The sequence below is a fragment of the Ptychodera flava genome, chromosome 10, assembly GCF_041260155.1.
Source record: "Ptychodera flava strain L36383 chromosome 10, AS_Pfla_20210202, whole genome shotgun sequence".
Classification (NCBI taxonomy): Eukaryota; Metazoa; Hemichordata; class Enteropneusta; family Ptychoderidae; genus Ptychodera; species Ptychodera flava.
The window spans coordinates 11,519,569-11,643,162 of NC_091937.1; the positions used below are offsets into that span (position 1 = coordinate 11,519,569).

Sequence of the window (123,594 nt, forward strand, 5' to 3'; positions counted from 1 at the left end):
TCATAATTCCAAACACTTCCCGACCAGCAATCTACAGGCCGAAAAACGGAAATCACATCCCGATTTCATTTTGTGATTACTCACCGACTACCGTGGGCTCCAAGTCGACGAAGACGGCACGGGGGACGTGCTTGCCGGCACCGGTCTCGCTGAAGAAGGTGTTGAAGGAGTCGTCACCACCACCGATGGTCTTGTCACTTGGCATCTGACCATCAGGCTGGATGCCGTGCTCCAGACAGTACAACTCCCAGCAGGCATTACCGATCTGGACACCGGCTTGACCAACGTGGATGGAGATACACTCACGCTAGAGGAGGAAACGTATGGATAGGGTCTTAAGTGATCGTCCAACTGCCGTCGTTTTCTTTAATAGGTTGCAATGCTACAGATACATCAGGGTTAACATTGCACACTCATACTGGCAATATGGTGACAAGTACGCCTATTGCAACACACTGACTGACGTCTATTGCACCTGTTCAACAATGTCATACCTCGCGTCTGGGCTATGAAACGACCCGACAACTATGGCTGCTTGAGCTGTAACTGAAACGAAACCCACCCCCAAACATCTTCGAGTCGCCTGAAAATAGATTTATCATGTTTCTATCCTTCTTTTCGTTCCCCTCAATTAGGCTACAGATGAAGATCTTTCATGCCTTTCCATGATCAGACATAGTTTTGCAGTGCAGCGGAACCCGACAGGTGGTCAGTTAATACATAAATCAAAATCTCTTTCATGAAAATCTTCAAAGAAATAATTTTTAGGCGTCATTTAAAATCTAAAGAAGCGTTCAAATTTAGAAGCAGAAATTCACTTACCATATTTACAGGTTAAGTTTTTCTGTAAGTGATAAAAGGTGGTTGTAAAACGGCGGATTTCTCACGGATTCACTCACGATGTCCCTTACGATACAGGATTGTGAGTCGAAGTTTGAACAGAGCATAAACCACTCTAGACTTTATATGGGTTGCCAGGATGGCCGTAACCATGGTTGCACCAATCAGCAATCGCCTTTTCAGAACGAGACTTCATCCCATTGGAGCCAATCATCACGTGATAACCATGATTTAAAAGGCCGTGGGTTCATATTTTCGTGTCTGGCTGCAATTGTGTTCCAGGTCATTGAGGTCGGGTGTGTTAAAGCCATATCGAGTTTTAATCGGCCTATGATATAGTTGCAAAGATTTTGACAGTTAGCCGTATCGCATGTAGTAAACTCCCATTATGAGTTTGCAAACGCACAACGAAACTAAAATTTTCTATTTGGTCCGCTTTAGTTGAGAAGCTATAGCAAGAAACCACACACGCAGTGCCATAAAACACCGCTTGTTGAAACCGTCAACGAGTGTTTGTAATGGCGGCTAGTCATTTGGAAGTAAGCAGTTATCAGGTTCTGAAATCTACAATGTAATACATGTTACACTTTGACGCGTTAACAGTGATGAGTAACACGATAAACTGAAATGCGTTCTGCCATGTTCCCAACCACATGACTGAATTCCTGGTGAATGAGTAATACGATATTGTATTTTGCATCACATAAAAGATCACAACTTAATGGTACGGTCGTTCCTAATTATTTGGAAAACTCGCTCTTTAAAGTTGTCTTTCGAGGCTTTATTACCTACTGAGTCTCTTACCCTGTCGCGATCAGGGAACAATGCAACAATTTTGATTGACTTTACTGGAATATAGTTGGATCAATAAACGTGATATAAACATAGATAAATCGGTACGGTAGGAGGACCCGTGTTTTTGAAACTTGAAATTCAGATTGATAGGTCACACGGTTGAGTCTGAAAATGACGAATGCTGTCCGATTCAGCATTTCTAGTGTTTCACATCGTGACTACCATATCAGATGACTTCTTTCAGATAACTTGCGTTTTCAAAAAGAATACATTGGTTTTAAGTTGTCAAGTGTTTGATGTTTCTATGGGGACGAACGCGCAAGGAAAACAACACCATTCTGAATGATCGTATATATCCCACAGGAGCTCACGGTAAATATCCAGGTGTTTGTGAGGCGACCCTGGGCGTTCATGAAAGGTCGGCCTCGCCACTGACGTGCCGTCATGCGAAACTAACAGACCTTTTCTGTAAGTGTTCCAACATGCGCAGTGCAGGTGGAAAGAAGCATGTCGGCACAGCAATTATTAGGTCACAGTTCACACGGAGCTCTGGGCTTGGGAGTTGCGTTTGATGTATTGTAGTACCAGCAGCCCTGACCAGCAGCGTGTACCGTCACCTCAGGTGAATGGATTCTCAAGGCCAAAAGATGTGCAACATTAGTACGGATATTATTACATACCCAATATCGCCTGTTCCTGTGTCGTATCAGCATGAGTGTCATTTGTGCTGCGTCAGACACGAGACGAAGTCGAGTGTCTGACGCAGCACAAATGACACGAATGCTGATACGACACAAGGAACAGGCGATATTGGGTAATAACCGATTTATCATATAGGCCTACCCATGCCCATAATTTTAGGGAATTTTTACTAATAGAACGAAAAACCTTAAATTTTGAGGCTTTACTTTATTACGCCTTGCGCATAAATATCAGAATGTTTATGTGAACAGGCTTCATTCATAAAGTATACGACGAAGATGTCAACATCACGCGCGACATCGCTGCAAGTCGTCCATATCTCAATGAAACCATAGGGGATAGCCTATATGTCCGTCCCCAGGGGTGGGTAGGTGTTTTGTTGTATTGCTAATAAAGGTTTATTCTACCAAACTTTGGTGTTTTGGTCTTGCACTGCCCTTGACAATCTTGCGTAAACGTTTTATCAGCATGCTGCATCTATTATCTGACCAGTTTGATTGCCTAATTCGCCAAAGCAAGCAAGGTAGTAATTTAGTCTATTATCTGATGAGTTTGAGTGCCTAATTTGCCAAAGTAAGCAAGGATAAATTACTAATCTGTGGACGCTGTCACCAGATTATCACCGGATTAACTTTGACAAAGTCAACAACGAACGTACCAGCAAGGTACCTTGCTTACTTTGGCAAATTAGGCACTTACTACCTTGCTTCCTTTGGCGAATTAGGCAATCAAACTGGTCAGATAATAGATGCAGCATGCTGATAAAACGTTTAGGCCTACGCAAGATTGTCAAGGTCAGTGCAAGACCAAAACACCAAAGTTTTGTAGAATAAACCTTTATTAGCAATACAACAAAACACCTACCCACCCCTTGGGACGGACTCGACACATAGGCTATCCCCTATGATGAAACCCAAGAAGAAAGACACCGGGATACAAAATCGTCATACCGAAGGAACATTTTAAGGTGCAATATGCTATTACAACTGTATCCGATCAAAAACTGCTCAACTTTAAATCTATCCTGATTTTCGATCGTCGTACGGCACGGAGCTCGCGCGGAGAGGGGACGCCATTTTGTTAGTTAACCTTTAGATTGCCGTTTCAACAGTCGTCGCGCGCGCGACACATCGCTGTCACGCCACGCGCTCACTACCATATCACTACCTGTTTCGCAGGAGACCGTGCACATGTGCAGTGCCGGCGCCGTGCGAACGGCAGAATGTTTGCTAGAACTTGACCAAAAAAATACCATGGGAAAACATTTCTAGACTAAACGTGATATTTCCGTATTTTGGAACCAGAAATACCCGTGTTCCTCGAGCCCTTCAAGTTTTTACGTCGGCGACATCGCATCGCAGGCAGGGAGCGGCAGCCATTTTGTTGTTTACGTTGTTTACCAACGAACTGCTAATGTAGTTCGGGAAAACTCTAAAACTGATGACGTTCATCGTGCATATCTCGACGTTTACCGTGAAATATCAAGGCTGATATTTTACGGTGAACGTCACTAGGATGTAGCAATATGGGCATGGGTATATGATAATAGTACGAATATCATTACTTAAAGTTGGAGAAAAACCAACGTTGCGACGTCTAAAATGTACATTTTCCGGACTATTCTTCTCCAACCAATTGCACTCACTAGAAAGGACCCCCTCAGACAGACGCCCTCACCCCCATTCTTCATGTCAATTCCATCGCGAGGACGATTTTGATACGCATCTTAATCGCTCTTTTTGTGACAGTCTACGTGTACATGCTTTATCATCCCTGTACTTCATCAGACCCTCTATCTACAAACCGCTCAATGTGCCAGTAAAGTTCATCGCCTAGACATAACCCCATTCAGGGGGGACCATATATCGACGCTAGCGATGTACTGGCGAGTCAGGACATGCCCCGGCGCAGCCAGATCGTTTGTACCTCGTTTGAACTGAATTGACTTTGTGTTACCGATATGGGTTGATTACTCCATTAACTCTGCTCAGCGGCAAGGAAATATCATACTTGTGGCCAGACTGACCGGCATAAAAAATTGACAAACAGCCAATCCTAGTCATTGTCCATCTCCGATAGTATTGTACAACGTTTGATTGGTACCTCACCTACACTGAGCCACCGACTTCAGTACGCCTGTCCTAGATTCAGAGATTATTTGTACAGATTGAGACAAACATATCAACCTTTCATCAAAAACTCATTCGGCGTTCAGTGTACGCATGTGTCACAGGGGCAACCTATAGAGCATTTGATGAACTCATCACCGCTGTACGAGTCCTCAAGTAGAGTGTTACTGTGCAATAGGTTCCATCGATGCATATCACAGTTCAATCATATATCTATTCACGAGACAAGGTACGCAATATGACATAATGAACAAAACTGTAGAGTAATCTTGAAGTTACATAGTTACATAAGAGAGAGAGAGAGAGAGAGAGAGAGAGAGAGAGAGAGAGAGAGAGAAACAGACAGACAGACAGACAGACAGACAGACATCGAAAAATTACACAGAAATATACCGAAACTGAAAAGTTTAAACTTTTACTCAATCTCAAGAAGGACATTTTTAAAACATTCTCTCTCAAAATCAAATACTAGCATTATGTGTCCACCGTGCAAATTTGGTACTCGAGAAACAAAATACTAAAATTTGCCGACCGACGTTTGATTTTCAAAATGGCTATCATACCTGTGTTGACTCGATAGGGGAAATAAAATTTTCAATTTTCATTTAAAAACAAGACAGTTGAAACTTCACTCACTCCATAAGCTTCAAAATGAATACACACGAGCGTGAAAATTACTCTAACTGCCCTGAGGTGCACTCTGCACGAGGTTCGGGCTCAACCTCAGCTCTCTATTAAAGGATTTGTGCTACACTATAAGGAAGACACCGATGCTTCATCGATACAGCAAACAAAACATGACAGAACAGATCCACGACATTTCGCCGGTCTACTCTCACTTAGTCTGTTTCTGACAACACCACAGCGTCTAAATCTGGACACACAATTTTTGTCTAGAAACCTTGTGTACCGATATATGTATGCTCAGTTTTGTAAGCATAAATGGGCTTTACTAATAAATTGCTTTGGTTTTTTAACCAGGGTATGATAGTCTGGTCATGCGCAGTTTCCATGCAGTGTTTATCAACAACAGTATAACTGTTTTGGTTTTATAACGAGCCCTCTGACGACTGAATGGACACCGGCATTAAACAAGAAACTGTCCAATAAAAGGGGCATTGTTGGGGAAAATTGTTTATCTAAACAAACAACATTGTTCTGTAAACAGAAGATCATGTGTAATCCAATCGTTTCCTCTAAGTCGATGTGATCTCGGTTTCATGGACACAGTACCAAATACCAATAGTTAAAAGTACTTTTGCCGTGATCGTGTTCACAATGGTCTTTCTACAGAAAACCAAATCTTTACGAATTATTATGTTCATTAAGCACACATTGTAAAGCATGTACATATTCCAAAAAGAGAATTTTTATCGAAAGTTTGCCGGGCCATGATATAAGATTTCACTGCGGCCATAGGCCAACAAAGATTTTATACACTTAATAGTATTCAAGCGATATATCCTGTATACCCGGCTTACAATCGTCCTATGCAAGCAGTACAGGGTCTTGTATACCCATGGTCCCTCTCACACCAATGAATGGATTTTGAGCCCTGGATGTGAAATGTCGACTTCAGTGACTTGTCTTGTTATTGTAAAAGATATGTCACAAGCTACGTGATTTCCGCTGTAAAGATAATCCATGTGTGTGACAGTGAGGGCGCTCGAGCTCCGCACACAGCAGGCGGTCGGATGTTGAGGCAGGCCACTGAACAGATTACAGAGCTATGTTATCCATATCCATTCGTAAGCTAAACACTATTTTGTTAACAAAGTCTAAAGTCAAAGTAAAAGGTCAGCGAACATTTTTATAAAGTCAATGTAGTCCATCAGTATAATATTTTCGGTATAAGCACGGTACCATTTTCACGGGAAGTTTAAAACACAAACTGTGTACCATCTGTTAGCATTGCCGTGTTCCGCCGAGTGGTGGCGCGCACGGAGTGGTGCTTGGATTAATGTGGATATAGAGAAATCTGGCGGAAATGTATTGCTTTAAATTTCTTTGTCAGAAAACACAACTTTGATAACAATATTAATATCAAAAGATTAGCAATTGCAGGAGTCGAAAATCATAATAATGCAACATCTGATATTATATACTATGTTACTTCCTTTGTAAATACACAATTTGGAATATTCGAAATTCGGTCACTCTTGATGAGATTAAAGTTTCCCTTCAATCCTATGTTATGCAATTAAAATGTTATCTTTCCTCCGGATGAACACATTATATTGCACTGAGGACCAAAGTAAGTAAATTCTTGTTTTGCGTCCGCGCGCGCCTAGGTTTTTGGAGATTTTTCGGAAAAAAACACAAACTTTCCTTTCAAAATTTCGCCGTTGGTGGCGCTATTTTGTCGCAAAAACAAGTCAGAGCTTTTAACTTTGCGACGAAACACTCAGTTTTCACTAATGGACCATGCGGTGACGTAAACAGTACTCTCTACATATTTACACCTCACGTTCTCGCTGTCTGTTGTGGCTTTGCATGTTGTGGTTTTGTCGTCACGATAAAAAATGGATGAAAGCAGGGAAATAATCGAAGTTAAAAAACAGGAAACCTTTGCACGGCAACTTGAAGGTATGGTCATTAAGAGGAATCGGGACTTGAACAGAGAGAGATTCAGTCGGCCGATTGGACTTGGGTACCACGACTCAGAGAGTATGGCAGACGGAAAAATCGGAAAGTGTTGAGGCGTATCCTTGTTAATTGGTCTTTTAGGTTTGCCAAAATTTGGTTAATTCGTCCATTTTAACTTGAAACAAAAAATAAACCAGTGATCAGTCCTGTAAACGAAAGGCCTTTACGTACTTTTTTGTTCAGTTTGGGTATGGGAAAGTATATTAGAATCCCTCTGTGAAAGTTCAAACTTGTAGTAGGCAGTCGTAGCTGCTCTTGAAGGAGGTCACACTTTCTGCATTAATGACATCGGCTGGTAATTTATTCCAGGTGTCCACAACTCTTGCTGAAAAAGTACTTTCTTGTGTTAAGTCGAACGGTTAGTTTATGAAGTTTGGGACAGTGTCCTCAAGTTCTCGAGTCGGCTGCTAACTCAAGTGAAAGGTTACAGTGGTCATGGCCTTTGATAACTAATTCTAGAGTTGAATCATGTCGCCGCGAATTCTTCTTTGTTCAAGTGTTATTAAACCAAGCTGTTTAAGTCTATTTTGATAATTGTAGTGTTGGAGTTTAGGTATTATTTGCCGTGCTAAGATTTTTATGTCCTTTTGTAGCCATGGTGACCAAGCTTGTACTGCATGTTCGAGCTGTGGTCTCACAAGTTGCTTGTAAAGACGAAGAATGACATTTTTTTATTTGATCGACAATGATCGTTTGATGAGATCAACATTCTGTTTGCTTTTTTGCAAACTTATCACATTTGCTTGAAGGTTTTAAGGTAGAATGAAGTAGATCGCCCAAGTCATTTTCTTCAGTTGTACGTCCCAGTGAAATATTGTTCATTGAGTATTTATTGAAGGGGTTGTTGTAGCCAATATGCGTCCGCCAGTGTTCACTCATTTTTTGTAGCTTGTCCAAATCAGCTTGTTGAATTCAGGATCACTACAATTTCGCAAGGATGAATATATATGTCTTGGTATTGTCAGTAAATTTTTGAGTTCAGAACTAATTTCACCGCCAGTATGATTGATGTAGATTAGAAAGAGTACTGGTCCAAGAACTGAACCCTTTGGGACACCACTTGTAACGTATTCTCCATTCAGATGATGCTCCATTTATGACTATTTGTCAATCATGCTTGTGACCTACTCACTGTAGAATATTTCCATTTATGCCATGATACTTCATCTTTTCAATCAATCTGGGGTGTGGTACTTTGAAAGTGCAAGGAATATAGATGTGAAGCTTCCACCTAAATTTGGGTCTGATGAGTCTGTGTGTGGAGACTGACAATTGCGAAATGCTTTCTTTTATTTGATGGAAAGGAATGGTGCTGGTTTTACAGATGGCTCCGAGGAAGCTACAGGGAATACTTTTGTCAATTATGTCATCAATTTCGTCTTCTCTCTGATGGCCCATCTTTCTAAAATTGAATGCAGAGGCTACAAGTTACCATTTCTGTTGGTGTTTTCTTTCAAAACAGACACCTTTCAGCAAAACTATGACATTCCATCAGAGCATAGGCATTACACGAACTTGAAAAAAACGTACAAGAACTTGAGGACAAAAGACTGCTACTGTATTGTAACTGTTATAGTGTACCCGTTCCTCAAACTGTCAAGGCTGTCAAGTTGCTGTGCAATGGTATTGACATGTGGATACTTTGAATGCACAAGAAAGAAAGAAATCTAAACTAATAAGAAAAAGCAAACGTCAAAGAATGACTGTTTATTTTGATCCATTTGTTATGAAAATACATACAGTGATCATACAGTGGTCACACTGTGACAGGAGTATTCATGTGGTTTGAGAAAAATTGTCCAATAAAGGCAAACAGATTTTGTGTTAAATTTTCTGTGTGTTTTTTAGCCGCTTACCCGCGTACCTTTTAGGATTTTGAGTGGACGCAAAACAAAGAATTTACTTACTTTGGCCTTATAAGATGATGAACAAAGCTGAGGATTTTATCACAAAGTTTTCAAGCCTTGTAAGACTTGAAGGAGAAGAATGCATCCTGAATACATTTATATGATTATGTTTTAGTTACTAAAAGACTGATTTTTAAGTTTTTTTTTCAGAAAAGTTGCATTGTAATTTTGACACATTCACAGTTATGTAGATTTGTTTTATTTGCGCCCTTGTTGAAATAAATATATCTTTTACAAAAAAAAATGAGGATATAGAGATTGCAGTGATGGGGAGTGTCATGTCGTCGTCTTGGTCGTCGTAGTTGATGATGATGATGATGATGATGATGATGATGATGATGATGATGATGATGATGATGATGATGATGATGATGATGATGATGATAATGATGATGATGATGATGATGATGATGATGATGATGATGATGATGATGATGATGACGATGATGATGATGATGATAATGACGGTAATGATGATGATGATGATGATGATGATGATGATGATGATGATGATGATGATGATGATGATGATGATGATGATAATGATGATGACGGTGATGGTGATGATGTTGAGGAGGAGGGGAGCAGGAGGACAGGATTATAGTGATGATAATGAAGTTGTTGCTATGATACTAATGAAGATGAATGAGGAATCTGTCGATGGTATAATACATCTGCGCAATACCTTCCACGCAGAGTGAATGTAAGAAAACATCCCGGAATAGCACAGAAAATCATATTAATTTGCATCATAACATACGTCATAAATGTTGATTTCATGTTTTGATATAAAAGAAACAAGAAGTGATTTTCCCAAGACAGCGAGTGTTCATTTAATAACTCAGACACAGCAACCATTATGAGCACCGAAGGTTTTATTCAGAAGAACAAAGTTTGAAGAGAGAAACATTCATAGTACAGTAGTTCGCATCGCTTGGAAAGATGTCACAATTCTATCAAAGCCTGTCGAACTTGCAGTAAGTGTTTAATTTAGCACTATCCGTTGATCTGGAATGACTTTTGCAATACAAACAATTCATCGATACTGCCTGAAATGTTGTTCTTATACACCGAGTCTTAAAGTGACTGCCTTTCCGCTGAAGGTGCACTGCGTGACTGGACGGAGTTGACAAATATTTTATTCATGACGAGTCTTTCAGAAACAAGCCAGAACGAGAAAAAAGATACAAAAGAAAGCAGGGAGGTCAGAGTCCGGACGAAAACTCTCTAGTATTCCTCGCCCTCTTCTTCGCCTTCACCCTCGACGGAGTCGACACCGACTTCTTCGTAGTCCTTCTCCAGAGCTGCCAAATCTTCACGGGCCTCGGAGAATTCACCTTCCTCCATACCCTCACCCACGTACCAGTGGACGAAAGCACGCTTGGCGTACATCAAGTCGAACTTGTGGTCAAGACGAGCCCAGGCCTCGGCGATGGCTGTGGTGTTGCTCAACATGCAGACGGCACGCTGTACCTTGGCCAAGTCACCACCTGGTACAACAGTTGGTGGTTGGTAGTTGATACCCACTTTGAACCCAGTTGGACACCAGTCGACGAACTGGATGGTACGTTTGGTCTTGATGGTGGCGATGGCTGCATTGACGTCTTTTGGTACAACATCCCACGGTACAACATACAGCAGGCCATGTACTTGCCGTGACGTGGATCGCATTTTACCATCTGGTTGGCTGGCTCGAAGCAAGCATTGGTGATTTCAGCGACAGACAACTGCTCATGATAGGCCTTCTCGGCAGAGATGACTGGTGCATAGGTAGCCAGTGGGAAATGGATACGTGGGTAGGGCACCAAGTTGGTCTGGAACTCTGTCAAGTCGACGTTGAGGGCACCATCGAAACGCAGAGATGCGGTGATGGAGGAGACGATCTGGCCAATCAGACGGTTCAAGTTGGTGTAGGTTGGACGCTCGATGTCCAGATTACGACGACAGATATCGTAGATGGCTTCGTTGTCAACCATGAAAGCACAGTCAGAGTGCTCCAAGGTGGTATGTGTGGTCAAGATGGAGTTGTAGGGTTCAACCACTGCAGTGGAGACCTGTGGAGCTGGGTAGACGGCAAACTCCAGCTTGGATTTCTTACCATAGTCAACAGACAGACGCTCCATCAACAGGGAAGAGAATCCAGAACCGGTACCACCACCGAAGCTGTGGAAGATCAGGAAACCTTGGAGACCGGTACATTGGTCAGCCTGTGGGAAAAATAAGATATTATTGCGTCATGTAACGCTATACTGGATATTGTCTGGATACTAGTCTGATTTGATAATAATAAAATCAACGTGAAACAGTGTTGAGCATGAGGGTTGTCTTATGTAACTTAGATGTAACTAAGAAGTTGGCGTATGACGATTGATAAACCGTTGACGATTTGGTCCTCCGAGAAATACAATTTTAAGGGTTTTTGTTTCAGCACAACGCCATCACGTGTACTGTAGAAGAATCAGATTTCAGTCCCTAGCAGTACATTACGATATTGTACCGGATCTGAGTCATTCAAGATTGAGAAAAACAATTATGATTGACAGACGTATTCAGCACTTTGCTTAGCAACTAAAGTCACAGACAAATATAGATGTCTAAAAGTCATACATGTATTTGCGTTTCATTGATGAGGAGATAATGGCGTACCATGACCTTGATAAAATAGGCATCTCAATACAGGATGGTGATTGTCTGAAGTACCGATCTAATAGCAAGCATTCTGTCTTTCTAGCTTAAGGTAGTTCGTGCCGCGAAAACGAAACTTTTGCTCAAATTTTCCTAAAGCAAATTTTCAATCATTCTCTTTCAAAAAAAAAAAAAAAATCGGAAATCGGAAAAGATTTGCTACTAGAGAGAAAATTTCCCAATATTTACCAACATTTGAAAATCAAAATGGCCGCCATCCCTGTGTTTTTTCAATGCGAAAATAAAATTCCCGATTTTCACAAAAATATTAAAGCCCATACAACTTCATTTACTCCATAGACTTCATGATAAGCCCCCATAAATGGTCGGCCAAACGAATATACAGTTTTAGAGTCCGAATATCCGTCCTTCAGTGAACATATTTTAGGATATTGGTTGTGAACTGACTCATACAAAAAATACCTTTGATTACCAGCATTGTTGGCCGAACAATGACTTATAAGTTTACGAAATCAGTGGCACGGAATCTCACCGTGCATTTATTTTGTTACAGTAGACTAAGCCGTCACATGATTTGAGACTGAAAGAACTTCAGCAAATTTCGATAAAACTTTGGTCATAAGCATTTTCAAACAAAGCAGTGACATCTCACGAGTTTCAGTGCTCTGTGAAATCAATATATCTGTCTCATTTGGTTGTGGGACTAAAACAATCTTTCACTCACCAGTTTTCGTACTCTGTCCAGGACCAGGTCGATGATTTCCTTACCAATGGTGTAGTGACCACGGGCATAGTTGTTGGCGGCGTCTTCCTTGCCGGTGATCAGCTGCTCAGGGTGGAAGAGCTGACGGTATGTGCCGGTACGCACCTCGTCTGAGGAGCAAACACAGAAGTAATCAATTTAAGCCTTCTAGGTAATAAAATAATGATTCTATTATCACAGAACAGACTGAAGAGTATATTGATCAATGAATTATCTTCTTTAATGAGAATTATATTGGTAGAATAGTTACCGATTACTGTTGGTTCCAAGTCGACGAAGACGGCACGGGGGACATGCTTGCCGGCACCGGTCTCGCTGAAGAAGGTGTTGAAGGAGTCGTCACCACCACCGATGGTCTTGTCACTTGGCATCTGACCGTCAGGCTGGATACCGTGCTCCAGACAGTACAACTCCCAGCAGGCATTACCGATCTGGACACCGGCTTGGCCAATGTGGATGGAGATACACTCACGCTGTGAAAACGAAGAGGAACACAGATGACATGACCTAAGTACAAAATGAGCTATGCTGCCAAGCAGAGCATCAATTGCTGAACCAAGTAATTGTAGATGCAAAACTGACAAGTACAAATCGAAAGTACCGTCGTGGTCAAGTTCAGCTAGTTTCTAAGGGTTACAAGGCAGCTCGATGAAGAAACCAAGGAACCGGATAAGCGAAAGTACATTTGTGAAGTTCATTTGTGGCGTACTTTGTAAAAGATTGATACTTACCATGTTGCTTGATCGTTGTTAAACTTGAAAATTCGTCGCTGGAAACAAACGTACAGTCTTACGTTGACCGCTTTGACGTCGGGTTTGTAAGATAGAATACAAATCATAATTCCAGCTAATTCCTTTTTATACAGTAGTACGGGCATCAGTTACTGGGCAACCTGGACTCAAGAGCGGTGATTGGACAATACAGATCACATGATTACTCCTCGGCATCATGTGACTTTTATCGCCTGGGCAACGCCAAGCTCTAGTCGCCGCCGTCCACTCGGGTGAAACAAAGGAATACTCATAATCGATCATTGAATGCGGGACACTTATTGCAATGTAATGCGAGACTCTCATTCAAGTTTAAGTACCGCTGAGAGTAATCATCAGGCATCCCGGCAACCATCGACAAAACTCTCGTGTCGTCGACCCAACAAGGTGTTTACGACGTACTTATGACGGTCCAGGTATTGTTCTTATTGTCAACGCTATAGACCAAACACGAGTTTTTGCAGAGCTGTTGAGATCATAACTGGAGGAGAGAATCATCGAAAATATGATCTTTGTCGGACATTCAGGTTGTCTACTATATCACCAAACTTTTTCTGTTGTTGCGCATCAATAATGACGCAGCAAACTTATTGACTCGCTCACACATTCAGTACACAAACCGAATTATGAGTTTTCGGTGCCTCGGTGTTGACACAACATTTATGTATTGCTTCGAATAATAACATACTCGATCGTTGTACAGACTAGAAGGGGACTGCTGTTACCATGGCAGCAATTATAATGTACGGTTGGACTCAGACCATAAGAGCGATCTTTGGCAAAGTGACGTGTGCATTCCGATGGGAAATTTAAGGGGCAGCATTCCGTTCGACCAATACACTTTAAAAAACGATGTCTACCACCATAAAACATTGTGACACAATAAAACGAGCCGGTTGATATTGTCGCTTGTTAATGAGAATCGGAAAGAATACTACTGTGTGATTATGAACGACACTATACAAAATGATTCGATTTGAGAGAGAGAGAGAGAGAGAGAGAGAGAGAGAGAGAGAGAGAGAGAGAGAGAGAGAGAGAGAGGAGAGAGAGAATATTTTTGTTAAAGCTAATAAGTAATCAATAATCACAAATCCAAGTGATGTTCTGTAGAAATGGACAGGGATGTACATAAAATGAACACTTGCAAGAGGGCCAGCCATCTCATAATTTACATCTAAGCCAGACGACTGTACAAGCATAGCACCTTGTTTGTCACGGGGAAGCGTCAGGTACAATGCCGAACAAGATAACTCAAATATTAGAACATGATCAAAGTGTTAGGTCTAGTCTGTTGATAAGCAAGGTTGTTTGCGGAGCGAGGTCATACTTGATCGAGTCATTCCGAACTGAAGGGGTTGTGTTTTGCTATGACTATGAGTTTGACGTCCTGAGTAAGACTGTCACGGAGATCGATACTTTTACATCTTACATTAACTTAATGCTCGACTGAAATTCTTTGCTGTGTTGATCATTCCACGGTATACGTTAATGACGCAACAATACACACAGCATCATACGAAAAAGTGTAAGTCGTTGTAGCGGATATATAGCAAAACATAGATAGCCCACTATATAAAAAAATAGGAAAATGCTTTCTTATTTCACGATGAGATTATGTCTAGATCCCGTGCAGTGTTTGTGTTACCTAATAAATGTTTGTACAGTCGTTATTTTTTATCATCATTAATGTTTTTGAAAATTTTGTTCACCGTGTTTCTCTGAAGTGTAGAGATCTGTGTTGTGCATTCAACAATTGCGAGCACAGCAGATAAACATAAACGGGGTGTTCATCAAAAAGAGGTAGCGATCGGAAAATGTTGAAACCACGATGAAAAGTTCACAAGTAAGTTTGACGCGCTTGCGCTTGAAACGAAATTGGTCGTTACATTTTGCCGCCAGCTGCAACATTTAGAGATAATAACTGCGTCTAGCTTTTTAAGGAAAAACCCGCGAAATAAAGGATCCATCCATCCAAGTCGAGTCAAAGAATCTTGAGCGATCGTAAAATGTCTGTACAAGTCAAGTATCGATCGTTTACATAATAACCATAATTTGTAAACAAAATAAAAGAACGTAGGTTGATTTGTTCCTCATAAAACGTATGCTGGAGATTTCAAGGGACGCATATGTGGAAGTGTCATTTTATTAAACTGACGTCACTCTAGACATCGATTCGAGAAAGAGTCGGATTTCTCGGTTAGATGTCGTATGGGGATCTATCATGCGCAAGGAACGCTGGGAATGCATCCAAAGCTCTTCATGGCTCAGCGATGTGAGCAGATTACAGAATAGAAGACGGATTAATCACTGTAATAATTAGGGAAATCAAACGTGACGTCATAAACGGAAATAAAATTGGAATTTTTCTTGAAAACGAAGGTAAAAAATATAGCGTCATCTGATTGCGCAAACAGACACGGTCAATGATAGACAATCACTACAAACTTGACCGGCTGTCCTCTATCTGATTCATACACACATCCCATACTACGCTTTCACAGAAATTATTCACTCATCAGAAATTAATTCACTCGCCAGATCAAAAAGTTCCCTTTGTACAAACGTTTGATGCATTGTCCGGTAGTTTTGCGATGTCAGTCAATATACAGCTTTCGGTTCTACTCCTAAAATCACCATGATGTCGAAATACGTAGTGTTCAACTTGTCAATCAGTCCTGTATGTATTTAATGTCCAATGTATATAATAGACCGAACAAGGGACCGTTGGCAGGAGGCCATTTCCCCGACGTCAGGTGAGCAAATGGTTTCCTGCCCCGATGGTACATAGTCCCTTGTTGTGGTTATGTTTTTTACATGCCTCTCATACAGCAGTCCAAATTTTTGTGTTCATCTGCAAATGACACTCCGACGTTTTATTCCATGACGGACCAAAAACTATTAAAGGATAGAACGATTTTCATCATCAAACGGCGCAGTGATATATTTAAAACCCTGTTGTGCGGTTTATCTACTTTTTATACGTAATTCTTTGAACCGATTGATTTGATCATTTTTAAATAACGAAGATTTCAAGTGAAATTCTATAGCAGTTCGATGATAGTTAGTTTGACGACTAGAATACCCATTTGTCAACGATAACATTGAACAAAGTAGGTGAGCTGAGTAAGCAAACGTTCCTCTTTTCTAAATAAAGAAATTATAAAGAATTATAAGAAGTTATTATATTTACAGTTGTTGGCCCTTTAACTGTCGTGTGAACGCTTGGAATTGTCAGAAAAGTCCAGACTAATAGAAGGGGACCGGAACTTGATCACGCAGAGAGATGGCTGAATAGGATACAGACTATTTGCGTGTGAAACTGATAATTACAGAAACAAATTCAATCAATTCAGAACGAAAATGGAAAAAAAATCACGTTTGAGTGTAGGTTTAGGTTAAGTTGTTCTGACCCTGCTTCGAGAATAGGTCCAAGGTGAATGGTAATGATTCAAACTATACTGGAGTGTCCACCATCGGGCTATTCATACTATACTTCGCTACTGACAGAAACAATTAACAAGTCTGATTAAGTCTGCGTACGTTATCGCTCGACGATCGGCAGTCGGCTGACGTTGGACTTCACAATGTCCACTCATATCATAATTGCGATGCCTGCTGTTAATGTACTGAACAAAGACATTTTTATCATGTAATTAAACGGAAAGCTTATGTTTGTCTTTTAATTATCCCCATTCATGAAATGTTGTTTGTTATCGAACGGTCAGGAAAAGAAGCCTGAGCACGCCTGATGTCCACCAACCACGGCCAAGTCTATCTATACGGTATAACTATCGGGATACGAATGAAAATGATATGTTTTGGAACGTTTCTACATCGATATCATCTTTCATCCTTAGTGACGTCATAATGCAAAATTTGTAAAGACTGGTCCAAGAATCGCACACTTGTGTATCATCTATAATGATGGGATATGGCTTTCATTTGAAATTTGCGATGGCTCATTCGATGTTGAACCGTAGCATATTTAGTATATTCACATGTGCAATGTGTCAGCTAATATTTTGAGTATCGAAAGCGAAAATGGAAACAATTTATATTCGGTGATGGATGGTATCGATATTAGTTTATTACAGTGATATCGCAACTGACGATGGCGTACGATGTTCTCTGCAAGACGACCGCTCAAAAATTATCTAAAGTGACCGTAGAGGGCTCTGAATAGCTCGTTTCCGAGTGGAGTCCACGTCCCGGGTCCACGTCAAGGTCCGGTTGACATGACAGTTTACAATACTCACTAATGCCAAACACTATTGGTAAGGGGAGACAGCCAAATGTGAGTAGGGTCCAGCAAAACCTTAAGTACAAATCAACATCCAGTTGTTCGTCTTCTATATGGTCCCCTAAAAGAAACTCAACGGAGTGACTTTGTTAGCCACAATAAATTTCATCCTATGTGCATTTTACTGATTTTACCGTTACATACATGGCATGGCGCCTCTTTTCTTTAAATCCATAATCCAGAATTATTTACAATCCAGAATTATGTAAATAATTCTGTCCTTTCACATTTTTCGATTAAAAAAAATTCCCTTACTGTAATAGTTACACCGGATAAGTTACTGAATCACGGACAGTAGGAAGTTGCTGTATAAGTGGTTGAAACATGTTCGATTATGTCACGCGGCGTGACGCGGAGCTGGCGAACCATGTCAGTTGTCTAAATGGTAAAAACTGATAGATCATGCCTTTTCCCTTTTATATGAAACTAAGCTAACCCCGTTTGGTTGCGTTCCGTCGATGTGAGTTGACCTGACTCTGATAATTCTTGCGAGGGCGCTGTTTGTCTTCGTTCATACGGACTACAGTGTGCATGTATGTACAAAACAGAAGAACGTTATATTTGATCACAAACAAGAAGAAATTTCTCCTTGTCTATGTTTTGATACAGTGCTACTCTGAGATCAATGGACGGCGACCTCATTATCTATTAGAAAGGTTGCACCGTACAATTAATATTCACACGACAACACCTAAAGGGTCAAAAGAAGCTGTCTGTCATCAATTTGCGTAATTTGAAAATCCAGACTTAAGTTATTCGGAATCATAAAAGTTGCTGAGACAGAAATTGGCAAAGCTTCTTCTATCCTGCTCCTGTGCTGAACACATAAAGACTGAAAAAATGTTGCCATCTACAAGAAGCGTATGTGAATGATCATATAATTGCTCAACCAGGTTGCATACACGGTATGTAGAAAAATACAAATCTATTCCCGCGTCCATCATACCAAGGCTTCCGCGATACTAAATGTTGAGTACGTGATTGCTTTTGCAAAAACAAAAAGATAACAACATTTTATTCTTGACATGAAAACCGTCAGAAAAAGGATGTTTTTTCCTTGAAGATTACCGTTTACTCTCTTCGTCTATGACGTCATCGGTCACCGAGGACAGATCAGCCGACGCCACACACAACCTCCATTGTTGTGAGTCGAACACGTCTCTTTGAGACGGTTAACCCTATTGCACTATTTTGTTTACAGCCTGTTCTTGTTCTCTTCGCTTAACAAACACACAAATTGTGTAACCTTTGACCCTAGCTATTGTGCGCTATCGTTGTAAATCATGTTAAACGCTCTTCCAATTCTTACCTGTGAGTCGGTTAGTGCGATGACCGGGCACGGACCCTGGACACGTCACGATCCGCCCAACTGTATGCTGATGGCAGTAGACATTTGTTTGTTCATTAAAGTTCCATAAGCTGTAACTTTTGACATTTTTTTCCCTATTTTTGTTTTCAATGATGACTTACTTATGTTAATTTTCCTACCAAATAACGCAGAGTCACACATTAGTTGGGATCACAACGCATACTATAGGCCAACAACGAGCGATTTTATGTCGCCAATTTCCATTCTTGTCCGGACTGGAATACAACAATGTTGACACACGAAATGCTACGTAATTCTTCATGTGCGCATGCGCATACCGTTCTACTCACATTCAACATGGCGTCGCTCAGCAGAAAAGCGTACTACTAGCGTCCAGCGGGCCGCCGAATACCTAGTGATTCTGCTAAGAAACAGGCTAAAACTAGACGGAATGCTGGTAAAATAAATATCTGGGAAGACATAGATGGCTGGAAGACAGTTAAAGAAGACAACAGTTTGCAGTCAAATGCCGAAGTTGCACGATTTCTGATCGACCAGTAAGTACACCCACCGTCCATAAGCGAAGTTAAGCCGATATTTCATGATGATGGTCGCTTTGTTTGGTGGCATGATATTTGATGCGTTCTTTTTATGCAAGTCGATGCTCGGACAGTATTGAGAAATTGTGATTAAATATACGAAAATGCCCTCGATTTTATGACTGCCTTTGTCTTGATTCCGTTGTTATGAATTGACGTGCGATGTGGTGTAGTATAAACCGCGTTCATTGTATTAACTTCCGTTGAAACACAGTCCCTCTGTGGATCATGGATAGAGGGACTGTGGTTGAAACTTGAATCGTGACCGTCAACCCACGAAGTTTATACAAATAATTAGAACGCCACTCGGTACAGATTCTTTTTGGACAGTGATAAAAATCATAGTAGTTGTAACTTGTCATGTAAACGCACATGCGTGTGATGGTAAGTCTCCAAATTGTGTTTGCATTTTTTCAGATAATTGTCCATTTCTGCCTGCCTGTGCCTGTGAATGCATCGTAAACAGATCACATCTTGTTAGTGCAAAGTTTAATTTTTTAACCCTGTTCATCGAGCCGTTACCCCAGCCATGGAGCTGGGCTCCGTGCAGTTTTGTAACATTTTCATTCAATCAGTGCTTCCCTGTTTCTGAGTGTTATAAAGTGGGGGACTGGTGATGTACATCTTGTGACAATGTTCAAACGTGTGTGCTGGGGAAGGGGCAGGTACATTCAGATGTAAATGTTATATTTGCGTATAAATGTGAACTTTCGTGTATTTCTCTTTTCATGGCACTGAAATGAGTCACAAAGTACTGCCATAGTATTTTAAACTTATGCATCGACTGCTGTGAAAAATAGGACATGACAAGGAGGTAGGAAGAGATAGGGTAACAGAGATTATTCAGGCTTATCCTTTACATTTTTTCACACAAGGTACTATGCAGTTCAACCTGTCAGCGTTTCCCCCTCCACTGTAATGCTGTAAGTGCACCTATGATGTCAACCCCAGGTCCAAACAAAGAAACTCTACAGAAAATATCAGCCCCTGAAGTGTCTGAAATATCAATGGATTCGGATTGCAGGTAAATTTTTAAAAAGTTGTACTTTCTATCAGTAGTAGGTCTATGCAAAATATTTTTTCCCGTATTATAATGAGTGCAGCTGCTGTAGTGGAAGACATACCAGCTAGTAATTCTGATAGTTGCAGTCAGCATTGCATTTGACTCCATTGTGTTTTCTTTCAGTATTAAGGTTGGCAGCACAACACTGACAGGCATGTCTACGATTGAAGACAGTGGCAGTGATTCAACAGATGGACATAGTGGTGTACCCAAAATGTATGCAACATTATTTATGATTTCTTATAACTGTTAGAACATAACCAGTGAGCCATTTAAAGTGATACATCCAGTGTGTGCAAACTCAGTATTCATGATATTCTGTCTTAGCTTAGGCATTAAGATCAAATCAGATCTGTAAGTTTTAATGTTTAATAATGTTCAATGTTGTTTTTCATGGAGGTATAAACTGACTGTGTTAATGTTGCACGGTCGTGAGCAATGGGTGTATATCAGACAAATATTCACAATGTGTGTGACTGTTGTGTAACTGTCCACTGGTATATGAAATTACAATTTACATGAGAACCTCTGAGCCCTCTCAAAATAGTAAACTCTATCAAAATGCTCTTCTATGTTTGTTATCATATATGAAGCTCTAATTTTCCACTTACACAGGAAAGAAGAAAAGATAAAGAGTGTGAAGAAGATGTCAGAGTCATTCATTGACCCATTGGAGTAAGTTTATATTCTTATCTTGAAAATACATGTACTGTACTGTATTGCGTAAAAGTGGAAGTTGTACTCAGGCAATGTTTGCAGTCATACAGCAGCATATGAATTCGAGAGTTGACAAAGTTACACTTGTACCACTGAATTATAATACTATTGGTGATCTAACATTGTTTATCACGTGTGACCATAGCATTCAACAGTAGAAATGTATTTACTTTGTTCAGATAACTGTTACTTCTTAGATGTGACTCAAGAATGTGATACTGAAGATGATGGTGGAGTTGATGCTGAGAATGATGTTTATTTGTAGATTCTTTCAATTTATTTACTAAGGTGAAGTGACAAATTTGCATAGACAAGTGTTGTTAATCATTGTTACATGAACAACTAAGTTTTGAAAAATATTAAAATGATAAACATTGATTTTCCCATGCAGAGAGAACAAACTCAGATCTGAAACACTCACATGATATTTGGCACACAGCAAAGAACCTTGGAAAAAAAATAGTAAAGGTAAAGTGAAGCCTTGTTCCCATTTGCTGTAAGTGTACATGGCACATGGAGCAATAGTTTGATATGTAGCCCTTTATGTTTTTTGTATGCTATGACAATCAATTCTAATGCTAACTTTTATGGGATCAGTCAGCATCCATTGCATGCATGTATGTACTCTGACTTGGATATTGTCATAAATTGTAGGAACGATTTCATGCTAATTGATGTGCCAGCTGCAAAAACATAGAAAAGAGCTAAAACAATGGGAAAGAGGTCAGAAATCAAACTTGCCAACTGTCTTGTTGTATGATGATTGGCTTGTAGGTACTTGAGTAAGAGCCTATGCCGATTTGTGGTTTTATGTGCAATTTTCTATTTTACTATTTTCTTAATGTGTGTGTTACTTTAAAGCTTTTGTTTGGTTACAGCAATACTGAGACCAAATAAACATGGTACAATATATTCCACAAATACATGTATTCTGTGCAAACTTGGAATGTAGTGCCATTGACACAAAAATCTTCCCAGTCCTAACTAGTATATCATGTTTATTTCTCATGGCATGGAAGGCAAGTTTGTAAGCCATTTGTCATGTGCAAAATGTCTGCTGACCTTCATTAGAAATTTGAAAGTATTTTCATGACTTGATCGCGTTGTTGACAAAACATTCAAAACTTTGTATTTCAGGCTGGTCAAGTCAAGGAGTGCAGATTACTCCTGAAGTGGAGCAAGGATATTGTAAACCATTTTTGGCACTGTTGTAAAAATGCATCAAACTATGAACAGTTTCTGGTAAGTATCTTATTTGTTTGTGTAAACATTATTAACGTGTAACACATGATTTGAAGGCAGATCACAAAGAGACAGTATTCAGAGAATGTAAGTAATGCAAACTTTGAATCTCCGCACTAACTGCAAGTATATGTATAGAAAACGTATTTGTGTCATTGAAATACTGATGGTGGACAGATGCTTAATTGTCACAACAGCTCCCTTAATTCTACTACATGTAACACTAGAAAAACTGGCTAAGTCAAGTAAACTTGAATATTCAGTAACATTTACAAAGTAATTCAACGCACCTAATGTAGCAGCATATTGTATCTCATTTTTTCAGGGACTATGGTGTGGAGTGTTGCACCATGTTTGTGGTGAACATTCATGGATACTTCCGTATTGTGAGGGTGTGAATCAGTGTAACCATGGTCCCCTTACAGATGATAAAGAGAGAGAGAGTGGTTGAAAAGCGATAGCCCAGCTCATGTTGCCCTGAGAAAAATTGTTCTGGACAAAACCCTCCTGAAGAAGATTCCATACTATCTGAATTTCAGGTAATAATGTAAAACATGACATCGTAACGCCCTCACCCCACCCTACCTCAAATGTTTGAAATCACCCTAATTCAATGTTGGCATACCTAATGTAGGTGTTAATCAGGCTGCTGCACAATAGTGTGCATGTAATTTTGAAATGATGACAGATATTTTGACATCAGCAGTGTCATCTGAATGTACTACATTTATGTACATTGCCAGATTTTGTTGCATGGCCGTTTCATAACAAAAGGAGTGCTAGTATGTCAGTAAAAATGCTATTCTAAAGGTAACTCTTTACCAATTTCTGTGATCAAAACATTTGACCAATTTTTAACTTCTTTAACTCATTTGCATATTTCTGAAATCATCAAGTTCATTTGAACAAGTTCACTTCAAACCATTGTTCATCTGCACATGTACACAAGATGGAAGGTGCTGTGGTTCTCAAGTTTTTGTAATCGACCAACAGATATACAAGAACACATGTCCATCCATGAATACTAGTACATGTATACTTACATAGATTTGGTACAAACATACATATGACACTCATGTATTTCAGTCTAGTGAGCAAAAAAAAATAAATTTCTTTCTGATCAGCACCTTCCAGAATTATGTACAATACATTAATTTGAACTGTTGAACACGTTTGGAAAGCCGACTGACTGACCTGAGCAAATACAAAATAAATGCACATCACCTCCCCAATTTTGGAAATAAGCCATGGCCAGAACCAATTCTTTTTTTTCTGTGGCCTGACAGCTCCAATAAACCATTTTCGGAATCTCATGAGACCTTGCATGACTGTGCAGTTTCATGGACATGTTTACAGGACAAACAGCGCCTGGCCCATTGCACTAAATACAGCAGAAAAGCTACAATTTTTGTAACTCTGCACCCACTCCAATTTCAAAGACTTGTACTGCTTGGCTGGCAACCCATTGCTAGTGTAATTACAATGTATGTAAGTCTTGCAAGATATCATAATTGAGTGGTAAATCATCTGTTGCCATCTATAAAAATGGTGATGTGAGCTGAAATACAAATGCCACTACTAGGTCTTTATATCTGAATATGTATGTCTTTGGAGGGGGTGACATGTCAAGTGTTATCGTTTACAATTTTTGTTTCACATTCTTCATTTTCCAGGCACACAGCTGAACGTGAGCAATTTCAACAAAATGTTCTAATGTATGCTGCAAAGAGGTTTGCTTACAAACCACCAGTATATAGAGTTGGAAATAGGTTGGCTGCTCTTGACCACAATGTACACCACAACAGAGAAGTGAGAAAGACAAGAAATGGTGAAATGATGTGAGTTATATTGTAAAATTAGACAGGAACATAGTCTTCCGTTGTTTGAGCAACTGAGATACACCTTACAGCCTGTCTATCCTGACATCAAGTGCAAAACAACATGTATGTAAATGCAGCCAAGAGAGGGTCAATGAATCAACAGTACCTGTGCTAAAATTGTTTCTATCGAAAAGTGCCAGTAATTATGCTTTTTGCAAAATTATAAACTACAGTATGAAATTAATGGGTTAGAGATGTAAACTTGTTAAAATGAATTGGATTGCTTCAATAATGAGCAACTTTGTAAATGTTTCCACAAATGTGATTGTTTTCATGGGCAACCAAAATACCAGTCACATGTCAGCCTTGCCAACCCTCCCCCGTTTATCAAGTAAACTCTTCACGGTTGAAAAATAATTTCCACACTGATATTATTTTAATGATACAAGAGATAAAGTTTTGCTGAACCTGTTTGATAGAGCCAAAATCATAAATATTCTTTATAGTTTCATCAATAAATTATTTATCAATGTTTTAGGTATCACAGACACTTCAACAAGAAGAGTGGGAGATGGTCTGCAACACCAGTAAAGGTTGACAAACCATACTCTTACATCAGAGACGTAAAGAAGATAATCCTGCAAGAGGCTGCAAGATCATCAGGGTATGCAAAGAAAGATGGAGCTACAGGGTCCAAGGAGAATATCCTCACATCTGGCAGCAATACCACCACCACCTACTGCTTCCATTGTTCAGGAACAGAAATCAAAAGAACATAGAGGAGCTATTGCCAAGTATAGTGTGTCGAACAAAAAATGTCAAAACTCCAAGGTAGATCAGAAATAAAGGGACTGAGAAAACTGGTTTGCCAGGGGTTATCTAAGTCTATGCAGATGAAGTGTTGGGGCAAGGGGACACATCTTTTCATCTGCCTTCATTTGTGTTCATCAAAAGCCATTACTCACGTATGCTTAGACGGAGTTCTGTCCACAGTTGGGTCAAAGACAGTGAACTGTAACTTTTATGTACACATTCAGGTACCAATACTCTCATTGTCATCACTAGGTCATCGGCCGTGTCTTGCTATTGTGTCAATCAACTACAGTTTCTTGTTCTACTTCTTCAAGCATGTTTAAACACTCAGTAGTCAGGGTGTCAACAATCTGTGTATATTATGTAGCAAGCAGTGTTGTTGAATATTGAATTTCAATCTGGATGTCAGTCTTCAATAATGAGAATGTGTATTACAACATTACAACCATAACTGTATGCATTTCACTATGCATAGGGAGTAGAACAAGAAATGTAGTTGACACACAGACAAAAGTAAAGGAAACACATGTATTATGAGAGTTACATCTGTAGTGCTAATTTCAAAGATGGCAACTTTTCCCATGTATGTGACATACTCATGTGCAGTGAATTTCCACAATGTTTTGACATGGTATGAGGTAGCTTTATGAATGACAAATTTTCAACTTCTTGCATGAGCAGTACTAACGAGGCAAATATGTGCAATACTACCACATGGACATAACATGGATTCTACTAATCCAGTTTTCTTATGGCACAATCAGGGAACACTTAGGAATATTTACATTTCATGTTTTTTGGATAGAGTAGGACTTTCAGGCTTTCCTTAGGTTTTCCTGAAGTGTTAGCTTCCATACTAGCCACATGTATAGCAAAGGAAGCTATTCTTATAGGCTGAAAAAATGTCCATCACTGTATGTATATATGTCCATCCATCCGTCCATATCAAATGAGGGAAAAAAGGCAGAAGTGGTAAAAATCATGAAACTTCGGAACTGTTGGCCAGATTGAGTTGATCTTTACTTTGTAGTTACCTTAGGTAGCCTCTATGTAAATTTGGTCATTTTGTGATGATATCTGCAATTTTCTATTTTCAGTGATTTTTCCATTATTTTTTATGACCTTTGACCCACAGCCAGTACCTTAGTGCAGGCATGGAGCTCCTACTACCTCCATGGTGCAGGAGAGACACCATATTCTCATTTTGCATTTACCGGCAGAGTAAGCAATCAACTTTCTTTTGGATATGGACCACTATGGGGCCAAAAATTAATTTCCTAATTTTGGGGTGATCCCTTACCTATGCAGCTCATTGAAGCTGTAACTTGTGGCAAGTTTTCAGTATTCTGCTTCTGTATATCAACTTCTGTGTCTGACTGTAATCTGTCATGCTGAAATTTCGAGTATTCTTGTAGTCAGCACAGATTGTATGTGTGTAGTAATCATTGTTTATTGTTTACAAATGAATTATAGTCCGGACTTGAGTACAATTTTGAACAATAACAATGTAGATTATACTTATATATAGGTTGTGTTGATATGCTAAATACTTGGCATTAAATTAAAGTTTTGAGATTCAATGCAGAAAAGTGTAAGGAAACCACAAAAAAAAAGTTCTAAAAAATAGCCAAAAGATAAAGCTTATTGAGCTTTAAAATATGCACATGCCTAATTCTAGGCAAATGAAGTGCTGGAGGTCATGTTTTCCCTTGAACATGGCACAGTAAAGGACTAAAATTTATCCCCTAATTTCAGTGTGACCCTTGACATTATTCACATCCAGGTACCTTATTTCAGGCTACATAATCGTGTCAGGGATCTGGTTTTATTTGACATGGAATAATATAGGACCAAAAGTTATTGCCGAAATTTTGGGTAACCCTTGACCTGTGCATCTCAGTAAATATGGGCATGCCTAATTCCAAGCTACCCAATAGCACTACAGAGCTGCATTCTGTTTGAAAATGATGACCAGTATGGGACCAAAACTTTCAAACCAGATGTTGGATAACCTTCATATGACCTTTCACGTCCTTCAATCAATGTCTGAGCATTTACAATAGGTACACCCGGTACAGATGACTTGGTATTTATCTCACTTGTTATGTGCATATCTAATTCTCGTTCAACCATTACAGCTGTAGGTCTGTTTTTTCTTGGACAGTCATCAGTCAAGTTTTTTCTCCAAATTTTCTGGTGTCCTTTGAGTGATTTTTGACTTCATGTTTATCAACTTCAAGATATTTCAGCAGCTACAAGGGTCATTTTCGTATTTTTCAGCTTGTGTGTAAATATGTTGTCACTGTATGGAAGCGGAGGGAGTCATTGACTATTTTTGACTTACCTTGATATGTGGATGTATGATAGAGGAGCATATGCAAAAGGTATCCATCTGTCCAGTGTATATATGTGTTGATGCTTGAAAAATGCATGAGGTACCTATTACTGTGATATTTGGTGAAGACCGGTTGGGGATACTTGGGATGAACACGTTTGTGTTTTGTGTTAGGTAGCTAATCACGGTGAGAGCACAGTGTTCTTGACATTCTTTTTAGGCCACTTACCTTCAGTGCCACCAAGGTAACATGTTCAACAAATGCTTTGTTTAGTCTTTAGTTGCACTGTAAGTATATTTGCCATTTTTCCAGTAAAATATGAAAATCACAGCCTGGAGTCTGTAGCATTCACGTTTTTCCACAAAGTCACACACTCTGATTTATATCAGTCAATTTTGCTTCATGTGGAATGCTGGATGTGTTGCAAAACACATATTGACTGGCTTTTTGGGTAACAGCAAAATTCTTTAACCAGTCAGGACTCTGATTCACCCCCCCCCCCCAAACAAAACCAAAAAACAAAAACAAAATGTTTCCCTGGGCCTTTGGCCTCGGGGAAACAGTCTGTTTTTGGGGGATTACTCACAGTCCCTCACTATGCTGTTACCCTCATGGCCAGTCAACATGTGTATACTGTTAAACATCAATGTAAAAAAATCTAGCAAATTAACAGGATAAGGAGGAAAAATAAAATGTCTTTATATCTTTATTTACATTCCTAAAAATACACTTTGTTCACATCATTTAGCTCTTTTGTAAATAAAGAAAAACGTCATGTATAAAAATGATGAACAACAGCAGTGTCTTGCTTCCACGTAAGAAAAAGTCTGTGGGCTCAAAATGCTTCCACCTGGAAAAAGCAACAAAAAAAATGGCATAAGATAGAATTTTGGTCAATAAATAAACATTTTCTATAAAAACTACAGAAACAGCTGTCTACTTGTTTGGTCCAAATGTTAGCTGACTCAAAAACACACCCGCTACCCCCCTCCCCCCGAAAAGCATTACGGTTGTACTTTGGGCAAAGATATTTTTTTTTCAAATACAGAAACAGCATTTATTCAGTTCAACAGTCGCTGGTTTCAAAAATCCACAGTGCCAGAGAAAAAAAATCTTCAACAAAACACTGAGTCGACTGCGGGATTGTGCATTTCCAGCCATTTTCTGCCCTTCAAATGTATTATTTGAACTTACTGTCCTGGCACAAAAGACAATAGATCACCATGTCACAACAAGGAATCCAATATCAACATTGTTTTCCAACCACCATCTCGATTACAAGTCATGAACTGGGGCATATTGTTCCATGTATTGAAAAAAATATCTGAGACAAGTGAAATAACATGATAAAAGGTGACTGTTTTCGACAGTATTTTTCTCTCACAATGTAATGCAAATCGAACTCTTTTATTTTCAAAGTGAACAATGCCAGTCCTAAAAACAATACCAGTGCTTTGATTCGCATGTAATACATCAGCCCTTGTTCATTTTCATTCTAACCCCTACCATACACATAGACCTTCCTCCATGCCCGGCCCCTACCCTGTGTCAAAGACGAATCCATCTGTACGTGCCTTCGCGATCTCGATGTATGTGTGCAGGCGTGCTCAGGCTGCTGTGCCGACATCACGGTCACTCTATGAACTTTCAACCGTCGTCGATCATCGAGAGCAGCAATTATGCGGATCAAATGTGTATTTTATGAGATTAATAGTCTGGGCAAACACCATCGCTCGAAAGCAATCGATAGAAAGTGAGCAACCAGCTGAAAGTTAGTAGAGGAGACCTTAACCGCATATCATTTGCATCTCATTGTCGGCTACATGGACTGTGTGCCCAATCGATTAGCATGTGTTTCCACATGCATAGACCGCGCTCCCGGGTCCACGCGTACAGACACTACAGTTAGTAGTAGTACAGTACTGTTTACTCACCGGGTTCGGAGCTCTAATGTTCTACATGTTCAGTAACAACAGCCAAAGAAAAACGACAGAAAGAACTCGCTCAAAGAGCATGGTATTCCAAACAATTTTACGATTTTTGACAATTTAGATGAATCCCCCCAAATAAAAATGGAAACGTAATTCACGATAGCTGGTGATGATACACGGACAATGTTTGGTGCCGCACCGCGACACAGGAAAATAAAACCAGCTGGAAAGTGTTTATTGCTATAGACTTCTAAAATCCCGGCTTGCCAAAGAAATCTGTTACAAAATCAATACAAAGGATGCACGCTTCCGCCCACTCCGTAACATCGAAGACAACGAAAGTATTTATATAGGTAATTTACTTACGCCTTTCTCCATTATTGATGTTGACAAGTGGTCCGTGACCTCACAGGCACGTCTTTCTCCTTCACGCAAAATATCGAAGGTCTCGCGTGATCATCTACGTCATCACTCTCTGCGATCTTTACCACGTGACAGCCCTGCCGCGTGTAAACATAGGCTATGGAATTTGAAATCTGGCGCTTGGCGCGGCTGACTTTTTAGCGGTTGTGCGTCTGCTGGGGGAGGTAATTTACGATTTATTTTTACCAAAATACATAATTTTGCAAGAACTGGACATATTTTATTGACGATTCAAGATGTTTTAATTAACAAAAAAATAGGTAAAAATAGGTAAAAGTTACAGCTTAGGGCCTTTAAGTGAGGAGTCTAGATGGTGACTTGAAAACACAATGGAGTTTGTCGAAATACGAGTTGGACACCTTGTAACCTGTGGGAACTTAACTATCTCAACACTAGCACTTTCACTAGAGTATATACAAACTGATTTGCGAGAATCATTAATTGATTAAAGTAATTATGTAAGTGAATTCTCTCTCTCTCTCTCTCTCTCTCTCTCTCTCTCTCCAACACAAACAATTAGATATAACCACTGCAAATTGTGGCAATCAATATCAATGCTTTGGTAAACAGAAATATTAAATCAAAATCTGACGAATATCAAAAGTTAACCCTTCAAGTTTAGAATGTTAACTTTTTTCTGGAATGCTCTCATGTTACTGCCTTGGACAGTTTTTGTCCCAAATTAATTTCCAGACAGCTAAATCTATGTTACCTGGTGACCCAAAGAAGACACTGAGAGGACACGGTATGATATAGGTATTGCAAGAAGCAAGACTTTTTATTGGCACAGAGTTATAACTTAAAATACAAAAAGGGGCGATTTTATGTACAGTTTGTGTATTTGATGTTTACATTGTTGTTGTCATTGTGGCAAGGTAGTCTAATACATGAGATATCGGAATTATGCCACAGTGACCTCTGAGAAGATAAACGAACTTGACCTCATACAGCAGGTCAACATGTCTATTCTTCATCATCGTCTAGTGTGTTCTGTGAATGGTTAGGAGCTGGGGACAGTGTAAAGATGGCGAAGAACTGGGAAAAGGAACACGCACTCAGATTTAGAGGGACTACAATGATTTAAAACCACACTTATTTGAGTTCAAACATCTTCGAGCAGGAGTTCAGATCGTTACTTGGTTTTTTTTTGTCATCTCGGTTGTCAAAATTCCACTTTAATACTCCTCGCCCTCTTCTTCGCCTTCACCCTCGACGGAGTCGACACCGACTTCTTCGTAGTCCTTCTCCAGAGCTGCCAAATCTTCACGGGCCTCGGAGAATTCACCTTCCTCCATACCCTCACCCACGTACCAGTGGACGAAAGCACGCTTGGCGTACATCAAGTCGAACTTGTGGTCAAGACGAGCCCAGGCCTCGGCGATGGCTGTGGTGTTGCTCAACATGCAGACGGCACGCTGTACCTTGGCCAAGTCACCACCTGGTACAACGGTTGGTGGTTGGTAGTTGATACCCACTTTGAAACCAGTTGGACACCAGTCGACGAACTGGATGGTACGTTTGGTCTTGATGGTGGCGATGGCTGCATTGACGTCTTTTGGTACAACATCACCACGGTACAACATACAGCAGGCCATGTACTTGCCGTGACGTGGGTCGCATTTTACCATCTGGTTGGCTGGTTCGAAGCAAGCATTGGTGATTTCGGCAACGGTGAGTTGTTCATGATAGGCCTTCTCGGCAGAGATGACTGGTGCATAGGTAGCCAGTGGGAAGTGGATACGTGGGTAGGGCACCAAGTTGGTCTGGAACTCTGTCAAGTCGACGTTGAGGGCACCATCGAAACGCAGAGATGCGGTGATGGAGGAGACGATCTGGCCAATCAGACGGTTCAAGTTGGTGTAGGTCGGACGCTCGATGTCAAGATTACGACGACAGATATCGTAGATGGCTTCGTTGTCAACCATGAAAGCACAGTCAGAGTGCTCCAAGGTGGTATGTGTGGTCAAGATGGAGTTGTAGGGTTCAACCACTGCAGTGGAGACCTGTGGAGCTGGGTAGACGGCAAACTCCAGCTTGGATTTCTTACCATAGTCAACAGACAGACGTTCCATCAACAGGGAAGAGAATCCAGAACCGGTACCACCACCGAAGCTGTGGAAAAGTAGGAAACCTTGAAGTCCAGTACATTGGTCAGCCTGGAATAGAAATGAGAAAACCACTTTAAGATATCATACATGACGTCTTATAGAATGGACACGCTTGCCCGCCACTCAAATGATGATAGCCTAAAATTGGGTTTCAGTGTGTTTTCATTCTTTAACTGAAGTATTTTCGCAGTTGCTAGGTTCAGAAACTATTAACTGTAGGTCGCAAACAAACTCTAATCTTAAAGCCACTTCGCAAACTAAGATGTTGACATTCAATCGTGTTCATGTTGTATGTGTCCTGGCCACAATACTGTACATGGCTGTGAAGGAATGTTTGTAAGCCCTCGTCCTGACAACTGTAAGATGCTGCGATGGTTTTGCATTCCGTTTCAATGTTACCAAAATCCTCATAGGTACGTCGCGATAGCAAACATGTCGTTATGTGAGGGTTTCAAGTTTCTAACAAAACAACTGATCAATTTGGCCCGTCAGGAAAGTTTTAAAAGCAGGTGCGATTAAGATTTGCCTTTGAAATGATATGCATACCTGCAATTTTAGCGCACCTAGTCTCCGCTGGTCAAACATCAAAAATATTTCAGAGAAATCTTCTTTCGGTGTAGGTGATGCACACAGAATTCGTCACAGCTATTTGTCAAAAAGGCGCCTTTCCAATTCAATGTTTAGATTTTGTTGTTTCTCTTATGAAGAGCATGACTATCCCCGATAGTTACAGATTATTTCAGTATGATCTTTCACTCACCAGTTTTCGTACTCTGTCCAGGACCAGGTCGATGATTTCCTTACCAATGGTGTAGTGACCACGGGCATAGTTGTTGGCGGCGTCTTCCTTGCCGGTGATCAGCTGCTCAGGGTGGAAAAGCTGACGGTATGTGCCGGTACGCACCTCATCTAGATGACAGGGTAAACGTAAACGGTGTTTTTATAGTTTTAGACACCTGAGAATGCGGGTATTAGAGCGGGTAATTAAATATTTTTTTGTTGTCCCTATTATGTAGAGCAGCGCCTACAGTTCTCTGCCATTGGCCTGGAACACGATGAGGCTCATTTACCGCCGCAGATTGTGTGGGTGAAAATTTAAACTCGCTAAGGAAAAAGATACGCCGCTTACCGATTACAGTTGGCTCCAAGTCGACGAAGACGGCACGGGGGACGTGCTTGCCAGCGCCGGTCTCGCTGAAGAAGGTGTTGAAGGAGTCGTCACCGCCACCGATGGTCTTGTCACTTGGCATCTGACCATCAGGCTGGATGCCGTGCTCCAGACAGTACAACTCCCAGCAGGCATTACCGATCTGGACACCTGCTTGACCAATGTGGATGGAGATACACTCACGCTGGAACAAAAATACAACTTTCAAAGTTAGGAGAGTCGGAGACAGCCTGAGATGTGTATATTCATTCAGTTGGAATTCTTTACAAGCCAATTCCACTTACTCCAAACTATTGTCACTTTGAAACAAAGATTATGATTTCCTCAAAAGTATTATAAAAGTGTATAACGAATGACACGTTATGCACGTCCGCGACATACAAAGTTCAAGAAACCCAACGTTCAAAAGGAACGCAAAGAACACAAATTATCGAGCAATTACATTACCATGTTGACTTGTGGTTGTTAGGTCTGGATGAGGCGTTGGGTGAAAATTCAGTACGTTGCTTACGCTGACCGTTAATCTGACGGTGTAGTAAGACGCTGTAATGGCGCAAACGCAGAGAGGGGGCTTTTTATACCCTTCAAATCCCTGCCGTTGCTAATCCTCCCCTGTTTGGCTGGCCTGATTGGTAGTTGCTCCTCACGTGACCCCGATGCCATGACAACTTTGAGTGGGTGAGCGGCGAGATTGTTGTAAACACGAGAAATTTCGGGGTTTAACGATTCACTTGGCGTCAAGTGCCTTTAAATAAAAATAAAAAGAGTTTGTGTTCACCTGTAGGAATTAGGCACATTCCGATGCAGTGACCTTTAAACAAAGCGCATGTCAGCGCCGCTTGGCAGACAAGAAATGACTGCTTAAAGTCTTCAGTTGCGTGATTCAGGGTTTTTTGAGAAAATCCACACATAAAGCCCAACGGTGATTTTTGAAGGTATAACAATTACACTGAAATGAGTGATGTAGATGGCGAAAACAGTGGCTCTGTTGTGCGTGTTTGGCTCCAAGCCATTTTCATCACGTCCCCTTCTCGGGAGACTGTTACAATGGGTCGCGACAGGCCGCGGTGACCTTTGGTGCTCCAAAATGCCGATGTATCGCCCACCAGCGAAAAAAAATAGCAACTCATAGCTCTCCTTACTTGTGGTTAAGCTTTTACAAGTTGTGTTGCCCACTTGAGTTTCCGACGGGACATCATCAGTTAAGTCAATTATATAGCAAATAAAGTCCGGGTCTCTTTGTCGCGCGGCCGCTGCAGTGGTAGGTGCACAGGAGAGATGGCAAAATGACAAGGCAGAGAGAGTATTTTGAAATAACGTGTTGATTCGACTCTTCACGAATCGGAGGGGTTTGATTTTGCCAAGGAGTAATTAGAAGTCTCGAGTAACCATATCAACAGACAAATGTCTTATCGCTCAGCAAATGTCGACATCTCGACCCCTGGTGACCATATCAGTGTATTCAATGTAGCGATTAGGGCAATACGAGTTCAGAATACCGTCCTAAATCACCCTACCCGAGCATGAAAGCCGAATCTATCAGGTAGATTGCAGCCGTTTGATTTATGGAAACATCTCTCATCAGGGCTTGTCTTTGTTTACGGCGGTCAGTTGAAGAAAGGAGCAAGCGAAGCAGAGCCGTGTACTATAATTCACACCTCAGTCCTTCCATCGTGGTAGAGGGACTGAGTTCACACACATAACTCCGACACTCAGAACCTGTTTGTTTGATGCAAAAACCTAATGATCGGCTGAACGCGACTACATTCCAACTGATCGCAGTACTGTTATCACATCCCTGTACTGTTTTTTTTCTCACATTTCACCTTTCATGAGTTGAAGTACCCCTACTGTTTCAATGCCACTTTTATATGCATGTTCAACTTGCAATGTTTTTTATTCAGAATAGCAGTGATGTCTTGTAATCAGTACAGAAATGATCTTTATCGCTCTCATAGTACAAGCGGTATCATATCAGTCGCTATTGGCTGCCATCGTCATTTTAATCCTCACATATTACGAGTTTTAATAACTGGTAATAGAGCCATCTCACAGTTGTAATTACACACCGCGTTGTAACGCATTCAAATGCAACAAATTACTGACGCTGTTTGCTGTAACGGTCAACATCTAACTTCTAAACTTGGCCGTTTATGTAAATGAAAAAAACCCAAACTAATCCCTTTCGCAAACCTGTTGAGGCTTCACTGTTTGGACGTTTGAAAGAATGGAGTGTAATAGAGAAATGATTGGCTCATTCAAACAAGCAACAACTCCTTAAAGTATACAATGCCGATACGGCGAGACTCTCTCTTGGGAAATATTTTGTTATAGATGTTCGACTCCCTTTCAGCGTGCAGACTATTTGTAAGTCAGTTGGGAGTTATTTAGCTTTGCCGTAATGTCTTTATGGTATTGGTGACCAATAAACAGACGCAGTTTTTAAGCCAATCGATCGCAAAAACTCCTTGTTTTTTAATGTAATTTGTAAAAAAGGGAAATATTCCTACTTTAAGTGATAGAGGATAAATATAAAAGATCTTTTACCTGTAGTCTTTTGTGCGTATTATATCGTTTATTAAATTCAATGGAGTAAGTTGATATCATGGTTGTCGCAGTGTGACGCAGTTGGAACGCTCATTTTATTGGACTGAGTTTTATGGCTAAAGTCATGGTTTATGTTCCAAAACAATGATGGGCGTACAGAGGTTGAGTTAAAGCATTGTCAGAGAACAGGGATCCCCTTTCATGGTCCTTCTTAACGAGTTTAGTGGTTGTGTTTGGGGCATTGGTTGACAGGTATCACTGCCTCTGATTACGAGCGGTCCCTGAGCGTTGGAAACCGCGATGCGATATCGGTTTACGCCATATCGGCGGCCCATGCAACTTCCCTCGCTCTCAGTTTCGTCTCTGATGTACCTTTTATTTTCGGCCCGCACCATCAGATAACCTTGACCTAGCGATCGGACGCCATAGATGAACGCCTCGACGCCATAGATGAACGCCTCGCCAACACTCCATCACTCGCCAACACCAACGCCAACACTCGGTAAAGTTGTTGCATGGATGTCGACATAATTTAAAACGAAATAGCTATAACTTTCCAGAATATGTTTATTGTATTTTGATCTTCAAAAGTATCAGCCGTGTTAACGCAACGCATTGCGTAAAATATGTAATAATACTGCTTGACATTACTGAGAGAGGCTGCATTGACAAGGTGAACACAGGCATTCCAACGTCATTTTGTGAGTGGAACAATAAAGATTGCTTTAAGGTAGAACGCGCCTCGGAACTGAACGACTTATAACATTTTACTGAAACTCTCCTTTAGGGAACTTTAAAACAATTCAGGCATGAAAATAAGGGGTCACCGTACAAGATTTCCCGATACTTGACAATCAAAATTGCCGCAATCCCTATTTTAGCTCTACTGGGAAAAGTAATTTTTCGATTTTTACAAAAATGAGCTGGTTAAAACCTATATTTACTTCATAAGCTTCAAAACGAACAGTCACAAGTGGTAGACCAAAATCGTATTGTAAAAGTTTGAGAGTCCGAATATCTGTTGTCAGTGTTGTCCCGAAGCGCATTCTACCTTAGAGACAAAACAATAATACTAGAAAAACAAGATAGTTTTATCTTTTGTAGTAAAGTTATAATAGAGATTTGTCTTGTCCATCATTATGGTCGGTGAATAGATCCCTGAACTAAAATACCAAACGGTACACTTCTCGTCTTTATCGATTAATCGAATTAAACACCTTTGTCCGTTTTTAACGACTCAAGTACACAATGTTGAAACATGTTTTCGGGAGACCTTAAAAAAAGAAATCCTCGGATATGTTGAAACTTGTCATGGTATTCAGTCACAGTTCAGGAATATTTAGCACCTTTTAATTTGTTTGTAATGTGTAAAGGACCTTTCATGTTGCCGTCAGTAGATCATATTTCCATGCCTCCATACAGTCTAGTATCTGGTATGAACACCTGCCGCGTGGCTACATCGCTCTTCGGTTCAAGGAGGTGTTATTCTGGCCTTCAGCCTTACCCAAAGGCTATATTGAGTTTCCACCAACCGACCTAGCCTTGTTCGCACCCGTCGACCTTTAAGCTAGTCTATACAGTTTTGAGAAAACCTAGCTATTCTTGAAGAAAAATCAAAGCACACGTGATCTGATGACTTATAGTATACTGCATTTCGGGGACAGATATTCGGACTCTCAAACTTTTACAATATTCTTTCGACTTACTACTTGAAGCTTATAGAATAAATAAAGACTACATCGGCTTAGTTTTGTGAAAATCGGGAATTTATTTTCCCCCATAGAGATAATACAGGGATGGTGCTCATTTTGAATTTCAAATATTTGATAATTTGTTTCTCTAGTACCAAAATGTGCACAGTGACCCCGAGTTTTATACTTGAGCTTGAATAAGGCTCTTCTCTATTACGAGTAGAATCAACGTAAAATATAAATGGTCAACGCTTGCAAGGGCCTGAAGTTTTGAACGCCCCGAATGACTATAACTGTGGTTAATTGTAACAACAAATAAGATGTGTAAATTGTTAATGGTTTAGTACCAGTAAGTTGATGGTATCGCAACGTAACGTAACGTAACGTAACATAACATAACATAACATAACATAACATAACATAACATAACATAACATAACATAACATAACATAACATAACATAACATAACATAACATAACATAACATAACATAACATAACATAACATAACATAACATAACATAACAAGCTTTGAACCTTACCTAACCTTACCCAACCTAAGCCAACCTAACCTAACCTTACCTAACTTTACCTAACATAACCTAACACAACATAACATAACATAACAAAACACAACACAACACAACAACAACACAATACATAAAACACCTAACATAACCTAACACAACATAACATAACATAACATAACACAACACAACACAACAACAACACAACACAACACAACACAACACAACACAACACAGCACAACACAACACAACAACAACACAACACAACACAATACAACACAACACAACTTCAGTACGGCAGCTGTATCTCTGAAGTATAAGCCAGTCTTGCTTGACGAAAATACAAACTTTTCCAATCTTCTAAATTACACAAGCTTTTGCGACACTGTCGAGTTACTTGGCAAATAATTTATTGTTTCCGGCACAGTATGTGACGAACAGTGACGTAAGACCCATTGTATTGCAAAGTATGTCCCTGAGTAGAGAGTCATTTCCAAGGTGGTGTCAAGTCATTTCTTATCTACACAGCTAATTGCGATAAATAGTTCAAAATGCTAATGAGTTCCCAATTAGTATAATCCACCAAGCAGACTTTGTATTTAACTGAAATTCACTCTTATTGTCAATATTCCTCTGAATTCCAGTAAAATTCAGTTTTGTCATTGTTCAAGACCCAATTGCAATGTCGGTACCCGGTTCATTCAATGATTGTGAGTTCATGATAATTATGCCGCACCTGTTGAATCTATAGTTTAACTAAATCCAACCGTTACCAAAGTGACCCGGAAGCCAGAAAACGATTTCAGAGACTCCAGTTTTGACATATGGCTCAATTACGATAATTCGTCACATATTCACCTGGGCTATTTATCAGTATGCCACGCCCACCAAACCTTCAGCATAACTACACATATGCATGACCAACGTACCTCCGGAGTTCGATCAATTTCAATGCGTTCATTTTTTTATACATTACCTATTTACAAAATAAAATCATTAGTTATATGTTATATCACTCTAGATTTAAGCATAACTAGACTTAAACAATGTACCTCAGATACCTTATCAAATACACGACAACAAGTTTTGATATATGGCCTAATTACAAATACGCGGATTTGCCAATAATCAATTTGTCACACCATCAAACTTCATTAACTAAACCCCATTGTGAAAAATGTACCTGTGAAGTCAATCGAATGCATTTAATTTTGATATATGGCCTGGTCAGAAAATTCCGTTAATATGCAAATGCGATAATAATCATTAGTACACGCCCATGAAACATTACCCATAAAATATTACTATAGAGTCTTTGTATAACTGAAAAGTCGCATTAACTTTCGTCGGGTGATTGAAATTGAGCAAATTAGAATTACATTAAGCTACAGTCTCCACAACTCACTGGACTCAGATACGTGCAAGACATTAGTAGTCACGACGTTTCATGAACTTCGGCTGTTGATTTTATGTGTGATGTGTACAATAAATATTTAGTCACGGAATTCGAAACAGACGGACACACAAAGAGACACACAGACAGGTAAAGAGCCAATGGCATAGATGCAGACGTGAACCTAAAATACCATAACCTTCTTATCTGTAATAACAACAGCGACGTATTCATACAAAACACTGACCTGGCTACTACTATTTCTTACCAGATATGAACTGAAAATGCTCACGTGTTTCATTATATATTGCATTTATGTGCAAGTTTGAACCTTTGCTACATGCTTTGCTACATTTAAAGTGTTATGATCAACACAATGAATTTCACCACAGATCAATTCTAAAGGTCATTAAGTATTCAAATAGTAATTAGCTGAAATAAAAATAATTAATTTCTTTGAGTACTGTCATTGTATCACAATATAGCATGTGTAATTACCTTTGGTCAAGTCCTTCAAGCTCTATATGCCAAACCGTGAAAGCTTGTTAGCTATTTATGCAAATTATGAATTAGCTGACATGAAAATGCAAAATGACTTTCAATACTGTTATAAACCTGGTATAATGATCAATGTACACAGCATGTTTCGCCAAATTTTATCAAGTAAATGCCAGTATATATCCCTAATTTGGAAGGTTCATTAAATATGCATATTGGGAATTGGCTGAAAAAAATGTCAAATGACTTTCAATAATCTTGTATCATAGTATCTTTAATGTACATAGCAAGTTTTGCCAACTTTGGTCAAGTCAAAACAGATAAATATCGCTAATAAATGCGGGATATCGGACCGCAGGCGGGCGAAGATTGCATTATAAGCGCGCCAACCCAAACTCACTACATGGACATCACATTTACGAAATCGAAGTCCAAAGTCAACTACGTCATTGTTAGAATAAGAGAGGTTTTCCATCACACGGGAGCATACCACCACAATTTTGCACAGATGGCGTTGCACTGGCATTGAAAAAGGGTGCATGGGAGCATGGGAACGCGGGCAGTTTCCCTCGCTATGGGTAGGAAATGCATTGAGCAAGACACACTTCCGGGTTCGCAAAAAAACGAGGATCCCATTTACGGGGCGCTCAAATATAACTATTTGCTGTGATACATAGCAGAGGCGTATATGTTTGTGATGCTGAGAATAACATCAGTAAATAAATGACGGGTTTTAAAAGTTGACGTTTTTGCGATGAAACAGACTTCTGAAGGTAGCTCGCTTGGGGAACACGTCATCCCGGCCGCTGTCCGCTTTGACCCCAGTAATTCACACTGGTTTTGATCGGCCCCAGGTACCCAAGTCACTTCGACCCCGTCACACTTTTGCCTACATGTCCACGGAGACGATTCAACATGTTCCACAACAAAGCCAAGACAAAAATTGAAAATATCAATAAAATGGCTTCACAAAGGCTGAAATACACGATACTCGATGAAGTATGAAGTTTATGAAATGAAATCAAAATTGACAACACAAGTGTTTGTCTCGGGTAATACCACTTGAAGTTGAACTATTCTACAGACTGTTTTTTTCCATACAGTGCAGTATTTGTCAGTGACAAATTAATCTTTGCAATACATTTTTTTGCGATGAGCTGGAAATTTGATTAATATCGAGTTAATGTACATAAATATTCCGTTATTTACTGGGACACGTTTATTTTCTCGATCCGCTATCTGCGGACTACGTGCTGAAGTACATTGACTGTTCATGTCAACGATCGTTTCTCCCTCTGCAGAGTTTCTGTATCCCGTTCAACAACGCTGTACCTCGATCACACGATAGTGACGCTATGTAGCTGTGCAGTATTGAAACTTATCATAAAATGGCCACCTCGTCTAACAGTAACACGTATTGTCGGGATTATCGTACGGAAAAAAGACTGCAAAAGTAAGACTTATGAATCTTCATCAGAATTGAACACATCATGATTGTACACGAGTATCAACCGTGAATGCACGTTGAGCTCGGCAGGTACACAAGCATGGTACGCTACATGCATAGCCCTACGAGTATGGCGACAGTGTCCGGCTTTGGCTACGCCGCCTACCGGAGGTGGGAGGCGGCGTAGCCAAAGCCGGACACTCTCGTCATACTCGTAGGGCTAGCTACATGCACTGCCGCGATGCCGATCGTATGCATTCCAAGGCCTATCCCGGAATTTGTTTCACAAACAACCTCAAAGGAGAGCAAACATACTTCTATGGACAATGACGAACACTTTCTTGGCGAAGCAAAATCAAAACAGTGCAGAAGTACATGAAGTAGGTCATGGCCTTGGACTCTGTGCACGAACCTGATTGGACACTTCAATACCTTTGACCCAAAGTTATTATTCATCAGCACTTCCATGCCATGAGGCTAGGTAGAGAACGTATGTACTCATTTCTGGCGATCGAGCAGCGAGGGAAACAATCAATTACCAAGGATAAAGCTAATTTGCTAAACGATATTTTATCTTGAATAGTGAGTTGAATGAGTAATAAAATATCATATTTTTAATGTTCAATACGAGGTTGAAACACGGAGGGACCGTGGTTGAAACCAGTGCTATCCAGCTGTAGCCAACCTGGACAAGCACATTTCACAGCGCCCTCAAACAGTCGATTGTTTTCACTTGTCATACGCGGCGTAACAGAAAAATTAAAACTTTCATAACTTCATTAATATCCAGCCACGCCCACCAAAACCTTTTCAGTTCTAGCCATTTGAATTCTGAAGATGTCTACCAAATTTGACTGAAATACGTTCAGCCGTTTTTGAGAAAATGGACCAACAGACAGACAGACAGACACACAGACAGACAGACAGACAGACATCGCTGCGACATATGCTCACGTGTTCACACGTGAGCAAAAATACACACATCCTGTATTTTGGTCTAAATTATTCATCGCCCATCGTTCAGCAAGGTAGTTTCTCCGGGATAATCTGGAAGTCGCTGGGATTGATCTGAATTCTGCCACCAACGGCGAATTCGGAAACGTTAATTATTTCGATATCGAAATTTCGAAGATCATCAAAGACGGGTAACAGAGAAAATTTCAGTGCTATCACTCAGAATATTTGAAGCATGATGAACATTAACGGTCTTGCAGCTTGCTGGTAAAATATGTTCTCACGACAGCGGAATCCACACGCTATTATTAATTCGCAGTTGAAGGGGTAATTAGGCAATATAGCACACCCAGCAACGGTATACCACGAGATTTTGACTAGCTCACGACATATATGCACGAGCGATAGTGAGTGCATATATGAAGTGAACTGGTCAAAATCGAGTGGTATACTGTCGCTGGGTGTGATTTATTGCTACTACAGTAAAACCTGTCTAAACCAAACACCAAAGTAAACCGGTTTACAGAGGTTTTTGATTTAGAGGTTTCTTAAACATGGCATTCTACGTGGAAAGGACTAGAAAAGGTGTTCAGTATAGACAGGTTTCCAGTAAGACAGGGTTCGGTTTAGAAAGGTTTCACTGTATATCGTGAATATGCCACGGTTCTTTTCACGTCTTGACCAATCAGATCGCTGCATTTGCTCCATCAATACACTGGTATGATATAATATCTGTCATAACTGTTTATGGTGTTTTCATCACATTTGTTCAAGAAAAAACAAACACATGTTCTTTACCTGCCTCTAAAGATATTTAAATACAAAATAACAGTATCAGTCCTGTATGCTAAACATTGCAGTTTCCAATATCGTAAATAACATGCAATTTTTGTCGCTAAACGAATTCCAGTGAGAGATTGGATATTACATTGCATGTTACAGACATAGAGGCTCTGCTGACAGGCAGACCTCACGTTGTGATTTTTGCAGTAGAATAAGGAGCTCTATTTTACGAAAAGAACACAAATAATCGACATAGAACAAAGGCACAGTTTATGGAACTTTCCATTTGATAAAACTGAATAGAATTCTAATCTGTCATCGTTCATAACGCTTCTATCTATAACAGTCCATTCTGTCTTTCAAAGTTAAACATTTTTAATGTTGGAACTGCTTTTAATTTTCAAATATATTATTCTCTGCTTCACAAAAGTAACTGTGGGAGACATTCTGTTGAAAGGGTAGCAATCAATACAGGGAAAAAATGAAGTCACCCAATTTGTGTTAGTTACCCGGATGAGCGTTTGGCGCCAATATCAGGGAAGAGAAAGACGTGAATATTGTAAGATCTGCTGGATTCTCGGATTTTTACAATTAACTTTAATTTGGTCTACCACCTGTGAGGGCTCATTTTGAAGCTCTCGAGGTAAACTTTTCACCGGCGTATTTTATGAAAATCGGAAATTTATTTTTATCAATTGAGTTAACTCAGGGATGGGAGGCCATTTTAAATTTCAAAGCTTGGTAAATCTTATTTTAGCTTATTTGCTCTTATCAAAATGTGCACATTGAGCAACGATTATTATTCTTTATTTTGAGAGAATTGTTGACAGTTTCCTTGAGGAAAGTTTGAGCAAAAATTGAAGTCTGTCTCTAGGCGCATAATTGTGCACTTTGGGTAAAAATAGTACGTTAGGCCTGTATTTGTGAGTCACGTGATCATTGCCCGGTTGGGTGACCGGCCAAGCACTGCAGACCGGTAACTATGGGAACGGCCTTGCTCCGCTTAAACATTTTATGGCGTACAATGCCTGACCAGACCAGATCATCTTTGTGTCTGCGGGTCGAACATAGAAAAAAACCTGAAAATATAGGTTTCCAGTTAAACCAAATCAATGTAGAGAGTATTTTGATATTAGTGGAGACAGCAGGATCTATGAACTTAATTTGTAGAAACAGAATGTTTGACTTCTCTCAGATATTCCTACTTGCGAACTTGGAAACGTCGACCTTAATTGTAGTCATGGCAACATATACTACTGTATGGTTGCTTTGACGATTTCACATTTTGTTGCATTGGTTTCGTGTGCCATTATTATTCATTCACTATCATATAGAATATGAATTCCTGTTTTAGGTCAGAAAACTGTTCGCTTGTTCGCAACACGAACGCATGAGCAAATAATTTACCTCAACGTTGCAATTCACGTCGAGCAACCAAAGGTTAATCACCACAATCGATTTAACGATTAAGTCGCGTAAATTTGCGACGCATACAATAAAGCATGTGATCAATTATGATGTTAGTTTTAATAACATAACAATCAATTAAATTAACATGAAAAACCAATGACCCAGATTTCAGATATAAATACACAGATGCGAACCTGCAAATGTATGATGTTATAAAATTGTGATATTTCATTACATCTAAAGAGTCGAAATTACGGTTACCTCCTGGACTCGGTTTCTTTTAATCATTTTGGCATGACACGGAAATGACTTGGAATAGAATTTTTAGTGGTGTTCCATTTAATTTTGGAAATGTTTTATGGTTTCTATCTTATTTGATTTTCATATTAATTCTTATTCATAGGTATAATTTCATTGCGGCTTACTGTCTGATTTTCACATATGTAAATAATTGTCGTATGGTGCCGTTGATGAGAAAATAAACGTGTAAATAAATATATATTAATACTTTAACTAGTCGTGACCTTTCACCTTTTATCTTTGACTAAATCAATCAGAATACCGTCAGAATTCTAATCCAGACAAACCTACTTTATCGGGGTAATCCATATGTCTTTGACTGTTAGGCAGAGTGGCCTGTTTTGAAGTGAAAAGTCCACAGCCCCATCCGTGCCAAAATACAATAATACGTCATCTACTTGACGTAAACTGCATAATACGTTGAGGATTATCCGGTTATAAATTCGTATTGAATCAATAGTAAGCGATTTGTGCCTGGAGCAGGGACTACTCACTACCACGCATATACGTTGGCATAGCAACTCACATACAATACTGAACAGTCAACATCAAACAATTAGAAACGAAGCATAGCTTTATTCATTGAGACGCAAATATACAAGGAACATTTGAGACGGTGACGTATACATTGAGAACATAAACAGTACAAAATAAATAACGTATTTATATTTACAACAATAGTCAGGAAACATGCCAATACTCTCCCCGACACGACCTAGCAACTGTGAGTGCATTGAGATCGTTTCTGTGAGCAGAATTGGCAGCGATAGTTTGGCGTGTCTTCTGACTGCTATTGTACTTAGATTCATTTACACAAAATAACCTTGGAATGGAATATTTTTTTAGAATTTGTTCGGGGAGTTGACGAACATGACACTCTCCGCGCAGTGCTGATAGTGAAGTCATGAGAGTGGAAATTATTTAGTAGGACTTATTGCAGTACAAGTCCGCAGCAACGTTGCACCCCTCTATTCCAATGGATTCGACTGATGAGCAAGAGTGTGCAGATTAGTCCATACCAAGCCTATGGTAGGGATGTTAAGGTAAATTTAAAGAATGTTCAGTTGTTGGTGATGTTACTTGTTTTAGATGACAGATATTGATGCAGATTGCTGAGATATTTAATACTCCTCGCCCTCTTCTTCGCCTTCACCCTCGACGGAGTCGACACCGACTTCTTCGTAGTCCTTCTCCAGAGCTGCCAAATCTTCACGGGCCTCGGAGAATTCACCTTCCTCCATACCCTCACCCACGTACCAGTGGACGAAAGCACGCTTGGCGTACATCAAGTCGAACTTGTGGTCAAGACGAGCCCAGGCCTCGGCGATGGCTGTGGTGTTGCTCAACATGCAGACGGCACGCTGTACCTTGGCCAAGTCACCACCTGGTACAACGGTTGGTGGTTGGTAGTTGATACCCACTTTGAAACCAGTTGGACACCAGTCGACGAACTGGATGGTACGTTTGGTCTTGATGGTGGCAATGGCAGAGTTGACGTCTTTTGGTACAACATCACCACGGTACAACATACAGCAGGCCATGTACTTGCCGTGACGTGGGTCGCATTTTACCATCTGGTTGGCTGGCTCGAAGCAAGCATTGGTGATTTCAGCGACAGACAACTGCTCATGATAGGCCTTCTCGGCAGAGATAACTGGAGAGTAAGTTGCCAGGGGGAAATGGATACGTGGGTAGGGCACCAAGTTGGTCTGGAACTCTGTCAAGTCGACGTTGAGGGCACCATCGAAACGCAGAGATGCGGTGATGGAGGAGACGATCTGGCCAATCAGACGGTTCAAGTTGGTGTAGGTTGGACGCTCGATGTCCAGATTACGACGACAGATATCGTAGATGGCTTCGTTGTCAACCATGAAAGCGCAGTCAGAGTGCTCCAAGGTGGTATGTGTGGTCAAGATGGAGTTGTAGGGTTCAACCACTGCAGTGGAGACCTGTGGAGCTGGGTAGACGGCAAACTCCAGCTTGGATTTCTTACCATAGTCAACAGACAGACGTTCCATCAACAGAGATGTGAATCCAGAGCCGGTACCACCACCGAAGCTGTGGAAAAGCAGGAAACCTTGGAGACCGGTACATTGGTCAGCCTGGAATAGAAATATTAGAATAATGGTAACTAATATGGCCAAAACAGAACGAATAATTGATTGTTGGTTAAGTAACGATACTCAGTCGAATTCGAGCTGTGCATCAAATGGCGACACATGGCACACTTTACAAGTTTACCAAAGTGGCACAGTCATTCTCTACACAATGCTTGTAACCAGGGATACAGCATCGTCCGAATCTTCAATTATCAAGATCCTGGGCGTTGGCCTGTTGGCCTTGCATTATACACCACTGTGAAAGACTCAAAGCTTTCTTGCACATAACGAGCATCACCGCTATTCACACTACACCATCTCCAAACAAAGTGGGGTCTGTAAAATTGTTTGACCGAATACACTGGAGACAATGGCTAGCATGGTCTCCGTCGTCCGCTGTGAATTGGTAAATTGTTTGTCATTTAGAAGCGCTGGGCAAACAGCTCTTCTGAGAGGAGTTATGTGCGTTGTTAGGACGCTATTGCTGGGTAGGAAAATGTGCATGCTTCATGTCTAGTATATATATAAACTGAACAAATCAATACTAAACCGTGTGCTTAGAATGTTGTTTTTTTACGATTCCGGTTACTTTCAAAAGCAGCTCAAATATTTGTGTCTGTGCTTATGCATGGCACTTTGTACTTAGCGGAGATCGTTGCCTGATTCATACACCTTTCTTGACTGAAACATTCAGTCGTGTATGGGTCTCCGCGGACTCCAACCCAGAAGTGATTGGGTTGGAGTTGGCGGAGACCCACACCGGACCCAATCTTTCAGTCTGACATCTGATTGCCAACTACGTTCAATGTTGATGCGCTCATGTACGTGGATGTTAGCGGGAAGCGTCATCTTCAGCATACGAAACCAATATTTGTGTCGCGTTTGGTTTAAGAGGACTAAAAGAATCTTTCACTCACCAGTTTTCGTACTCTGTCCAGGACCAGGTCGATGATTTCCTTACCAATGGTGTAGTGACCACGGGCATAGTTGTTGGCGGCGTCTTCCTTGCCGGTGATCAGCTGCTCAGGGTGGAAAAGCTGACGGTATGTGCCGGTACGGACCTCATCTGAAGAACAGAAGAAGAGAGTGATTGTCTCACAGGGTTGCTCGGAATCGCTGGTCATTAAATGTAATGATGTAAAACACGTTTAAACGGTCACCATCACATAAAAATAAGGTTTAAGGATATTTACCAATGACTGTTGGCTCCAAGTCGACGAAGACGGCACGGGGGACGTGCTTGCCAGCACCGGTCTCGCTGAAGAAGGTGTTGAAGGAGTCGTCACCGCCACCGATGGTCTTGTCACTTGGCATCTGACCATCAGGCTGGATACCGTGCTCCAGACAGTACAACTCCCAGCAGGCATTACCGATCTGGACACCGGCTTGACCAATGTGGATGGAGATACACTCACGCTGTGAAAATAAAAGTCGAAGTGAAAAATGGGTGTACCATTAACCAATGCCGATGTTGGAAAATTACGACAGCTTTCGAATCGAGCGTTCAAGCTGTGTTTGATCACATGACATTTGTGTCACTTGTTATGATTTCTGATGATTTCAAGTATCTTGAATATTTTCTATACGGTCGCTATCCAATGATCAACGTTACGTTATACATATGACAAAATCGATAGCACCACGATCAGGGACCGACCGTGACTACATCTGTCTTTTTTATAAACGACACGTCTCTCATCAAAGCACTATAAATTACGCACTTAATAACGTCATTGCAGGTTTTTTCTCGCGTTTTTACTCCGCTGCTGAATACAGTGGAGAAAGATAGATTGAGATATATTTACCATGTTTGGTTGTGTGGAACTGACAACGTCTGGATCTGTTACAAGGAGTAGTTTTAGTCTTACGCTGACCGTGCAGTAGTCGGCTTCGCAAGAGCAGTTATAGTGCCACAACCGCTAATATTGACCCTTTTATATGAATATTTTGAGCTGGTTGCCGGCCAACCATTTCCAGTCACGAGATTGGTTCTCCGGCGTCACGTGACCGTGGAAGCCTTGCCGACCTCGGGATTTGCGATGTTGTTGATCGTCCCTATGTATACAGGTATGATTTCATTGTCATTCTGATCCTCGGCTGTGGGTGTTCTGAGTGATCCCTTGACCCCGCCGTGCCATTCTTAAAGTCCCATTGTCGCCCTGAAAGAAATTAAATGTTTTGTTGACAGTTTCGCAGAGTAACATAATAGTAAAGGTACGCGGTGTGTAAGCCCGCAGGCTTCAAACTGCTTACACGGCTATTCAATCCCCAATGTTTCAAGGAGAGGGTAAAATCTGGATGAGGATTTGCTAAATCTTTGCCAAATCCTGAATAAGAACCATTTCCCCGTGAAGTGCCCATCCAGAGAATTTGAAACTAAATGGTCTGCGACTTCTGGTTCGGAGTTCGGTGTACTCAATTTCGACAAGTTAAAAAAAAGAGCGGAAAACATGCTTTCAGTTTATCGGTGCGTTGGTTTACTTATAAAATTAATTCCTTTCTTCTTTTTGTTTGTCTCTTGCTTTCCATTCAGACTGTCTCCACTCGTGTTGCTGCTTCTCACAGCCAATTGATTCTGGTCAAGATATAAAACTGTGTCAAGCAGGTTTTCACGATTCAGAGTGCGTTACAAAACGCTTCTCAAAACTAGGAGCAACAGTACGCTTTTGTTGGTCCATTTTTTATAAAACATGGGAGAGAGCTGCCTGAGATAGCCAGCGCTTGACCTTTCTAAAAATAACACGCCTCTTTCAGTGCCAAAAAGTCCCGCTACTTCAACCATTTTGTTCGTCCGTACGCTGGAACCTCTCAGCACCGTACAACTCGTAATAATTAATTTGCAAGGATTCTTTCGTCGTTATGGTTTGAAAGAAAATACTCGTGTACAAAATCGATACTTGGGGAGGCGCTTAAACCGCCAACAGTCAGCTAGAGTAGTTTCTTATGAATGAGTAAATATTCGATTTCGCTGTTCGTGAGTTTTGGCTCTAAAGTAGCAAATGAGCAATACAAAACTTTGTCACTGCGAAATATAGAAATGATGCGAAATGTCGAGTAGAATCGCTGTCTGGATAAAAAGCTATATTTACTCAATACGCTAAATATGTAGTCTAAGTAAAGGAATCGTCTCTGTGTGAACTTTGCCCCCCAGTGTCACTAAGGACAGCTAGTTGAAATACAACATGCCATGGCTGTTGGTCGGTCTGAAAGCATGTGGGGGACATATGCACAATGCATATACCACACGCGAAATCCGGACATTAGCGTGATTATAAAAGCGGCAAAAACGAATTGAGATAGGGTTAACTAAATGTGGAGATGAAACCGACACAGGAATTTTGTAACTGATGAAGAAATGGAAGAAATAATAACAAGATGAAGACACACAAAGCCTTCAACTCAGAAAGCATTAAGGGGATTGAAACCTCATGACTGAAATGAAATATTCGCTTCAATGAAAGATACTCTATGGCTTTATGACATGTTCAGACACGGGGAGAGACAGGACAATCAGATCGCTCTGATAAATTCAATGCAGATCCTTGCAATGGCCGCAAAATGTAGTGATAATATCTAGCCATCAAAAGACTTGCAGGGTAAACTCGAAGATGCACTGAAGAAAATGGTAAACTAATAATGGTAAAAAGCTTGACCCACTAGTCGACCTTGGTATAAAATTTATCACTCGAGTTTACGATGCTGAACTTGGTTTTACCCAAGTATGTTGGTTGCTAAACAATAATGTTTTGTAAAAGTATTTGTAGAAGACAGAAAAAAACCAGACAAAGCAGATAGCGTTGCCGTTCGAGTAAGTTGATCAAAAACTGAAACGATCAACTCGGATAAATATCGTAATTTATAATAGGACGGGTTCAAGTCATTTTTAAACTGAGTCTTTTGAAGGAAATCAATGTGATAATTTTATTAATTCCGCACGCCACGTAACATTTATTGTATGCAAAGTTGAATGTATCAATTCAAACGCAAAGGGTATAGACCTGGACGATTTGTCATCTTCAAAAATCTCTGTCGATTTCAAATTGAGGAAATCAACAACTTAGTTTCCTTGTTTATCCTTGTTTATTCATATAATAAAGAAATATATAAGTAAGTAAATAAATACTCAATGAATACATGTAACTGTCTATTATTTATTATTGTTCATTTAGCTCAGGAATCTCTACATCTCATATAAAATTCACATCTTTCTAAAGTATGAGTTGATAATTTTCGTAAATAGTGTCATTATAGCAATAAACAACAAACATTTTAGAAAAAAACAAACAAGTATGAAAATAGATATTTCCATTGACGAAGACGCTCCTTTAATATTTTATAGTCTAAACTGATTACCTTTTGGTGTGCGATTGAAAACTCTGTAGAGGCTGTATTGTTGTTTTTTTAACAATGTTTTCCCCAAAACGTTTTTTTCAAGTTCTAAAGCGTCTCCATACATATCGTTTTCACTTTTCTATTTTCTCTTGTGATAATCTTTACTTGTAACGTTTGAGGGAAGCAGGTATTTAAGGCAAATTTGAGAATCTTTGGGAAATTGTCTGAGAAAAATAAAAGAAAGCAGGAATATAATTTTTAAGTTCATGTTGAATCTCTATACGAACCTCGAAACTGACGATATTTAAAATTCAAAATTGCCACTATTTCTTATCTTAACTGAAGTTTATGGGTATTAAAATTCCATTAATTTTTCACAAAGACAAGAAGGTGAAATCTTGCTGAACGTCTTCAAAATAGGCTCATGCGAATACACGCAACAGATCAGCGCAGCCGATATTGTTAAACATTTGAAAGTCTGAAATTCTGTCCTCGAGTTGTATTCCACCTTTAAATGCGTAATGAATCTGGTACTTTTGGTATGAATCAACATTACATGACACTGATATTTGGTTCTTCATGTGGGTAGAATGCGCCTCGGAGCGACATATTCTGACTCTTAAAACTTTTACAACATTTTTTGGTCTACCACTTGTGGGGAATAGCTGTGAAACTCGTGTAGTAAAAGAAATTTTGTTAAAATCGAGAATTTAATGTTTTCCCATACATTTAACACAGGTATGGCGGCTATCTTGAATTTCAGATATCGGTAAATGTTAAGAAATTTGTTTCCATAGTATCAAACTTCGCATCATGACCCCTGATTTTTATTCTTGATTTTGGACTGAGAATGGTTGAAATTTCCCCTTGAAAAACTTTAAGCAAAAGTTTAAGACTCAATTTCGAGGCTCATACAACCTTGAGAGAAGGCTCAAGATTTTCGTCGGTCCAAACAAAGGCACGAGATTTAGATTACCTTCTTGATGAAGACGTTTTTGTGACAAAATTATTTCAAAGTGTTGTCCAAGCATTGAAGGTACGTAGGCCTGACGGTACAGAGGCCTCGGTTGGCGAGTTGAGACACGATTGTTTTGGACGTGAGAACGGTTCCTGCAGCGGGTACTTCTTATTCTATCAATTGTTTGGACTGAATGAATACCACAGTCCCATGTCACATAGGTGATTCTACATGAATTGTCCCAGCCACGCCTGACCACAATGACGCAGAGGGTTTCTATTATAGTGAGTCGTAACTGCCTTGAAGAGTTGTTCAAGGAGAAAAAACATAAGATGTGAGGCGCTGTTAGGTATAGACTTTGTAGAGTTTTAAAACAAAGTATTTTATTGAGCTTGAGAGAGCACCAGTGGCAGGCTAAAAGTTAGACTGGACCAAATTCAAATAGGTATATCTGGTCAATGGAAGCATAGATACATTACACGTCTACCGCCGGTGAAAACTATTCATATTGTCGGTGTTATATGTCTCCATGGCAACCTCAGTAACTCTTGGCCAGGGCAGAGTTCAACCGTTGTGTTTGCTAACTAACGGTTGCATTAACAAGCAAGCGAAGATTTCAGGGTAACAGGAGGAGAAGTGAAGTCAACAAACAGCACAGAGTAAACAAGGACAATAAGTCTAACGAGCAACGACACTAACCTACTTCTACGTACATACATTGTAAGTGTAGGGCACAGACGTTATGGATCTCATCAAGATCATCGATATTTGGAGTAGAGTGCACGATAGCTTGGTTGAGATGAATATATATATATATATATATATATATATATATATATATATATATATATATATATGTATGTATGTATGTATTAATGACTATCATTAGATTTTTTATGTTTAAACAGTAGGTCTAAAGTAACATGCACTAGGCGAAATGCTTATTATTACGACAATATTTAACACATATACTTGTTCTGTACATTTGTAAATACCTAAGTATACACGTATGTAATGCACTATTACAGTGGACACTGGGTCCGCACAGGTCTGTTTTACGTATACACTTCTTCTACATAGATATACGCTACTTACATTAACGTATTGATATGTTTCATATACACAGGTATACCTTACGTAAACCACTAGTGCTGTGTACCATATACGTCCATATATGTAAATGTACTGAACGTACATCAATCATTTTGCCTAGTGATGAAAAACTATTACCTACAGGATTTTGTCAGATTAGATACAGAAATTACCATAAACATGCACTACTGCAGTAGCACAAGTAACAGATGTGTTTCAAACCAGATATTGCCGTTGTAACTGTGTTTCCTTGGAGATAGCTATCGCCATCTTCAGAAGAACTTTAACTGTCAATAAATATAGTCTAAATATTTTGATAAAATGGCTAACGAGCTTTGTACTAAATAACAAGAAGTTTGATTTACTTAATATTATATTCCACGTTTTCGTTTCTGTGATAAAATAAATGCTTAATGTGTTTCATTTTTCCAATCGGTGCTACCAAAGATTGGCAAGTTTACATGTCGTGGACATTCTTACATCGACACCAAAAAGCTAGTACATGAAAACTGTTTTTCTCCCCGAATCTAATTGCCTGTTTTCGTTGTCAATGAGGAGTTATTGAAATCTCTAACAGAGACACAAGAGGCCGATGACAACACACAATTGACTCACTGTTATCAAATCTTTGCCTTGTCACTTGGGAATGCACGTGTTTGCTTTGCTTTGGTGTTCACACGACGAAACTACAGGTTGACATTATTGCATAGGTAACTCTCAAGTTCGCATCGTGTGTCCATTGTTTGCCGAAGTAGAGTTGGGGGCTAACGCGAGGAATGTTTACTTACGCGAGTCACTTTGAAATTCCGAATCTAAGAGAATTTTATTGTTGTTCTTCTGAAGTGGAAAAGAAAGTGTGGTCTGTCTAAATCCGCGAGGAGAGAAGTGAGTCGGGGTGCTGCCGAGTGGTGGGCACAGAAACACGGCAAATAGTGTAGTCTACTCGAAAATAAAGAGAGAATGGCGAAGTGGCAGTCATATTAGAGAGCTATGCATACAATGAGATCAAAATTTTGACAGTTGGAACACACAAAAGTTGAGATGCGAACTTCTTTTGTATCTGTTCGATTGTGTTTTGTACATAGCTCATCCGTATCAGTGACCTTGCTACCGACAGCTCTGACCACTTTCACAAGGTCATTCCCCCACTCAGCAACTGTACATGCGGGCTGAAGTCTGAAAAGTCAACCTTTACAACGGACATGAAATATGCCGAGCACTGTCTTTAAGAGGCTGTAAGTACGTGACAAGATTAATATATTTATAGGAGACTTACGCCTACTGACTCAAGATTCTGGCATGGTAACATGGCGTGACAATATTACACTCACGACAGACAGACTCAAAGTTTGACCGATGCAGGGGACCTCATAACGTAATTCATGTAGGTCAGCCTTGGCTTCATTCACCTATGGCAATTTGAAGTCACATTACACTTAAATTAGTCTCAAATTTTACATGAGATAACGGTAAAGTAGTATTTTGGTCGACGATTAAATCTATTTTAGGTTTGCATGCACTCTGCCAAAATAATGATAATATGGGTTGAGTACTCTCCTGAATACAGCATTGATGCCGAAAGCGCCAAGTTTTCCATTATTATTCTGGCACATGACACGCTGTACCTTGTCCAAATCACCACCTGGTATAACGGTTGGTGGTTGGTAGTTGTTACCCACTTGTTGAACTACCAGTTGAACACAAATATGTCTTTCTGTCTGTCTTTCTGTTTTTGTGCCTGCATGTATGTCTATTCATACCTGTCTATGTTTCTGCTCTCTCTCTCTCTCTCTCTCTCTCTCTCTCTCTCTCTCTCTCTCTCTCTCTCTCTCTCACACACACAAATACACTGGAAGTGATGAAGACGGAAACGAACAACTATGATTGCGATGCAACGCAGTTTTATTCGGGGGTTTTATATTATCCTGTACAAAAAAGGGCTAATATTTGTGGTTAATCTACAAGCATTGTCGAGGGGAACTTTTTTAATTGCGGAAAAATGCTAGTAGACAACGTTCTCTGGCAAGTCTCTTTACCAATTCATGATGAATTACAGTTTCTCAGGTATATTATATTCAGTTTCGTTTTAATTTAGAAGGAGCGAGGGGGCAATTGCACAAGATGATGACTGCACTCGTGTGTCGATTGCTTTATTTGGTTCTTTGTTGTATCTATTAGTTTTGGGTCTAATATTCCTCGCCCTCTTCTTCGCCTTCACCCTCGACGGAGTCGACACCGACTTCTTCGTAGTCCTTCTCCAGAGCTGCCAAATCTTCACGGGCCTCGGAGAATTCACCTTCCTCCATACCCTCACCCACGTACCAGTGGACGAAAGCACGCTTGGCGTACATCAAGTCGAACTTGTGGTCAAGACGAGCCCAGGCCTCGGCGATGGCTGTGGTGTTGCTCAACATGCAGACGGCACGCTGTACCTTGGCCAAGTCACCACCTGGTACAACGGTTGGTGGTTGGTAGTTGATACCCACTTTGAAACCGGTTGGGCACCAGTCGACGAACTGGATGGTACGTTTGGTCTTGATGGTGGCGATGGCTGCATTGACGTCTTTTGGTACAACATCACCACGGTACAACATACAGCAGGCCATGTACTTGCCGTGACGTGGGTCGCATTTTACCATCTGGTTGGCTGGCTCGAAGCAGGCATTGGTGATTTCAGCGACAGACAACTGCTCATGATAGGCCTTCTCGGCAGAGATGACTGGTGCATAGGTAGCCAATGGGAAGTGGATACGTGGGTAGGGCACCAAGTTGGTCTGGAACTCTGTCAAGTCGACGTTGAGGGCACCATCGAAACGCAGAGATGCGGTGATGGAGGAGACGATCTGGCCAATCAGACGGTTCAAGTTGGTGTAGGTTGGACGCTCGATGTCAAGATTACGACGACAGATATCGTAGATGGCTTCGTTGTCAACCATGAAAGCACAGTCAGAGTGCTCCAAGGTGGTATGTGTGGTCAAGATGGAGTTGTAGGGTTCAACCACTGCAGTGGAGATCTGTGGAGCTGGGTAGACGGCAAACTCCAGCTTGGATTTCTTACCATAGTCAACAGACAGACGTTCCATCAACAGGGAAGAGAATCCAGAACCGGTACCACCACCGAAGCTGTGGAAAAGTAGGAAACCTTGGAGACCGGTACATTGGTCAGCCTGGAAAAAATGAGTTAGAAATTTCAACACTATTTTCATAATTTTCTTCACTGATAATGTAGCACCGACGCATTTAGTAATATGAAACTCTGATAACAAGAATTGAATGCGGCATGTGAAGTTATTCATCATTTCTCAAACGAAAAAGAGCCTGCTAGTATTGAAAAATAATAAACGTAGGCGAGGGCCGATTCTTCTTCAAAGACGTCAACAAGGGCTTCTTGAATACAGTAGCGGCATTGTCCACTAGTCTCTGCAGACAACAATAATTTTTACAATTCAACAGTTTAGTGGCAGCAGTCCAATTTGAAGGGAGCAAATAACACAGGGGACAATGATTTGTGAGATTCCTCTATCGGTGAGAAACTTCTTCAATAAGTCTTTCAAGCTGACAGTTTAACTGCAAATGAGAGTGTATGACGCACTGTCCAAGTAAGGCCCTCAGCATTTCAATATACCGATATAAAGAAGTAATGTAAGTTTCTATTCAGGTCAATGTTCAGTCTCGCTGACCTGCACAAAGGGTCAATTTTTTTCAAGTGTAAACATGTTACACTGTGCAAGAATCGTTTATGTTTCGGTATTAGCCCTGCGTACGATGCTGTGTGTTCCGCTACAGCTAATCGCCCCGCTCACCACAAGCTTGTGGTGAGCGGGGCGATTAGAGCATCGTACGCAGGGCTAGCTTCGGTATCTGCATTTTAATGTCATCGGTGGGCCTGAATCGCTGCGGCCGCCGCTCTCTGTGATAAACCCGCTTTGAGGTCCGGGCAATAAAGCATGGAACGTTTCAGAGACTTGAATGATGGCAAATCTCACCAGTTTTCGTACTCTGTCCAGGACCAGGTCGATGATTTCCTTACCAATGGTGTAGTGACCACGGGCATAGTTGTTGGCGGCGTCTTCCTTGCCGGTGATCAGCTGCTCAGGGTGGAAAAGCTGACGGTATGTGCCGGTACGCACCTCATCTGAAAGGCAAAAAAAGCGGCAGTGATTAATATTTTAAGAGACCGATTGGAATTGTAAATAAAAAAATTAGCGATGCATAAAATTGCAGGATAAATAGCTTTAAGAATATTTACCAATGACTGTTGGTTCCAAGTCGACGAAGACGGCACGGGGGACGTGCTTGCCGGCACCGGTCTCGCTGAAGAAGGTGTTGAAGGAGTCGTCACCGCCACCGATGGTCTTGTCACTTGGCATCTGACCGTCAGGCTGGATACCATGCTCCAGGCAGTACAACTCCCAGCAGGCATTACCGATCTGGACACCGGCTTGGCCGATATGGATGGAGATACATTCACGCTGTGAAGGCGAAAAGTTGTCATCATGATGTATTGTCAAGACAGCATCTTAAGAACTTTTTGGCCGAGAATTTCCGCGAAGTTGGGTTTCATTTCCATGCACCTAGACAATCATGAAGGCACGTTTTGTACCTTCCTGTTTTCATTTGAGATACATTCAAGTATTCAAAATTCTTCTGGACATATTCATTGCCAGATAGCCGGGGTAAACATATTGGCACATAAATGATCTGCTGGAAGGTACGTCTATTCAGCGTATCGCTATTACATCAAGTAACCTATGCACCTTGTAAAACAACAGGCAGGTGTTCATTTCTGCCTGAAAAGTAAACTAACACGTGATATGAGAGTAAGATGAATAAGATTTTCACATACTTACCATGTTTGGTTGGTAAGAGGTACAGACAACGTCCGAATCTGTTGAGGAGGAGGGGTTAGAGTGTGTCTTACGTTGACCGTGAGTTGTCGGCTTCGCAAGAGCTATTGATATTACAACAGTGGAGAGTGGCCCTCTTATACGAATTTTCGTTGCTGGTTGCCTGACAACAGTATTTTGAGCCTCGAGATTGGGCCCTTTGCATCACGTGACCATGATGTCATGCCGTTCCTAGGATTTGTGAAGTTTATGAACTTTTAAGGTATATGGGCACATTCATTCGCATCGCCAATCACATCAGTTCTTGTGGTGTGCAGTGTGACCCTTGACCCGGTTAGCCATTCTTACAAGCCCAATTGTGGCCGAGGTAAATAGAAAGGGGAAAGGTCCCTTTTTTCACACGCCATCTTAATGGTGAAGGTACCTCTATTGTAAGCCCAGGGTCGTTGGTAGCGTGAAGGGCTATTTGACTTAGAATAAACTTAGGTTAGGGTCAGACTCGGCTGGAGATTTGCCAAAGCTTAATTTCCAAAATGGCAAACTTTTCAATTTGGAATGGTCCAAAAATATGATACAAGATGCATCCAATATTACTCTCAGGCGCTACAACTGATTTGTACAGTAGTTTTTTCGGCCAAAGTGATTTTTCAGAAAAAAATTCCCGCAGTTTTTTTCATTGTTTTCATTTGTTTGGATGCCTTGGGCCTGACGTGTTTTTTTCTATAAAATCTGGTGCTCAACCCTACCTTGTTTTCTTTCGAAAATTCTTGATAAGGTTTCAAATAACGCCAAAGTGAACTGTTGAAAGTCTGATCACGTCTGTACACATATCTTAACCCTTTTATCGACCGAGTACCATTGTAAGACAACATTGTACCAGACAGGGATGAGCGATACACCAGGGATCAAATCGTGATCTTTCTAAATGCAGTAACGAGCAGTGTCAGTATAGCCCTGACTAGCCACTTAAGGCGAATTGCATGCCAGCCCAATTCACATTGATTTGTAGCCCAGCATTATTTGGTTGTTCGGTAAGAAAACCCCGATGTTTTCGACGATCGATTTTATGAGGGAGTTAAAATGTCACTGTGACTGACACGCCAGTCGCGGACGTAATTGATTACTATGATTTGAAGTTTGACTTCGGAAATCGCCGTGAAAGAAGCAGAAAGAAGAATGAAATGAGAATGTTTCACCAGGTAATAATCTGTGGAGAAACATCGATATGGATCGCCGTAGAAAATCGATTAATCAAAAGTGAACTTATAACGTCACCATACTCAAGAAAGTGACCTCTGCCCACAACGACGCCAGTGCAGAAGAAGAGTGCGCTCTCCGTGGTCTGCATAACAGAATATCACACAAAACAGGTTTACACGATTAAAACTGCATGTATTAACGCACACACAAACTTTCTTAATTGGGTAGGGTAACAATTGGGTAATAAAGAGACTTAACTGTCATCATGCACGTGATATTGGTGAAACACCAATACCGATACAAAGTCGCCAATGCAAGGAGATAATACGAGTAAATAATTATGAAGTGAATATTAAAAGCCATAAATAAATTTACAACAGTGCTGGAGTACGATTAAGAATATGGCTGAAATATATAAATGACATTTTCGCTGACCAAAGCCATGGCTGTTCACCAACCTTTACCACTTTTTAATGTCTTGAAAATAACTGTCGAATGTTTCTTATCATGTAAATCTATCTTAGTTGTTCAGTATTCTGTGATTTACTTGTGACCGATAAAATTTACTTAATTTTGGTCCCGACACTGTAATTTATTTTGGAAAAATTGGTCCACATCAATAGCGTTTCTCTAGTATAGCTATCGGACGCTTTTGGTTTTTACCTCGAATAATATTTACTTATCAGTAATCTGAATTTGTGTGAGACTTGTTAATGCAGGTATGAGAAGAAAATCTATCTATTTAAAGGTGTCATTTGAAAATTTAATTTCGATCTTCCGTTTTGAATTAAAATACAAAGTTTGTCCTCTGAGTAACATGGATCATCTTGATGTGTAATGCTTCACGATTTTTACAACCATGCAACGGTTTTGTTATATATGTTAGGTGTTCTGTATCAGCTGTGTATTCCCGAACAAGTTGACATTGTAATAAACTACCTAACTTTCTACCATCTATTTGTCTGAGTGGCCCGCACACTGTCGCACCACAGGGCCTGGCGAGAATTATTAGTGTAGCAGTTATGAATATGATCAATAAATGTCTTGTATTAAACTTTTTTTCATTATACAAGCCTTACCTGTGTCCAGTGTGTGCCTATTACTTTACGCTAGCTATCCCTGTATAGTATTTCAAAGAAAACAGTCTATATCTGTTAATTGCCCTCCCTAATCCCCTTCATTAATTTGTTCTGCCGATCACTGACGCGAGGGCTTATCGCCCAGACCAAATAACTCGTTAGCAGCTCATAAGGTCCGTCTACTACCTTATGAGCTGCTAACGAGTTATTTGGTCTGGGCGATAAGCCCTCGCGTCAGTGATCGGCAGAACAAATTAATGAAGGGGATTAGGGAGGGCAATTAACAGATATAGACTGTTTTCTTTGAAATACTATACAGGGATAGCTAGCGTAAAGTAATAGGCACACACTGGACACAGGTAAGGCTTGTATAATGAAAAAAAGTTTAATACAAGACATTTATTGATCATATTCATAACTGCTACACTAATAATTCTCGCCAGGCCCTGTGGTCGCACTGCCGCCTGTTACCAAATCACACTTTGCTCTGAGCAACGGAGATGTAAATAAAGGACAACACGCAAAAACCATACATTGTAAAAAGGAGCCACAATACAGACAGAGCGTTATCGTACAGTACAAACTCTAGATCTGAGAGGGGCGACAAAGGCATGACAAAGGCGACGCAGACGTTTGTATAAGAGATAAAAACTTGTCTATACTCAAGTTCAACGCAATGTTAATTTTGTATCTTTTCACAACGAATTTAAATAGAGAGCAGAGATCAACCCATGTGTATGCTAAGAGTTACTATATTCTATTGTTAACAGGCGTGTCCGGTGGGCAAGTAGTGACTTTGGTGTCAAAGACGACGGTGAAAACAAATTGTACTGGACAAACAAATACAACGAGTCCACAAATCCACGACGCTAACCTATGTCCGAGGAAAGAAGAGCCCGGAATTCCAAAACTTAACTCTGGTTAGTCCAAGCACACTGTACTTCCACCAAATGGTGATTGTAACTCAGGGCAACTACTGCTTTTTGTACAAAACACAAGATTGTCGTGCAGTTGTAAAACCAGAGCAGCCATTTTGATTCAAAGGCTACGCTCTTCTTCTCTTGAGATCAGAAAATGAAATGTTGACATCCACGAGAGTGTAGGCACTGTTTTAGACAGCGTGCCCAGTTTAGCTATAGAAAAACTATCAAAGCCAATCTAATTTGAAAAACGGATGATTTTGATGATAAGTTTGTAACGTCTTCATGGTCTACAGGAGAGTTGTTGCAATTTTTAAAATGACCACATGTTACAGGAACACTGTGCTGGCATAGGGTGAATATGCCTGATTCTGCATTTTGAAACAGACGAGTAAAAAAAGGACAGACTTTTTGTCAAAATTCCCAAGAAAGGGATGGAAGTTGTCATTTCTGTTAGTTTGAAGTGAAGGTCAGTTATATGTACAAAAGTAGATATGGGACGCATGGTTCAAAGACAGAGACTGCGACGAATTCTGAGGTTTATTACACCATGGAATGGAAACTCCCAAAATGGTTGTATGTGTTAGTCGTCACGTAGCGCTGACGTAATTACACCATACAGTGTCCAGTGCGTTCTTCAATGGTCTATCATTTAATTGGAAAGAAAGTCATATTTTCACATTGCGTGCATGATCCCGGGCCGTAAACAACATCGCCAACCAACAATCCATTGATAACAATCAGGTGCGGATGGAGTTGTGCTTCTTCTTGTTTATTCCGTCACCTGTCCGCAGAGTGTTACTAACCACTCTACAAATTTCACCCTCTCCTTCAATGGGGGATCTGTTCCCTGCACTTGAGCCATTTTTGTTCGGAATTTAGACAAGTAGGAACGCGTATAAACTCTTACAGCCGACGTGAAAGCAATCTATGAGAGGTGTACAATTTACGGGAAACAGGACATCTATAGCTAAAGGCAGGGCTTGGTCTGACAAACACTGGATACGGCCATATCGACAAGTAGTGCAGTTACAATATACATAGATAGTCGAGGGGGTATCTTTCTCAGTACTAATAGACAACGGGACGGATGAGGGCGCGGTATCTCTATGAGGTTCGTGCGATGACTTATTAAACCTGCAATAGTTATTTTGATAGTTCCATGATGCAGTGCGTGCTAGGGTACACAAAGCGTACATTAGTTATAGAACTTTTTTGGCGTAGGGTAAACTAGGAATATGTTAAATTATAAAACACTATGGCAGGTTACACCCTGGCCTACATTTTCATTGCCGATGGATACAAAATACATTAGGCATTTTTAGGCATTGCAAATTTGTGTCATTCTTGTATAACAAACCGTTGTACGACACAACATCAGTATGTTATTGTTCTTTTTGCGTATGTATACGATGTTTAATATGGTCACAGCGATGCATTGTTGGATAACCAAGAAAAGGCCTATACATTCGAATTAGTAAAACACTGTAAGCTGGCAAAAGCACATTGTATTTGGTGCAACTCCCCCTTAACCTCAGGCGTTTGTAGTTCGACTGTGTCTGGCCGACGGCGCCCTCTACACACACACACACACACACACACACACACACACACACACACACTCTCTCTCTCTCTCTCTCTCTCTCTCTCTCTCTCTCTCTCTCTCTCTCTGAAAAATGATGGAAACTTATATAGTAACAGTGGTATAAAAACAAGTTTATTAAGTGTGAACCTACATATTCCGTTTTACCTAGGAAGACTGGAAATTAAAATTTGACCAAGGCCAAAAATGTCCAGTGGTCCGTTCATCTAACCACCACTTCCTCCAATAGCCGGTAACTTGGCAAAACTGTTTGCATCTCCTTTAACCATTAGCACTTCATCTATGCCTAGACTATAGTCTTACAGTGGATGGGGATTCTCAAGTAGTATTCTTTTCTGCATGTCTAGAATGTAAATGCGGATATATCTATACTTAATCGTTGCATTGCAGTACTGTTTCTATTGAAGTTTGCTCTCACGATGATTGTTTTAATACTCCTCGCCCTCTTCTTCGCCTTCACCCTCGACGGAGTCGACACCGACTTCTTCGTAGTCCTTCTCCAGAGCTGCCAAATCTTCACGGGCCTCGGAGAATTCACCTTCCTCCATACCCTCACCCACGTACCAGTGGACGAAAGCACGCTTGGCGTACATCAAGTCGAACTTGTGGTCAAGACGAGCCCAGGCCTCGGCGATGGCTGTGGTGTTGCTCAACATGCAGACGGCACGCTGTACCTTGGCCAAGTCACCACCTGGTACAACGGTTGGTGGTTGGTAGTTGATACCCACCTTGAAACCAGTTGGACACCAGTCGACGAACTGGATGGTACGTTTGGTCTTGATGGTGGCGATGGCTGCATTGACGTCTTTTGGTACAACATCACCACGGTACAACATACAGCAGGCCATGTACTTGCCGTGACGTGGGTCGCATTTTACCATCTGGTTGGCTGGTTCGAAGCAGGCATTGGTGATTTCAGCGACAGACAACTGCTCATGGTAGGCCTTCTCGGCAGAGATGACTGGTGCATAGGTAGCCAGGGGGAAGTGGATACGTGGGTAGGGCACCAAGTTGGTCTGGAACTCTGTCAAGTCGACGTTGAGGGCACCATCGAAACGCAGAGATGCGGTGATGGAGGAGACGATCTGGCCAATCAGACGGTTCAAGTTAGTGTAGGTTGGACGCTCGATGTCAAGATTACGACGACAGATATCGTAGATGGCTTCGTTGTCAACCATGAAAGCACAGTCAGAGTGCTCCAAGGTGGTATGTGTGGTCAAGATGGAGTTGTAGGGTTCAACCACTGCAGTGGAGACCTGTGGAGCTGGGTAGACGGCAAACTCCAGCTTGGATTTCTTACCATAGTCAACAGACAGACGTTCCATCAACAGGGAAGCAAATCCAGAACCGGTGCCACCACCGAAGCTGTGGAAGATCAAGAAACCTTGGAGGCCGGTACATTGGTCAGCCTGAAATTGACAAAGAAAAGCTGTTCAGAACAGTTTTGAAAAGTTGAGAATTTCTTCTGGAAAATATATTTGTCGATACCAAAAGTGGCACAATAGCCTATTCCCTAACGCTATGCGTATTTATGTATATTACATCAGTCGACCTTAGCTAGCTTTTGACAGTGAGCACACATTTAAGGAATTTGGTGTGGACTGAATGCACTGCTTTTAGCACATATATTGTTTTGCATAGGACTAATTGTATTTTTCAAATGATATTTGTATGTTCGGAAACCCTGGGTAGGTTTAACTTGGACATTAAATTATTAAAAGTAGGAACTTTCTGACAACTTTAATCTCGACATTGTTATCTTGGTATCAAAATCTCTGTGTACGGAGTATGAAATGTCAAGCGAAGTACGAACACTGTAAGCTGGCTTCATTCTGTTGCCGGAAACCTGAATCTTTTATTTTATAAATGGAGAAAGGAAATCCCGTTTTAAGTGAGTATACCGGAAGTTTTTAAACATTTGAAGTTGCCGACCAGATATTTAGGAATGTCTGTATTGTACTTTATTCAAGCATCTCAGTTTCTATAGATACCATGTTTAACCATGTTTAACCTGCTGCTATGCTATGCTTTCTTATCAGCGTTCGTCAAACACACACACACGCACGCACACACATATTTATATGTGTGTATGTATATATATATATATATATATATATATATATATATATATATATATGTGTGTATATTCTAACTGCCCCTCGATGTCAAAAGCAGAGCATTATATACAATAAAAATTACCAGAACAAAGTACACTAACGCATATATATATATATATATATATATATATATATATATATATATTGTGTGTGTGTGTGTGTGTGTGTGTGTGTGTGTGTGTGTGTGTGTGTGTGTATGTATGTATGTATGTATGTATGTATGTATGTATGTATGTATTGCTAAATAAATACACCAAGCAGTCTTCAAATTAACTCACCAGTTTTCGTACTCTGTCCAGGACCAGGTCGATGATTTCCTTACCAATGGTGTAGTGACCACGGGCATAGTTGTTGGCGGCGTCTTCCTTGCCGGTGATCAGCTGCTCAGGGTGGAAAAGCTGACGGTATGTGCCGGTACGCACCTCATCTGAAAACGACAGAAGCGACACAGAGCCATTTGTTAAAGAGCGTATCACACATTCAGGCATATTCATAAAAACGCTCTATCTACCAGTTTATGTTGAATAATCGCTGGGTTTGCTAGTACGACCGAAAGACAGACACAACACCCTAATTTTAAATGGGTAGGAGAAATTGTCTTCTTTAGGGAATGTTGACAATAGTATGTCCATAAAGAATTTCATAATCCAACAAAGTTGACCAAAGCCCAAAGTTTAAAAGCAATTTAGTGTTCAAAGAAGTCTTTGTAGATACCTCACTGTGTGTTTTTATCGAAGAAATTTTAATTTAAAAAATTGACAAATGCAATCTTGTCTCGAATTCGTCTTTTGTAGTGGGATTAGCCATGAATCAGGGAGATAATGCATTTTTGAAGGGGTTTGTTGGACTAACCTCGACCTAAAAATGAAAACATGTCATAGGATACATGTCCCTCCAGGCTTAATGGTTTGTTCCTCTGGCCCGTTTTTTCAGCGTAACCTGTGCTCTCTGTTTATAACAGTTTTATTATCAAATGTTTATTACCGATTACTGTTGGCTCCAAGTCGACGAAGACGGAACGGGGGACGTGCTTGCCCGCACCGGTCTCGCTGAAGAAGGTGTTGAAGGAGTCGTCACCGCCACCGATGGTCTTGTCACTTGGCATCTGACCGTCAGGTTGGATACCGTGCTCCAGACAGTACAACTCCCAGCAGGCATTACCGATCTGGACACCGGCTTGACCAACGTGGATAGAAATGACTTCACGCTGTAGAAGATAAAAGTTGCAATGTCTCAATGAGATACGTCTACAGCAATCAGATGTAGGTATGGCAACGTTTCCACCTGTGCTTGTTAACAGCGAAGAACAGACAAAGGGGGAAAAGCGCAGAATATGATCATCCCATGCATTTACTGATGACTACCATATGGCTTGGAAGTCGTTGGTTCAAGAGTACTTTCTCAGTGCGAAAGATTGATTAACTAAAATAAATGCCATTCTAGATCTAATACAGCTGCAGTGTCTCAGGCTGCTCTATGGCCATGGCGAGAGCGTTGTGACAAGTTCTATGTATGGCGACTATTTCTGTTTTCCATTGTGGTAATTATTTTGATATCTGCTGCAAAATGTACGAGCATTTGCTCTACTCGACTAAACAGTCAGGAAAACAGGTCAGAACTAAAATGGACATCATAATAATATTACTACTTTACCATGATTACGGTTTCTGTCTCTTCTTCAAAATTCGGTTGACGACTTTTTAGGGACCGAAGTTCTTACGCTGACCAATCGACGTCGGTTCGGTAAGAGAGAAGTGTAGCGGGGCTCCTCAAATCCCTGGCTATATATTTGTTATCGGGGTTTCAGTTGTCGTCATGCCAATATCTCGCCTGCCTTAAGTCAGATTGGCTGACACAGTCACGTGACGACGTTGCCATGCCAACGGACAACAAGCATGCTTTCTCGATTGCCAACTTCAGATGTTTTCAATTCAAAAAATGACATATTCTTACACATACCCATCCCATACAATAAAAACTAATTGTACGATATTTAAGAAAAACCTCATTCAAGTAACGATGTTTACAGTACGTGTCAGTCAGGCTTAGAGTGCTTTGTTCGAGCGGGAAATCTGAACCTCTTGTAAATTTCTTTTATATTTCTAGCTATTATACAAGTGCGACTTGTATCGTCCCCTCACCCTGGGCGTGCAGGTCACTCTCGACGGGGTCTGGGGATTTCTTTTCATTTTCTCTTCTGTTCTGTATTCACAGACTGAAAAGTGGAGATTAAGTCGCCGCTATTCTCATTGTCTGGCACCGTCCGAGTCACGCACAACTTTTTGTTTAGGTGGGAGTGTGGCCTACTTGATTGGATTCACCATAAGAATCGAAGAATGCAGCTTACTGTGCTAGTGGACATTGTGTGAAGCTTGTAAAGTAAAGAGCATGTCATTACAAATGTCTGGGTATCGAACATAGCGATCAGAATGCGGACCAAGCCCGCCCAATTATCTTCTGGTTTTTATTAAAAATTTTACGCTCCATTTTGATTGAACGTGGGAGGCTAGAGGTCAGAAGACCGTTATTACAAAAAATCCAGCGTTGAAGGCCTGCGTTTATTTCAACTTGTGATGGTATATTAGCTATAATCGTTCGTCTGTAGCGAACGATTTGATTCAAATGGCGGCAAAATCCGCGTCATCGAATATCTCTTGGTCCTATCGTTAATGTATTTCTAAAGGATTCATGACAGCCAAACCATGGTTATGTAGCTGCCGCCACCAGCATAATTCAAATCTTATCATCTCTTTTCTGAACAACCTTACATATAATAGTCTTTTTCGAAACCCAAGTAAAATACAAAAAGAATTCACCTTCTGCTATACGGATTACACGTACACCTATTTGCTATTTGCTAAGTCGCCGGGCTGGTTGCCGATCGACAAGCCACGATATATACCATTCTTCTCGTATAGGCTCAGACGTAAACGCGCTGTGAAATTAATAGAGGTAGAGCCGCCGCCTTTGGAGTAAGAATAGACGCCGGTTATTTCTTATCCAAATGTGTAAGAGGGCTATTTCACGTCGCGCAGAAGAAAGAATGGCCATTTTTTGATCAAGGAGAAGGGGCTTGCTTTGTTTTAAAAATTCTTGTAAAAGCATTTAAGGGAGGGTTAGAATATTTTGCCAGCTATATTTTGCAAAACGTCAGCCCTGTACCCCGTATTCCTGTCAAAGTCTTTATTTTCATGCTGTTTCTGACGCAGCAATAGTAATGGTAATATTGCTGGCCTTGGTGACCTTGACTGATTTATTCCTTTTCTTGATCTGTCTGGGTGTAGAAAGTACACTTATCTTCAAACGTCAATTAATTTTACAAAGAACACAGAAATGTCAAAAAACCTATCAGACAGGTAAGTGGGTTTATATACCGTTCCCAGTACCTTAGCGATGATTGTAAACTATACGAACTTACTTTTGAAGTTTTGTAGTCTAATCCTGTATACATTGTGTACTTCATTACGATTCAGACTTCTGATCTGAATTAATGAACATTTTTATTGAAACAAGACCGACTAGAAGCGGCAAAACAGCGTCAATAAGCCAGAAGAGCAATTTTCCAGCACAGACCACGACATGTTGGGTAATTTAATGACACTCATTTTATACTACACAAGTGACAACTCACCGCATGAACACTTTGAAGTATCTTTATAAGCGAAATACAAAACGGTCGTTAAGGTTCCACTTAAAAAGACTAAATTCTACAACTTTATGCAAAAGTGCGAGACTAAAAAATGTCATTCCAGCGATATTTTTGCTTGTACCCGAGAGTTTGCTACAAGTACGGTCGTATCCTTGTCGACTGTAACCACCGAGGCGAATGTATGGGTGTATGCTCGTCATTGATGTTTGTTTCTCTAACAATGGAATGCAGTCATGACAAATTTCATGATATATGTTTCTGTTGATTTGACCGTCTCGTAATATATGAATTGAATGTACTCAAATAAAAGAGTGACACCTTTAGTAACAAAATGAAAAAAATAATTTTCCAAAATACAAGCCTCGACAGCCTTGATATTCGCCGGTGGTTTCGAGCTCATGGTAAAACTCTAATATCACAATGTAAACTATTAGATTTCACAGGTGTCTGACTTGAGAATTATCAGAACAATACCCTTGTATGCGTTAAAGGTCATATTAACCTTTGCTATTGGGTTGATGACGTCATTATGCCAAAGTCGACAACAATATCACATTGCTTGTTAATTCTTATTTTGAATATGAAAGGGTATTAATTACCATACGATCAATAAAGCCAAAAAGGGAATACGCAACTACCTCTTTGTGAAAGTTTGGAGCTAAATAAGGGACTGGTCAGTTTCTTCGGCCTGGGGGGGGGGGGGCCGGTGGATTATCTTTTGCCGACGTCAAAAAGTGGCTGACCCCCCCTATTCCAAATTTTGAAAACAGGGTGACCCCCCCTATTCCAAATTTCTAAAACAGGGTGACCCCCCCCCCCGGGCGCGACAAAGGTAAAACAAAAGATGGACATAAATTATATATATATATATATACATATATATATGTATAGATATATATATATAATATATTTTATATTTTACATATATTTATATTTTAAATAGTCATTCTATGTTTTAGTGAAATTGTTGACATGTCAGTAGTAAGATAGGAATTTCAAAGTGTCAATCTTAAAGTTTAAATACAGTACATTTTGAATGAGCTGTATTTTGAATGAGCTGTGAATGTATTTCACACTTTCTCTGCTTAACCAGATGTCCTGAACTGTTGTACAGAAATGGATGTCAATCATTAATATCAAAGAGGAAAAAGCAGTGAATCAAAAACTTTGATGGGTGTTAAGACTTGCCAACCATCCAATTAAATCTACTGAGGAGCCATAGAGAGCTTTTTTAGCCAAATCTGATGTGTACAGTGTCTGAGAGGACCTTTTCTTGTGTAACATTGAAACCATAAAAGCACATCTAATAATGACAAAAACTGCCTTTTTTAACTGTTATTTTGTTCATTAAAAAGCATCTTTCTACAGAAAACCTATGAAACAAAGGAAAATAATTGCATCTATGAGAAGGAAAGATATCTTGTCATTTTTCTATCTCTAAAATAAGTCACTGTATCAAATATATATTGTGAAATATTGTGCATGTTGCTTTCTCATACTGAATTCTCACAGACAGAACAGAAAAGTATCAGGAATTTGTCATCCTTTTCATATGAAATGCAGATTTCATAATGGTACACTTTCACTTAGCAAACATCAAGATATCTTTGAAAGTATGGCGCCCGAAGGGCGCGCCAAAAATATGAAACATCCTGATATCTCTGATATATATGCCTTGTATATTAAAGTCATGCACCTGAAGGGCATGCTGAAAGATGTATGATATATTAAAGTAATGAGCTTGAAGAGCACGCTGAAAAATATTGAACATACAGATATCTCTGATGTATGTATGCTTGATATGTTAAAGTTGGGCGTGCTGAAAAATATGACTGATTATTAAAGTTACGCGCCCGAAGGGCGCGCCGAAAAATACGACTGAATGATGAATTTTGTGGCTGACACTAGCATTTTAGGCAATGATGAGCCTGTGTCAAAATTCAAAAACACACTGACCCCCCCTATTGGGCATTTCAAAAACATGGGACCCCCCCTATCACCAAAGTCAAAAACAGGGTGACCCCCCCCCCATGAATCCACCGCCCCCCCCCAGGCTGAAGAAACTGACCAGTCCCTAAAGACAGCCTCAGAAATTAGCGCAAGCGTAGACAAGAAATAAACTATATGCCCGGAACAACAGCATCTCACTATCTCTGCAACATTATCTGTGTCAGTCGGTCTGTGAAGTTCAACTTGAATATTGTCGAGAGCTGTGGTCGGAACGTGCTATAACGATACGGACACTTAATTCTTTTGACGTTTTACACAACGATCGCGTTACTGAGATGCAAATGTATGTCCCGTGTACGTACATGCACGTTTAGTTTCTAGGAGTTCTAAAGTTGTACTGTTCATTCTTAAAAACTATTATGAGAGGAAAGTTTAATCGTGTCTTATTAAAAACTTTCAGGCATTATTTCTACAACTTAATAACGTTTTACGGTTTCTATAATGTTCGAGGTCACCCTTCGAGCTTGTTTGACCTTATTTACCTGACCTTGGCGACTTTGTTGATATTTGTCGAACGTATTGATATTTGTTGTTGGTGCTTTCTGCTACGTATACTACGTCGACTACAGAAATAGGGAATTTGCGTAGTGAAAACTGACTGCACTGTCGATCATGAGAAGCCGACCTACAAAACAATAGAGCAGTGCGGTTATACTGAACTATAGAGTAGCAGCACAAGCGAGCCTCGAGAACCAAGCGCAGAGTTAGGCAGCCTTCAGTAATTACAGAGGGTGGACCGGGGAATTCCGTGAGCACCTGTACTGAAAAATGTGACCCTCCCCTATCCTCTTGTCTAAAATGTGACCTCCCCTTTATCCGATATTCTAAAACATGTTCCTCCCTCAATCACTGCAGTATTCTCCCCAGGAATAATGAATCAGTATCAGCTGGTTGTGATGACTGGGGTGGTTACATAACAATCGGTTTAATTGTTATGAAAGTTAGCGACAGAAAGTACAGGGGGAATTGGTGTTTTGAGAAGGAGGGTCGCATTTTATCACGCAAGCATTTTTGAAGGGTCATACATTTGCAGGAGGGTCACCATAGTATGCACAACTAAAAGGAACAAAATGTGGCTGATATAGTGCTTCACCCAAAATATGAAATCATAATACTTGGGAATCTTTCAGCGTAGGGTGTGTCCACGAGCGACGGAACTTTAAGTCTACCCCTGCCCGTGATAATTATGTCTCTAGCCCTATTTCTGTGTTTTTCATATCCGTTCATCTATTTTAAAGCAGTGATTAGTATGACTTCAAAAATGTCCATATGACGTCATATCATAAAGTAGGATAATTTTTATATAGACACTAGACCATTGTTAAGTCTGTCCTCTACCCTAATTTTGTATAGTAATGTTGTGAATACAAAAGCATCTCATTATGCGGTGGTCAGATTTTAGTTTAATCCCTTATCTTACTGCACATTTAGGACCAGGGCATGTTTGATGTCAGGCGCATACTTTTTTAAACTCTCAATTATATTGCACTGTCAAATTTTCAAATGGTAACAGCAGATTAAAAGTGACATAAAAAGACAATCACATGACGTAATACTTCTTAAAAAGACGTGTGTTCAGTTTCCGCTTAAAATTTTTACTGTCTAATGTCAATTGATAACTCATTCCATAACTGTGGGGAGCTATAAGTGAAAGCAAGATGACCGAAAGACTTCGTATTTGCTGGTGAGTCGATCTGAGAAGTCGCCGATTTCTAGAACGAAGATTTCGATTTGGTTCATATGGTGTTACGCTTGATCATATTATTGTGGAATTGCCGCTTTATAAATAAATAAATAAATAAATAAATAAATAAATAAATAAATAAATAGATGATGATGATGATAGATAGATAGATAGATAGATAGATAGATAGATAGATAGATAGATAGATAGATAGATAGATATAGATAGATAGATAAATAAATAGATAGATAGATAGATAATGCAATCCAGTACTTCCGGATCATGGTAAACAGTAGCGCAGAGAAGAAACAGTAAAGCGATGAAAATAGTATTGTGAAATTTGAAACAGCATAGTTGAGAAGAATCAGTCGTGCGGAGAACATATCGTCGCAGAGAAATTTCAAAAAGTAGCGCTTAATTTAGAGTAGAAATAGAGTGGCAGTAGTATAACAATAAGCGAAGTACCAATACCTGTAAAAAGGTCGTCAAGGCAACGACATAACATAGTAAATACTTATGAAATAAATATAAATTTACAACAGTGCTGGAGTACGATTAAGAATGTGGCTGAAATATATAAATGACATTTTCGCTGACCAAAGCCATGGCTGTTCACCAACCTTTATCACTTTTTAATGTCTTGAAAATAACTGTCGAATGTTTGTTAAGTTATCATGTAAAACTATCTTAGTCGTTTTACCGTAAGATGAACTTATGGAGGATAAAATTTACTTCATTCTGGTCCCTAGAGTTTATGATTATTTTGGAAACCAACACAAATCGCGTTTCTCTAGTACAGCTATCGGGCACTTTTGATTTTTATCCCGCATGATTTCTACTATCAGTAATCTGCCTTTGTATGAGTGGCTTGTTAGTGCAGGTATGAAAAAGAAACTCTATTTATCAAATATGTAGTAAACATTCGAAGCATTTTTAAAGGTATTATTTGAAAATTTAATTTCGATCTTTGATATTCGAATTAAAATACAAAGTTTGTCCTCTGAGTAACATGGATCATCTTGATGTGTAACGCTTCACGACTTTTACTACCATGCAACGGTTTTGTTATATATGGTAGGTGTTCTGTATCGGCTGTGCATTCGTCCCGAACAAGTTGACATTGTAATGAACTACTTAACTTTGTACCATCTATTTGTTTATTGCGTCACATGTCCGCAGTGTTACCAACCAGTCTACAAATTCCACCCTCTCCTTCAATGGGGGATCTGTTCCCTGCACTTGAACCGTTTTTGTTCGGAATTTAGACAAGTAGGAACGCGTATAAACTCTTCCAGCCGACGTGAAAGCAATCTATGAGAGGTGTACAATTTACGGGAAAACAGGACATCTAGTTAAAGACAGGGCTTGGTCTGACAAACACTAGATACGGCCATATCAACATGTAGTGCAGTTACAATATACATATAGAGTCGAGGGTATCTTTCTATGTACTAATAGACAATGGGACGGATGAGGGCGCGGTATCTCTATGAGGTTCGTGCGATGACTTACAAACCTGCAATAGTTATTTTAAGGGTTCCATGATGCAGTGTGTGCTAGGGTACAAAAAGCGTACATTAGTTATAGAACTTTTTGGCGTAGGGTATAGTAGGAATATGTTAAATTATAAAACACTATGGCAGGTTACACCCTGACCTACATTTTTTATTGCCGATGGATACAAAATACATTAGGCATTTTTAGGCATTGCAAATTTGTGTCATTCTTGTATAACAAACGTTTGTACGACACAACATCAGTATGTTATTGTTCTTTTGCGTGTGTATACGATGTCTGATATGGTCACAGCGATGCATTGTTGGATAACCAAGAAAAGGTCTATACACATTCGAATTAGTAGAACACTGTACGCTGGCAAAAGCACACTTCGGTTACTTAAAGGACCAGTAATGATAATTTTTGATAATTTTTTCACCACTTTTATTTTTGTGAACGATTATTCCTTGTTCTACTTCCCAAGGCATGTTTATATACACAGTATTCAGCTTGTCAACTCAGCCCCTATGGTTGTAAAGTGCATTGTTATTGTTGAAAACTGACTTCTGGTCCGGACTAGAATTCAAATGTAAACAATAACCATGCATTTTACACATATAGACACTAAGTTGACAAACTAAATAGTGGGTGTATCAACATTCTGTGGGGAATATAATAAGGAGTTGCGATTGATAAACAGAATAAAAATAATAAAAACTCATCAAAAGTTAGCAATACTGGCAATTTAAGGTGGAGCTGCATGTTGCCAACACAGTTTTTTTTTCAAAGCAATATGTCTCATCAAAGATGACAAGGAAACACCCTCATAGTATATATTTTCAAAAAGCAGAGACTCTAAGGTTAAGTATGGTAGCATTAGTTTACTCGATGAAGTGGGTGTGTATTTGGGGAGTCCCCAATTTTGTTATTAACGATAAAAATTAATTTAAGTAAAAAACTTGAAGCTATTTTCTGAAATGTAATATTTCATTTGAAAAAATATGCAGAAAAACAAGCTTTTATTTTGCATTATCTATCCTCATTCTAAAATGGCACTGGTTGAAAGACTGACACTAAAATAAAGTGTTTAAAATCATGATTAGCGAAATTAAAAGGCTTCTTATTCAAAATGTAGGATCTTTATCGCCAAACAAAATAGTCGATTTTTATATAGTATTTTCAAAACATAAGGTGAAAATTTCAGAAAAATTGACCCAGCTAGAGTGGAGTTAAATTTTTTTGAAATCTTGAAATTGGCAGAAAAAAGAAGCCGGGAAATCAGGTGATTTGCATGCATTTGCATAAATTAACAATTATTTGTCACTCAACTTACGAGTGCTTGACAAGCTTAAAGGTGAACCCAACCAATATTTTAATCTTGGGTTAAAAAGTTAATTAAAATTGCATGAATATTTGTCAAAACGTGATTTTTGAGCAAAATACGCTGTGTTGGGTGCTACTCCCAGGCGTTTGTAGTTCGAGTGTGTGTCTGACCGACGGCGCCCTCTAGCACCCTCTCTCTCTCTCTCTCTCTCTCTCTCTCTCTCTTCTCTCTCTCTCTCTCTCTCTCTCTCTCTCTGAAAAATGATGGAAACTTTATGCTGTTTTACCTAAGAAGACTGGAAATTAAAATTTGACCGAGGCCAAAAATGTCCAGTGGTCCGTACATCTGACCACCACTTCCTCCGACAGGTAACCTGGCAAAACTGTTTGCATCTCCTGAACGACTAGCACTTGATCTATGCCTAGACTATCATCTTAAAGTGGATGGGGATTTTGAAGTAGAATTCTTTTCTGCATGTCTATAATGTAAATGCGGATATATAGATACTTAATCGTTGCGTTGCAGTACTGTTTCAATTGAAGTTTGCTCTCACGAAGATTATTTTAATATTCCTCGCCCTCTTCTTCGCCTTCACCCTCGACGGAGTCGACACCTACTTCTTCGTAGTCCTTCTCCAGAGCTGCCAAATCTTCACGGGCCTCGGAGAATTCACCTTCCTCCATACCCTCACCCACGTACCAGTGGACGAAAGCACGCTTGGCGTACATCAAGTCAAACTTGTGGTCAAGACGAGCCCAAGCCTCGGCGATGGCTGTGGTGTTGCTCAACATGCAGACGGCACGCTGTACCTTGGCCAAGTCACCACCTGGTACAACGGTTGGTGGTTGGTAGTTGATACCCACTTTGAAACCGGTTGGACACCAGTCGACGAACTGGATGGTACGTTTGGTCTTGATGGTGGCGATAGATGCATTCACGTCTTTTGGTACAACATCACCACGGTACAACATACAGCAGGCCATGTACTTGCCGTGACGTGGGTCGCATTTTACCAACTGGTTGGCTGGTTCGAAGCAGCATTGGTGATTTCGGCAACGGTGAGTTGTTCATGGTAGGCCTTCTCAGCAGAGATGACTGGTGCATAGGTAGCCAGGGGGAAATGGATACGTGGGTAGGGCACCAAGTTGGTCTGGAACTCTGTCAAGTCGACGTTGAGGGCACCATCGAAACGCAGAGATGCGGTGATGGAGGAGACGATCTGACTAATCAGACGGTTCAAGTTGGTGTAGGTTGGACGCTCGATGTCAAGATTACGACGACAGATATCGTAGATGGCTTCGTTGTCAACCATGAAAGCACAGTCAGAGTGCTCCAAGGTGGTATGTGTGGTCAAGATGGAGTTGTAGGGTTCAACTACTGCAGTGGAGATCTGTGGAGCTGGGTAGACGGCAAACTCCAGCTTGGATTTCTTACCATAGTCAACAGACAGACGTTCCATCAACAGGGAAGCAAATCCAGAACCGGTACCACCACCGAAGCTATGGAAAATTAGGAAACCTTGGAGGCCGGTACATTGGTCAGCCTGAAATTGACAAAGAAGAGCTGTTCATAAGAGTTTTGAAAAGTTGAGAATTTGTATGTTCGGAAACCCTGGGTAGGTTTAACTTGGACATTGAGTCACTCACGGTAAGAACTTCCTGACAACTTTAATCTCGACATTGTTACCTGGATATCAAAATCTTTGTGTACTGGTGATGAAATGTCAAGCGAAGTACGGATACTGTAAGACTGGCTTCATTCCGTTGTCGGAAACCTCAGTTGAATCTTTTATTTTATACATGGAGAAAGGCAATCCCGTTTAAAGTAAGCACTGGAGGCTTTTAAACATTTGAAGTTGCCGACTAGGTATTTAGGAATATCTGCATTGTACTTAATTCAAGCACCTCAGTTTCTATGGGTACCGTGTTTAACCTGCTGCTATGCTATGCTTTCTTATCAGCGTTAGTAATTAATATATATATACAAAGTGCTCAATACAAAAGTAGAGCGAAGGTCCTAGCCAAAGCCAAGCTATATGACAGTACTAACAAGCGGTGCAACCTTTGTTTAACAGAAAAAAATATATTATTATCATCCGCCATCCAGAATGTTCCACACTCAATAAACATGCCGTCACAGAAGCAAGACATTGTTATGCAATAACTAGTAACTCCCGGTATATCCATCGAAGTAAATCAGTCATCTCCGTAAACATGAATATTCATAGCTGCAGCAATATATTGTTATGCAACAACTGTCAATCTCAACCAAAATTCCACCACCTGTGTAACCAGCGATGTTTAGCCCATGTAGATTCACTCCAGTCTAGTCTCCTGATGAGTGAGTCTCGCGACTCACGAAACAACGTTGTAGAGATGAAATTGTAAAATCAATTCTCCAGCATCCCTTTTATATATATATATATATATATATATAATATATATAAAATATATATATATATATATATATAAATAATATATATATAATATATATATATATATATATATATATATATATATATATATATATATATATATATATACATATACATATATATGTATGTTTTCTCACTGCTCCTCGATGCAAAAAGCAGAGCGTTATATACAATAAAAATTACCAGAACGAAGTACACTAACTACACTAACGCATATTTATATACACACACACACACCTACACACACACACACACACACACACACACACACATATATATATATATATATAATATATATATATATATATATATATATATGTATGTATGTATGTATGTATGTATGTATGTATGTATGTATGTATGTATGTATGTATGTATTGCTCAATGAATACACCAAGCAGGTTTCAAATTAACTCACCAGTTTTCGTATTCTGTCCAGGACCAGGTCGATGATTTCCTTACCAATGGTGTAGTGACCACGGGCATAGTTGTTGGCGGCGTCTTCCTTGCCGGTGATCAGCTGCTCAGGGTGGAAGAGCTGACGGTATGTGCCGGTACGCACCTCGTCTGAAAATGACAGAAGGGGCACAGAGCCATGTCATGTATTGAAGAGCGTATCACATTTTCAGGCATATTTAAAAACGCTTAATCTGCCAGGTTGTGTTGAATAATCGGTTGTTTTGCTAGTACGATAGACAAACCGACGCATCACCCCTTTACATGAGTAGGAGAAATTGTCTTCTTAAGGAATGTTGACAACAGTATGTTTCACAAAGAATTTCATAATCTCGCAACTTTGACTAAAGCCGTAAGTTTAAAAGCAATTTTGTGTTCAAAATCTCACAAGAAGTCTGAGATGTTTGACTGTGTGTTTTTATCGAAGAAATTTAATTTCAAAATTTGACAAAGAGAATTTGCAATCTCATTTGTATTCGTCTTTTGTAGGTTTTTTACTTGACCTATTACGAGTTTTGGTATCTTGGGTAAACGTTTTATGATGGCAGTGGGATTAGCCACGAATAATGGAGACACTGCATTTTTAAAGGGGTATGCTGGACTGACTTCGACCTAAAAATGAAAACATGTCCGAGGATACATTCTCCTTCCAGGCTGAATGGTTTGTTCCTGTGGCCCGGTTTTTGCAGCGTAATCTGGGCTCTCCGTTTATGAGTTTCATTATCACATGTTTTATTACCGATTACTGTTGGCTCCAAGTCGACGAAGACGGCACGGGGGACGTGCTTGCCAGCACCGGTCTCGCTGAAGAAGGTGTTGAAGGAGTCGTCACCGCCACCGATGGTCTTGTCACTTGGCATCTGACCATCAGGCTGGATACCGTGCTCCAGACAGTACAACTCCCAGCAGGCATTACCGATCTGGACACCGGCTTGGCCAACATGGATAGAAATGACTTCACGCTGTAGGAGATAAAAGTTGCAATGTCTCAATGAGATACGTCTACAGCAATCAGATGTAGGTATGGCAACGTTCCCACATGTACTTGTTCGCTGATATCGCCAACAGCGAAGAACAGGCAAAGGTGGGAAACGTCGCCATCCCGACATCTGATTTTAATCAGATTTCATAAACAGGGAAAAAGCGAAGAATATGATAAACCCATGCATGTGCTGATGACTATCATTGGCTTTGAAGCCGTTGGTTCGAGAGTACTTTCCCAGTACGAAAGATTGATTGACTGAAATAAATGCCCTTCTTGATCTAACATAGCTGCAGTGTCTAACGCTGCTCTATGGCCATGGCGAAAGTGAACGAGCATTTGCCCTACTGGACTGAACAGTCAGGAAAACAGGTCAAAACTAAAATGGACATAATAATAATATTACTACTTTACCATGATTACGGTTTCTGTCTCTTCTTCAAAACTAGGTTGACGACTTTCTAGAGACCGGAGTTCTTACGCTGACCAATCGACGTCGGTTCGGTAAGAGAGAAGTGTAGCTGGGCTCCTGATATCCCCTGGCTATATATTTGTTATCAGTGGTTTCAGTTGTCATGCCAATATCTCGCCTGCCTTTGGTCAGATTGGCTGACACAGTCACGTGACGATGTTGCCATGCCAACGGACAACAAGCATGCTGTCTCGATTGCCAACTTCAGATGTTTTCAATTTAAAAAAGACATATTCTTATACATGCCCCATCCCATACAATAAAAACTAATTGTACGATATTTAAGAAAACCTCATTCAAGTAACGATGTTTACAGTACGTGTCAACCACGTGTAGTGTGCCTTATTCGAGCGGGAAATCTTAACCTCTTGTAAATTTCTTTTAAATTTCTTGCTATTATATTGTGCGACTCGTATCGTCCCCTCACCCTGGGCGTGCAGGTTACTCTGAACAGGGTCTGGAGATTTCTCTTCTGTTCTGTATTCACAGACTGAAAAGTCGAGATTAAGTCGTCGCGGGTTTTCATTTGTTCGCTATTCTCATTGTCTGGCACCGTCCGAGTCACGCACAACTTTTTGTTGAGGTGGGAGTGTGGCCTACTTGATTGGATTCACCATAAGAATCGAAGAATGCAGCTTACTTGTGCTTGTGGACAATGTGTGAAGCTTGTAAAGTAAAGGGCATGTCATTACAAATGTCTGGGTATCGAACATAGCGATCAGAATGCGGACCAAGCCCGCCCAATTATCTTCTGGTTTTTATTAAAAATTTCACGCTCCATTTTGATTGAACATGGGAGGCTAGAGGTCAATAGACTGTCATTACAAAAAAATCCAGCGTTGAAGGCCTGCGTTTATTTCAACTCGGTATGGGATATTTGCTATAATCGTTCGCTTGTAGCGGACGATTTGATTGAAATGGCGGCAAAATCCGCGCCATCAAATCCCGCTTGTTCCTATCATTAATGTATTTGTAAAGGATTTACTTACAGCCAAACCATGGCTATATGGCTGCCACCGCCACCACCATAATACAAATCTTATCACCTCTTTTCTGAACAATTTTACATGTAATAGTCTTTTTCAAACCCCAAATAAAATACAAAGAAAGAATTCGTCTTCTGCTACACGGATAACACGTACACCTATTTGCTCAGTCGCTGGGCTGGTTGCCAAACCTTCGATGGAAAAGCCACGATATTACCGATCTTCTCGTATCGGCTTAGACGTAAACATGCTGTGAAAAATGCGTAACGTAGGACTTCGATGAAATTAAAATCGGTAGAGCCGGCGTTTTTATGGTAAGGATAGACGCCCCGCTATTTCTTATCCAAATTCATTTATCTAATCGTCTCAAAACGGACGAACTACGAGCAGACCTACGAGCTCGTACGAGCGAAGTACGAGTGACGTAATGTGCCGTACTTTCAAAGTACGAGTGACGTAATGCAGGTCCCAAAATCGACAAAGTGAGCGTCAAGCTGAGCGTGGAAAACAAAAACAGCGTCGAACTGAGCGTTGAAAAAAAAAGACAAAATAGGATTCGAAATGAACGTAGAAACATGCCAAACAGAATGTCAAAGTGGGGTTCTGAGTACGGGTGCTAAAATATAGCAAATATGCGAAATAAACACGTAATGACTTGACTGATTTCAGCTTGAATATAGCAAGTACGGGAACGAGTTCAAAACGTCTTTCACGTGGGTAGGCCCTACTACTGACTTTGCAGCACTATATTTATAACACTGTTGACAAAATCTCAACAACAATAAATTGTGGGTTCATCGTAATTGGTATTGCATGCATTAGTGAATTTTCAAAAATGACATTCATAATTGCATATATTTTTCAACTTGGGTAGCAAGAAAACCGACGACTCTGAGTGACTGGCATTGGGCGTTCGTTCGTGTGCAAACATCGCGTGCAAGTTACAGACGATGGGCGGTACGTTGGGAGTAGGGAATATTAGCGATAAACAAAACGGCCAGTTTAGCCTACCCGGGATATTATAATGCATACGTCATCCACCCTCTGATGTGATTTTCCTCTAATTAACGCCAAATAAATAAATATATTTGTAAAAATACATTATTACGTCGACGCCGACTTCATTGACGTCGACAAATCGACGTCAGCATTTATACTACGACTGATACCTGGAACTTATCTACCGAACTGAGTGTAGCTAGGTAAGTTTGGAATGTGATGAGTTGGTTTTGAGTGATGTTTTTTTGTTGTTCAGGAGCGCGAACGAACGAATTGAATATAGAAGTATCGAGCATCGATATCTTGTATGGCTTCTGCAAGTTCCGCGATGACAAACAGGAATATTGACCCCACAGTGACCTGACTATACCATTATTCAATAGGCGGGGCCGTATTCTCAACAATACACACCAATAATAGTGTGGTTCCGATCACGGTGGAGGGACTGTGTTCCGATAATGTGCTTTTTCAAAACTTGAAGTTGAATGCGAGGTCAGAAAAATGTCAGTCTTTAAAATCATTGTTGAGTAGAGGTCATTTTCAAATAGACTGTACAACATGAGGTACACACGGGTGCCACAAAAACACCCGCCAACTCATAAAACCCTTCATATTATTTATTCATTGTACACTGTGATTAACATAATGTGGTGATCAGATTATTTCGAGGTCATAAGCTGACTCGCGAGCCACGCAGGTTTTATGTCTGTGAAATCATTGCACTTTCGAATTCGAGAAAGTAAAAAAGATTTACAACGGCGGTAGGTTCAAGTGCATTACAACCAATCCAGGTCTCTCCCTTGATGTTCGGACATTGCAACCTCTTCTTTGGTTCTTCTTTAACAGCTTAATGTTACAAACGACGTCTGCAAAGAGTCTACCATCGTGGCGTATAATAAGTCAGAGAGTGTCGCGTCGTCTCCAGTCTTGACCCGTACGTACAGACTCGTCCGAAAGTCAAAGCCTAAAAGTATTCCTCCGCACTGCGCTGAACCCGCTCTCACGACCAAAAAAATAATCATACGAAGTTCACACCCGCTCCTACTTCCGAGTTTCGAATATACACAGAAAATGTGTCTAAGCGTTCGTTTGTCGTAAAATCCTTTCACATAAACAAAAATCTTTCATCCATGGAATACAACATAGTCCTAGGCGTATTCATAAAAAATTAGGTCAAAAGGCATGTGTAACTTATAGCTTGCATACGTCACTCGTAATATGAAAGTACGAGCCAGTACTTCTGCTCGTACAATGTCAGTTTCGAGACAATTACATACCTCCCAAATTTGTAAGAGGGCTATTTCATGTTTTTGACGCAACAATAGTAAAGGTAATATGCCTGGCCTTGGTGACCTTGGCGGATTTATTTCTTCTCTTGATCTGTCTGGGTGTAGAAAGTACACTTATCTTCAGACGCCATTAAATTTTACGAAGAACACTAAAATGTCAAAAAACCTATCAGACAGATAAGTGGGTTTACCTATCGTTCCCAGTTCCTTAGCGATGATTGTAAACTATACGTACTTACTTTTTGAAGTTTTGTGGTCAGCTATTGCACTGTGTACTTCGTTTACGATTCAGAATTGTGATGTAAATTAATGAAAATTTTTATTGAAACAAGACCGACAAGAAGCGGCAAAACAGCGTCAATGCGCCATGAGAGCAACTTTTCCAGCACAGACCACGTCATGTTGGACAAGTTGCATGTGTTCGTCGAAAAGACACTCGTCTCACACCATACAAGTGACAACTGACTGGGTGAACACGTTGAAGTGTCGATATACGCAAAATGCAAAACGGTCGTGAAAGGTTCCACTTAAAGAGACTAAATTCTACAACTATATGCAAAAGTGCGAGACCAAGGAAATGTCTTTTCAGCGATATTTTTGCTTGTACCCGAGAGTTTGCTACAAGTACGGTCGTATCCTTGTCGACTGTAACCACCAAGGCGAATGTATGGGTGTTTGCACGTCATTCATGTTTGTTTCTCTATGGAATGTGCAGTCAGGACAAATTTCATCAAATTTGTTTCTATTGATTTGACCGTCTCGTAATATCTGAACTGGATATTAACCAAATAAAATACCGACACCTTCAATAACAAAATGTAAAAAAGTTACTTTTCCAAAATACAAACCTTGACAGCCTTGATATTCGACAATATTTTCGAGGTCGTGATAAAACTCTAATATCGCAGTGTAAACTATTAGATTTCCCAAGTGTCTGAATTCTGAAATATTAGAACGACACCCTTATGCGCAAAAAGCAAAAACCTTTGTCACTGGGTTAATGACGTCATCTTGCCTAGGTCGACTTCAATACCACATATCTTGTTAATTCTGGTTTTGAATGTGAAAGTGCAATAATTACCATACGATTAAATTCAGTCAAAAGGGAATACGCAACTACATGTACCTCAAAGACATGTTTAGAGGTTTGCGCATGCGTAGACAAGAAATAAACTCTACGACCGGAACAACAGCGTTTCACCATCTATACAATATTTATTTGTGTCAGCCGATCTGTGAAATTCAACTTGAATATTGTCGAAAATTGTTGTCAGAGCCTGCTGTTACTATACGGACGCTCAATTCTTTTAACGTTTTTCACCACGATCGCGTTGCTGTGATTCAAATGCATGCCGTGTACGTACACACACGTTGCTAGGAGTGCCAAAGCTGTACTGTTCATTCCTAAAAACTATTATGGGAGGGCGGCTTAATGGCGTCTTATTAATTACTTTCGGGCGTTATTTCTCCAATCTAATAACTTTCTAAGTTTTCTACAATGTTCAAGGTCACCTTTCAAGTTTGTTTGACCTATTTACCTGATCTAGGCGATTTTTACCGATATTTGTCGAACATTGATATTCGTCGTTGGTACTTGCTGCTACTGGCGTCGATAAAATAGGAAATCTGTTCCTTTAAAACTGGCTAAATTGTCGATCACCAGGAGTTAACATAAAAAATAATGCAGCAGTGAGGTTATAACTATCGCATAGAGACACAATAAAGCCTTATGAAGCAGCGACAGTTAAAGATAAGACCTTTTACAAAACAGGAAAACCGATGACGACTTTTCTTTATTACTCTTAAAAATTTTTTAACAAGAGAAACATTCAGAAGGGTGACGGACGGATACATGCAATGCACAGTTCCTTTAATAAACCATTGTCAGGCATCAATTCTATCTGATACCCTGAACGTGAAACATACACACGGTTATTGATAAGCAGTCTCGTGAACAAAAGAAGTTAATTAGCATTAATCAGCACTTGAATATAAAAGCAATTTTTTTATTTTGAGAGAGAGAGAGAGAGAGAGAGAGAGAGAGAGAGAGAGAGAGAGAGAGAGAGAGAGAGAGAGATGTGCCATGGTGACAAGCGACAACTGTGAGTTCACGCATACAATGTTTGACTGGAGTCCCAGATACTGTTATACAGTATGGTTTTTAACCCATGATTCCCTGTAATGTAACATGTGAACTCATATAAATGTACCATGTCACGTTGTTATAGATACAACGCAACTACAGTGAACGTAAACAGAGCGTCAGTGTGATATCGTGTACAATATGGTGTGAAGAAGCTGCAAAATACAACCAGATAACCATCAAAACTGTACCGATATATTTGTTTATGTTCTGTTATTCTACGCTTGCAGGTTAGCCATATTATATCATGACAGCAATCTCACATAAAATGTTACGCAACGAATGGAGACATAACTTTGTCTGATTTTATGACGCAACTTTGTGACAGGATTGTGTGGGATGCTTCACATACCACCAAGGTGAGATCAACAATATTTGAGGCAGAGAATGGTGTTCCTGTGAACCTGGTTCTTACCGGTTTTAAAGCACAGGTCAGTTTCCTACAGGAAAACACAATATGTATTCTACGATTTTTGATGACTTGCATATCTTTTGACAGAGTGCAAACGACAATGACTTGTCCGAACGCCAAAGCAGTGACTGGAGTACGAGTCGGTGAGTCATCGTTGTACACAGCGCCCTCTAGTGGGGGACTATCTTAACCTGTCGTGCGTGTTTTGTAAGGCAAGGCGTATAAATAAGCTTGCATGTTTCGGCTCTGTGTTTGAGTCTACTAGAAAAATATCTCTCTCTCTCTCTCTCTCTCTCTCTCGCTCTGAGTCCGATCCCTCTTCAGCGCAAGCGACGTCCCTCGACCTAACTCGAACGCGATCGAACACCTCAGGATGTTTACGTACGCCACGTCGACAGCGTGGAGGGTGACGTCTTCGGATAATTTTAATCATTCCGTCACACAGAGGTCAAACAGGGGTCATGATGTCAACAGTTAGTAAACATATAACAACCGTTTCTGTCCAAACTTCTCGTCTGCAAATTAAAATTGTGATCCAGAAGATGTCGGTAAATTTAGGCCATGACATTCTGTACTTTGATTCTGTAATGACACCGACTAACAAATTTGGTCTTCGACAGGCCAACCAATCTTCAAATCTGATAGCAGTACTTCATGATCAACAGAAGTAAATTCCATATATCTATTTTAAGGTTGTGTGCGCCTCGAAAGTGAAAGACTTGAAGTTTTGTTCCAACTTTCCTCAAGGAATATTTCAACCATTCTCTTTCAAAATCAGGAATAACCGGGGGGGGGGGGGGATCACCGTGCAACCTTTGGTACTAGGTGAACAAATCACCCAAGATTTACCGATATGAAATTAAAAATGGCCGCCGCCACTGTGTTAACTCTATTGAAAAAAATAAAATTTTGGATTTTCGAGAAAACAAGATGGTGAAAAGTTTTCGTACACCAAGAGCTCAAAATGAACCTCAACAAGTGGTAGGTCTGAAAAGAATTGTAAAAGTTTGAGAGTCCGAATGTCTGTCCCCGCGGCGCATTCTACCATAACGTTAGATAGGCCAATTTTCTTTGCTAGTTTTCGGTGTAGTAACCTTTGTGGTGACAGGGAGATACTCGTGAATATCGCATTAACATTTATACATTCAAATTTGTTATTGACTGCACCGTCGCGTGTTAAGAAGAAACTGAAAATATTTCAGATTGGCAGGTAGAAGTAAAACTGGCCAAAATAGCATGATCATCACCGGAAAAGGGAACCTCAATTCACAACACCAGGCACGCAAATTGTAATGATTACCCTGGCAGAGTTTTCGAGGTCGAGGAACGCCGCGAAACATGAGTCACTGATAAAACGTACTGGGTGACCTCATCGGCGATTGAGATAACATGACGTCACTCACTTGTGTATAAAAGTCACTGGGCAGTCTCGCCAGGTTCCAGCTAGTTCTCGCGTCTCGATACATTGCAGTCGACACACGCGAGGTTGTTCTCTCTCCATCTGCGCAAAACCAAGTCTTTCTTTCCGACAGTTTGATCACTTCCAGCAGACATCATTGAAGAAACGTGCATTAGAATTTGACGAGCCATATACACAGTTGCTGTCTTTCCTCTTGGATCAATATGGGTGTAAGTATGTTTCTCTAATTCCAATCACTAGAGAAACTGAACATATTTACATGTAAAGGGCTTCAGCGGCACCGCAAACACCTGTTACTTAGATTAATACAAAGGGGGGGGGGGTTAAACTCGGATGTTTCAACCATTTATCTGATGGACGGGTTCTATCGGTGAATCGTTTTCCTAAAATTGATTGACAAAAACCCGATGGATATGAAGAAATGAAATGTCTACCGAATACTGAATGTATCGGCATTTCAAGCCTGCCAGTATTTTCACCTCACTTCTGCTTAATCATATTTGCATATTGTCCGCATCGTAGTCCCATTATGCACGCTTCACTGAAAGTGAAAAAAATAGCAGCAAACTTTATGACGATATCGTCGATTCTCGCACTATGTTCATGGAACACTGGCGAAGTACGTACTGACGTCATCGCTTTATAAATTTCAACCTAAACAGCGCCAGGTTATATCAGTTCACATCGGCCAAGCTGGAGTGCAGGTGGGCAATGCATGTTGGGAGCTGTACTGCTTGGAGCATGGTATCCAGCCTGATGGAGTGTTGTCCAGTGATCATACAGACGATGGCCACGAATCCTTCGGCACGTTCTTCAGCGAGGTAGGGTCCGGCAGACACGTACCAAGGGCCGTATTTGTCGACCTGGAAGCAACTGTGATAGGTGAGTTATTTTCTCTACTCTGTACTTGTAGATAAGATAACGGCCCGGGGCATAGTGGTTTCAATATTGTCATAACTTCCCTACTACACGTTTTGCTATTGGTTATTAATATTTTAACTGCTTCCATATTAGACAATCTTTTCTCTGTCTTTATCACTCCTGTATCAAGTACACCGAAATTTTATCGAGTTGCGCCGTGAGTAACACTTCAAACTGACAAATCCGTTGACATATTTGTGGATAAAATTGATACAGTAAACACATGGTGGAATACTAGGTTTCAGTGTTTAATTTATCAACTCAATCAGTTGATAGGGTGCATAGATTAGTCAATTACATAGCGTTTTATAGGCAACGCGGCACCTTACAAGGTTGTCAGTAAAGTTGCTGAAAGGAGGGAGTTAATTGACTGTTGCTTTTTACAAATCTGTTTTCCACCCTTTCCATTTATTCATCTATTAGTCGATCAGAAACGCGTATATATATATATATATATATATATATATATATATATATATATATATATATATATATATATATATATATATATCACAACAAATGCAGACAAGCATATAATTTTATCTCTTGCTCAGTCCTTATAAGAATCGTATGCTCAACGTATTATTAAAGTGTAAGTATTATTGTCACGTAGATGAGGTCCGCACGGGAACGTATCGTCAGCTTTTCCACCCTGAGCAACTCATCTCGGGTAAGGAAGACGCCGCCAACAACTACGCACGTGGTCACAATACAGTTGGTAAAGACATGATAGACCACGTACTGGACAGGTTGCGAAAACTGGTAAGCAATTCTCGGTACCTCAAATACGATTTTGCCGGCTAAGTGGGTCATAAAAGTCTGTGGCGGTCGACCATATTTTCAATATGGCGGATTCCTACAGGTAAAACACATAGGATTACAGAACCTTCCAGAGTGAATCTTTCAGCCATTCTCTTAGCAAATCAGCAATAAAAATCAGGGGTCATCTTGCAAAGTTTGGAACTAGAGAAACAAAGTACTCAACATTTTGCGATATTTAAAATTCAAAATGGCCCATCATTCCTGTGTTAACTCTTTGGGTAAAAATTAAATTTTGGATTTTCGAAAAACTAAGCCGGTGAAAGTTTTTCTCTCTCCAAGAGCTTTAAAATGAGTCCCCACAAGCGGTTGTAGTTCATAACAGAATTGTAGAAATTTCAAAGTCCGATTATCTGTCCCCGAGGCGCGTCCTACCTTTAAGTTAATCCTGACGGTCGTAGGGTATCCCATTATATATGCCCCTTTTGCAAAACCTTCTTATGAATCCAGAAACGGCATTCTTAAAATCAATTGTTTTCATTGTTCTAAACTGCATCAGACACTAACAGATTCGTGATCCCAAGTATCGGTATTCTTGACTTGCTATAAATCTTAAAATAAATTATTGACCTGTTTTTATGTTACAGTCTGACCAGTGCGACGGTTTGCAGGGATTTCTCCTTTTCCACAGTTTTGGCGGTGGGACCGGTTCCGGATTCACAGCCCTACTGATGGAGCGCCTCTCGGTTGACTACGGTAAAATGCCCAAACTCGAGTTTGCCGTCTACCCTTCTCCGCAAACTTCAACTGCAGTCGTCGAACCGTACAACTCAATATTGACGACATCTGCGACAATGGAACACTCCGACTGCACATTCCTCGTCGACAATGAAGCTCTGTACGACATTTGCCGTCGCAACCTTGAATTAGAGCGCCCAACATATACAAACTTGAACCGCCTGATAGCCCAAGTTGTATCCTCGACCACCGCCTCGCTCCGATTCGACGGCGCCCTCAACGTCGATCTTGTTGAATTCCAGACAAATCTGGTTCCATACCCGAGAATCCATTTCCCGATGACGTCCTATGCTCCTATAATTTCACCCGAGAGGGCCTATCACGAGAACCTGAGCAGTGCAGACATCGCTAGCGAATGTTTCGTGCCGGCCAACCAGATGGTAAAATGCGACCCACGCCGCGGCAAGTACATGGCCTGCTGTATGTTATTTAGAGGCGATATCGTACCGAAAGATGTCAGTCAGGCCATAGCAACCATCAAGACCAAACGTACCATCCACTTTGTCGATTGGTGTCCCACGGTTTCAAAGTCGGCATCAACTACCAACCACCCACCGTTGTACCTGGGGGCGACATTGCAAAAGTGTCGCGTGCGGCGTGCATGCTGAGCAACACTACCGCCATAGCCGAGGCCTGGGCTCGCCTCAACCACAAGTTCGACTTGATGTACGCCAAGCGTGCTTTCGTCCACTGGTATGTCGGTGAAGGTATGGAGGAAGGAGAGTTCTATGAAGCCCGTGAAAATTTGGCGGCTCTGGAAAGGGACTACGAGGAGGTTGGCATGGATACAATTGAGGCAGAGGCAGCGGAGGGAGATGAGGAGTACTATTAAGCAACGAAAAGCCAAACTTATACAGAGTACATCAAACCACAACCTGCTATTTCGCTTCATATTATTTGTCTAAAAAGACGTTATTTTATATATTTGAATCGATTGAAACATATTATACACATCCCTCTTGAGAAAGACGAAACATGAGAGCAGGAGAAGGCGCCGCTCGCGGTAGAAGCTTCAATTTCGATCGAAATATTATCCTTGTTTGTTAAGTTTCTTTCATGACACTAGCAACGGTTAGAAATAATTAATTTGTTAAAAAATGCACATTTAATAATTATAAATGGGAAAAGTAGACTTATGTACAAATAATGACATCATAATCAGGGAAAGCACTTACTTATTTTTCAAGTAATCTGTTACAAATCTGAATATTCGCCAAGTATCTTGTCTATATGCTTTTTAACGACTTCAAGCGATAAAATGTACAGCCAGGTTACACAGTACCAACTGTTGCCCTAGAGGGCGCCATTTAGAACTCCCAGCGTCGATCTGGTGGTAGTGACGAAGACTGCTATTATTCCTTCAATCTGCAACTTAGAATTTTAGAATGAAGAATATGATGCAATTGTGTGTAACACTCTACGATGAGTGTCTCGTTTCTTTGTCATTAATAAGGATTGTCTGAATTTCAAAGAGAGTGCAATATTCTTACTTTTCTCAGCGATTTAAGTTTTTTTTTCTGCTTTTGTAGTTTGACGTCACGCCCACTCAACGTCGTGTAAATGCTGCTATTTGACTAGACAAATAAATCCAAATGTAAAAAGCAAGCCTTTGATTTTGTGAATAATTTACCTTCAACTGTAAAGAAAACTTATCTGTGTTTACGAAACGTTCATGTGTGGCATTTTACTGAGTCGGTCTAGGAGTCAGGTTTTGACGATTTTCAGTAACGTTAACTCACACCAGTGCTAAAACTTGACCTGTTCATCCCCATAATGCCCTGAAAACAGGTCTATCGCCTTTGATAACAATGGGTTTGGGCCAAACATGGCGCCGAAAGAGTTGTTTCGACACGGTTTTTGGAGTAGAACAAGAAAATGCTATTCATTGCATAACAACAATAATCGTGGAAAATACACCGAAAGTTACTGGTGATTGAATTTTAAGTTTAGCCTGAGAAAACGGCTGAATTGTTGCGAGGTTTGAGAAAAAAAAAGCACGCATGGCATTTTGCATCCGTTCATTGGTCTCAGCTTAAATCAGAACGGTGTGCACCGCCAGTATACTATAGATATATCGAAGTTCGCACATATTTTGATTTTTCTTTTTATGTACATGCTCTGCTATCACTCAACATCCTTTACACAATGGACGATAATCGTCACATCTTCAATATAATAAGCCTTTCAATTAAACATTTCGGTAGGACAAGGTGAAACAAATATAGGTATAAAGCACGGAAATATCTCGATGACAATGTTAATCGCTGAAAAGTTAACCTAAGTCCAAGTGCCACTAGTGTATAAAATTATCGAAAAACAGGTATTTTATGTCGTCGACTCTAAGAATGAACGTAACTAACATTCTCTATTAAAATATCCGAGAACTGTAAGTCTAATCTATTTTGCATCATATCAATATCTGTTTGATAATCCGCGAAGCGGTGACATTATCCTTTATTCTGGCAAAAAAAGTGAAATAAACAAGGCAGTTCTTAACTCGGAGTGAAATAATACGAGTTAAGAATTTTGTTTGCAGTAAACTCGACTGTGAAATAACCAATGCCGTGTAAATTATGAATGGGTTAGCACAAGTGCTCATACTTTCTGATAATCATGTTGAAGGGGAAGAGTCGTCAGACCTGCGCCTGTGTGAGTTTCTTGTTTACAAACAATGTATTTCGTTCACGATATCTAGATGCACCTCATCAACATAGCTGCAACATTTAAATTATACGATGAAGATTATTACAGACATGTTTTTACTTTCATCAATCACCATAGTGCCTTGGATACAGTGTTTACATTGGTCGTATGGGTCCCACACGACCTCTGAACTGACCCCGTTGTCACTCTTTCAACGTCAGTTGCCGGCAGAACTGGTTCGGAAAAGCAAGGCTTCAAAGCAGAATCCCGCTTTCACACTGGTAAAATGGCAAGAGATAATGATGTTTTTTTGCACATGAATGACTCGCCAATTCTCAGTATTTTGGATCGAGATTCTACGGTTTGCATCGGCCAAATGACGAAAGTGACGAGAACAGTTTACCGCCTTACCAAACGTCACCGTCCTGGGCCATTGAATTTTTAGAACCCCCTTAAGTAATTGGATGGCTATAATTTTTTTGCCTTTGAATGCACAGTTAACACACATTACTAGTAATTCTGACAGCAAATTCTGACAGACGAACCACATCAGGCTTTCCTCATCACAAAAAATATTTGATGTCGTATGTTGAGAGACTTACTAAGAGACAGCGAATATGGGTATGATATTTATTTTGCAAAAAAGGTTTTGTTCTCAGTAACTGCGGGGTAGACCGCGAGGCTTTGAAGATATGAACGGTAAACAAGTTTAAAATATCGACAATGCTGTTTTTCCTACAACAGTGTACTACTAGTCCGGCTTCAATCACGATTACTTATAATACTGGGCTAAAATTTACATTTCTTGGAACGTCCATATTATCTGCCGTGTAATCCTGTCAGGGACAGAAAACGGATCAATATCTCCAAATGAACTTCCAAAAGGCTCCAGTGTTCTACTTCTTATATTTGTCTTTTTTTGGTTTACTTATTTTCTTCTCTTGGTTTTAGTTCTTACTTCAATAGTCCATTTCGTCTTCTTCATCTTGTTCGGCTCCGGTGGAGTCGACACCGACTTCTTCGTAGTCCTTCTCCAGAGCTGCCAAATCTTCACGGGCCTCGGAGAATTCACCTTCCTCCATACCCTCACCCACGTACCAGTGGACGAAAGCACGCTTGGCGTACATCAAGTCGAACTTGTGGTCAAGACGAGCCCAGGCTTCGGCGATGGCTGTCGTGTTGCTCATCATGCACACCGCTCGAACAACTTTCGCTAGATCGCCGCCTGGTACAACTGTCGGTGGCTGGTGGTTGATACCCACTTTGAAGCCAGTTGGACACCAGTCGACGAACTGGATGGTACGTTTGGTCTTGATGGTGGCGATGGCTGCATTGACGTCTTTTGGTACAACATCACCACGGTACAACATACAGCAGGCCATGTACTTGCCGTGACGTGGATCGCATTTTACCATCTGGTTGGCTGGATCGAAGCAGGCATTGGTGATGTCTGCTACCTTAAGCTGTTCATGGTAGGCCTTCTCAATGGGAAGAATAGGGGCATACGTCATCATCGGAAAATGAATTCGCGGATAAGGCACCAGGTTGGTTTGAAATTCGATCAAATCTATGTTGAGGGCGCCGTCAAACCTCAGGGACGCCGTTGTTGAAGAAACCACCTGAGCGATGAGACGGTTCAAGTTGGTATACGTCGGGCGTTCAATGTCGAGGTTCCGTCTGCAGATGTCGTAGATGGCCTCGTTGTCGACCAGAAAGGCACAGTCGGAATGTTCTATCGTGGCGTGGGTGGTCAACACCGAGTTGTAAGGCTCGACGACTGCGGTGGCAACTTGAGGGGCCGGGTAGATAGCGAACTCCAATTTCGACCTCTTACCGTAGTCGATGGAAAGACGCTCCATCAGCAAAGATGTGAATCCTGAGCCAGTGCCTCCCCCAAAACTGTGGAAGATCAGGAAACCTTGGAGACCTATACACCATTCAGCCTATGAACAAAATAAAGTACTTTTATTACATTTCATTCCTTTATAAATTGATTTTATAGCCCTTGTATTGACCCGTAATATTTCTCGCTATTTCCGCTACTGTATCATCAACCGTTTCTTGCTCTACTTTCTGTAGCGCAAGCGAGTACCCAGTAATTGACTTGTCAACACAGCACGTATGTAAAATGTGGATATTGTTGTAACGATCTATCAGTCAATAATATTTCCAGAGGCCCTCCACTTTCTGTGCCCCAACATGATGAATTTATCGACAAGCCAAGTATTCGGCACTTTGCCATCCTCTACACAAGGGACATAAAGCTGAAAAAAATTGTGAAAAGGTTCTTAGTTACTACGAGAGCCTCTCCATCTATGGTGGCGCTGTTGATAAAGTCCCTCGTACTCTGTCATATTCAGTAAAGGTAAGGGGCTTTGTATCTGCCTATTTTGCGCATTGGACTCATCTCAGCCGAAATACTGACAAACATAAAATTGTGAAAATCGGTTTTAATAACGTTGTAACGTTGATGTACAAACTGGGATGGAATTTTACGTATTTTGTTCACAACTTTCAGCTCATCAACATATCAGAAAAATAATAAGACTGCTCAGCCCAGCTACTGGTCCATTTTGAGCTAGAACGCGCCTTGGGGACAGATATTAGCACTCTCAGTCTTTTACATTTGAAAATTTTTTTGATTTACCACTTGTGGCAACTCATTTTAAAGCTCTTTGAGTAAAAAAAGTTTTCACCGTGTTAGATTTTTGAAAATGGCACAATTATGTTCCCCAACAGAGTAAAACAGGAGTGGCTGCTATTTTGAATTTCAAATATTGGTAAATGTTAAAGGTAATTTGTTTCTCTAGTACCATACAATGCACAGTGACCCTGATTTTTATTTTTGATTTGCTGAGAGGATGGAAAGTTTCATTGAGGAAAGTGTGAGCAAAACTTCAAGTCTTTCACTTTCGAGGCGCATACTACCTTTAACACACCCAACTTGTCAACGGCTTAATGGCCTTTACGATTTTAAAGGTGATATATATATATATATATATATATCTATAATATATATATATATATATAGTATATATATATATATATATACACTCACTATTGATAGTAAAATAGATGGAAAGGTATGCTTATACCTGACTACAGAATAAATACATCATCCCAATGAAGACTAATAAAACAACAAGTCCAAGTTTAAATGCAGTAAAGTGGTAATGTTTGGTTCTAATCCCGTTTCCTCCCAGCAAAATAGAATCTTCTTGACAAGAAAAATAAAATACCGTTTCCCTTGCTAAATTATTTCAAGGTTTTCAGACTTTCCACGCTTATTAATCACTCTGAAATTAAACGTTTAAATCTTGTCAATATTTTGGAACGCGACAACACTTCGTAGTTTATCAAGAATTAAAGTTGAGATTGTCGAAACATGAGACGGTCTGTTCTGAGCTCCAAGATACGCGAATAAAATACAAACTGTGTACTTACTATTTTCCGGATTCGATCGGCCACAAGGTCGATGATTTCCTTGCCCACCGTGTAGTTGCCACGGGCATAGTTGTTGGCGGCGTCCTCCTTGCCGGTAATCAGCTGCTCAGGGTGAAATAGTTGACGGTACGAACCCCTGCGAACTTCATCTGTAAGACAAGAACCTAAATCGTTACTTAAGGAGTTGGAATGCGAATCGCGCTCACTGTTGGTGAGTCAATCTGCTCAAGTTTGAGACATCGTCGTAAACCACTGACCTCTTTACGGCAACAACAGTCCAGGATGGTCGTATTTCAACAGAGACTTATCCTGCACTTTCGATAATATTTTCCTTATTATTTGCAACAAAACGGTAATTTTTTCTTTTTTTCGCCCTTAGATATCTTGAAATACAAAGTACCATGTGCAAACACACTACCTTGAAAAAAGGACAAAATCAAGTCGTCAACAATAATGTTGGACAATACACATGTACAGGCTGTGTTGGCAATTTGAGCACTGGACAATTTCAAGAGTAGGACAAGGGAACTTTATTTCTCAGACAGAAAAAAAGAAAGGGAATATATCAAACGTTACAGCTAAGCGTGCTGTAATGCCACCATGAATATATCATTCTGATAATTATACAGCAATGATGACGTCACGGTATATTCCATACCACACGATGAAACCTGATACTCGTTGGGGTGAGGTCATTGCATCAATAATAACGGATCTGTGGAGTAAGAGCGAGTCTTACTTCTTACCGTGTGTAAACCGGTAAATTTAGATTCCTTTTTTTTACCCAAAGCTTTGGTTATATCACGTGACTTCATTTCCATTTGCTGTCGGGCAATATGGTGTCAAATTAAATTTAGACAGATGAATTTATTCGCGGAGAATACAGCATATGCCAGACAGTAGAAGAGTGAAAAAATGAATTTAAATAGATGGAAAGCCCTGAGATTTATAAAATCAAAATATCGGACAGTTAGAGTTTTTCTCAGTTAAAATCTTTCATGAAACTACCGGAAATGTAACATGATTGCCAATATTAGTAGACAAAAAACATATTTTAAGAATTAATTTCTTAAAGATAATACGCAACATGAAAATGAATATTGGCAAACGTTTACTCGACCATAAGCTTAGAGCCGATGCTTGTGTTCTAAATACGAAGCATAAACTCAATTTCTCAGCTAAGAGTAGCGAGATTGATGCCAAACATTTGTGGTTGTCATTCACGATCAATTTTGATTTATTCAGAAAGCTTAGGTCGTATAAAAGGGAAATGTGGTTGAGTGAAGTAGGGCAAGACATGGCAACGCCCACTGTGAAATACCAGCGTGGTCTGGTCTCCATTCATACTCAGTATGAATCACGTGATACTGGGTCGTTTACCCTGGAGTGAGGTCGTCTAAGTGATGAGCTATTTATGACATCAGAAGATTGGCGACTGAATAAGAGGTTTTGGTTGGACCCCTATTTGCTGTTTGGGAAATCAATGTAGACGAATTGGTACGATTATTTGTTATTGTTATATATTAATTGCTTACACAGATTGAATTTACAATTATATTTTATTGTTGTTATTGTCCGATTGATTACTCAAATCGGTATTTTCCATTATCGTAATAACTGTCTGGTTGCCTTATTTCGCGTATCATCTGTCACGCTCGTTAAATGGGACTGTGTGTATCTCGTACATGATGATATTTCAAGATGGATGACGTAACGTGTTTGGAATGGCCGTAAAGGATTAAAACTAGTGTGACTCAGCCTCGGCTGCAGACTAGCTTCAAATCAAGATGTTGACCTATGACTACACGACAAGTTGTTACATCATGGTGTTTCGTGACTTACCGACCACGGAGGGCTCCAGGTCGACGAAGACAGTCCTGGGTACATGCCTACCGCCTCCAGTCTCATGGAAGAAAGTGTTAAAAGCGTCATCGTCGTGGAGGGATTCCTCGCTGGTCATATAACCATCAGGCTGGATACCGTGCTCCAGACAGTACAACTCCCAGCAGGCATTACCGATCTGGACACCGGCTTGACCAATGTGGATGGAGATACACTCGCGCTGCAAGAGAGGAGATTGTCCTCAATTGACCTCTGCCGACCCCCTCGGATAAGTCGTCATTGTGGAAAAGAAACCGTGATCTGTATTTTTAAGGAACTGCCTCTCAACTACGTTGACGCACAGAACATGCTCAGCTATCGTAAATGGCTGAAATAACTAAAATTCCTGGAATTTTCTCAAATAGTACATTAGCATAGGCTCAACAAACACACCCACAAAATATCGGTATCCTTTTCTTTAAAATCTACGTTTCTGAAATTCAAACTCTACAAAATACGATTAAACTAGCGAAATTTGTAAACATTCTCTTCTCAATTAACGAGACGAGAAATAAATAAATAAATAAATGATCTACTTACCATATTAATTCAGAGTTTTTCGTCTTGATAGATTTCGTTCACCAGTCGTTGAAGTCTATTGGCAAGTACGCGTTCCGTTCGGAATGTACGACCTCGCGTTTGTCGACTTCAATGCGTCGTTTCGCGAGCAAGAAGACTGGGAAAGGCCTCTCGTGTTAACCCTGTTTTATGAACTCTTCCCAACGGACACTGTTAAACAGCTGTTCAACAGAGCGGGCGACAGCCTATTGGTTATTTTTAATATCTTGCACTATTCTGACGTGTCTAGCGTGGCCTTGCGTCGGCTAGGCGCATCATTTTACAGTGCGAAGACATATTTGGTCATACTGACACATGAAAGCATGAAACGACGGACTGCTGCATACTTCCAACTATTAATAACTACCGACAGAAGAAGTGTCCGATTTCATAATTGATTGAAGACGCTCTTGGGAGACAGATCGAACTTGAGAGAAAACACAACCAACCAAACTAGTTGGAAAATGTTAAAGTCCTCTTGTCTTCACCAGACGACAGTTTGGTGCTGTCGTTGCGAGATCAAAGATGGCAGCCAACTTCTCCTCACAACAAAATCAACGATGTTAGAGGATTTCCAGACAATCAACATAAATATTCACGGGGGCATTTCCGGTATAATATTGATACACTTTGCGTCACATAAGCACTTATTAGAATTTTGATTGACAAAAAATAATACAATTTAAACCAGTTGCGATGTTTGTCAAGTCAAATTAGTTTTAAAGTACATAAAACGTTATAGTGAATACGGAAGTGTTGCAACGGAAGTATATGAATCCTTACCATTTAATGTTAAAGTACACTTACCAGAGTAATAAATTTTATGGTAGACGAATGCGCCACAGGAGAGACATTTTGACTCTTAATTTGTAATCTACACTAGTTTGGGCTCATTTTAAAGTTCTTGGAGTGAGAAAAAGTTTCACCGTCTGAGTCTTTCACAAATCGAAAATTCATTTTTCTCAATTTCGAATTTCAAATATCGGGAAATGTAATTTGTTTCCCTGGTAATAAATTTTGCTCGGTGACCCCCGATTTATATTCATGATTTGGCAAGAGAATAGTTTAAAGTTTCATTGAGGAACGTTTGAACAAAAGTTTAGATCTTTACCATGTTAAACTTAAGTGTTCCGCAGCTTACAGAAGAGGCCACTATAGAAAAGTGTGGAGAAGATATGATAACGATTGTCAAACTAGATGGCTCCATCTGTGTCTGGTTAGACTACAAGGAGCGTTTGCAACGAGTTATAGGCTGTAGAAATCAAGACACGTAATTGACATGTGAAACTCCTTATGTCTAGGGGCAGGGCGGTAGGTATATATCGATTATTTCATCGGGAAGATCAAGCATTCTGAAGCTTGATTTTGATAATCACAACATTTTAACGTTTTTGGAGTTACATCAGAACTAAAAAGAACACTCGGTCCATGTTAAGTACAGTCAATAATGGTACTACACATGCTGAAAGTTCACACTCAGCAGCTGAACTGCTCAACCAGTATTTCAGTTCCATTTTCACAAAAGACTGCGATTTCGTTGAATATCCTATCGTTAATGATGTCATAACTGATTCACTTGCTTATATTTCTGTGTCATTGGATGAAGTGTACAAACAGCTGATTCAAGTTACCATCTAAAGGGCAATTGAGCCTGATAACATATCTGGTATGATCTTGAAAGAGTCTGCTCAGGAATTATATATTCCTTTATACATTATTTTTAATCGTTCACTTTCAGAAGGTAAATTCCAATCTCGCTTCAAACAAGCAAAATAAATGTAATTCCAATTAACTTTCAAATCCGGTGACAAATCAAAAGTTACATATTATAGACCCGTTTCTTTCCTCCCACTAATTAGTAAATTGTTCGAAAAGGTTATATATCGAAAGCTTTATGGTCATGTTAAGCACGGCCTGTGTGACTTCATGTATGGGTTCATGAAAAACAGATCGACACAAACTAATCTTGTTCACTGTTCCGAGTTTATTGCCGGGGTATTAAATACTCGGGGCCCATGTTGATGCTATTTATACGGATTTTACCAAAGCTTTTGACAAAGTTAGGGACTGGTCAGTTACTTCGGCCTGGGGGCGGTGGATTCATGGGGGTGGGGTCACCCTGTTTTTGACTTTGGTTACGGGGAGGGGGTACCATGGTTTTGAAATGACCAATACGGGGGTCAGTATGTTTTCGAATTTTGACATGGGCTCATATTTGAGGGTTTTTATGCGCATGTCTCGTTTATTATTGGTAAAGATTTTCGCATGCTTGGATTTATTAAGCGGAGTTGTAATACTCTTTCTAACATCAAATCCCTTAATTCACTGAACATAGCTTGTAAAAGAAATATTAAGAAGTATTTTAGAATATGCGTCTGCAGTGTGGTCTCCTTGGCAAAAACAACAACTGGACAAAATAGAGCGAGTGCAAATGAAATTCATGAAATTCCCTTGTTTGAAAAGAAAGCATTCTTACAATCAAAATAATTATGAAGAATTGTGCCAGCGTTTTAAGCTTTCGCGTCTATATCATCGGAGACGATTTGTAGATACTATATTTTTATATAAATTTGTTAATAACATGTATGATTGTCCCCAAACTATTTTGCGTATTAATTTTAATGTTCCCCAGAGAACTTCAAGAACTCACACTGTTTTTAGACTCGCAGTTAGTAAATTCAATGTTTTTTAATACTAGGCTCTTAAACGATGTATGGCTACATATATAAATTGTGTATTTCCAACCCTGCCATTGATATTACCTCATCTTATCGAAGTTTCAGACGACTGGTCAGAATGTCATGCTTAAATTTGTAGATATTTTTAATGGTTTTATATCTTTAGTCGTCTGTGTGTTGCTTATCGTTTTATAGTTTTATTTTACTTTGTTTTTTCATTCATATTTTATGAAACCTGTAAATGGGACTTGTTCCAGTTGGTCTTCTTGAACTAACTAACTAACTAACTAACTAACTAACTAACTAACTAACTAAAATAACTAAAATAAACTTGTCGCGCACAAATGCGCTATATATAAATCGTACATGTACATGATACTCGTTGTCATTTTAAATATTTGGTTTGAGATATTTTTGTTCAAAAAGCCTCTTGATCTTTAAACTTTTAACGTCAATTGAATTTCAAGTATTTCAAAAATAGGAAAAGTGATAAGAAGATGATCAATAATCTCTTACATGAGGAAACGTGCATATCACTTCAAAACTTTTGTTTAGGGAGAGAGGAGGGGATTCGAGGTCAAAATCAGTAACTTTCTCTTGCACATGTTTTAATGACCTAGTCTCTGACATTAGTACAAATCAGGTCGCGTCGAACTGAATATCTTCAATAAATATGTAAAATGCTTTATTTTCAAAAAAAAACTTTGAAGTGGTGTGTCAGTTGAGATTCCATATTGTGTACTGCGGTGCGGCAGTGCCCGTCAGCGAAAAAATAAAATCTTACAGTTTGATGGGTTGCAGCTCACGAAAGCCGTAAATATGCTTGGCGATGTAGCCTATTGTGTTCGTTTCGACATCATCTTCTTATCCTAAATGGGCAATTGTATGCATAATCGTTCGAACTGAAATAACGTTCAACGCATTTGCGAACACTATAGAGGGCGTCTTTCCAGGAGCACGAATACCCTTGTATGATTAAGCACAAGATTTTCCCAAGTTCACGACATATACTATCGCATGAGCAATAACGAATGCATATATGAAGTGAATTGGTTAAAACAGAGTGGTATACCGTCGATGCGTGTGATTTATTGCTATTATATCATAACAACATATTGCAATTCTGGCATGGAACGTCAAAAAAAAAGGATTTTTGCTCTTGCCGAGAGTTAGCGGGTGTGCCAACCGTATTATACACGTCCTGACCCAAAAAAATCGCTGTATTTCCGCAACCAATATACTGGGACGATATAATTAAAGATATAATTGGACACAGCCACTGTGACTTCTGTTGGTAGGAGTGGGAAATTAGGACTGAAGGACCAATCATGGTCAAAGGAACACTTGTTTTTTTGAGCATGACAATTTCGGGAGGGTTTTATTTTATTTGCAAACACTTTTGAATGGTCTATTTTTCCTGCAGCGATATTTGAAGAAAACATTTTCCCCAGTAATTTCTATCCAGTCCCTAAAAAAAGTCATGCCAACAGTGAAAATGGCAGAGAAGCAGTGTCTCTGGTGAAGCGCCCCCAACGGATGTTTCAATATTGCATGTATTAGTATTTATGGAGTGTTTGAAACTAGTGGATAACAATAATGGACAATGGAATGCCAATATTGTATATCAATATTTTAAGATTGGCAATAACTTTTCGAGTGTAATTAGCATCTAACCTCGTGTTCCCCAGGGCAGAGTCTATCAGCCTTTGCTTTTCCCCTCACATAAATTATCTCTCAACATTGTAAATCATAATCTAATTATCTCATGGTAGAGAGGCAACATGTCGCACTTTTGTGTTTGTTTAAATAGGCGGGGATTCACGAAATCGCGCACAGTGAATATAACACTGCTATACAGAAAGCAATTCGACATGTTTGTCATCAAAATTATAGCTGTCCCTTTCATTGCTCATCAATGAAAATAAACATATTGTGCTGATTATATTTGACAAGGTGAAACATTAGTATTTCAGCAAAGTTTGTGGGTAAAATGCTTTTAAAGAACATGTTATTTTCACACAGAAGAACCCGCAATCCGACGTCATCATCATCATCAACTAAACACCAGAGAAAACGATGCCATGGTGGATACAACAGAGTATCTTGAAAAGAGAAATGAGAATCATACTTTCTAAACTGTGGATGTCTGATATTTAAATAGGCCTACTGATGGCAGATTGTAAGTGATTTATAGAAAACAACAAATCTGATAAAAATCTGATAGGTACATTTTAATGAGCTGTTATGAGTAGAAAATTGTGCAATCAATAAATTTGTACACAAACGAGGATTGCCTGGTAATTGCCTAATATAATGCAAACATGAAAATCTGTCAGATGGATGTTGATTTTTTTCTAAAATCATGTTGAAATTCACAGCCTGAGTATAATCTTGGAATCTTGAACGATTTTGGTCAAATAGAGGGGGATTTAAAATGTTTTTTACGATTATTATAAAAATTAAGATCTCAATCGTGATATTTCCAGCCCATCCCCTTCAGTATTTATGAATTGCGGAATGCCGTATATGTGAACTCAGTGCCTTTGTGTAAGGGACCGTCGATAATAAAAGCTGACGCACGAGAAACGTAATTCCTTCGTTCTACTTGAAACCCCCTCCCTCCCCCCTCAAAACGAAAGTTCTTATGCGAAATCAATTTCGTATTATGATGCCGTTTCTGACAAACCCACTCGCACCTCTCCTATCCGCACGCCCATGAAAAAATACCGGAAGTGCACATTAATTAATAAACCTCCACTTTACGCGTATCACTTTTAAGACACAGAACATTTTAATGTATTTCGCACGTAGGAAAATGTTTCACGTACATGTTTCACATTGAAAAAGCATACAAGTTTTATTTTACATTTATATATTTTTTGTTGTCTTTTCTGTCTCCGTATTTTGTGGTCATTTTGTTCTCGATGAACGCGAAGGTAGTATTGCGTTCTCGCCGCAAACTCACACTTCGAAAACGATAGAAAGTCCTTATGCGATCTTGACGCACACAAACGAAATGAGCTTTAACCCCCCTCCCCCTAAACTAAAAAATTACGTTTGTCGTGCGTCAGCTTTTATTATCGACGGCCCCTAAAGCGCCCCAACGGATGTTTCAAAGTTCAGTTGAGAGGTCAAAAGTTTAGGTGGACGGATTGTGATGTTATATAACCGTGAACTTCTATTTTTCACGTCAACCAAAGCTTGGAGAATTCGAACTTGACACAGCCGTAGTCGTGGTTTTTGTGGAGTGACCGTGGTTTGACGCAATTTCAGATTTGAATTTTACGTCCTGAAATATTTTGCAGCAACATTTGTACTTTAATTTAAGAGGAATCGGCGGAAATGATGAACAAGGACTCTCTTCTTTCGGATTTGGAGCCCTTGGAAAGAACAAACTGGAATGGCAGCGATGGTAGTGCATTCAACAACACATGCAGCGTTCCACAAGCCTGTCAAGGTATGATCCTAGTCCTGCATACGATACTGTGTGTTCCCGGCGTTATACGGCCTCCCACAACAGGCCGTCAAACACCGGGAACACACAGCATCATACGCTGGGCTATAGGTATGATCCATGTGAAGCGGAGGTATAGTGCACAGTAGCATGTGGTCAAATAGCTCTGCGTGGCAGGGCTGTGTGTTACCGGCGGTATACGGCCTCCCACCACAGTGTGGTTGGAGGCCGTGCAAACGCCGGTAACACAAAGCCCTGCCACGCAGAGCTAGTGGTGAAATGCACTGTTGATGGCCCCTGTGTTACCGAAAAAGAAGTTTCATGGTCAAAAAAGTTTATTTGCTGTGTACCTCATACGATAGGCGTGCAGTATAGTAATAGACACTTGCTACGAATCCGTAGCCCGCCACAATCTGATTGTTTGTATTGATTCCCCAATGATAAACAGTCAGGGAGTGGCAGGGCTGCGTGGCAGGGCTGTGTGCAGTCTATTGCCTTCGCCGAACGCCAAAAGACGACGGAGAGACTCTATAGCTAGGTTGTGTCGTGCTAGCTGCGAAATTGTAGCTCAACCACAGTCCCTCGTGGGCTATTCAGCTCTGGGACTATTCGCCCCATAGACGAGTGTACAGAAGCGAGAAACACTTCTGTACACTCGTCTATGGGGCGAATAGTCCCAGAGTTGAATAGCCCACCAAGCGACTGTGGCTCAGCGACGGTGATGCGGTCAATGAGTTTTGTTTTTTTGCGACATTACTCGCCAGTTGAGCCATAGGGTATTCAGTAGTCATTCATGATAATAAAGAAATATGAAAAAATATTATGGAAAATATGAAAATTATTAAAGAAATATGAAAAATATGAAATTTATTACTGTTGTTGTTATTTTCATCATTATCATCATCATAATAATCATCATCATTATGAAGCACCATTGGCAATGATGAATTCCTACCGAAGGATGGAGCAACTTGTAACCCTTGAGTGTACCGGGTATGTAGAGAGAGTACTTTTTGCTCAGCTGGCGAACCTTGGTAGGAATTCAACATTGCCAATGGTGCTTCATAATGATGATAATTATGATAATTATGAAAATAATAGTAACAACAACAATAATAATTTTCATATTTCTTTACTAATTTTCATATTTTCCATAACATTTTTTCATATTTCTTTATTATCATTAATGACAACTGAATACCCTATGGTAAAGCTAGCTACAATGCCGAAGGCCCTGTAGCATTCAAAATAAGCGCGCCGCACATGGTGGGGCATTTTGATGTGAAATCCCACATACTGCATTTGGTCATACCAATATCACTACTGAAGATTGAACACTATACTACACTAACCTTGTTGTTTGTGGGGTTTGGTATCGATCGCGTTCCAAAACATTTCTGGGAGCCGCCATACCAACTTCCAGTAATGGCGGCTCCCAGAAACGCGCTCAATGTTTATGGAACACGAACAATGCAGATGAACAAATACCAAACCCCGTAAATGACAAGGGTAGTATAGTATAGTGTTTAGTCTTCAGTAGTGATAAAACAGAAATACCAAATGCAGTATATACGTGGGATTTCACCTGCACGCCATTTGCTTATTTTGAACGCTAGAGGGCCTTCGACATTGTAGCTCTACTGGTGAGAGATAACAAAAACTAAAACTCACTGACAGCCTCACCATAGAGCTACAATTTTGCAGCTAGTGTGGTACCGGCTTTAGGACTCTAACTTCAGGTCTCTAAAGTTAGAGTTGAGATGGAGTATTTCCCTAGGTAATTGGGAAAACAGGCACTAATTAATTAATTAATGAGGCCACAGCCTTGGCATGCAGAGCTACATTGACAGAGACATGAGGCACGAGTACAGAATAGTGGACACACCACTGGTTGTGATCTACAAGGGATTTTCTAAGTGATCGGATGATTAGACTACCTAGGTTACTAAAACTATTCAAACAAAACTATTTTGTGTCCATTACTGTGTTTTGCCCATACATGATACAGTAAAAAAAGAACAGGAAAGTGTGACTTCCAGAGTTTCACCAAATGTATAGTGTAGTATTTTCATATCGGTTGGTCATTAAGTTATAGAACTATGTTTAAAAAGTGTTGATGTTTATAAGGAAGTGATAAAAGAGGTGTGCTCCAATTGTGTTGAAAGTTTGAACGTGTAGGTTTTTGAAGATTCCAGCAGTTTTTTTCAACTTTAGTTGTGGTGTAGCACATTGTCATAGTGTTTATATTCAGTGAATATGACTTCATTTGACTATTTTCCTTGTTTCAGTTAGGGAATATCATAGATTGACTGTAATGTTACTCTGTGGCTTGTTAAGTGTAATGTTAAAATATTTATGTATTTCTTTCAGAGTGTTGTGCAATTTTCAAATCTCTAAAACATTCGGGCAAAATGCATGAGCTAGTGAAACCATTAGAGACACTGACTGAAAAGATGTGTCAACAATATCAAGACGATACATTATCAATGAAAGGTAAGGTTTTGCTATACAGTGAAGATGTTGAGTTTTGTTTGGTAGGGTGTGTATTTGTGTGTGTGTGTGTGTGTGTGTGTGTGTGTGTATTTAACATGAATGCATTTGACATGAATGTGCCACAGCAAACATGTCTACATCATTTTGTTTGTGGATGCATATCCATGGTCAATGCAATCATATAACATGGCTGCCATTGTAACATAAATCTGTAGATTTTATTACCAACATGACTATGAGTGTGACCATGTTTTGCCATAAGTGTCAATAAGTCCAGTGTCAATTGAAATGCCTTACAAAGGATTCACTACCTCTTCAAGGGCAAAGTCCATCGCCGTGGGCGCACAATACTAGGCACCCTGGTAGTGACGTTGGTCGTTGGCAAACACTGGGCGGGATGGTTAAACACTTGCTTAGGGACTGGTCAGTTTCTTCAGCCTGGGGGGGGGGATGGATTCATGGGGGTCACCCTTTTTTACTTTGCTAGTAGGGGGGTCACCATGTTTTGAAATGCCCAAGAGGGGGGTCAGTGTGTTTTTTAATTTCGACATGGCTCATATTTGCGAAAAATGCATTGTGCCAGCCACAAATTTCATCATTCAGTTGCATTTTTCGGCGCGCCCTTCGGGCGCATAACTTTTAATAATAATAAGACATTTTTCAGAGCCCTGCCCCAGTGCAAAAACTTTAATATATCAGACATATATATATATATATATATATATATATATATATATATATATATATATATATATATATATATATATATATATATATATATATATATATATATATATATCTGACATACCTGTATGTTTAAAATTTTTTCGGCCCGCCCTTCGGGCGCATTTCTTTCAAATATCAAAAAGTATTTTTCAGCATGCCCTTCAGCTACATGACTTTCATATATCAGATATGTATATATATTAGAGATTTCTGGATGTTTAATATTTTTCGGCGCGCCCTTCGGGCGCAGTAAATTAATATATCAGAGATATTATGTCAGATATATCTTGATGTCTGTAAATTGAAAGTCTGTTTTGCAAAGTGTATTGATCATTATAAAATCTGCAGTTCATATGAAACGCATGACAAGTTCCTGATACTTTTCTGTTTCCTCTATGAGAATTCAGTGTTAGAAAGCAACATGCACTAATATTTCACAATCACATTTTTCTTACAACAGTTTTAGACATTTGGTTATGCATAAAAGGAGTGGAGTACATTCACAGCTCATTCAAAATACTGTATTCAAACTTTAGAATTGACACTGTTAAGTTCCTATCTTACAACTGACATGACAACAATTTCATTAAACACAGAATGACTGAATGTTTCAAATTATATATATATATATATATATATATATATATATATATATATATATATATATATATATATATATATATATATACACTGAATTATTCAATTTATATTCCACCTTTTGTTTTACCTTTGTCGCGTGCAGGGGGGTCACCCTGTTTTCAAAAGCTGGAATAGGGGGGTCAGCCTGTTTTCGAAAGTTGGAATAGGGGGGGGGGGTCAGCCACTTTTTGACGTCGGCAAAAATCATACACCTCACCCCGCCCCCACCACCCCGGCCGAAGAAACTGACCAGTCCCTAGCCGTTGGCTTATCGGAGAAACATAAACTATCTGTTACTCCAGTGCTACCGATTATCACCTTTGCCTGAATATTACTGAAGTGTGCAGGGTTCACACAATTCGAGCCTAGCTTATAACTAGGGTTTGTGGAGTGGCCGAGGGGCTGTGGTCTGGCCGACAGACCTTCCTCGACTGTGATGTCTTCGCTAGGTGACTGGATGCCGTACGTTGTGAGTTCGAATCCCATCGAAAATTTACTGAATTCAAATCACAGTCGTTTGTGGTTCGATAGACAGCGATGGCCGCTGTGGTATGCAATAGAAATATAGGAAGTTGTGAAACAGAATGGCCGCGCACGTATCGCCGAGTTTGGAGACGAATTTCCCTCATACAATTTACTCAATAAAACAGCAACGATGCATGGCTTCAATACATCTCTGAATTTCTGCTAACTTTTTTGCGTCTAAGTAGATGTGTGCATATTCTGTTGCGATTTCCAACGGGAGCCGGTTTTCAACCCCGGCTTTCGAACATGGAACGGCTACTTTCTCACAACAGCAGCGGGTGATTTGAATGTGAAGGCGCTGTGATGGAAGCCAGTCGTCGAAATGGACATATTACGAGCTTCGTAAGGAAGATACAAAATGAAAGTCTTGACTTAGTTCAGCAGAGAATAGTTCAGGAGAGAATTTACTCGGGCACTGTATTGAGTTCAAATCTAGCCCTGAGCGTCTTGTGCTGGGTACAAGCGCGCACACAAGACATAAACAATAAGGGGAAATCTAGCAAATAAATTATGGTCTCTAAGGACGGCAGCAGATTGTGATCGTAAGCAATTGTAAGTTAGAACCTTTTACTGTTTGTAGTTTTATGGCTTTTTTGTAGGCAGTGATGTAGATAATAGCCGGTCACCGGTAAAAAACGCCGGGTTCACGCAGCTTGCAACCGGCTATAAGACGCATGGGAAAAAAATAACAAGAAGATGTGCAAAAAAACCTTGTGAATTTGAAAAACAAATCTTCACCCATTCGTATTTTCGGTGTAAGTTTAGGTATTTCGAAACAAATCACAGAAAAGGGTGAAGAAATTTTGAGTAAAACTGATCTAAAACGTTACGATCCCCAGTTAGAGCTTAGTATGCAACGGCATGACCCGAAGTATAGTAAGCGCAGGTTGCGTAACCGGTTACCTCGGATAGGTAACCTTGGAAAACATCGACAACCGTTCGTCATATGCAAATGCATGTGACTGAGACGCAATGGAAAAGTTCGTAGTTCCATAGATGAGCAGTGCATATATGAATACCATATACGCTGCTTTTCACGATATGTAAGCCAGAAAACGTCAACAAAAGGAAACTACTAGTAATCTGTAGTAAAAAGTCAGCCAAGTATTTTGAAATACATTGGTAAAGAAAGTTAATGAGGCTGATGAGTCCCCCAGGATAGCTGTGCAGGGCCGCGGCCGTCGTCGATGAGTGTGGATGATCGACCGAACAACGCAATATTGACGTAGCCAGTGACAGTGGTAATGATGTGATCGACGCTGAAATTTGAAGTCCACTCAGCTCAACTGAATTGAATCAACTAAACAATGACCAAACTTGTCACAATGCCAAGGTAATTCATCAAAATGTGAGAGAAAAGATTCAGTTTCGATGTCTGAAGGAAGAAATGAAATTTTGATTGCCTTCCAAACGACGTGACTCTCAATGTTCATAACTTTTATAGGACCACATACAAAACGGTTCTTTTCAGGACCACCAATCACTCCAAAAAGAGAATGCCGTTTCTTGCGTGTTCTACTGATTTGCGGAACGGAATGAGCGGAACGGAACGGAATAGCCACACCAAAAAGAAAAATAGTTTCTCTTAATTAGACTCCATTTTTTTCGTTCACTGAATTTTGGAGCGGAACAGCATGGAATTTCGGATCTAGAACAGAAATTTTGATTTAAATAAAATATCATTTTTCAACCCTTAAAGTAATGCACCTGTTTTTCGAAGTTTCTCTTGCCGTGATGAAAACCGTGAATAAGACTACTAATAAGAATTTTATTCCATAGAAACACACTTCGGGAACTGTGGTAGAACAAGTACAATAAATCAAATATTACACATATAATCAGGCAAGACTGATCCCGAGACTGTTGCTGGGAATGAATAAGACCACTGGACTGAATCTATAATTCAAATCTGAAACTACATCTGAATCCAAACCTCACCCTGGATATCGCATCTGCTGGAGGATGCTATGGCTACCATGAGGCATGTGTGAGGTGGCGCACAGGCGTTCTGTTGAGTGGTTAGTTTGTAAAAGTGTAGTTTCTGCTACGTTCCGATTCTAAGGCTACGAAAGAGAACGTCCGAACGTAGCATAAACTACACTTTTACAAACTACCCACACAACAGAACGCCTGTAAGGTGGCGGCCTGTGTAATAATTCACCTCGATGGCATGGTGCCTAATAACATTTGGCGCGGAGGTGAAAAACGAGGGAGGCGGTGACGGATTGTAACTTCTAAAATTGATACATTGCAACTGCATTGCTGACTGTGTGTTCATTGGCGCGGATGCCACCCCTTTGTTTTTTGTTGCCGAGGGTCTGCAGACTTAGGGGAGCACCATTTGATTTGGGGGGGGGATTGTGAAAATGGAGGTGTAGACAAATTTTTTTCACCCATTATGACAGCATTTTTTTTCAAAAGCATGCTCGCGCAACAAATTATTTTCTGCACAACTGAAGGCAATGCAATATATTTTATTTGTTCTCAAAATTAAGTGCCCGTGCATATGTTGTGCATGTCAAAGTTCATTCTTGCAACCTGTAATCTTTATTGCAGAATTGTGCATATCTAATCCCTTCTCACGTTAGAATATTTTAAATATCCAGATCTCAAAGATCAAAATACTAAGGTCGGTTCTAAACATTCATTTTTGGTAATTCCAGCACCTCGCATCACATTTTTTGCCTTCATCTTAGGGAAGTGGTAACATTTCTTTTCTCACTTTGGGTTTTGCAGCAAATTATTGTATCATTCTCCCGGGGGATGACAATATTCCCCCTCCCAAATCCTCCAGCCCCTCCTTCAGAAATCAAATTCTCCCCTTAGCATGCTCGGTAAAAAAACGTGGGGCTGAAATCAATCTATCGATTGACCAATCAACTAGGTCAAAGGACATCAGTAATACATACAAAAGGCATCGCTCATACTTACATACACAGTCGATCAACGCGTTAAAATGAAACTACGGCCGTTTTGCAATTTTAGTCATTCTTTTGTGATCAGTTGTTGAAGACAGGTAGTGTTTACACCCCTAATTGTCGTTGTATGCCGTACACATGCAATTATTGTTTGAAAAGTATGTTGAGCTATTGCGATCGTACAAAACAGAGTGCACAACTACATGTTGGCCATAGACACGCCCTCTTTTGGGTTGACCACCCCTCCACACTATGGTACTGCCCTCTATAAGGCGTGATTCTCGGGCTACGGGTTAGATTTAAATTTAGATGTAGCTTCAAATTGAAATTACAGCCTCGTTTCCTGTGGTATTTGACATAATTTTCATTTTGGAAACTTCAAAAATTAAGGTGCCTTACTTGTAGAGTTGAATAAATGATATATTTTATTTAAATCAAAATGTCTCTCTCAATTCCATTCTTTTCCGCTCAAAAAATCTGTGGGCGAAAAACGGACTCTAATTAAGAGAAACTATTTTTTTATTTGGTGTGGCTATTCCGTTCCGTTCCGCTCATTCCGTTCCGCAAATTAGTATAAGCCTTCATTACATGTGTCTTATCGTGTATGTTGTATGTGGCTGTGTATGCGTATGTTTAGGTATAAAACGGTGATTTTAGTAATAAGTCAGTACGCTTTGTTAGTTGTGCTCCGCAAGGATCAAGGTCGCCCAGGCCACAATTTGAATTTTAGTAATCATGATTGGCAGCATACATTGACATTTAGAACAGAGGTCAAATAGACGTTCTGGAGCCACGCTTTGTGAAAATATGCGTTCTCTGTATTAAAATGAAATTATGGGAGTCTGGGATCAAACACGGCATGTCCGATCAGTAGCCTGGCTTTTTTACATTTGCATAGATTTACGATAATCCAGCTTTTATATGGGAAAGTCCTGTTTAAAAGGAAATTGGCTGACTTTGCATTCCTTTTACTTGACTTCATTAATGTTTAGACACAGCTTTTGGTGGTTAGTCAGCTATGTGTGCAATGATGAACTGGATGTCAGATATGTTCATGTCTTTTGCAGAGTTGTTACTTAATATCAATCTCTGTGATCATCAATGGTTTTAGTAGCCATGCTTTCATGTATGCATGTATTGCACTGTAGAGTTATATATTGCTTTCATTATTTCGACACACACAACTGTACCTGTACTTATGTCCATAGTCTGTGTCTTCCTGTGCTGTGCTGCCTTTGATGTGTTCAGTAACTATGTATGTGACCTTTGCCCTTTAAAGTCTGTATCAAATCTTGATATGGTGGCTATTTCTGTTCTCTTAACTAATGAAATAAAATCCATGAAAAATGTTTCAGTTTTGTCCAATATTGCATAAAGTCTATGAGCCAGATAGATTATTGGTACCATTTGGGTGGGCAAATTCCACCATACATTTTCTGAAAGCCCAAAATCTGAACTTTCTGAAAATCTTTGGTGGACAGGTCGCAGAAGTAGCTTTCTGTCTCAAAAGTCGTTGTCATGGCAACAATACTTACAATCTTAAAAGCTAAGAATTTTAGATAAAACTGATTTTCTAGGGAACGGTAAAAGATATTTACGTGATTCAAGACAGACACTGGTACCTCACATCATGGCCTTTCAATTGACCCCATGACCTTGAACATTCTGGGTCAAGGTCAATAGGTCATGCCCATAACATCTCAGAATTTCGATAAAATAGAGCATTTTTCATAAATACTTTTCTGCTACATTAACATAAAATATGATAGAAACTCAAAAACTTGTTCAGACATAGGCACAGATATGTGCTCTTTGAAAATTAGTATGTTATGTATCAGGGATGTTGTTGGTAGTGAGTAATTACCAAGGCAACCATCAGTGTGTTTTCAGTTATACATGTACTCTATGAGCCAGGCCCCAATTATGGTCAATTGGTACTATTTGGGGCAAGCAGAGGGCAATCTCACACTTTATATATTTTGAAAGTTGAAACTCTGAATTTTCTGAAAAGTTTTGGTAGCTTAGTAATGGGTGAAAACCGTTGCCATAGAAACAAACATCTGAATTATTTAGAAAGTACAATTGTATACAAAAGTGAATATCCTGCTTTATGAAAATGTTCATACCAAAATTGATAACATAAATAGGATATGTTACACATTCTAACTTTCACTCAAGATGTGACCTTAAAGTCAAGGTCAGGCGTACACGACCAAATGAGGTCAAAGTTCAAAACATGGAAAGTTTACATTTCAGGTGACTATGCACAGAAATAGTGTCTCTTTTGTTGTGCACTTTTTGACATTTTCAAGCAAGGTGCACTCTTGTCAGCAAAGATGCACTCTTGTATTTGATAAACGATACATGTGTCTTCTACCGGTATTAAATTTGACCACATTGTCTGATGTTCTTTTCAAACGAAGGTCAAGGTCAAGGAAAGAACAAGATTAAACATAGAATAATGTGGTGATTTCTATGATGTTACGTATATGTTTTTACACGGAAAGAGTATTTTATGGTACCAGTTTGTATTAAACATCATAATTATCAATGATAAGCAATATCAACAAGCTTATATTTAGCTAATAGCCTACAGCTATTAGCTATAGCTATACGTAATGGCCAGAATTTTCATACCACTGTAAACAAACATGTGTCATTTTAATGTTTTTTCGAACGTTTACGTAAATGCAAAATCATTAGTGACATGACATCTGAACTTTAACGTGACAATTTGAACAACGTACTGAGCCCCAGTACTTATACCTTTATATGCGTGGCCCACACCTGATCTAACAAAGAAATAGACCAGTCAGAAATAAGTTTTTAATGCTGCTGGACATCAGCCGTAAATATATCAACGATAGATAACAAAATGAAATGTGTCTGATAGAGCTAATAATAAAATTACTGTTTTGAACCGCTTGATCAAAAGTAAATAGCACTAAATAAAACAAACATATTAACGTTCATCGTTAACTTACTGATTACAAATGACCAATGTTATGTTGACTTTCTATGATCCTCTACGTTTTCCCTGGCAAAATGCAATGAGCAAAAAGTATGCAAGCCACACCCACCAAAAACTAATCAGTTCTTGCCATTTGCTAACTGAATCTTTGTACCAGATTTGATTCTGATCTGATAAGCCGTTTTTGAGATATCGGACCAACAGACAGACAGACAGACAGACAGACACACAGACAGACAGACAGACAGACAGACAGACAGACAGACAGACAGACAGACATCGCTGCGACATATGCTCACGTGTGTAAACACGTGAGCAAAAATGGACGCTCATCATGAAAATCGACGCCGAACAAGTAAGACAAGGGCTTCTGGAAATGTATCAAGAGAAAATTATCAAATTTAAGCGATCTAGATCTGCGTGTGTATACTTCTCAGCTGTAGAAAGTCTTACTTTTGAAATACGCGAAGGTTTAGACATTTAATATCTAATTTTACAGAACCAGTGGACAGTGTAACCCTGTTGCTGACTGCATATCAACGCATTATATCATCGATATCAAGACATCAACTGTCAACCAAACGTTTGAACAAACTAACTGCGCATCGACGTAATGTTTATCAGATATTTATCAAATTTACGGTAACGTTGTATTAGATTTGTCGCTTTGGGTGAATTTTGATGGGGGCAGCTGGCTGGCAGGTTACGCGTACCCATTCCGGACAAGTGGTATCAAAAGTATTTCGTGGTTCAAGATTGCCCCATTGCTTTTGTCATTTTTTGATATATCCCTTGGACCTGGTAAATTTCTTAGTTACCTTGAATGATAATGATTATTGGACCTGTTTTGATGTCTGTTGTTTACTAAATTAAAAATAAACTTTCAGAACCACTTGCATGGCTTCATCTCCTAACGGAAGCCTGAGTGGTAAATGGACAGGCTACACAATTTTTTCTTTTACCTAAAATGTGGCCAGATGTCACGCCCTGCTGTCAAAAGTCAGTGGAAAACTCTGAACAATAATAGTTCTGTTATTCAGATTCTGGAAAAAAAATCCTAGCGTTAGTAATGTGCCCAAAAATAAAGACAGCTAGGGTGGGTTTTTTAACTATTGTCCTTGGACATATACTATTTTGAGATGAGAAATAATGCCTGTCCATACATTTTAAAGAACAAAATAAGAAAACTTCGGGCGTACTTTTTAAAAGAAAACTTGGCAGAAACGTTAAAACGACATATATGGCGAAGGAAGAAAATATTTTCTTCTTCGGCGAACCTTCGTCGGAACATATTCGACGGGTTTGGAAATGACGTGAATGGCTCCAGCGGAATCAGATTCACTGACAGCTGAACGATAACGACCTAACGTCATGTGGACGGCAATGAACGACTCTGGACATTACGACCATACCATCGAATTCCATTTTCCAAATATTTTGTTGCACGGTATCGGCTCTTTCCTTGACCAATTTTCTTTCCTGACCAATTTTCATTTATGTGGGAAAAATTACTGAACTCTACAAGTATCTCCATCACAGCGCTGTATCTGAACTGAACTCCATCTTGTCACAAGTTTGTTTACGCCCCAGGCTGTCCTTCAGTCTTACAAGATGTGTTCATATTAGCCATTATATCGAATATTTGTCGAATATTATAACAACGAAGCATAAGCTACGACAAATTTTCCAGCTGGTATCGCCAATCACGACAAGGTAATGTTGGTACAGGTATGCCAGCTATCAAACACAAGCTCAGACTGTGCATTCTGTAAAATCAAGGGTTTTTGTAGCAGACCCAGGCAAGCCTATGTGAGCCTGAGCTTGCCTGGGGCAAGCCTGTGGCCTGCCCGAGGCTTGCCTTTTGTTGCGTTAGTTCTGTCGGGTACTGTATAGCAGCTGCGGTGGCAGTGTGCTTCTGCTGCTACAATACCCCATCATCCTTTTTTCAGCAAGTCTACTGCTTCATGTAAGGGTTCTCGTGTTTAGCCCCTTTATTACATATTTTGTTCTTTCACAAATTATACATCTTTTTCTGATAGACTCCAGTATTTACATTTGTAGCATCCCTTTGTGACACCCTAGACTCAGATTGCAGTTAATAGTAGATTGAACTGAATTTTCACATTCAAGTCTACTAAGTGTTTTCTTGTGGGAACACTTTTTCTCCGCGGTCTAGATTATACAATATGTAATACAGTTTCAAATTTGCGAATTTTGGTTGCTTTGAACAAACCTTTCCAAAAGTTGAGTTCCCCGAGCTTATTAAGATGTGAGCCACAGCACCTTAAATGATACGTGGACGTAATATTTGCACATTTTTCGCCCGCTTGTTTTGATTAACATCCTCTGAAACATCCATTACGTTAGATTTAACAATTTTTTTCACAAACTAAATCGAGACAATGATATTGCGTTAAAAAAGAAATGCCACTTAATCTTTTTTACTTAATTGAAATGTATATTGAATTAAAGATTATTTAGGAGGTGACTAATTGTATTTTAATCACCAAAGGTTAAGTGAATTTCCATGTCTGAAAAAATAAGTGAGTATATGACCACAAAACCAATAGGATGTACAACAAATGAATCACTCCCTTGGAGTACTAGTGAAGTTTAATTTCAAGATGTTTGATTTTATTACTTACACAACTCACTTTCCAGTTTTACAAGAAATATCGCATGAAGCTGCATTATTTTTTATGTTGACGATTTCTTCGTTACTTAATTACTCGGATATTATATGCGCATGATATGTGTATTGTACATGCCTAGACAAAATTCAAAACTTTCAACAAAAGGCGGATAGATTCAAAAAAGGCGAACTGAAGTTGCAATTCTACTTGCTGTAGCAACATGTGTAATATTGAAACCGACAGTCATTAAATCAGCGCAACTAACTGGACCAAGATATTCACGACACAGCGATCATTTTTCAGGAATTAAGGTGGTTACGCAGTTTTTACCTCCGCTGTCAGTGACGTGGAGCATATCAGATAGGTGGATTGTCCGTCGTCATCCGTCGTCTATCAACAATTGTTTTATTCTCTGAAACTGCTGGTCTAATTGCTTTCAATACTGGTATGCAACTCATTTGGCTGAGTTCAGTTAGATTTGTTCAAATCATGGTGAAATTTACATATTTGTATTTTGGGGCATTTCTTCCTTTTTATCAACTTTGAAATATGTTATGTGGGTTCTAGGGACAACCTGCGTGAGGTTTATTCAAGTTAAGAAGAAAAGTTTCGTACTTGAAATTTTTGGGCCTTTTTTCGTTTCTGTTTGAAAAACACAATTTTCTCACAATTATCTTTAAAGGTTCCTAGGTATTACTTCAGTTTCTTCAAATTTTGCTAATACTTGCATATTTATGGTAGAGATGAAAAACAAGAGCCCATTATTATATAATAGTAATACATGCATTTGCAAGGATGTCCTTGTTCAGTGTTCCTAAAATCAACATAAGCAGATGTATCAGTATTACAAAGTTTATTTACAAACAAAACCTGACCCTTTTAATTTTTAAGCAATACATAACAGCAGAAGTCTATCGGCTGCTAGGCCTCTTGTTAAAGCTTTACCATGTGACCTAAGCTCCGCCCAATGGAAAATAACAACCAAAAGCATTTATCTGGAGATACAGGGTAGCTCAACATGAAATCCGGAAAAAAGTTATAGTATATCGGTATCTCTTGAGATCAGACTACTTGTCTACTCGCTGACAAGCTTATAATCATCTCCCACTAGCTACGTTGGTCCGACACAGATACTCATTTTTGATAAGTGAACACGTTACTTCAATCATGAAAACAAAAACATAAAACTTTGCCAAATTTTGTTTTTTAAACAATCAAACACACTTACGTATATTTGCCTTTTGACCTTTTTTACTGTCGATATGACTTTAGTTGACATTGCTGTGTACTTAGCACACAAAAGTTATGATTTTATAACCATTAATATACATGCAAAGGTATGTCCAATGTCGCTCTATTACTGTATCTGAAAATGCATTGATGGTTGCGATGGTGATTGCCGCCCTGTCAACAGGTATATGATAAAACACACTAGTATTTTAAAGAGATCGCATTAGCTCTTATAGCTGACTAGGTTTTCATGTTTGTACTTTTGGTTTGGTAAAAATGTTGCAAAGCTATTTGCAAAAAATCCTTAGGCTACATGCATAACTGAAAACACACATATGGTTGCCTGGTAATTACTCACTAACGACATCATCCCTGATACAAAACATACTAATTTCAAAGAGCACACATCTGTTGCTATTGTTGAGCAAGTTTTTGAGTTTCTATATATGTTATGTAAACGTAGCAGAAAAGTATTTGTGAAAAATGCTTGATTTTACAGAAATTCTGAGATGTTATGGGCATGACCTATTGACCTTGACCCAGAATGTTCAAGGTCATGGGGTCAACTGAAAGGCCATAATGTGAGGTACCGGTATGTGTCATGAAATCATGTAAATATCTTTTGCTGTTCACTAAATAGTCAGTTTTGTATAGAATTCTTAACTTTTAAGGTTTTTAGTATGGTTGCCATGACAACAACTTTTGAGACAGAAAGCTACTTCTGAGACATGTCCACCAAAGATTTTCAGAAAGTTCAGATTTCGGGTTTCAGAAAATGTATGGGGGAATTTGCCCACCCAAATGGTACCAATCGACCAATTTGGGGGTCTGGCTCATGCACTATTGCATAAAGTCATTAGGAGTAACATCAAAAGCCTACATCTCTCTTTCCCAAGAGTGCTTTATGGAGCCTTGTTGTTTAGCTTACTCTATTGAACTGCTTTATGTTAATCTCTCTAACTACAGATGCATCAATGATTGTACAGAGCATTATGCAACATTGCCTTATAACATTGGAATATGGTGTATCCAACCAAGAGAACAACAACGAAGACCTGGTTCCACAGTATTACAACAACCATATTGAACACCGAACTACATTCCCAAAGATTCCTTTTGTTTGATGGAGTGCCATTCTCATAACAGGGACAACTATGATGGTGAAATCAGCACTGAGTATGGTAACATTTATATGAAAAACAGCAATGATGGAGCACGAAGCTTGAACTATTCAGGGTCACAAGAAAGTGAATGTGGAGAAAGTGTTGAGACCTTCACACGTAACATGTATCTCAAAGGGCTTGCAGTAATCCATTCTGATCTGACATCATTCCAACACAGTGAGTGTGGTGAAACATCAATTCAGAATGGCAATCTTGAGACACCTGTGTTGACCAACACACATGTCAGAGCACATGAATGCAAAGAGTGCGGGACAATATACCCACAGAAGTACAACTGTCAACGGCATATGTTGATCCATTCTGTTGTCAGACCACATGAATGTACAGAGTGTGGTAAATCATTCACACAGAGGGGCACTCTTAAAAAGCATATGTTGACCCACTCACAGATCAGACCACATAAATGCAAAGAGTGTGGTAAAACATTTAAAAGAAAACAGATTCTTATTAGGCATATGTTGATCCATTCTAGTGTCAGACCACATGAATGTACAGAGTGTGGTAAATCATTCACACAGAGGGACACTCTTAAAAAGCATATGTTGACCCACTCACAGATCAGACCACATAAATGCAAAGAGTGTGGTAAAACATTTAAAAGAAAACAGATTCTTATTAGGCATATGTTGATCCATTCTGGTGTCCGACCATATCAATGCAAAGAGTGTGGTAAAACATTCACACAGAAAGGCAATCTTAAAGAGCATATGTTGACCCACTCAGAGATCAGACCACATGAATGCAAAGAGTGTGGTAAAACATTTAAAAGAAAACAGATTCTTATTGGGCATATGTCGATCCATTCTGTTGTCAGACCACATGAATGTACAGAGTGTGGTAAAACATTTAAAAGAAAACAGAGTCTTATTGGGCATATGTCGATCCATTCGGTTGTCAGACCACATGAATGTAAAGAGTGTGGTAAAACATTTACAAAGGAGGCCACTCTTAAAAGTCACTTGCTGATCCATTCTGATGTCAGACTGCACGAATGTAAAACGTGTGGTAAAACATTCATACAGAAGAGCACTCTTAAAAGGCATATGTTGATCCATTCTGGTGTCAGACCGCATAAATGTAAAGAGTGTGGTAAAACATTCACACAGAAGAGCACTCTTAAAAGGCACATGTTGATTCATTCTGGTGTCAGACAGCATGAATGTAAAGAGTGCGGTAAAACATTCACAATGAAGGGCCATCTTAAAAGCCATTTGCGAATCCATTCTGGTGTCTGACAGCATGAATGAAAGAGTGTGATAAAACATTCACACAGAAGAGCACTCTTAAAAGGCATATGTTGATTCATTCTGGTATCAGACCGCATGAATGTAAAGAGTGCGGTAAAACATTCACACAGAAGGGCCATCTTAAAAGCCATTTGCGAATCCATTCTGGTGTCTGACAGCATGAATGTAAAGAGTGTGGTAAAAAATTCACATTTAGGTTCGATTTTAAACGGCATGTATTAACCCACTCAAAGATTACATGAACACAACAGCTCAAATATCTGACTATAAACACAAAGCGCATGGTGAAACATTAAAATGATTCTGTGAGGTATATATTGATCAAATCTGATGTCAGATCATACCATTGCAACAAGTGTCATGCATACACCATTCAAAAGGTAGGCCGGTCTTAACAGACATATGTTGACCATTGAAATATGTAACCTCATAAATGCAAAGAATAATGTCAGACATGCATACATGAGTTTCATATGATCATGAAAAATATCAGTGTATTGAAGCGGGTAAAAAAAATCATCAGAAAACAATCTTAGTGCACATTAATCAACCCAATAATATATCAGACCTAATGAACGCAAAGAGTGCAGGACTGATGAGAGATGCCTTAGATACACGTTTATTTTGTTAAATGTTAGGCTAAGCTTATTTAAGAGTATAGGGGAAATAATCCCGACAAAAAACCGTGGTGATATACCTAGATGTACACACTTGAATATCTGACTTCATGAAATAATAATAGAACATATGAACTCACACATTTAATGTCTAGACTTTTCACAAGATGTTCCTGACTGTATCTTTAGAATATTGTTATCTTTATGAGGGATGTGTTGTCATGGTGTTACACTTATAAAAAATAATGTAAGACTTCATTTTGATTCACAAATAGTTTCGTTAGTTTTTATCCTAGAATATGGCTGACAATATTGAGCTTCATCTCGGTGAAATAACACCAAAGCTTTATAATCGATTGGCTCCGCTGTATTCTTTCACAACACTGCAATATGGATATTTTTGTATGCTGGTGTTTGTATCACCAATAAAATCACGGTAGCTCGTATGTGGCGCTGTTGCAATGAAATATTTGAAAAATATTTTGGTCAATATTATAGAAATAACGGACGACGCGCTGACCATTAACGTTTATTTATGGGCAAGGGCAAGAGGAAAGCCAAAAATTTACAAGCCGAGCCCGTTAATTTGGCTTTCGACTCACGGGCGCCCATAAATAAACATTACTGGTCAGCATGGAGTCTGTGATTTGAATTATATTATCAACGAACCCCCAAGACCGTCAAAATTTACGAAAACTTCCCATGCGAATGACAATAGGGCCCCAGAACTTGTCAGTGAGTAGTGCACGCTGCAAAACTTTTGCAAATCCGGAGATTTTTTGAAAAAGGTGTCTAGACTGTGGTCTAAACTTGGTCCACAAGTTCTCCATTTTTATTTTGCGATTGATTACGATCTTTGTTCAAATCATAATTTTCGTTTTAGCTGTAAAGATCTTATGTTTACAATATTATTTATATTCACGGGCATGTAAGCAAACCATTACTGTGTTTTTGTGGGAAGTCACGTGGGAGCCACGTGGAAATGCGATGGACAGGGCATGGTGACTTAACTCTATTTGACAGGTCGGTCATTGTATGATTGATGTATCAGCACTGAGAGGGGTAATTTTGCTGACTGTAACCACAGTCCTGTGCAGTAACCATGTCATGAACATGATACATTCGAATCATTAAATTACACTTTCAGATTATTTTTCGAGCGTTATGTGAAATCCAGGTCGAAGATCATCCTTGTCACGTGACATTTTGTCGAAAAGATTTTCTCCCATACTAATCTCTATTCAATTTCAACATTATTTTACCTCCCTGCCAACGCACTCTCTTCCTTAAAGTGTATGTTCTTCTCTAACTGTGGGTCCATAGCTGTGGTGTTTTCAGACGGGATTCCTACTTTTTACGGGCTGGTATTGACTTTTACGATTTTACCCCGCCACCACAGCTATGAGATATTGCATAGACTAGCGTCCAAATCCGCTGCAAGCACCCTTTGCGCAAGTTTGTTCGACGTTATTTCGAAAAAGTTTCCATCCAAATTACAAATTGCTAACACTCATCGACAGCTTGGTTATTAGGGACTCACCATGACCAGAAATCCGCTCAAAATTCACTGAAATATCACCTTTTTTCTAGCCTTACCCGACATGACTAACTGGAGACCGCCATTTTGTTAGTGTAAAACTTTTGGTCGAGGCTCCATGCAGCACGTCACTACAGTGACGTGCTGAGAGATTATGGCCGGCATCTGCGCCCCATGAATAATCATAAATCCTAGGACTGAACTTTTTTCCCCAAGTAAAAGTTTGATTTCAGTTTTGTGAGACTGGCAATGTCCATAAGACGAACAATGGTCATCGATGAAAACTTTTTCGAAATGTCGTCGAACAAACTTGCACAAAGGGTGCTTGCGGCGGATTAATGGACGCTAGTCTATGGAATATTCCATAGCTGTGGTGGCGGAGTTAAAATCGTAAAAGTCAAAACCAGCCCGTAAAAGGCAGGAATCCCGTCTGGAAACACCACAGCTATGGACCCACAGCTCGTTCTTCTCAGGTTCTTCTCAGGCATATGTATACATGTCTATGGGGCGCATAGACACAAAGCGGAATAGACCACCACATATGACTGTGATTATTCAATATCCCTGACACGCGGAGGGAAGTGGCGTAGTATGGCATTGAATCCCTGCCTTTTGCTGCCATTTGTAATTACGACAAGCCTATAGTAATTTACATCATGACATGATGAGATGCAAAAAGCGATCATTTGGACAAGGCGTAGCTTACAGCAAAGCACTCCCAACGTACACGGATAGTTTTGGAGGAAAAGAATTGTCGGCAGTGAAGAAGAAAAAATAAAACTGCTCCAGTAATGTCTTGAGAAAAAATGATCATATCAGACAAAGGAAAAAACTGTCATGAAATTTGGTAAATCTAACTCTCTCATTCTTTGGAGGTGCGCTGCCTTCGGCGGTACTAATATTTTCAAAATACAAGTACATGAGGAAGTTCAATGTCTTTTTGCCAGTATTCGTGATATAAACACACAACAAAAGTAAGATCAAAATACGTTCCACAATGGGCTTTTGTTGTATCCCTATACGTCCTAGCAAACGCATTTCATGGAGTTTATGTTGCAATAAACATTGTCATGATCAAAACTTAAATAGAGATGGTTTAGGTAAACTTGCTCAGTATAGTTAAAATTCAAAACACTTAACAGGGTTCATTACACTCT

At 39.8% G+C, this 123,594-nt stretch overlaps 6 protein-coding genes, 1 long non-coding RNA gene and 3 pseudogenes across 9 annotated transcripts in view; 2 read left to right on the forward strand and 8 right to left on the reverse strand.

The window, feature by feature from the left end:
- Positions 1 to 962, reverse strand: part of LOC139141991 (tubulin alpha-1A chain-like) — a 3,953-nt gene extending 2,991 nt beyond the window's left edge. The window contains exons 1-2 of the mRNA XM_070711775.1: positions 823 to 962; positions 85 to 307 (exon numbers count right to left, since the gene is read on the reverse strand). Of these exons, the coding sequence (XP_070567876.1) occupies positions 85 to 307; positions 823 to 825 (226 nt within the window). The 5' untranslated portion in view covers positions 826 to 962. The remainder of the gene's footprint in view (positions 1 to 84; positions 308 to 822) is intronic.
- Positions 963 to 9,876: 8,914 nt separating this feature from the next.
- On the reverse strand, positions 9,877 to 58,049 carry LOC139141996 (tubulin alpha-1A chain-like; annotated as a pseudogene).
- LOC139142001 (uncharacterized) lies at positions 28,073 to 30,132 on the reverse strand. The gene is made up of 2 exons (XR_011554276.1): positions 29,695 to 30,132; positions 28,073 to 28,247 (listed from the first exon to the last, which is right to left on the reverse strand). It is a non-coding gene; the product is annotated as an uncharacterized lncRNA (long non-coding RNA).
- Positions 30,500 to 33,781, reverse strand: LOC139141994 (tubulin alpha-1A chain-like). Its single transcript, XM_070711776.1, has 4 exons — positions 33,475 to 33,781; positions 32,989 to 33,211; positions 32,620 to 32,768; positions 30,500 to 31,907 (listed from the first exon to the last, which is right to left on the reverse strand). Exons 1-4 carry the CDS (start codon positions 33,475 to 33,477, stop codon positions 30,927 to 30,929), a joined length of 1,356 nt encoding a protein of 451 aa, XP_070567877.1. The 5' UTR covers positions 33,478 to 33,781; the 3' UTR covers positions 30,500 to 30,926.
- LOC139141995 (tubulin alpha-1A chain-like) lies at positions 45,134 to 49,354 on the reverse strand. The gene is made up of 4 exons (XM_070711777.1): positions 48,482 to 49,354; positions 47,870 to 48,092; positions 47,594 to 47,742; positions 45,134 to 46,679 (listed from the first exon to the last, which is right to left on the reverse strand). The coding sequence occupies exons 1-4, from the start codon at positions 48,482 to 48,484 to the stop codon at positions 45,699 to 45,701; spliced, it is 1,356 nt and encodes a 451-aa protein (XP_070567878.1). The 5' UTR covers positions 48,485 to 49,354; the 3' UTR covers positions 45,134 to 45,698.
- Positions 58,050 to 62,799: 4,750 nt separating the features above from the next.
- Positions 62,800 to 66,646, reverse strand: LOC139141997 (tubulin alpha-1A chain-like). The gene is made up of 4 exons (XM_070711779.1): positions 66,478 to 66,646; positions 65,809 to 66,031; positions 65,103 to 65,251; positions 62,800 to 64,116 (listed from the first exon to the last, which is right to left on the reverse strand). The coding sequence occupies exons 1-4, from the start codon at positions 66,478 to 66,480 to the stop codon at positions 63,136 to 63,138; spliced, it is 1,356 nt and encodes a 451-aa protein (XP_070567880.1). The 5' UTR covers positions 66,481 to 66,646; the 3' UTR covers positions 62,800 to 63,135.
- Positions 66,647 to 74,664: 8,018 nt separating this feature from the next.
- LOC139141998 (tubulin alpha-1B chain-like) lies at positions 74,665 to 79,432 on the reverse strand (annotated as a pseudogene).
- A 7,152-nt stretch (positions 79,433 to 86,584) lies between these two features.
- Positions 86,585 to 90,664, forward strand: LOC139141992 (tubulin alpha chain, testis-specific-like; annotated as a pseudogene).
- Positions 90,665 to 92,318: 1,654 nt separating this feature from the next.
- On the reverse strand, positions 92,319 to 98,119 carry LOC139141999 (tubulin alpha-3 chain-like). Its single transcript, XM_070711780.1, has 4 exons — positions 97,568 to 98,119; positions 96,989 to 97,208; positions 95,147 to 95,295; positions 92,319 to 93,645 (listed from the first exon to the last, which is right to left on the reverse strand). Exons 1-4 carry the CDS (start codon positions 97,568 to 97,570, stop codon positions 92,662 to 92,664), a joined length of 1,356 nt encoding a protein of 451 aa, XP_070567881.1. The 5' UTR covers positions 97,571 to 98,119; the 3' UTR covers positions 92,319 to 92,661.
- A 5,264-nt stretch (positions 98,120 to 103,383) lies between these two features.
- LOC139142000 (zinc finger protein 493-like) lies at positions 103,384 to 121,367 on the forward strand. 3 transcript variants are annotated; one of them, XM_070711783.1, is made up of 3 exons: positions 103,384 to 103,720; positions 106,088 to 106,210; positions 118,819 to 121,367. In XM_070711783.1, the coding sequence occupies exons 1-3, from the start codon at positions 103,606 to 103,608 to the stop codon at positions 118,974 to 118,976; spliced, it is 396 nt and encodes a 131-aa protein (XP_070567884.1). In that variant the 5' UTR covers positions 103,384 to 103,605; the 3' UTR covers positions 118,977 to 121,367. The 3 variants fall into 3 exon arrangements, with proteins under 3 accessions (XP_070567884.1, XP_070567882.1, XP_070567883.1); XM_070711781.1 differs by having other exon boundaries at positions 103,398 to 103,720; XM_070711782.1 differs by lacking the exon at positions 103,384 to 103,720 and adding an exon at positions 103,742 to 103,850.
- The last annotated feature ends 2,227 nt before the right edge of the window (positions 121,368 to 123,594 follow it).

What these genes read in the sequence shown, in the direction of transcription:
- LOC139141994 (XM_070711776.1), bottom strand. An exon ending in CTTGGAGCCAACTGTAATCG is followed by an intron (nt 32,769 to 32,988) that starts GTAAGCGGCGTA and finishes CCTGTCATCTAG; the next exon opens with ATGAGGTGCGTACCGGCACA. An exon ending in TGGACAGAGTACGAAAACTG is followed by an intron (nt 31,908 to 32,619) that starts GTGAGTGAAAGA and finishes TTTCTATTCCAG; the next exon opens with GCTGACCAATGTACTGGACT.
- LOC139141995 (XM_070711777.1), bottom strand. An exon ending in CTTGGAGCCAACAGTCATTG is followed by an intron (nt 47,743 to 47,869) that starts GTAAATATCCTT and finishes TCTGTTCTTCAG; the next exon opens with ATGAGGTCCGTACCGGCACA. An exon ending in TGGACAGAGTACGAAAACTG is followed by an intron (nt 46,680 to 47,593) that starts GTGAGTGAAAGA and finishes TTTCTATTCCAG; the next exon opens with GCTGACCAATGTACCGGTCT.
- LOC139141997 (XM_070711779.1), bottom strand. An exon ending in CTTGGAGCCAACAGTAATCG is followed by an intron (nt 65,252 to 65,808) that starts GTAATAAACATT and finishes TGTCGTTTTCAG; the next exon opens with ATGAGGTGCGTACCGGCACA. An exon ending in TGGACAGAGTACGAAAACTG is followed by an intron (nt 64,117 to 65,102) that starts GTGAGTTAATTT and finishes TGTCAATTTCAG; the next exon opens with GCTGACCAATGTACCGGCCT.
- LOC139141999 (XM_070711780.1), bottom strand. An exon ending in CCTGGAGCCCTCCGTGGTCG is followed by an intron (nt 95,296 to 96,988) that starts GTAAGTCACGAA and finishes CTTGTCTTACAG; the next exon opens with ATGAAGTTCGCAGGGGTTCG. An exon ending in CCGATCGAATCCGGAAAATA is followed by an intron (nt 93,646 to 95,146) that starts GTAAGTACACAG and finishes TTTTGTTCATAG; the next exon opens with GCTGAATGGTGTATAGGTCT.
- LOC139142000 (XM_070711781.1), top strand. Translation starts at nt 118,976, where the DNA reads ATGGAGTGCCATTCTCATAACAGGGACAACTATGATGGTGAAATCAGC.